The 140631-nt window shown below is 43.4% G+C and overlaps 6 protein-coding genes across 8 annotated transcripts; 4 read left to right on the forward strand and 2 right to left on the reverse strand.

Moving 5' to 3' along the window:
- The first annotated feature begins 2008 nt into the window (after positions 1-2008).
- LOC146611825 (interferon-inducible GTPase 5-like) lies at positions 2009-11096 on the forward strand. Its single transcript, XM_085343532.1, has 4 exons — positions 2009-2558; positions 8288-8478; positions 9096-9666; positions 10474-11096. The coding sequence occupies exons 1-4, from the start codon at positions 2009-2011 to the stop codon at positions 11094-11096; spliced, it is 1935 nt and encodes a 644-aa protein (XP_085199658.1).
- A 15443-nt stretch (positions 11097-26539) lies between these two features.
- On the reverse strand, positions 26540-28481 carry LOC146611826 (interferon-gamma-inducible GTPase 10-like). Its single transcript, XM_085342536.1, has 3 exons — positions 28411-28481; positions 27050-27618; positions 26540-26916 (listed from the first exon to the last, which is right to left on the reverse strand). The coding sequence occupies exons 2-3, from the start codon at positions 27513-27515 to the stop codon at positions 26741-26743; spliced, it is 642 nt and encodes a 213-aa protein (XP_085198662.1). The 5' UTR covers positions 27516-27618; positions 28411-28481; the 3' UTR covers positions 26540-26740.
- Positions 28482-35578: 7097 nt separating this feature from the next.
- Positions 35579-83313, forward strand: LOC146611827 (uncharacterized). 3 transcript variants are annotated; one of them, XM_085343708.1, is made up of 23 exons: positions 35579-35944; positions 57225-57357; positions 62989-64244; positions 65603-66621; positions 67134-72766; positions 73783-73821; positions 73896-74014; positions 74231-74408; positions 74523-74662; positions 75072-75198; positions 75499-75534; positions 76142-76296; positions 76516-76642; positions 76754-76899; positions 78972-79098; positions 79183-79209; positions 79311-79423; positions 79777-79909; positions 79992-80131; positions 81162-81285; positions 81559-81717; positions 82364-82526; positions 82733-83313. In XM_085343708.1, exons 1-23 carry the CDS (start codon positions 35592-35594, stop codon positions 82819-82821), a joined length of 10536 nt encoding a protein of 3511 aa, XP_085199834.1. In that variant the 5' UTR covers positions 35579-35591; the 3' UTR covers positions 82822-83313. The 3 variants fall into 3 exon arrangements, with proteins under 3 accessions (XP_085199834.1, XP_085199835.1, XP_085199836.1); XM_085343709.1 differs by having other exon boundaries at positions 67137-72766; XM_085343710.1 differs by lacking the exons at positions 35579-35944; positions 57225-57357 and adding an exon at positions 60927-61133.
- A 224-nt stretch (positions 83314-83537) lies between these two features.
- On the reverse strand, positions 83538-108505 carry rtn4ip1 (reticulon 4 interacting protein 1). The gene is made up of 9 exons (XM_085343711.1): positions 108038-108505; positions 103787-103938; positions 102517-102585; positions 99475-99599; positions 98098-98146; positions 97532-97668; positions 97273-97456; positions 92526-92618; positions 83538-83737 (listed from the first exon to the last, which is right to left on the reverse strand). The coding sequence occupies exons 1-9, from the start codon at positions 108318-108320 to the stop codon at positions 83612-83614; spliced, it is 1218 nt and encodes a 405-aa protein (XP_085199837.1). The 5' UTR covers positions 108321-108505; the 3' UTR covers positions 83538-83611.
- Positions 84168-87598, forward strand: LOC146611829 (nucleic acid dioxygenase ALKBH1-like). Its single transcript, XM_085343131.1, has 6 exons — positions 84168-84305; positions 84769-84877; positions 85386-85548; positions 86495-86585; positions 86718-86911; positions 86989-87598. Exons 1-6 carry the CDS (start codon positions 84168-84170, stop codon positions 87428-87430), a joined length of 1137 nt encoding a protein of 378 aa, XP_085199257.1. The 3' UTR covers positions 87431-87598.
- Positions 108506-108595: 90 nt separating the features above from the next.
- On the forward strand, positions 108596-113455 carry qrsl1 (glutaminyl-tRNA amidotransferase subunit QRSL1). Its single transcript, XM_085342689.1, has 11 exons — positions 108596-108683; positions 110002-110161; positions 110238-110336; positions 110420-110516; positions 111368-111529; positions 111610-111785; positions 111953-112065; positions 112261-112453; positions 112529-112646; positions 112753-112958; positions 113190-113455. Exons 1-11 carry the CDS (start codon positions 108660-108662, stop codon positions 113384-113386), a joined length of 1545 nt encoding a protein of 514 aa, XP_085198815.1. The 5' UTR covers positions 108596-108659; the 3' UTR covers positions 113387-113455.
- The last annotated feature ends 27176 nt before the right edge of the window (positions 113456-140631 follow it).

The raw sequence follows: 140631 nt of genomic DNA on the forward strand, positions 1-140631 counted from the left end.
CAGAGGAATGGTTTATTTGAAGAGTTTCAGTCAGGTTTCAGAGCTCATCACAGCACAGAAACAGCTTTAGTGAAGGTTGCAATGATCTTCTTATGGCCTCTGACAGTGGACTCATCTCTGTGCTTGTCCTGCTAGACCTCAGTGCAGCGTTCGATACTGTTGACCATAATATCCTATTAGAGCGATTAGAACATGCTGTAGGTATTACAGGTACTGCACTGCAGTGGTTTGTATCATATCTATCTAATAGACTCCAGTTTGTGCATGTAAATCACACTACTTTGGCCCTGTGAAACCTTTGTAGGGGTGGATTTTGATTATCGATTTATCGATTAAAATCAATTCTGGCTTGGATAACGTGTTATCAATTCATTAAAATCCTGAATCGATTTTTTTAATATAATTTTATTTTGCCCGAAATGCCAGAATCTCAGCTTAAACCTCACAAAATTTCTACAACCACCAAACAGCTAAAACAGTAAATGAGAGCAGGAACACGGATTCTGCACAAAGACGTAAACACAAAGCTCGACCCGCCGATGGATCAGAATCAGTCAGATGTGACTTTCTCACCCGACAGCACGGACACGGTCGGGGCTGAAAGCCGACAGCTCGCTGATTCTGATGTTTCGGCGGGTCCGCACTTTGTGTTCCTTCTTGCGCTGATTCTAAAGCTGTTAGTTTGATCTCTCTCCAAACAATATTGACTGAACCAGCAACAAAAGAAGATCCAAACTGCGCTTCACATAAACATCATCATGAACTCCCTCAGTTTTCCTGCTTTGCTTCCACCAGGATAAAATCACACTGTGTCTGAGACTTCAATTTCAGATAAATAAAGACAAATATTGCAAACTACACAAAAGGCAGCCCATATGACAAAAAAGCTAAGAGACGTAGAGATTCCAGTCTTGGTCGATATAGTGGGCAGTAAGGCTAAGGTAAGTTTCTGACGTGCAACTTGACCACATGTCGGATGTAGTAGCGAAGAACAACACAGTTTGTAGCTCCTTCTCAACAGCCTCATGGCACTCTCTATATAGCTTTGGAAGCGCTGTCTGAGAGAAATGTTCACGTCCATGGAGTTTGTAACAAGGATCCATTACCTTAATTAGCTGCTTGAATCCTTCATTTATTGGTAGCATGTCTTTAGCAAGACAGTAGGCTATGGCATTCGTTATGTCGCTGTCTCTTAGTTTTTTTGTCATATGGTAAGACGCTGGAGAAAGCCGACTCAATTGACTGTTGCTGCTTCGCAGGGATTCCCCTGGTTGTTTTCGATGACGAAAGCACTTTCAGTCAGAGATTGAGCGTGCTCTAGTGGGTGGCACTGCTTCAGGTGATCAAAAAGGTTTGTGACTTTGTGGGAACATGCTTTTGGCACAATTTACAGTGCGTGCTACTCTGTTTTTTGTAAGACTTCAAATAGCCAAAATACCTCCACACTATGCAACTTCTCTGGCCTTCCTTTCGACAATCTCTCCAGCATTGGAACCATCATCTGTTTTCTCTTCGGTAACCTTCGGTCACGCTCTCGGTTGATTTTTCTCTAGTCGGCACACTCATTACCCGCCTCCATTACCCGGCCGGCACGGCAGCTGGCTGCTTCCCAAACAAATACACATGTGCGGCTTGGCACTTGTGCTGTACGTAACAAGTCATGTGACGTGACGCTGCGGCTGTAATTGGTTCGGCTTTTTTAAGAGAGGAAGAGAGAGAGAGATGTCTATCGCAATAGTTTCATTTTTCTATCGAGAAAAAGTTATTTCGCAATACATATCGTTATCGTTCTATCGCCCAGCTCTACTCCTCCGATATTATGGAAGGAAATTTTAAGAACTTAAAATTTTCAGTGCCTTGAAATGTATTAAGACAATTTCAATGCACTGAAATGGTCTTGACATCATACAGTTTTGTATGTTAACTGAAAAAAAAATTAGGTATTATTATTTTTCCAGTTGTGTAATAACTTTCAACATCTCTCTTACTGCAGTTATCGAGGATCAGGATGGCTGTTCAAACTGACTGTAAATCAGTTACAAAAGAAATTAAAGCTCTACAACTCCATGACAAACCATCAGCTGTTGGAATAGTCAAGAAGCCACTGGGGATGGACGGCATCACACTGAATATCGCCATCACTGGGAAAACTGGTTCTGGCAAATCCACCTTTGTTAATGCCTTCAGAGGTGTGAGTGATGATGACGAGGGAGCTGCTCCTACTGATGTTACAGAATGCACCATGGAGGTTAAAGAATACTTCCATCCAAACTATCCCAATGTTAAATTCTGGGATCTTCCTGGAGTTGGTACCCCAAATTTTCCATCTGACACGTACCTGGAACGTGTTGGATTTGAGAAGTTTGACTTCTTCATCATCATCTCAGCTGTTCGGTTCAAAGAGAATGATGTGAAACTCGCTCAGGAGATTCAGAAGATGGAGAAAAAGTTCTACTTTGTTCGCTCAAAGATTGATGACGATATAGATGCTGAGAGAAAAAAGAGAAACTTCAGTGAAGAGGAGACTCTGACAAAAATCAGAGACGACTGCTTTCAAGGTGAGCGACCTCGTTCAGATGCAAAATAACACAGGTCTGAAAAAAATTTCAGCTGCATGAGATATTTTTGTTAAATGTTATGTTTTTTATGGTGCTAAATCAAAAAATGATCTCCATGTCCCTCCATCATGTACAGTTTCTCTTCAAAACATGAGGAGCTTACATTAAAAAAAGCACAACAGCGATGAAAAAAATCAATGTTTTATTACAATTAATTATGCATAAGTGTTCTGAGATCCATTACCTTTGGCTGTGAACAGAATAAACCTTTTGGGACATGATCATCCGTTTTCTTCATACCGCCAAGCACAACCCCCCCCCCCCCCCCCCCAATTTCTATTTGCATTTTGCATTAATTAATGTATGAAATCATTATTGGATGTTTTTTTGACTCAGGTATAGGATACCAGATTTCAGTTTAAAAAGGGAAATTTTTACGTTTAATAAAAACTAAAAGCATTTTGCAAGAAAACCTGATAAGATGGAATTTTTTAAATATTTTTCCCGGTTTCAGTGAGTAAAACTCTGTAAGAAACAACCCAAATTTCTCTTTAGTTTTTTGGTTGCAGACCTGTGTGATTTGTACCTGAGGTCAGTTTCTGGATTTAATGATGGTGTTAGTTTCAGCTGCAACTGGACAATAAAATAATTTAAATCTGCTTTGAGGAAGTTTTATTATACTGAACACTAACTGTGTGGCTGGAGGATGTACTGCTTCTGTACCTTGCAGTGTGATATCCAAATTTGTTTACATCACTCAACACAAGCAGAACTGCATCACTGCAGCAGAAGCACATCTCTGTATAGTGACAGTTCTTATGATTTAAACAGGCAAATGTCCAGCATTCAAACTACAGGTGAACAATAGTCAAAGCCAGATGTTTCCCCGTTATGTCGATATCAGTACACACCTACACAGCATGTCAACAAACCGTGAAAAAAAGCCACAGGATATTAAAACATACACGAATGATTACAGGTAAGGGTCTCTATATATTAGTATTCACAAAGGGTGTGTTGTGACTTATCTTTACAATTACAGTGGTCCCTCGCTATAACGCTGATCACCTTTTGCAGCCTCACTGTTTCACGGATTCTTTTAGTGCAATTTTGCGTGCTTTTTTTTTTTTTTTTTTTTGCCTGTCCCGTTTGGTTCTTTTGCCATCAGAATTATTGTCTAAAGGCGAAGAAAGATGGACCAATCCCAGCCTTGCCGTATTGGTCCATTTGATTCACCTTTGCTTTTTTTGTTTATTTTATTTTCATTTGCTGAACACGGGACAGACTTGACTGGGGAAAAGAAAAGGGAGAAAGAAAGAGGGAAAGAAAAACAGCGGGGAAGAGGGACGGGGATAAAGGGCAAAAAACAAAAAAACAAACAGACAAAATATCCATCTATCGATCACCTGGATCACCTGTTGAGAAAGAAAAAAGAGAAAACAAGCAAAGAAAAAGAGAGCAATACAATAAACAACATCACGATGATATATGGGAATATAACAGTAAATACTAAATATTAAACATTATTGTGCAGCACATAAGATCAACAGAACACAGTGTGCTTTGAGGTAGGAGCCAAAAAGGGTGTAGTTTGTGTGTGTGATCACCCGTGTGTACACCTGTGAGCGCGTTTGTTTTTAAAAGGTTCCTTCATGTAATGATCTGCTAGAGGGTGTGGGGGGGCCACAGCCCCGTCCTCCAGGGCATGAAGCAGGTATGGAGGAGATCAAAACTCCAGACATCCAGAGGCCCCCAGAACACAAGAGACCAAGGAAGACCAACAGAGGGGCAGCCGCGCCACTGTCCCAGTAAGAGCTGAGGAGAGTCCCAGATGAGGGTTCACTCAGCAGCCGCAGAGCAGAAGCCAGGGGGGGTTGCAGTGACGCGCCCGTGAGCTCCGCCGGCAGCCAGCTGTGCCTGAGTGACCGAGCCCCAGGCCGAGGGGCCGGGGGCACCCCACCTCCGGAGTGGCCCGAGCGAGCCCCAGGCTCCAGGCCCCGATAAGCAGCCACCAAGGAGTGAGCCGGTTTGTACCTGGACGCCCATCCCCAGACACAAAGAACCACCAACGCACCGATGTCTGAGGGAGTCCGCCACCAGCAGGGGAAGTGGTGGTGGGGGGAGATGGGCCTCCATACCCTGGAGGGCCTGAGATGTCCCCAGAGAGGTGGCGTCTGATACCCAACCTGACAAATAGACACAGACATACAGGCACACACAGACACAAACATCCATTCTCACCCTCATGCTCTCATATGCACTTACTCCACACTCAACCAACGTGGAGACAGACATAGAGAGACGCTGTGCACACAATCACACTCCCCAAGCGTACTCTAAGCCCCGGGTCTAGGTACCCTTGCCCTTGGAGGGGGAAACTGCACCCAGACCGAGGTAGTGTTACCCTTGGGTGGAGTGAAGCAGACTGCCCCGACTCCGCAGCAGCAGGGAGGCCCCACGTTCCAGACCCCAATTGGACGGCCAGCTCCTCCTTCCAGCCCCCCCCCGTCCCAACAGGCAACAGAGACCGGGGGTGTGTGAAGACTCCAAACCTCCCTCCGCCCGCTCATATGTAGTGTTGATGCATGTGTGTTCTAAGGTGCATTTAAAACCCAGGAGGGCATGGAGCTACCTGCCAGAGAGCATCAGTTAAGCACATAGTCCCTCCTGATAGCCCTCAATGTCTACGTGTATTTAAAATTGAGAGGTGGGCAACGACGCCAGGGGTGAGGTGTACACCCTGATTGTCATCTGGATGACGTGTAGCGTGCCCACCCCCAAGATCCTATATGTATGTGTTATTTTATTATATTTTTTTACGAAGGTTAGAACTTTGAGAGTTTAACCCTTGGATGCACAACCTACCAATACCTACACTCTTCCACGAGTGGGGTCAAAAATGACCCCAAATAAAATCATTGCATTTTGCTGTAAACTCGGTTGTTATTCTTCAAAATCTTTAAAACGAAGAGTTGTAATATTTTCATATTTGAGGTATTCCTCATAAAACATGTTTGTGACATGAGGCCCTTTGCATTTTTATTTATTTTTTCATTAATTTTAAGAAATTGGAGTTTTTGTATCACGTATATCACTTTTGTAAGCTTGCTCGGCATATACTGCAAAAACTGGGTCTTCCCTCTGAAAGGCACAAGTTGTTCATCCACTGTAACACAATCACTATGCATGAATTTCTGCCTGCAGTTGACCAGGAACAGGCCCCATATGTAGCGGAAAGCTGCCACGTCGTTTGTTTTCAGTCGGTAGGCTCTGGTCCTCTTGTCATCAAAGTGCAAGACGGGCGAATATCTTTAAATCTTTGAATTGACATAGTGGCCTTGTACAATGGGTTATGCAGAGGACTCCCAAAAAGCACACCGACTGGTACCTCCCAGTTCTTCTCACTTCCTGCAAGAATGGTCAATCAAATGAAGGCCAGCTTATGTTTGATTACATTTTTCCACTCTTTTCCCCTGTCTGTGGCTACTCCTTGTGCCTCCATGTTTGTGTATGACAGCACCTCTTCTATTATATTATCAGCAGTGTTGGGTAAGTTACTTTAAATTAGTAACTTAGTTACATTACTAGTTACTTCTATCAAAAGTAACTCAGTTACTTCAAGTTACTCGTTACTTTCAGAGTAACTAGTTACTAGGGAAAGTAACTTTGGTTTTACTCAGAATTCTCTTGTTAATGTGTTGCTTCCGTAACTGGATATCCAGCAAGATTGCCAGTCTTCTAGCTTGCTTACTTGCCACAAGTGCACTGTGCCACCTACCAATAGAAAGGAAAAAATAATGTGCACATTTCCACGATAGAAATCCCACACCTGATTCTATCCTAGCCTGCTTTTTACATCCAACACAAAAACTGCAGTCGTGGTGCTTTCGATTGTACTCAGAACTCGGAAATTCTGCCTTCTGAATAGGAAGATGTAGGTAACACCAGACTGCAGATGAGCTGCATACAGGGCTGGACTGGGACAAAAAAATCGTCCCGGGCATTTTGACTAGAGACCGGCCCACCATTATAGGAAAAATCATAAAGCCTTTGAATGAAAACAAACACTGTTGTGACAGTGATGTACACTGTTCTGATGGTATATATGTATCAATCTATCAATTGTTTGTTGTAAGATTCAGATAATTATTTTTTTAAAAGTGAGACATTTTAAATGAGAATAAGAAAGTATTTCTTTGTGCCCCCCTTTCCCTTTTAATTCCCTACCTGGCCCCCTGGCAACACTTTGCTAGAACCGCCCCTGCACAGTTACCAGCTGTCAGCTACTTAGAAAAGGATCCTGGTGTTATTTGTCTCTCAGAAACAGTTCATAACTTCCCTTCAACTCATTCATGTTAACTAAAAGGTAAACCTGTTTCTCCATCACAGCTCTGATGATTCAGTAAGGACATCTCCTGGTTTCATCTTCATGTTTCCCTCTCACCAGATAACCAAACTGATATCATGACCAGCAGCTTTACAGCTGTGGCTCCAGCAAACATCACCTGATACTAGAAATTAATATTAAATAAATTCTAACAACAGCTGATCAAGCTTAAACGTGCTGCTGTTGTTTGGTTTCCTCTTTCTGGCGCAAAGTGGGCGATAAATAAACAAGAGAGAAAAGCCGATCAGCTGATCATTGATCAGTTTCATGATTGAAGTAGAAACAGGAGAGGGAGGGTGAGAGGATGAGAGAAGAAGAGGCAGCTGTGCAGCAAAGACAGAGTAACTCCAGCTTTGTGTCTTTTTCATTGTAACTGAAGTCCGGGACAAACTGTTCCTTTTCACCTCAATACGAAACGCGTAATATTTTCTCTGAATACGAGACGATTCCGTTTTTTACAGGACGGTTGGCAACTCTAATAATTAACCTTATGAACAAAATAAAGTTCAACATCAGTAACATAGCACCCACCCAGCTGTATAGAAACTCCGTGATGCTAGCTAGCACACAGTACGAAAAAGTCAGCATAACGAAAATAAACTCCACCTAAACTTGGTTCATATCTGACCCAGATGGACTGCAGGTTATAACTTCTTACCTGAAGTTCAGTTCTCCTGACACTCGGACCAGCGGCCGCTTCGGGTCTCTCCTCTTGCCTCCCTTTTCCTTCATCCACCTGCTGGCCTCCACCACTTGCTAATGTTATTGAATCTGTGGAAGCTCCGCGATAGCCACCACACGAAGTAACGAATAACGAGCCTATCTAAATCCCAGTAACGAGTAACGCGTTCCTGGTTTTGGCATAATAACTAATTACCGTGCTCGTTACCACAATATTAACGTAGTTACTGTAACGCGTTACTTAATAACGCGTTAGTCCCAACACTGATTATCAGACATGAACATCTTCCATGCATCTATTGGGGAGACAGTACTAAACCCAGGTGCAAGCCCTGGCCGACTAATTCAGAATATTGTGGCTAGAGCAGTAAGAGGGGCTCATTCTGTTAGACTCAATATCCATTTTCTCTTCAGAGGACTCATCGGAGGACTCCTCTGTGTCTGACTGGCCTTGTTCAGTGGGGGGGACAATAGTCTGGGTCCTCTATATCTGAGATGTTGTGACAAAACAATAACCTGAAACTCACAATGCTATTCCACAGGGTTGCAGGAAACTGAAGCTGAATCAACTGATAATTCTTTGTAACTAATAATAAGAACAGCTAGCATTTTATATTTTCTTTTTGTGATCGTCACAACATGTTTTCCTTCTGTGACACAGGAGTCAGAGGACTGGGCATCGAGTCTCCACAGGTCTTCCTAGTGTCCAGCTTTGATCTCAGCATGTACGACTTCTCTCTCTTACAAGAGACCTTAGAGAGAGAGCTCCCTGAACTCAAGAGAGATGCTCTGCTGTTTGCTACACCCAGTTTCAACCTGGAGATCATCAGCAAGAAGAAAGAAGCTTTCAAGGTAAGATTGTATTGTTGCTGTGTTTAGGATCATTGTCCTGTTGATCAGTTAGCAGTACCTGGCTGCTGCTTACCTTAGTAAATCCTGAGGAAGGAGAACTGAGAAAATGTTTTTCTCATGAGTGTAACTGTGGCCTGTGTGAAAACACACTGATCCGATCATTGGCTGCTGCTTTAAATCCCAACTGTGACAGGCATCATAGTTTTAGGTTTCAAACATTTCCTGTAACTTCACACAGCATCTCAATTCAGACTGTTTTTACACACTGTGTGCTGGTCTGAGCTGGGATCATTTTCTTTCCAGCCTAACAAACATTTTGTTTTTTAACTTTTCAATTCAGAGTTAAAAATGTCAACCACAGATTTATTTTAAGCCCATTTCAATCCAATAAAAATATTTCAGTCCTCTGAGACAGAAAAAGAATAAATATTAAGAAATTAATTATGAATCTCCATAATTTGGCTCCAGCTTATATTTCAGGTATTTTATTTTTGTTTGTGGAATTATTTAATTGTGGAATTTTAGGCCAGTTGTGTGTTATGATGTTAGATCATACATAGTTACATTTCATGCCTCCCAAATCACAAAAGTACATTTTGTCCCCTTTACTGTTTCAGGCTTTAAGTACAAGCACAGACGACCAATTTGGATTTGCATTAGTTAAAGAAGAAATTAATGAAGCTCTGCTGAAGAATGACCGACCAGCAGCTGCTGCAAAGATCACTGAGTTAATGATGAAGGAGAAAAACATCAGACTAAATATCGCCATCACAGGAGAATCAGGGGCAGGTAAATCCACCTTTGTTAACGCCCTCAGAGACCTGTCCGATGATGATGAGAGAGCTGCTCCTACTGGTGTTACAGAAACCACCTCAGAGGTCACACCGTACCCCCATCCAAACTATCCCAATGTTACTTTATGGGATCTTCCTGGAATCGGCACCACCAGGTTTCCAGCTGATAAGTACCTGGAGCTTGTTGGATTTGAGAAGTTTGACTTCTTCATCATCATCTCAGACACTCGCTTCACAGAAAACGATGTGAAACTCGCTCAGGAGATTCAGAGGATGAAGAAAAAGTTCTACTTTGTTCGATCAAAGATTGACAACAATATGCGAGCTGAGAGAAGAAAGAGAGACTTCAATGAAGGCAAAGCTCTGACAAAAATCAGAGACGACTGCGTTAAAGGTGAGTATTCAGTGATCATTTATCCCAGTGTGAGATTAATTTCTGGATGTGTTCTTTAATAATGTTCACTTTGTGGCTGTGTGTGAATGGAATAAACTTTATTTTCTATTGTTTGCATCATCGCATACTCAGAAAAATTACAAATTACTTTGATTATCAGTAATCACTGAGAGAAGCTGGATGAACTTTATTTGATGTTTCAAGTGTATAAAGTTATTTAGATCTGTCCTCCTGCAGCTGCTGGAGAGGTCAGGCTTTTATTGGACAGCTGAACTTTATTACACTGATCACTCATTAAACTGCTACTGCCTCTTTCAGGTTGATACCAAAATTTAGGATGAGAACAGATTTTTAATTTATTTGTTCATTTTTAACTGACAAGATAAAATGATCAATCCAATCAAATTCATTTATTGGGTCAACAATGTATAAACATATAATCAGTTTTATCTCCAGTTTTTGTCTCCATCAACAAACATTACACTTTAGTTGTTTGATGTTTCTTGAAGAACAGCTGCCTGCTGCTGTTAATCTCTAACTCAGTGTTTGTTTGGTATTGTTCAGACTCTCTGGGCTGCAGTTTCTCTTCATATTAATCTTACATAAAAAACACTCTAATCATTCCCGTGACAAACAGCAGCAGATATGATCCAAGATTATTCTAAACTATACACAACTAAACTATAATCCTTTATAACTCTGTGGAGTCAGAGGAGTCAATGAATCCCCTGAATGGAAAAGCCTAGTTTTAGATCATTTATTGTTTCATACTTAATCTTCACACTGTGTGTTTCTTCTGTGACGCAGGTCTTCAGACACAAGGCATCAAGTCTCCACAGGTGTTCCTGGTGTCCAGCTTTCAGCTCCACCTGTACAACTTCTCTCTCTTACATGAGACCTTAGACAGAGACCTTCCTGCACACAAGAGAGATGCTCTGCTGCGAGCCATGCCCAACTTCAACCCAGAGATCATCAGGAAGAAGAAACAAGCTCTGAAATCCAAAGTAAAATACTGGGCTACTCTGTCTGCAGCTGGAGCAGCTGTTCCAGTTCCTGGTCTTTCTATTGCTGTTGATGCTGTTTTGCTGGTTGGTGTTGTCACAGATTATGTTTTTGCGTTTGGTCTCGATGTCCCGTCTCTGATGAGACTTTCTGACAGAACAGGTGTGCCATATGCTGATCTGCGTGCTGTCATCTTTTCACCACTGGCTGCAGCAAAAATAACTAAAAAGCTCCTCTTGACGGTGATAGCCCAACTTGGGGCCGTAGCTGCATTAATTGCAGCAGAGGAAGTATTCAGATGGATTCCATTTATTGGAATTCTAGTATCAGCGGGTCTCTCTGGTACCACAACTTACAAAATTCTGAAATTGATCCTTGATAAGCTCGCTGATGATGCTCAGAGGGTGTTTGAAAGAGCTTTAGGCTGAACACATCAGTGTGAATCTAAAAGTAAAAGATGAATGAAACTTAAAAAAGTTCAATTGAAATTAATTGAAATGATTAAATATGTCCAAAGACATGCAGCTTGTGGGGATAGGTTAATTGGATAATCCAAATTGCCACTAGGTGTGAATGAATGTGAGTGTGAATGGTTGTCTGTCACTTGTGTGTTAGCCCTGCGACAGACTGGCGAACTGTCCAGGGTGTACCCCGCCTCTCGCCCTATGACAGCTGGGATAGGCTCCAGCGCCCTCCGCGACCCTGAAAAGGATAAGCGGAAGCGAATGGATGGATGGATGGATGATTAAATATAAATATATTGGAACCAAATCATGTTGCAGCTGCACATTTGAGCCATTATCCTACTATAGCTGATAAATGTAGCAGAGGCCTCAGCAGGTCTCATTTCTTCTCATCACATCAATACAGGAACAAATGTGATGTTATTATTCAGATAAAACCTGCTAGAAGAGCTTTGTTCTAATCCTTTGTCTGATTTGGTGATGTCATCACTGTTTACAGATCAGGTGATGTGATAGTTGCTCCTGAAACATCATCGTCTGAATTTCCTCTGTTTGATTTACTTTGTGATGAAACTCTTTTAATATCATATCGTCGCTTACAGCATAATAAATACTTTTAATGCAACAGAAACTGCTCTGTGGTGTTTTTGTCCTGTTGACTGTAGATTGTGATGAGAGTTCACTGCCCTCCAGTGGTCACAGTGAGGAACTACCACACAAATAATACAGATATGAATCCAAATGTTTATCAACGTTATTCCTGCTTTTCATTAATAAATTGTTCTTGATAAACATTTTTACCATTTATGTCTCTATTTAAGAAGTGTTTTAAATGAAATATATTTTAACATAGAGAGTTCTTCAGCTCTCTCGGCATTGGTGAGTTGGACACACTGTTAGCTCTGAACAGTCTTTGAGCAAATTAGTGAAAATTCATGAATCTGCAGTCTGTCACAACTTTGTTTTTTTTTAATGTTTCTAAATTCTCATTCTTTGGTTTACATAAAAAAAAAAACGGTGCTTTGTGTTCACTTTAAAAATGAGATGATTTCACTTTTTCTTAATCACTTTGGCTCATTTCTCACAGCAGAAAAATAATTCTCACCACTCTTCCTGCACTTCTCCAAACAGTTTTTCATAACACGGTCACCTTTGCAAAAGACACTCCAACAATCTAAACCATTTTCAGGTTTGGCTAAACTGCAATAAAATCTGAAGTCTTTACAGTTTTCATCATCTGTGTGAATGTGTGTGTGAATGGGTGAATGACTGAATGTAGTGTAAAGCGCTTTGGGGTCCTTAGGGTACGGTGGCTGGGAAGTGCAAATCGCAACAAATTAAAAAACCGCAACAAATTAAAAAAAAACCCACAACAAAATACAAAAAGCCCACAACAAATTACAAAAAGCCCACAACAAATTAAATATCCTTGACGGAAAGGGATTGTCTGAAATACCGGAAGTGACACAACGATTAGCCTAATAAGGCTTTGGAGCGTGATGTCACGGGGTGGGCGTGGAAAGGATTTTGGCCCGATCCGCCATTTTGGGGGTCTAAGTGAAAAAGGAGCGAAAGCATAGCCATGGTTCGTTCTTGCTGTGTGGTCGGCTGCAATGTTCGATCGCACGACCGGCAAGAGAATAAGCTTGAAAAGGGTTTGTCTTTTCATTCTTTCCCAACCTGGAAGCAACATGATGCAGCTCGTGTGTTACCAAACGAAGGCGTCTAGCCTGGATAGCAGCTGTGAGACGAGCTGACGTGCAGTTCTCTTCCATCTCCAAATATCTGTTGGTGCTCCAGACATTTTTATTCCGGTAAGTTCTAAATATGTTCATATCACTCTTTATAGCCTATTAGTTTTATTTTCGATGCGCTCTGAGGTCATAGCAAATTAGAAAAAAAACATCCTACTGAGTGTGTAACTCCCAAGTTGAAAAACGAACACAAGGCGTTCTTGATTTACTGGCATTTATTGCACACGGGCGCCACCAACAATGCCACCAGAGATGCCGTAACGATGCCGTGAGAACTGTACAACAACATAAAATAATCAATTTCCACCGTACATTGTTCTCATAGAGAATAAACAATAAAGTACATTATTAAACAACATAAATGCTCACAATTTGACCTTTACAAAATGCTAACATATACACGTGGTTACCATAAACTCGCTCGCTCTATCACAAACAAACATCTTATTTTCTATCACAACATATACAAATTGCATACCTCATTGGCCGCATTAACTTGCAGGGGTTAATGAAAACGCTTCTTGTAGTGTCACTCTTTCCCATAGTCGGACACTCCGTTGCATGCGTCTACATGTCTCTACCACCACCAGAGAGAGACGAAAGCATGCTGCGCTCTACCAAGTGTAGCGTGTACCAGAATATGCCGTCGACCTCAAACAACAGACTAAACATTGGTTCCACCCCGGAAACATTCTGTAAACCCTTTTTAAATGTATTTCCAACCAACAACATACATTACATCACACACATATATTAACAATAAAGTATTTCACTTATTCATTGTAACTTGAACCATAAAATTGTCTTAAATTGCATAACTGCTGCTGACGGCAGCCACAGAGTGATTTTGCAGAAGTACCTTCTATTTATAGAGTTGCTAATTATTTGGCATTATTGCAGCAAACCAGCCTATGAAATGGATGAAACACATCGTGACTGGGTTCCAGCGCTACACAAGGGACCTGCTTCAAACATACCACCATGCCAACCAGATTACTTCTTCCATGTGAGGGTGAAGAGGTGACCCTCCTGGATAAGATGGTGAAGGTTTGCTGCTGTTTTGGTGAACAGTGTGATAGTAAAACCAGGGGAGAATGAAACTTGCTCCTGTTAAATATTCTTTAGTCTTGTGCTGTATAAATAGCGGTAATTTTTCAAAAGATAAATTGAAGTAATTGATAGTAAATAAAGTAACGTTAGTAGTGGGTGATATCATGTAAATGCTGTCATGATTTTATGTAAACATTTTGTCCTTTATAAACTATAAATGACATGGATTCTACATTGTAACTGATGTGATGTTCTACAAAATGGTTTTAATAAAAAAAGAGCAAAAATTAGTTTGTTTCTTTATTCAACTTTTGAACAGTGGTACTCAGTCAGTACATATTCAGTAAATGCAAATTATTTACATGGCAGTGCATTTCAGGCATAAATCTAGATCCCTATATAAAACATTATGGGTCATTCCCACAACCCACAGCTTTACTGTGTTCCAGCAAAGATTCCAATAGCAGTGACAACTCCTCCAAAGTAGCAGGTGGGATTTTTCTGTTTTGAGGACGGCTCCTTTTACCTGTCAATACGGATGGTCTGTTTATGTTTTGATGCAGAGCCGTTTTTGGGCAGCTGAAGAGGAGAAGTCTATCTTATGGCCAACCTCTGGCTGTATCTTGGTCATATTACCCAGAAAACCCCAGTATGCAGGTTCATCTGTAACAGTCCTTGTGCCACAGATCTGCACTGTTGCTTCTACATTAAACAGAAGAGCAGCGCCATGGATGCAGGTCTCCACGACTCCAGCCATACAGGTGCAGTGGGCAGCTTCAACCTTCCCTGTGATGTTCACAATGACCCAATGCTGGTTCATTCAGTCTTTGAGAGTGCAGTACCTGAAACATACAAAGTTAATTTAAAGACAAGGACTCTAATGAGACAAGGCCGACATAAATGTGTTTTATCTACTTTCAAATCCATTTTATCATAAATGTAACAAAGTATTTAGAAAGTTAGCACATACATGTAATTTTTCATTTTTTTATGTATCCATCTATAGAACGCTGCATGTTATATTCCAAATCTGCCTGTTCTCTTTCAGAAACCTGCCTTCAGAAAATGAACCTAAAGTATGTAATGCAAGGATGTGATCACTTTCAAGATGGAGAAAGCATAAAGTTTGACTTTAGGTGACAATTATGGACACGTAATATGATAAGGAGATTCTGCAGGTCATTAATCAATGTATTATAGTAAAAAATTTATTTTTTGTGACACAGGACACAAACATGGAAGCAAGATATATAATTAGGATTATTTATAATAAATATGAATAAATAATTGCAATTTCTTTAACCATTGAGAATAACTAAATCCTTCAGGACAATGTCACATCAATGCACCGAACTCACTATGACTACGTTCACACTGGAGGTCTTAATGCTCAATTCCGATTTTTTTTTTTTATTTAAATCTGATTTTGTGTCTGCTTGTTCACACTACAAATAAAATGTGACAGCAAACGCGGTCCTTTGTGAACCCTCAAAGTGGCCCGCATGCGCAAAAGAAGACGTCACACACAACGCGCTCTGTTTAGACCCAGACCAAACAGTATTGTTTGACTGATGGCCCTTAATATAAAGACTTGTTTCAGACTTTACGTTGTCCAATTTTGCTTTAAGTTATTATTTTGTTATTTATATATGGCCTAATAATTATCCTTATTGTTGTTTTAGAAAGGAGCGGTGCTTCAAAGGATAGTTGCAGATTTCTGTCAGAATCTGCAGATTATACAGTATAAATAAAATGTTCACGTTGTCTTCCCAACAGTTTCACTAACATCTGCACGGGATGCACACGAAGCGCTCGTGTGTTCTCAATGTCTTCTCCAGCGCTGATAATTGGCATATGTTTTGTGTCAGTGAAATAAAAGACGGATTTAATGCGACATGACCATTCAAACAGCAGTTGCTTTCTAAAACATCAGATATGTATCAGATTAAGTACCACATACGAAAGTGACCCAGATATAAATATCGGATTTGTGCTGTTTTTACACCGTCATACCATGATTGGATATGGGTCGCATACGGTCAAAAAAGTCGGATCTGATGCGCTTTCGCGTGCAGTGTGAACGTAGCCAGAGCCTCCACATGTTCTCACTCTAATTTGCACCTCATGAATGAATTTATGATTGCACTAATTTGAATGTTCGAGAGAAGATCAAACGCATTTTACTCACAGTACCCTACAAACGTCACTGCTGTTTAGTTTTCTGTCTTCATTTATGTTGGAAGTGATAGCAGAGCTGTACGTTTGAATTTGTTTCCAAATCCCTCATTTAGATGGAAGCTAGCGAGCTAACTTCCTGCTAATTTCTAACTCTGTTAAATGTCATATATTCCGTTTCGTTTTCATGGATGCCTGGATGATAAACTCAATTGTTACACATGGTAGAGCAGAACGCTGATCATTTTATTACAGATAAAAGACTTTAGATAGTTTTTCAACTCTCAGTGATGCCACAGTGACCGTGGTAAAGTGAGCCGTCATTTGTGAGCCGCGGTCAAGCCAGCCGCTTCCTATCCGCCGCATAAATTTCCTTGCGCTTTTACACCAGTCTTTACGGTAGCGCCTTTTCGCTTTATATAAAAATTCATTAAAAATCATCCTGAGTAGTTGAGGTCCAACTTTCAAAACATCCCTCCTCTAGGACACCTACTGTACCTGTGTGCCAAGTTTCAGCCAGATTTACTGTAGAATTCCTCAGAAATTAAAGGGTACTTGTATTCAATTCAATACAGCCAATACAATAGAATTATGTCAATTTTCAGAAATTCATTAAAAATCATCCTGAGTAGTTGATGTCCAACTTTCAACACATCCCTCCTCTGGGACACCTACTGTACCTGTGTGCCAAGTTTCAGCCAGATTTACTGTAAAATTCCTCAGAAATTAAAGGAAACTTATATTCAACGCAATCAGCCAATACAATAGAATTATGTCAATTTTCAGAAATTCATTAAAAATCATCCTGAGTAGTTGAGGTCCAACTTTGAACAGATTCCTTCTCTGGGACACCTACTGCACCTGTGTGCCAAGTTTCAGCCAAATTTACTGTAGAATTCCTCAGAAATTAAAGGGTACTTGTATCCAATGCAATACAGCCAATACACTACAAATATGTCAATTTTCAAAAATTCATGAAAAATCATCCTGAGTAGTTGAGGTCCAACATTCAACACATCCCTCCTCTGGGACACCTACTGCACCTGTGTGCCAAGTTTCAGCCAGTTTTACTGTAAAATTCCTCAGAAATTAAAGGAAACTTATATTCAACGCAATCAGCCAATACAATAGAATTATGTCAATTTTCAGAAATTCATTAAAAATCATCCTGAGTAGTTGAGGTCCAACTTTCAACAGATTCCTTCTCTGGGACACCTACTGTACCTGTGTGTCAGGTTTCAGCCAGACTTACTGTAGAATTCCTCAGAAATTAAAGGTTCCTTGTATTCAATTCAATACAGTCAATACAATAGAATTATGTCAATTTTCATAAATTCATGAAAAATCATCCTGAGTAGTTGATGTCCAACTTTCAACACATCCCTCCTCTGGGACACCTACTGTACCTGTGTGCCAAGTCTCAGCCAGATTTACTGTAAAATTCCTCAGAAATTAAAGGTTCCTTGTATCCAATGCAATACAGCCAATACAATAGAATTATGTCCATTTTCAAAAATTCATTAAAAATCATCCTGAGTAGTTGATGTCCAACTTTCAACACATCCCTCCTCTGGGACACCTACTGTACCTGTGTGCCAAGTTTCATCCAGACTTACTGTAGAATTCCTCAGAAATTAAAGGGTACTTGTATCCAATGCAATACAGCCAATACACTACAATTATGTCAATTTTCAAAAATTCATTAAAAATCATCCTGAGTAGTTGAGGTCCAACTTTCAACACATCCCTCCTCTGGGACACCTACTGTACCTGTGTGCCAAGTTTCATCCAGATTTACTGTAAAATTCCTCAGAAATTAAAGGACATTTATATTCAATGCAATACAGCCAATACAACAGAATTATGTCAATTTCAGAAATTCATTAAAAATCATCCTGAGTAGTTGAGGTTTCAACCCTTTTTCTAGTCAGTGGGTGTGTGGGCAGACAACTCTGGCTTGTCACCCAGTTGGATTTCCTTGTATTTGTAAGATGGCACTATCTACAAATCAGGACACATTAACTATGATATTTAAAAAATGACATGATGACATAGTTCTTGGTCAGTTTACCAAGCATTTCTCAGTTTTGTTCTTTATAGTTCTGTTCATCATATCATTGTTTGTGAGTCCTGGATTATTTGATGATATGTTTACATTATGTATTCTTTTGTTTTCAGTTCCATATTGCTTTTAAGTGTAGGTCTTTTTCAGCGTTCCACAAGTGGATGGAAGACTTGTGAAAACACTCTAGTGTTAAAGACAGTCTTGTCTTCACGTATGTTTATGGTTTTGTTTGTGTCAAGCTCATGTATCTTAGGTCTGTGTTTTAGTTTGGTGGCCTCTTGTCTCTTTCTTGTGTTGAGTCTTACGTCCACTGTCTTCTTATTACCAATGTATCCCTGCTGTGTTACACAGCTGTCTCCAATTCCCCTAATCGCCACCCTATTTATACATTTTGCCAATCTCCCGGTCTGAAGTACTCGATTCTATTCTATTCTATTTATACAGGGAGTGCAGAATTATTAGGCAAGTTGTATTTTTGAGGAATAATTTTATTATTGAACAACAACCATGTTCTCAATGAACCCAAAAAACTCATTAATATCAAAGCTGAATGGTTTTGGAAGTAGTTTTTAGTTTGTTTTTAGTTTTAGCTATTTTAGGGGGATATCTGTGTGTGCAGGTGACTATTACTGTGCATAATTATTAGGCAACTTAACAAAAAACAAATATATACCCATTTCAATTATTTATTTTTACCAGTGAAACCAATATAACATCTCCACATTCACAAATATACATTTCTGACATTCAAAAACAAAACAAAAACAAATCAGCGACCAATATAGCCACCTTTCTTTGCAAGGACACTCAAAAGCCTGCCATCCATGGATTCTGTCAGTGTTTTGATCTGTTCACCATCAACATTGCGTGCAGCAGCAACCACAGCCTCCCAGACACTGTTCAGAGAGGTGTACTGTTTTCCCTCCTTGTAAATCTCACATTTGATGATGGACCACAGGTTCTCAATGGGGTTCAGATCAGGTGAACAAGGTGGCCATGTCATTAGTTTTACTTCTTTTATACCCTTTCTTGCCAGCCACGCTGTGGAGTACTTGGACGCGTGTGATGGAGCATTGTCCTGCATGAAAATCATGTTTTTCTTGACGGATGCAGACTTCTTCCTGTACCACTGCTTGAAGAAGGTGTCTTCCAGAAACTGGCAGTAAGACTGGGAGTTGAGCTTGACTCCATCCTCAACCCGAAAAGGCCCCACAAGCTCATCTTTGATGATACCAGCCCAAACAGTACTCCACCTCCACCTTGCTGGCGTCTGAGTCGGACTGGAGCTCTCTGCCCTTTACCAATCCAGCCACGGGCCCATCCATCTGGCCCATCAAGACTCACTCTCATTTCATCAGTCCATAAAACCTTAGAAAAACCAGTCTTGAGATATTTCTTGGCCCAGTCTTGACGTTTCAGCTTGTGTGTCTTGTTCAGTGGTGGTCGTCTTTCAGCCTCTCTTACCTTGGCCATGTCTCTGAGTATTGCACACCTTGTGCTTTTGGGCACTCCAGTGATGTTGCAGCTCTGAAATATGGCCAAACTGGTGGCAAGTGGCATCTTGGCAGCTGCACGCTTGACTTTTCTCAGTCCATGGGCAGTTATTTTGCGCCTTGGTTTTTCCACACGCTTCTTGCGACCCTGTTGACTATTTTGAATGAAACGCTTGATTGTTCGATGATCACGCTTCAGAAGCTTTGCAATTTTGAGACTGCTGCATCCCTCTGCAAGATATCTCACTATTTTTGACTTTTCTGAGCCTGTCAAGTCCTTCTTTTGACCCATTTTGCCAAAGGAAAGGACGTTGCCTAATAATTATGCACACCTGATATAGGGTGTTGATGTCATTAGACCACACCCCTTCTCATTACAGAGATGCACATCACCTAATATGCTTAGTTGGTAGTAGGCTTTCAAGCCTATACAGCTTGGAGTAAGACAACATGCATGAAGAGGATGATGTGGACAAAATACTCATTTGCCTAATAATTCTGCACTCCCTGTACAGCGCCAAATCACAACAACAGTCACCTAAAGACACTTTATGTTGCTGGGTAAAAACACAACAATAATACAAAGAAAACCCCAACAATTTAAGTACCCCATATGAGCTAACATTTAGTGTGAGTGGGAAGGAAAAACTCCATTTGAAGAGGTAGAAACATCTGGCAGAAACAGGCTCAAGGAGAGACAGCCATCTACTGTGACTGGCTGAGGTTGATGAAAAGGAGACAGGAAAACATATACACTGGGCAAGAGATACATACTAACTAATGATTAAATGCAGAGAGGTGTATAAACACAGAACGAGCAAAGAAGGAAAAAATTCATACATGATGGGAAGCCCGCAAGAGCCTAGGCTTATTGCAGCACAAATAAGGGAAGATTCAGGGTCACCTGATCCACTATAACTGTATTATTTGTCAAAACTGAGGGTTTTAATGCTAATCTCAAAAGCAGAGACGGGTGTTTGTCTTCTGAATTAATTTAGAATAGAATAGAATTCAACTTTATTGTCATTGCACATGTCACAGGTACAAGGCAAGAAAATGCAGTTTGCATCCATCCAGAAGTGCTTTAGCCATGATATAGATATATTAGAATTTATATTAGCAATAATATAGGTATGTAAGTATATTACAGAAATGGGTCTATTATGGTATGTTACAATGTACACGGTATGAAGGTATGTTATGAATATGCTATAACTTTAAGTATAGTTACAGGCTGTAGTGAGTACAGGCTATGTACAGGCTATGAACAGGATATAAATATAAAAAACTATACAGAATATGAAATAAAAAAAACTATACAGAATATGAGATATACAGCTATACAGAAATGTGAACTATGCAGGTTATAAACAGTTGTAGAATTAAAAATGATCGTATTGTACAGAATGATGTGAGCTGCATCCACAGAAGAGAGGCCTAAGAGATGAAGACTCTGATTACCGTTCAACCTTAAACTTCTATAGGAACCACAAGTACACATAATATTCCAAAATTAAAATCTGGATTTCAGAGCGAGTCAGTGAAGAAAAGCAAATATGCTGTCTCTTTATAGTCCCTGTCATGACTCTCTCAGCAGCACTTTTGATCCATCAATATTAAACAATTATTGATGCAGCAGATTGAAATGAAACCTGGCCCAGAGGTACAGTAGGTGTCCCAGAGAAGGAATCTGTTGAAAGTTGGACCTCAACTATTCTGGATGATTTTTAATGAATTTTTGAAATTTCCATAATTCTATTGTATTGGCTGTATTGCGTTGAATATAAGTTTCTTGTAATTTCTGAGTAATATTACAGTAGATCTAGATGAAACTTGGCACACAGGTGCAGTAGGTGTCCCAGAGAAGGAATCTGTTGAAAGTTGGACATCAACTACTCAGGATGATTTTTAATGAATTTTGCAAAATTGACATAATTCTATTGTATTGGCTGTATTGAATTGAATATAAATGTCCTTTAATTTCTGAGGAATTTTACAGTAAATCTGGATGAAACTTGGCACACAGGTGCAGTAGGTGTCCCAGAGGAGGGATGTGTTGAAAGTTGGACATCAACTACTCAGGATGATTTTTAATGAATTTCTGAAAATTGACATAATTGTAGTGTATTGGCTGATTGCGTTGAATATAAGTTTCCTTTAATTTCTGAGGAATTTTACAGTAAAACTGGCTGAAACTTGGCACACAGGTGCAGTAGGTGTCCCAGAGAAGGAATCTGTTGAAAGTTGGACCTCAACTACTCAGGATGATTTTTAATGAATTTTTGAAAATTGACATAATTCTATTGTATTGGCTGTATTGAATTGAATACAAGTAACCTTTAATTTCTGAGGAATTCTACAGTAAATCTGGATGAAACTTGGCACACAGGTACAGTAGGTGTCCCAGAGGAGGGATGTGTTGAAAGTTAGACCTCAACTACTCAGGATGATTTTTAATGAATTTCTGAAAATTGACATAATTGTAGTGTATTGGCTGATTGCGTTGAATATAAGTTTCCTTTAATTTCTGAGGAATTTTACAGTAAAACTGGCTGAAACTTGGCACACAGGTGCAGTAGGTGTCCCAGAGGAGGAATGTGTTGAAAGTTGGACCTCAACTACTCAGGATGATTTTTAATGAATTTTTGAAAATTGACATAATTCTATTGTATTGGCTGTATTGCAACCCGTTCTCACTCCCAAAGCGTAACATTTTACGCTAGGTGACAAATCGTCACCATATTACGTTTTCGGCTACCCACCACGTTCCTAAATGACGACCTCGGAAAAAGAGGAAATATGAGAACCGTCTGGACTGAACCTACACATGTTCGCTCTTTTTCTTCAAATCGCTTAGAAACACGCTATTTAACATCATTAAAGTCCTGGTTACGGTCTGGAATAAGGTTATGGTTAGGGCTAGGGATAAGGTTAGGTTTAGGGCTGGAATACAGGGCTGGAACGTCTGTTACCGCGGGAGCGTCATTGCACTGGATTCCAGCCATAACCCACCGCGTACCATAAGAACGCCGAAGGTCTCCTTTCGCGTTCCTCAGGAACGCCGCGGGACGTGACAAAACGTCGACATGTTACGCCTCGGGAGTGAGAACGCTCTGTGTATTGAATTGAATACAAGTAACCTTTAATTTCTGAGGAATTCTACAGTAAATCTGGATGAAACTTGGCACACAGGTACAGTAGGTGTCCCAGAGGAGGAATCTGTTGAAAGTTGGACCTCAACTACTCAGGATGATTTTTAATGAATTTCTGACATTTCCATAATTGTATTGACTGTATTGGGCTGTTTCATTGTAATTTGTGTGCGCGCATGCGTGTGCGACTGTTCGCGCGCGTGCACGTGTGCACGGGTATAGGCTTTCAATCGGCACATAAAGCGAAAACGCGCTACCGTAAAGACTGGTGTAAAAGCGCAAGAAATTTATGCGGCGGATAAGAGGCGGCTGGCTTGACCGCGGCTCACAAATGACGGCTCACTTTACCGCGGTCCACAGTGATCCTGTGATTTATGGACGTGCAGCTGAGTTTGAGCCCAGACACGGCTAGTGACGTCAGACTTAAAGACCGGATAAAGATTGATATGGACATATCTATAACTTACGGGAATGAAAATGTCTGGAGCACACCAACAGATATTTGGAGATGGAAGAGAACTGGATATCAGCTCATCTCACAACTGCTATCCAGACTAGACGCATTCTTTTGGTAACATCCGATATATGAGCTGCCTCATGTTGCTTCCAGGTGGGGAAAGAATGAAAAGATAAACCCTTTTCAACCTTATTCCCTTGCCGGTCGTGCGATCTAACTTTACAACCGACCGCACAGCAAGTACGAACCATAGCTGGTGTTATCCGTGTACTTTCGCTCTTTCGCTAGCGCTTTGTTCGGCCCAGAAATGTGGCGCCTCAACCAAAAATCCTGGCCACGCCCCCTCTCGTGACATCACGCTTGTGTCACTTCCGGTATTTCAGACAATCCCTTTCCGTCAAGGATTTTTAATTTGTTGTGGGGTTTTTGTAATTTGTTGTGGGGTTTTTGTATTTTGTTGTGGGGTTTTTGTATTTTGTTGTGGGGTTTTTGTAATTTGTTGTGGGGTTTTTATATTTTGTTGTGGGGTTTTTGTAATTTGTTGTGGGGTTTTTATATTTTGTTGTGGGGTTTTTGTAATTTGTTGTGGGGTTTTTGTAATTTGTTGTGGGGTTTTTGTAATTTGTTGTGGGGTTTTTGTAATTTGTTGTGGGGTTTTTGTATTTTGTTGCGGTTTTTTAATTTGTTGCAATTTGCACTTCCCAGCCACCGTATTAGGGACTAGAAAAGAGCTATACAAATGCAGGCCATTTACCATTTACCATCTTAATATCAAAAATGTTCTATTACATTCTTTATGCAGAGTGTATTTAGTTACTTTGTTACCTGCCGGACCAGTGGTTGGCCACCTGGACTGTTTTGCCACCTTTCTGACATAGAAAGGCGGTTCATCCTCAAAAACCCTCCAATATCGTTGAATTACAACACTACACAGTGCTGTAAAAGACTCATTGCCAGCAAACAGGGCTGGACTGGGACAAAAACATCGGCCCGGGCATTTTGACTAGAGACTGGCCCACCAGGTATAGGACAAACCATAAAGCCTTTGAATGAAAACAAACTCTCTCTATATATACGCTGTCTTGTTGGTATATATATATTTCTTAAACCTACACCATCCTCCCTATTCTGGTATTCTAAACAGTACTTGGCCAAAACCCAAAGACTGCTTGGTCCAGTTAACCTTCTGAACTATCTACAACACATGGTGGAAACCTGAAATTAAGACAGAGAAGACTAGAGGTGAGACATGATCATTACTGAATATTAAAAATAATAAATGACAGATTTAGATATATTTTCATAAACCATTCATTTGCCACATCAATAAACAGCATGGTAGGGCAAATATTTTTTCTAACATGGCAACCTTTAAAAAGTGAAAGGAGATAGAAAGACAGGTGAGAAAGAATAAAACTTAACTGACTTTTTGATGGCATTTTACACACAGTACTGGTACAGAATCTAGAAAATGTGGGAAAATACTGGCATCATGTACAGTACTTACTTCTGAAGAAATTATGATGGGACCCTGAAAAAAAATTACTATGTACAGTAATGGATTTCTATACATTTTACATCAGATAAAAACTTTGGTTGTAAGATCCAGATAGTTATTTATTAAAGCTAGACATTTCAAATGCGAATAAGAAAATAAAGTATTTCTTTGTGCCCCCCTCTCCTTGTTAATGCCCCACCTGCCCCCCTGGCAAAACTTTGCTAGATCCGCCCCTGCACAGTTACCAGCTGTCAGCTACAAAAGTATCCTGGTGTTCTCTAGCAAATCGAGACTATCTCTCCTGGGGATGGGTATCGAAACCTTGTTGAGAACCGGTTCCCATTGATTTAATTCCTTGGAATTGTTTGCCATTTTTGCAAACGATTCACTTATCGATTCCAGTCGCCCCGAATGACGTCACCACGTTGCATCATTTACCTGGCAGGAAAGCGGCTCAAACGCTCAAAAGTTTGGTTATACTTTATGAGAACGGATGACAACAGGGCAGCTTGCAATACTTGCAAAGTAGATATTTCATCGCGTGTTTTGACCTTAAATGAATGTCGTGTTTTTAAATCGCTCCGGACTCGTGAATCTCAACCCAGCAGCAGCGGTAACGTTTGCACGTCCTCTCCCGTTAATGCGGCAGGTAAATAATCAACTAACAGTGCATATTATGTTAGCGCGATCTGCCTTATTACAAAACCTGCCATTACTGTGCATTTAGGTGACCATGATGAGACAGACAGACAGAGTCTGGCTCAGATGCTGGCAGTTCTCGCTGCAGTCTACCGGTAGCGTCTCCTTTCAAGCCAGGATAGACGAATGTCACCAAGCAGTGACTAAGTTTGTGGTAAAAGGCTTGCACCCATTTGCCACAGCAGATGATTTTCAGTAAGTGAATGTGTTTAATTGTAGGCAGGGACATTACTGGATATTCTTGTGTAATTGCTACAGAAGAATATTTATTTTATTATTTTACATTTACAATTTTTTTCCTGGGGACCCTGTGATAGGGAGCTGAGTGTAAAAGCGAAGCTCTCAATTTACCGGTCGATCTACGTCCCTACCCTCACCTATGGCCATGAGCTGTGGGTAGTGACCGAAAGAACGAGATCGCGGATACAAGCGGCAGAAATGAGCTTCCTCCGAAGGGTGGCTGGCCTCTCCCTTAGAGATAGGGTGAGAAGTTCGGCCATCCGGGAGGGGCTCAGAGTAGAGCAGCTGCTGCTCCACATCGAAAGGAGCCAGCTGAGGTGGTTCGGGCATCTGACAAGGATGCCCCCTGGGCGCCTCCTGGGTGAGGTGTTCCAGGCATGTCCCACCGGGAGGAGGCCCCGGGGCAGACCCAGGACACGCTGGAGAGATTATATCTCTCGGCTGGCCTGGGAACGCCTTGGTGTTCCCCCGGACAAGCTGGAGGAGGTGGCTGGGGAGAGGGAGGTCTGGGCCTCTTTGCTTAGGCTGCTGCCCCCGCGACCCGGCCTCGGATAAAGCGGATGAAGATGGATGGATGGATGGATGGATGGATGGATGGATGGATGGATGGATGGACCCTGTGATACCCCATTGAAGAGCCGTAGGCTGGATCTCTTAAGATCTCACTGTTGGGTTTGTAAGGCCATGTTACTCCTACATTTCTGTCTTGTTCAAAGAGGAGATATAAAACAAAGTTCTGAGCTAATCGACCTTAGTGTTCTCCTTTTTTAAAAAGAATCGATAAAGAATCGAATCATTAAACAGAATCAAAAATGGAATCGGAATCGTGAAAATCTTATCAATACCCATCCCTAATCTCTCCACACCGTTACATATTCCATATCTACGGGGTACAACCCCCCTTGGTTGTGGCGTGTGGATATTTCTTTAAGACAGTATGACTTGAGTATGAGTATTGAGTATATTAAGACTTGAGTATGCTGAACAGACTCCAGTAAAGCTGTAGACAATGGCTGACAGTACAATCATACCTTGAAAGCTTCTTTCTTCTTGTTGATGATCTCGCGGCTGATACTGGGCGTGGCCAACAGCAGAGCATCTCTCTTGACTTCAGGAAGGCCGCTCTCTAAGGCTTTGTGTAAGAGGGAGAAGTCATACTGGCGGAGCTGAAAGCTGGACACTAGCAGCATCCTCCAGCATCCTGCAGCCACACAGTCATAAAACTAACAGAGTTTAACTGTCCAACCGTGGCCTGAACTCTCCAACAACTGCATCACCATCATTAAATCCAGAAACTGGTCTCACTCACATAAATGATCTCATGTGACACTCACCTTGAATGCTGTCTTGTCTGATTTGCGAAAGAGTCTTCTCCACCTTAAACTCTCTCTGACTTCTTTCTTCAGCTCGTAAATCGTTGTCAATCTTTGAGCTAACAAAGTAGAACTTCTTCTCCATCCTCTGAATCTCCTGAGCGAGTTTCACGTCATTTTCTCTGAAGCGAACGGCCGAGATGATGATGAAGAAGTCAAACTTCTCAAATCCAACAAGCTCCAGGTACTCATCAGCTGGAAACTTGGTGGTGCCGATTCCAGGGAGATCCCAAAAAGTAACATTGGGATAGTTTGGATGGGGGTACGGTGCGACCTCTGAGGTGGTTTCTGTAACACCAGTAGGAGCAGCTCCCTCGTCACCATCGGACAGGTCTCTGAGAGCGTTAACAAAGGTGGATTTCCCAGAGCCAGATTCTCCTGTGATGGCGATATTTAGTTGGGTGTTGTTGTCCTGTAGTGACTCCATGATCTTTCCAACATCTGATGGTCTCAGTGTGTTGCAGAGCTTTCTTCATTTCTCTTGTAACTGATTCACGCTCAGGCTGAAGACTCACGCTGGTCCCTGATGGCTGTAGAGAAGAAACTACCCGTGTTACATTTTTGTTTTCTACAAACAGTCTAATGTAAAGACTGAAGACTGTTTCAGTGAAACATGATTTAAACTTTGTGTTTTTCCTTATTTTATTAAAACTATAATTTCCAATCTCTGTTAATCACAATATTATTTCCTTTGATCTGACAGGTGATGTAAAATAGTTTTGTGGTCAGATTGTTTCGTATTTGTGTGTGGATTGAAGCACGCGCTTGTGAGTCCTCAACAGTTACACACAAATGATTGTACACATCGTACCTATTTGAGACAAACACGACATGTTCAGAGTAAGAACAGGTGAGATGATATCACAGTCTGTGAGGCAGACCGTGTGGAGATGAGAGAGGAGGCACAGACACACGGCGATGAGGTGGGTATTAACGAAAGGCGAGCCTTTACATTGGCTAAACAGAAATACTACAAAGCAACAACGACGGGGGGGACGGAAAAGCTAAACTAAAGAACATGAGGAAAATATAAAACATTATAAAAGCCTGGAGGAAAGCAGAGGACGAAGAACGGGATGATGAACAGATGAACCAGCAATAAACAAAGTAGACATAGGGCCGCAGAGAAGCAAAACTCAATACACTGAACGCAGGACAGGGACTATCACAATAAAACAGGAAGCATGAGACTTTCAAGATGGCGCAGACTAGACACTGAGACATGGAAACATGAGGCGAGGCACAGAGACAGAACAGAAACCAGGAACAATAAATATAATACAACAGAAAACCATCATTCAAAGAGTAAAACGTAAACTGACCCGGGACCGTCACAGTAGATTCTGCAGACAGAACTTGGAAAGTTGATGGAGGTTTACCTGTGTGCTGTGCTGATGAGAAGTACTGCATGCAGCAGTGAGTCTGATGGTGGAGGTCAGTCTGTTATAGAGCTATAGAGTGAACTCTGTTCCCACCTGTATGCGTGACCTGTAGCTCCGCCCCTGAAAACAGCTCACGATGATCTTTGCTCGTCTCTGTAGCTGTCAGCGGTTCTAAAATGATCACTGTTCTAAAACAAACATACAAACATACTGCAAACACGATCCTGCAGGGCCTGAAACACTGAACGTGACATGTTAGATGCTGATGGATGAGCAGCAGCTACAGGTGGCGCACAAAGAGCTGCAGGTAATAAGTGCAGACACAGAGGAGCATCAGTGACGCTGCTCATGTCAAACAGCAGAGAACTCCTCCTGTGCTCTTCATTACTCAGTACAACTTTGTTCACTTTGTGATGAAGAGCAGCTTCATCACAAAGTGAACAAAGTTGGAACTTTTGTGTTAGACTTGAGTTAGACACTGAATTTATTCTTTACCAACATAAAGGTATAGACCATCACGCTGCACTCAGCTAATGATTAACAATTAATAACTGCAGTAAAAGCAGGTTTTACAGCCATCTGTGTAAAGGCCATTTAGATACTTATCATAGCTTTTAGTGTGGCAGACCAACATCTATATGACAGCTGTATCACAGACAAACAGCACCACAAGCAGGGCAGAGGCATATTTACACAGAGCACCCAACAACGCTAAGTGCAGGGAGTTTGAGTAAATAGGAATGACTTGTCCATAAATAAGTCACGTCCACTCTGAGGCTGGAGGATACAGAGTGTCTCCTCCGTCTATCGCTGACCAACAAGGACACATTTAATGATATTTACATTTGATTCAGTTTGATTTCACGAGCTGAGACCACATCCTCGTTTAGATTTGACCGTGACTGATAGAGAAACAGGAATTGAGAAAACAATTTGGGGAAGGCCTCAGTGGGGGCGGGCAATGGCTGCCTGGCCATGAGGAGTGATGTCAGGTCAGACCTGCTGTTTACCTGCCAGACAATCACCTGATCTTCCTCAGCTTTGCTGCAGCATCTTCCTCCTTCTACTGGATTCTGCTTCGTTACCCCTTTGTGTTACTACAGAGTCGATATTCGGGTGCACAGCATTGCCGTTTTAACCCAACTTCGTGTGGTTGTGGTTACACCTATTCAGGCATGTGAAGATTATATGTCACACTGATCAATTTTTACTGTACTCTTGACGTTATGGTGGCAAGATTATATTTAGTACAAATTCAATAGCAGTGGCCACGATAATTACATCCAGCTGTATTAAGAACATTGGTGTAACTTTGTGCTGCACATTTGGGGGGGGGGGGGGGGGGGGGTGTCAAGATCTCTGTCTAAATAATTAAGTAAATTTGGGTAAATTCCCAGATGATTAAACATGCAACTATTTTGCTGGTAATACCTGAAATGAGTAAAGAAGATCAACAGCCTAATTATGCGAGATAATTCATTATTTTATTGGGGGGGTTATATTGGTTGGGTCTGATTATTGGGGGGGTCGTTCCTCAGGATTTTCTATACAGGCGCTGTGGAGAGCATCCTCACACAGAACATGACATCGTGGTTTGGGAACAGCTGTGTGAAGGACCAAAAAGCTCTCCAGAGAGTGATCCGTACAGCAGAACGCTGCTGCAGGATTGCTCTCCCCCCGCTTCAGGACACCTACACCAGGAGATGCCGGACTAGAGCAGCGCAGATACTGAAGGACCCGTCCCATCCTGGCAACAAACTGTTCCAACTTCTGCAATCTGGTAGAAGGTTCCGCATCTTCCGGGCAAGGACAGAGAGACTCAAGAGGAGCTTCTATCCCCAAGCCATCCGTGCCCTAAACACACACACCCGCCCTCTCACATCATCTATAATTGACTGAGACAGGACTCTCTTCCAGACACTAAACCAGGGCACAATGTACATTTCAATTCCTTTAATTTTAAATATGTTTATATTGTCTATCCTGTAAAATAGTCAGATGTCTATTCATATTAATGTACAGAATTCACCTGCTTGCTGCTACTACTGCACATTCACCCAGTGTATATACTATATATATATATTTATAATGTTCTTCCTCTACACACCCCCCCCAAATTTTTGCACATGTCGAGGAGCGTGTCAGGCCACATTTCACTGTGTGTTATACTTGTATAACTATGCATGTGACAAATAAAGAACCTTGAACCTTGAACCTTGAATTAAACAGTTTTGCCACCCTGTGCTATTTAAGGTCTACAGTGACCTCTTGTGGAAATTTTGAGTTATTGCTGGTGCCAACAAATTGACGCTGGTGTGACTGTTTCTGTAATGATCTATGACTCCGTTGACTCCATTCAACTATCGCTGCACTGAATCAAGACTGGAAAGCACTTGGATGTAACCAGTGCTTCTGTGGGACTTTATTAAAGGCAATTAGTCCAACTCCTGAACTGCCCAGTTAGACCAGACCTGCTTACCCCAGTACTCCAGCACGTTGGTGCTGTCACACACATTATGTACTTGGTCTTAATGTCTCGTCTCTGCAGAGACTCTCTGACAGCATGTTGTGCTGTTCACCACTGTCTGCATCAAAAAACCTCCTGAAGGCCCCACAGCTGCACTGACGGCAGCAGAGGAAGCACACAGTGACTGCAGCATCAGTGGCCCTCTCTTTCACAGCAACCTACAAAGACTTTATGATCATCATGCCTCCTGATGATGTTCAGGAAGTGCTTTTAAAAAGTTCTGGATCTGAACACCTCAGTGCAGTGATCAGTGTATCAGAGGCCTCAGCATCATTCTCTCTGATCAGCCCAGAAACAACAGAGTCAATCCCAGTTTTGAAATCCATCCATCTTCCGGGAATCTGTACACTCAAGTTTCAGCTGATGAGTACCTGCTGAAAAAGTCTTTTGTGTCTCAGAGACGACAGCGATGTCAGTCCTGAGGTAAGAACGAGAGAGTTCAGTACAAAATCAGAGAGCTGCGTTCAAGGTGAGCTTCTCATCTGTTCACTTGTATCTGTGTGTGATCAATATTTGGACTTAAGTGTAAAAATATTCACACTTAAGTTTAAATGTCTTCAATATAATATCTATTTATATATAATCGACCATTAAAAAGCATCTCTTGTATAACAGGTGCAGGTCGTGGACTCCTCCGTTGAGTTTATTTCAGTTTTCCATGGTCTCTTGTGTTCTGGGGGAGTTTTGATCTCCTCCATACCTGCTTCATGCCCTGGAGGACGGGGCTGTGGCCCCCCCACACTCCCTAGCAGATCGTTACATGGAGAAACCTTTGGAATACAAGCATGCTGATCCACACAGGTATGCACACGGGTGTTCACTGCTCGTAGACTTAAATTATACCTTTCTTGGCTGCTACTTCGAAGCACATCTGTCCTGCGTACTGCACAACAACATTGAATATTTAGTATTTACTGCTGTTTACACTTAGCTAGATTAATGCGATGGTGTTGTGTTTAGTATGTTGCTTTGTTTTTTTTTGTTTTTTTGCTTGTTTTCTATTCTTCTCTCAACAGGTGATCCAGGAGATTTTTATTTTTTTTCTCCCCCCCTTTCTCACTGTCCCTCTCCCCTTCTGTTTTTCCTTTCCTTCCTCTTTCTTTCTCCCTTTCCTATCCCTCACTGATGTCTGTCCCGTCTGTAACATCTGAAAATAAAATATAATAAATAATAAAAACAAAGATCGACCAAATGGACCAATACGGCAATGCCACGAAGATCCATTTGGCAAAGTAAATCCATTGGGTATCCTTGTTGGTCTTCAGACAACAATTCTGATGGCTAAAGAACCAAATGGGACAGGCAAAAAAAAAAAAAAAAAAAAAAAGAGTTTATTTCAGCCCCAGAGGTTGGCACTCCGACTCTGTATGGGCTCATGCTGCTGCTGTGGAGGTCAGAGTGCGCGACACGAGGAAGCTGATGGCTTCACACTCAGTCATGAACTGTCCAAAGAGAGTTTCTTTGGCTCTCGGAGCAGGCGGACGCATCTTTCCCCTCTCTCTCCCTTATCGTCCCTGCTGCTGCTTCTATGTGTTCGTCTAGTCTCGTCTAACTCTAACCCTCAAAGAGTTTCTCAGTCTTGTTCTCCAAAACCTAAAGAATTATGGATTTGATCAACTGGTCCCGTAACGGAATTGACAGCTTCCTGGGCTTGGGAGAGCCCAATTGTCCTGCGGAGACGTTTGCTGCCGGATACTCGATGCTCGGTTGGGTCGTGTGTCTGGTGACACTCTCGATGGAGGACATTGAACAACATCTACCAATTTGGAACAACAATAACAGAGTTCTGGCTGATTGGAGCTGGCTCGGACCCGGCTTATCGAAGAACAAGAAGCGGCTACAGCTGTTTGAAATCCCACAAGGCTGCCCGACATGATAGACGATTGGCTGTGAGTACTCAGACTGTGTTTTGAATGCCATATGGATACGATCTTGGAGAAGAACAACGGAAATTGAGATAATTGGTGACCAGTGACGGACATTAGGCCAACTGTGGAAATTGGATGCAGTTGTTCGCACTAAACCCAAACATTCACCATCTTCACTCATGCGGCTATCCCACTGGCGCCAGCTGAAGGCGTGCCAAGGTGGAAGCTGACTGGAACAACAAACATTCTCCATGATTACAGGATTGTTGTCAGAACTCTTTGTCCTTCCTTCAAGGCCGCCTGGGTCCACTGGAGACTGTTGACCTTCACTTAACCGGGCGTGGTGACACTTTCTCTCAGCTGAACACGGGATACACGCACACATGCACACGCACGAAACATGTACACTGATACTGATACGCCCTCACTATCACCCTCCCTCCTCTGAATCAACGCTTACCTCCCATCCGATGTGGACAGCAGATCAGCTGGAGGCGCGATCGAAGATTGCAGCGCTCCCAGATCTGCTGTACACGCTGGAACACTCTCCCATGTTGCTTGTCTGTGTTTTATTGTGTTATGGTGTGTTGATATCTGTGTTTTCCTGGATTATCCTTTTGTGTTACACATTTCACAGATTTTTTTCCTCGCTACCTAGCCTGACCTGTCTCCCCAATGTGATGTTTGTGTATTGTGTATACGGTCGGCAAGGTCAGTCATCTCGGTTGTGGGCAACTGCAACTGACAAATAAAGGCCCTCTCTCATCTCATCATCAAAAACAAAAGCTGTATATGAGAATAAAGTTTCATGGAAACTTAAAGGTTTCATCGACCTGTGACAGACTCGTGCTCATGGATGGAAACACTGACTGCAGATGATTAAAGTCAAATTAATAATTATAACACCATAACTCAACATAGCTGCTGTGTTCTCACATGGGCTCAGAGACCTGCATGTACTCTTCTTCATCAGTCCTGTGCTGCTATGACCAGCAGGTGGAGGTGTTATATTACTGAATAATCATCAAATGTTTTAGTCAAATATTTTGCAGCATTAATAAGTAATGTAATTAAATGCTTTATAAATATAATGTCATCTGCTAAATGCTTCATTGTTATTTATCTAAATGTTTATTGAAATTAAATTAAATCTGTTGGTTAAAAATGCAAAGCTAAGGTATGATTATTTCGATATTTCATTTTTATTCTCCTTTAGTAAACAGCTAAAGACTTCTAGCTTTTGGCTTTATAATATTACTGTTTTGTATTTCAGATTTCTTTCTATGGTTTGTATAAACTTTTCAGAATTTTATTATTACTGCTTTATTTCTTTTTAATTATTTGACCATTTTTTATTTTGTATTTGGTTATAACCTATTTTTGTCCCGCGGGACACAAGTCTTGCCGAGCTTTTCATCCAATATTTTAATGTATGCATTTTATCTTTTACTCTAACACAATTCATCCATCTCCTTAGCTTTAAGACCCTCAACCCCAAATGACCCCCACAGGTGTAGTTACCTGTATATTTTAATAATTTAAAAACCTGATCAGAAGGGTAAGAAAATAAATCAGGGTGCTGCTGCTGCTGCTCTCTTTTCTCCGTGAAACAGAGAGAGGGCGGGGCCTTAAATCACACGTGACCCCAACAACATCCTGCACACGTATGAGCTGATGGCCTCAGGAGGAAGGTGCAGGTATCCAAACTGTGACCTGAACAGATTTATGTTTCTCTATTTTCATATTATTTTTTTTATTTTTATTGATTTTTATTGAGGAACATCTCCCTCTGAAACGAGCTGAGCTGCATATTCATGACAGCAGACATCATACGTGTGTTAGTGAGACATGCACTGATGATCTGTCTGAAGAAATATGTGTGCAACAAGACAACACAGCAAATGGTCAATTAATCAAATGAAAAAGATTTAAACATTTTCAGAACCAAGACAATTAATTTACAAGCACTGGTGACATTTTCTTAAATTTAATACGTGAATAGAAATATTAGGGTTTTAATGGCTTCAACTAAAAATGAAAATAACTCCCAGTTGCTACATTACAAATGTTCATGTGTCTCAGAATATTTATTTAGTTACAAACTTCAAACAATTGAATCAATAAATTATTTCTATAAAGCATTAGTTGATAATAGCATAAAAACAGCTAAAAAAAAAATTTCATATTTTTTTAATTCGCATTAAAAGCTGCCCTTCCTGTAGCATCCACCGGAGGCTCCAGCAGTGAGTCAGTCACAGATTCCCAAGTTTAAACTTCACAGCAGAAAGAAACACGTTCAGTCTGATTTAAAAAAGAAAAACCTGATTTGGTCTCTGTAGATAATTTCTACCTTTATGACACATGTTTGTTTATTTTTTAAAGTCATCTGTTTAAAGTTCAACTTTATTGTAAAGTTTCAAACATATAAAAATTACAGTTGGTGATGGTGCCTACTTCCATCTTTTAGATACAGTCTATGATAGGCGCGCAGAGAGAGAATAACAATAAAATATGATTTTATTTGAACTGTTAAAGTCTGAGGTGCAGTCTTGTGTTTTCTTTTTGGGGATCTCTTATTGGTTCACCTTTCTTCTACCTGATTGCGCGCACCCGGTGTGGGCACGTCCGTGGGCTCGCGGTAACCCGCTCTGCAGGTTCGCCCGGAGAGTCAGTGCCTGAGTGCTCCTGCAGCGAGCAGCTGTGCTCCTGCTCACACGGCGGACACCATGAGTAAGTCCAGCACGCTCAAAGTCCGGAAACTATTCAGCCTCAAATCACCGGAGAAGGAGAAGAAGGAGCTGAAGAGGTCGGGGTCCCTCAAAGATGTAGTGGGTGCAGGGACCAACCCCGCGGACATCCCGGGGGGGCTACCCTGGAGCCCCGGCTCTCTCAGCCCGGGAGACAACCCGACTCTACCCGGGGACTCTTCACTCAATTCCCCGAAAGAAAAGAAGAAACGGCGGCTGCTGCCGTTCAAGCTGAAACGGAAGAAATCCAAAGACAAAGACCGAGGAGGAGGAGGAGGAGGAGAGGTGTTCTTCCCTGACACCGATGAGCTGGAGAGCTTCAGCAGCTACAAGTAAGCCAGAAACTTTCTCTGAAGTTATTCTGAGCTTTCAGAGTTGAGCTGTAAGCGGAGGTCACACAGTCCGCAGTGATGCAGCTTTGAACGCGCGCTGATGCAGGTCACAGTGCCAGACAGTGTTCTGTTTAGCCCACATGTGGCACACACGGGAGCTCCTTACCCGGGTTAGATTTGCACTGTCCCACATCCATGTTTGTTTTTGTTTTTCGTTATTTCACAGATTCATGTGTTTATATTATGATCATGTTTATAGTTTCCAAAATAACAGACATGTCTTTGTCCCACATCTGCATCTTTGGACACATATGGGTCAAAAGTAGTCAAAGTATGTCTGTTATCTGGCATCTGTCTCTTTAATGTTTTTAGATTTGCTCACATTTAGACTCATTTAATCTATTTGAAGATTTAATTGTGATCAAAGGCATCAGGGCAGCCTGTTGGTAAGCAGCCTGTACTGTAAGTAATGCTTGAATATATTGATCTTCTGTATATCGATCTAAAATCTAAATAAGACCCCCCGTGCCTGGCTTTGGCCCCTCACTGTCCCAGGACCTCGCTGTTGGTAGTTACAGCTCTGTGTTTGCAGAAGCGAGGGAGCTGCTGAAGTGAGCGTCTCAGAGTGGCTGTTTACCGCCTCTGGCGCTTTTTTGAAATCAGAACGCAGCAGCTCTGAGCTGAGCTAGTTTAGTCATGCACGGCTTTGTGTGCATCACCAGAAAAATGTCGAGGGAGTTAAACAGGCACCGCAGGAGAAAGGTGGAGGTTGTGTTGTAGAAATATGCAGATTTAATGGTTAATTGGACACACGAGGTCTTCTCTGTGTGGGACCGTGATGAGTGACTGACCTGTGCCCTCAAATAACTCATTTAAACTCAAACTCTTCAGGTCAGGGTGGGCCTGGGGTGGTACTGACCCCCTCGTGCTCCAGCACTCAGTGGAATAAAACTGATTTTGCTTAATTAGCTACGGAGCAGCCACGTCTCCTAATGCATGTTTATGGAGTTATTATAACACGGACCTTTGTCTGAGAGGATGGTAGTGAATCTGTGGCACCCTGCTGGTCTAGTTCTTGCTCGCCTTGAGGAGCTCTACGAGCAGTTATCCCCTCTGAGTCACTGCTCCTGGTTAAATTAGAGTTTCAAAGAGAAACCACTCAACCTCAAGTGGTTACGATGACTTTCCAGCTCTTTATTTAACCCGGATATTTCTGTTCTCTGTCTTTTCTCTTAAGCACGCTGATGGTTGGAGCTCTGAGTCAGCTGTTGTTGTTGCACATTGTCAGGTTACCTGCAGCATGTTTGTTGTGAGACAGTAATTAGAAAACATTAAAAACCTGCCGTGCAGGGCGTGACACGTTTACCTGTGAAGTCCAAATATAGATGGTGCTCGCCACATTGTCTAAGAAAGTACTGAGTCACTGAGTAACGAGACGAACTGAATAAAGCTTCATCCTGATCGTTGTTATGATGTAAACTAAATCAGGCCGTTCGTGCTGCTGAGTGTTTGGTTGGATGATCAGTAGGATCTGATTGTTCACCATCAGGAGCTGAAGTGTTAACGAAGCCTGTTTTTGTCTCTGTAGATAATCTCAGGCGATTTGTTTTATAAGTCACCTGTTTAACTTGGAATAAGACTTGGGGGCGTGGCCACATTATCTGATCAATAACATGGCAGCTGTGCTAACAGACCTGAGCTCCAGTTTGTCTCCAACAGTCTCCATAACCACACTGATGTGATAAAGATGAGCACCATCCTCTTTGTCAGACCTGGGTATGGTGCAGCATCCGGCCCTCGCGCTCCGTGTGAGGTTAAAGTGAAATTAAGGTTCAAACATAATCCAAACCATGCAGCATATTAATGACTGACCTTGTGCTATGATGGATCCTCTCAGACGTTCTTGGCTGAAGTTTGGTTTGTTTTCATTGTCTTCTTCCTGTCATGTGACGGCGTTTGTCTCGTGCTGTCAGGGACCCTCGACATGAAGTTCAACCCCGTCCTCTGTCTGCCCTGTTCTCATGTGCTTATAGCTCTGTGGCTGATAACAACTTTGCACATTATTGTGACTCAGGTTTTCTTTCTAGTTCATTTTGAATGTTTATATCATCTTTACATGGAAACTATCAAACATCCTGCGAATCTCATAATCCTCTACCATGCATGTCTAACATCTGGAGAACAGAAACACTGATCGTTTTATTAGAGCTGATAGAATCTGGATCATTTTTAACTCAAACTTTGGCCTTTGGGAGCTGAATGTACTTGGACCCGGATATAATAATGAAGTAATTCCCCTGCCTTTAAATGAAGCCTGCACACCTGTCTCACAGGTGGATTCTGAAGAAGAGGACAGACTTTGGTATTTTTCCTCTCGACACTAAAGCTTTCCAAGTTCCTCGTGTTTCTCTCTGACTCTGAACAGGCTGCGACTTCCTGCTTCCTCCAACCAACATGAAAGTTTCAAAGTGCTGCTCTGGTTACAGATTCCAGCAGGAATTCATCAGCACTCGGATACAGGTCTCATCTGTCATCATAAACATACCAGGGTCTGCACGGTGATCTCACTGCAAGGCAATCTATCACTGACAGCTTCACATTGTTTCTGTAACAGGTGAAGAGTGCAGGTCACGTTTAGACGAAGGCTTCAGGTGTGGATGTCACGGCAATCCTTCACCCGGCTTTCCTCTCGGACTGATTCAGGGATTATTTTTTATCCTCACATGCAGACATGATTCACGAGTGACCTGCATGTTTCCTCCTCATACATTCGTCTCATGTCTGTTTTGGGATGAGTTTTGAGGATCCACGAGGATCCAAAATCAGGAGAGGTTATTCAGGAAAAACAGCCACAGCACATCTAAGTTATTCCTCTGCTTCTGTCGTGTTTACATCAGAGGATAAAAATGCATCTATCCTAAAACCTGCAGCTGTGTACCTGCCGCAGTCACCACGATGTCTGTAGAGAGATTACACAGTCCTTAAGAATCGTAAACATCTCAGCTTATCACTTCCTTTCATCATGGCGGCGTTTTTGTGACAGCAGCAGAGCAGTGACATGATGACATGAAGCACCAGAGTCACACGCTCTGTTCTGCTCTGTTTCGATGTCGCATTGATGCTGAAACCTCTGTAGGACAGATATGCATCACTGCAGTTATCCTGCTGATTCAGTCAGAAAGCTCCACCAGGTGTCTGTGAGAACTGATCTGTTCATTTCAGTTCTATGTTGGTTTACTGTGCCATACAATAGATGGACTGACTGTGAAGATCACCGATGTTGGCGTCTTGTCACTCTGGATGTGACAAATCGGCGTATCTGGCTGTGAAACTGGACACGCCTCCTTTTTGAAACAAAGCATAACCAAAACTTACTAAATGGATTCGAAGTGCGGAGGCGTTTCAAACCTGCCAGACAGAAAATGTTCTCAGTCGTTTCTACAAACCAGAGAAAACCAGGGAGAAAAAGACTCTCCAAACACACTGAAAGCAGATGAGTTCTGATGGAGTCAGAAAAGCAAAGTTTAAGTTGAGTTTGATGTTTCCTTAAATATAAAAGAACAGTTTTGAAGGAATAAACCTTCTTTTATCTTTGCAGATATAAAAAGACGAGATCTAGATCCTGGAAAAGCATCAGGAATCAGAAAGAACTGAGCCTATAAACAGAATCAACAGTCGCTGAGTTATCTCTAAAATCTGATCTGTACATTTGTCTGTGTGGAGTTTCATGCTCGCAGCGTCCTGAGGCGATCTGATCTTGCAGACTGGATGAAGGCGTCACGCCCTTCAGCGGGAGCCGCTCGCACTGAGCGCACAGCTTGATGTGAGGGCGTGGAGGTTTGACGCCAGCGTGAGCGAGCCCTGTGGTCTCAGTGCAGGATTTAACAAGTAAACCAGGCCGATGCACACACTCGTAGCTGCTTGTAGATCGAGGTGAATTTTTGTGACTCATCAGTTTGTGTAGTTTTGTAATGACGACTAATCTTTCTGGGAAACGAGTTTGTTTTTTCTGTGTTTAATTCATCGTCACTGAGATGATTCTGATGTTTGTTGTTGTTTCTGAGGATAAAGATGCTTCTCATAAATCTGATCGATTTACTGGGACTAAAGATCTTTATCAAACATGACTGAGTCACCACCTCATGACTCGTGCACAGCAGGGATGTGCTCGGAGAGCTGACTACATCTTTAAATGCTGCTTTGTTTGCTCGTTGGCACCAGAAATACTCGGCTGAGTGTTTTACTGTTATTTCATTGATGTACATCAGCAGATTTGACATTAACAGCCAAGATAACCTGTGATGTAAGAAAATAAAGAGTGGTTGTGTGTCGGCTTTGTCAGAATAAACTGGAACATCGCAAAGAAACCAGAGCTGCTGCTAAGGTTAGCCTGATTCTGCAGGCTCGTGTGCGTGTTTGCAACGTCATACATGACACATGTTACAGAAACATTTACAACGATTGATGAAGAACTGATTAAAATTCCTAAATACTTTATGAAACACACAAATATTTAAAGTTTGCTAAATTTTAATGTTTCCTGAGAATTTTGTCTTTTAGTTTGATCAAAAAGTCATTTTTTTTTCTCTCTCATTTAAACAAATGAGCGTCCCTGCGTTCAGAGTTTAACACGCTGCAGCCAAATCTTTTGTTTTAAAGTTGGAAAATCAGAAGTTTGAGCTCAGTGTTTCCTTATTCTTGTTGATTTGCTGCATTTCTAGTTTGGATTTAGTTTTTCTCTCTACACATGGCACGGTCTGTTCACTGTCACTTCCTGCTCCTTCTTTTGCTGTTATTTTTCAGACTGACTGGAAGAGAGAAAATCGTAGGTCCATAGATTCCCTGCAGAGGTATCGATTAAGCTTAAAGGCTGTAATGTGTGTTTTTTTTTTTTGTTTTTTTTTCTAGAGGAAGGTAATCCAGATTAGAAACGTCAGACTATAATTCTGACTTGTAGTAAAACCATCTGAACCTCAGATTTTACGATGTGTAAACCCTCAGGTGTACCCGAGAGAGGTGAGAGCGTGATTTGTGGATTAGTCAGTACATCTCGGTTCTGAGTTTTAAGTTTCACAAAATTGCTGTATCAGCAGATAGTGTTAGGCCACACCCCCAGCGAACACAGAAACTAAAACCGCTGCTGTGGACGCAGGGTTACTCACCTCAAAGAATCAGTTTGGGGTGAAGTCTGATTAGTTTCTCATCTTTTTTTCTTCAGTGATGTTAGAAATAGTTTCATGCTGTTGTCGTCCTTCATCCAAGGACGACAACAGCATTGGGTCAGTGCAGTACAGCGGTCGTGGTAGCAGCTGTGCTGAAGGCCGCAGCGAGCACTCGATCAGTGTGCAGATGATCATTGGTGGTTCCCTGGAAATGAATCTGTCAGACTTCTGCAGAGTTTGCTGGTTGTGAGTGAATCATGTGAAAGGCTTTTGGATGTGTTCCCATCACATGTACTGCAGTCATGTCTCTTCAGGTTTTATCGATAGTGATAATAAATCACATATTTGCTGAGATGGGATTTCTATCTGCTTTGAATATTACAATTCTCACTTTGGATGAGAAAATATTTCCTCTAAAGGAGGAAGAATCAAGAGCTCACAGGTGATCAGTCGATGCTGTCAGAGGCTAAATCAGGGACTTTTTCTTTCTAGTAAGGTCAGAGGTCACAGACGAGTGAAGCTTGAACCGTCTCTCCAGCTGAAAAGCGTCTACATGGTTGAATTTTCAGCCCTTTTCAATTATTGTACCATAATTCAGACTCCAGCATTTGCATGTTTTTCTTATACTGCATTTTATTACCTCCGACTTAATTTGACTGAAGCAAATCTTAAAGTGGGGAAAAAGTTCATAAAGCTCTAAATTATCACTCATAAATAAATATGCAGTCCTGTATCCAAACAGAGCAGGGCGATATGACAGAAATAGTTATCACGATATACATTTGAAAATTTGCAATAACAATATAACTATTGATGTAATTGACACGAGACAAAATACTTTACAACTCCACAACTTTATTAGTGCAAAAAACCCCCATCAATGTATTTTCACTTAAACAAGCAGCTGTTTTTTATGTGCATTAAAGTTATATAAAAATTTAACAGTGCAAATGCAAATTCGTTGCTGACAGTTTAACCAAAAGGCATTTCCAGTGGAAACTGGCCGACATATCCTCAGCATAACCATGTATAATATCCACAACACTTAAAAAGAGGTTATACACACAAAATACGGTAATATTATGTTGAAGCACAGTACGTATCACTCCGCCAGGCTCCTGCCTACGATAGCCGTAATGCTCCGACAATCCATCAAGCGGTGCGGCTTCGTAGCTTAGCAAAGTCGTACTAAAACATTTGACAGATTTTCGAGCGCCGTGTACATAAAATAGTTTTGAGGTCAGTAAACACAACCAGAGTTCATACATAAGGCACACGGGATTATAAGGGCACTGTCGATTTTCAGAAAAATCAAAGGATTGATTTTAAGTGTGCCGTATTTTCCAAACAACACTGTAATAACGTCGGCCCGCTAGCATGCTCTACCAAAAATAGTGCTTTGTTGTGTATCTGACGGACGAAAGCTAAACCAGTTCCACACCACTGAAGTTGCAGCATTTTTACAAACCAGTTCTGGTTCATCGTTTCATTCAACGATCCGCTTTCACCCTTCTCATTCTCCGTCGCCGCCACGCTTTTTCCGCCATGTGCGTATGAAAACAAAGGCACTGCGCATGTGCGTTTTACCCATATTCTATCACAATATCTCATTTTCTTATCGTTGCCCAACATTAAACCGGTGTTACTGTGAACAGCAGGATATGGCCCAGCACTAGTCCAAATATCCAGAATATTCCTGTTATTCCTATTGACTGTCTGTCAACACTGATATTTCTGCTCTGTATTAAACCACATTTACACTAACAGTAAACTACAGTACAGTAACTTACAGGTTTTTGTCTCGTGTATTCGGCTACAGTTGAACCTTTTCAGGCTTCTCCCTTCTGTCAACTTTTAATAGGTTTTTGTTTTGTTACTGGACATTTATCGTACCAACTTAATTTTGGGTTCATTTTTAAACGAGACAAGTTGAATAAATAAAATCTGATTAAATCTCACGTTTTTTTAAAGCTTCTATTTGGTCATTATTCTGTGCAAAAAGTTAAAAAACAGAAAAGAAAACAAGATTTGGAGGCTCAGACCTGAGTTTCAGCTCGCAGCTGAATGCATGCAGCACACCTGTCCACACCTGTTCATTCATATAACACTGACGAGACACAGCAGGAAACACTCTGTCACTGCGACTGGTGCACAACAACCTGTTCACATTATAAAATGTTTATATTGATTTAGATTGCATGGTTAAATGCTGCTTGTATTCTGAAGCATCAATGGTAGAACTGACTTATATGTGATGTTAGACAGCAGAGGTGGGACCAAGTCATTGTTTTGCAAGTCTCAAGTAAGTCTCAAGTCTTTATCCTCAAGTCTCAAGTCAAGTCTCAAGTAATGTCAGGCAAGTCAGAGTCGAGTCTCAAGTCACTGGTGTAAAAGTCCGAGTCAAGTCACAAGTCTGAAACTTTGAATTTCAAGTCCTTTCGAGTCTTTAAAAAAAAAAAAAACGAAAAAAAGCATGTTGCAATTATATGCTAAATGTAAATATTAGACCATGTAATTTTAAAATCTGTGTTTTTCTCAACACATGACAAAATAGTGAACTTAGAAAATATACACAAATTGTGAAATTGCACCTCTTTAAAATGCAGCTCAATTAAACCTAGCTCCAAGAATAGTTTTCACTGATAGTTCTGAGATAAGCTGCATGTTATTCTTGGATGCGGTTGTAGGACTGGCTTTAAAATCGCATGACAAAAATATCATACACATTAAAAAAAACTGTATCACCAACGTAGCCTGGACAACATTTGCTAGTTAGATGAAGTCAGCTATCTCATCGTAGCATATTTATATGCATATTTATAATCATACGGTTCTTGGAGTGAGTGCATACACTCATGAAGTTTAGTAACTTCAGGTCACTGCAACAAGCCCAGGTACAGTTTACCGACGGATGGGTGCAGGACCTTGAAATGCACCGTGTAGAACGAAAGACCATCGTACGTATCATAAGTTTACCAGTCTCACAAATCGTCGTCATAAATACACATTCCTTAACCGTTTATTAATAGGACCTTTGAGCTCAACGGTAATTAATTAGTAGTGGAAATAATTTCTGGTAGCATCACAGAAATGTAGCAGTGACAACAATATTGTATGCTGTAATCGTACTGGGCAATTAGTGATACAAAAAACCTGTTTTATCCTGTGAATAAAAGTATATGTTTTTGTCAATGTACCATAATAACAGAAGCGAAACGCAATATTGTGTCAGGACAATTCACTATTTATGCACAATAAACAAAGGAGCATAGCGCGACAATTTCTGTTCAGCGCCAGACTTGCTTGTAACCTATATCACCAATTATGTTATGAAAATGACGTATTAACTACTAAAAAACACTGACCTTCGTGTAAATGCTTGGAGCAGACTAACCTGTGAGCTGGAGTGTTCTGGGACGTTATATTTGATCTTTGAATGGCTGCAATCCAGGCCACCCGTCGCGTCTTTGTTACTTCGGAAACATGGCTCGAACAATTTCTCTTCAACGACGTAATCCGATAACAACCGATCTCTTTACCCGTCGGCTTCCCGTGGCTGTCATGTGACCGGCTATTGCAGTTAATGATACAACGGCTTCTTGACATTTTTGTGTTTCTTTTTATCACTGTGTGACTGATTTTAATTGAAAGCCTGCGTGAGCTACTACCGCTTGCCACGAGTTCCCAGAATCCTTTGCGGTTCTACCCGTGAATGACGTCACATTTTCAATCTCTATATAATATGCATGTTAAATTTTATATTTGGGGTAAAATATCAAGTTTTTTCAAGTAAACCGGTTCAAGTCCAATTCAAGTCCCAAGTCATTGGTATAAAAGTCCAAGTCAAGTCACAAGTCTTAGAACATTTTTTCAAGTCAAGTCTAAAGTTATAAAATTAATGACTCGAGTCTGACTCGAGTCCAAGTCATGTGACTCGAGTCCACACCTCTGTTAGACAGTATTGATTGGAGCCATCAGTAAATGATGTAATGACACGTGGATTTTTCTGCAGTCATCTCTACAGTTGTTGTCTTTTCGTAATGAACGTATTGATTTCTGCTTCCTTACATGCTGACTGAGCTAATCTTTGACCCAGTTCTGATAGTGCAGATTGATTGGGAGGAAGAGGGTGATGAGGCGATGACTCGGGTTAGCTGAAAACAAAAGAATCAGCTCGTATGTCGAGGACGTCGCTGCAGGGAGCAGGCAGTGAAACGTGGGGCCTGAAACAGGTTTTGAACGTTGAGTAATACGTCCTGTTTCTGCTCGTAGAAAGTCACCTCTGTCATGTTGTTCGGGCTTCTGAGGAGCTCCATAAAACATGATTTGTCTTGACATAAAACCACCTTCTTAACCACTTTTTGACGAGCCAATTAGGCGGATATTGTAACCTTTGTTCTGGCCTAATAATGCAGAAGGTTCTGAGAAACGTCTCTTGTCCTGCTGCCAAACTCTATTGTTCATGTGGGATATAGGATCTTTATTTTAACTGACACAGCTGAGAGGGAGGAACAGCCGTTTGATCCACATTACATGTTTTTACATGATAGAAGAAGAGCTCAGAGACACATATATTGACTCTTTAATTCCTTTGCTTGAGTATCTTTTTGGCCACTGGTCTGCACAACAGGTGGAAACGTTTTATTACCAACCTCGATGGTAAAGAGCTGCCGTAGCGAATCTGCTCTACAAAGACTGAATTGGTTCACCAGCAGATTGAGAACTATTACATTTCCGGGGCTGTACTGAAATATTATCACACATTTGAGGTGCGGTCAGGAAAATGAAGGCTCATCTTCTTGTCCAGGTCGGCATGATGTTCTTGTTCTCTGCACGTTTTGTTCGATTTAAAGAGCGTGGCTGCAAACACAGTGGTTCTGCAGACGTCTGTGGTAAAATGACCCTCAGCTCTGACCTCTGAATAGTTTCCTGATCAGTTTTGGGCTCAGTCACTCATTTCTGGTCATATTAAAGAAAACATGAAGCCCGTTCCCTGAAGTTTGGTGATTCTGGCTTTCAGAAAAGACGATCACCCAGAGACCAGTGGGGAACCTCACGGTGGTGATGTCCACCTTTGACAGGATTACTTGCCACAATGATCAGCTTCTCCTGCATTTTGATGCTAAACCAAACGAGCGCCCACCTCACTCATTCTGGATGTTTGCAGGAAGCGATTTGATTGGTTAACGGTAGCGCTCGAGTGTTTGAGTGAAAGCTGACAGCTGTGGTGGCGTTTGAAAAGTCTGTCTTTTCTCAACTTTTCAAGAAAGGAAAGAAACAGAGCCACAACCACAGGAGTCGCCCCCTGCTGGACATTCAGAAGAATGCAACCCTGAGAAACTGCTATGTTGGCTTCTCTTTGTAGACACTTTTCGTTCCGACAGCTTTCAGTCTGTTTAAGCTTTTTCAGCTCTTCTGGTTGTTTCCACTGTGACTGCTCGTCTTAAACGTGTTAAACCTGAGAGCTGAATGCAGAGCTACAGATCGCTGCCTTTTCCCTTGGAGGAGCATCTGTGGTTAAAAGTAAGAGCTCAAGTTTGTTTATTTTGCGTAAGCACTGACACAAAACCAGTTTTGTAAAGGATACTGGACGGGTCCTCCATGTCTCTGTTCAGTCGCTGTTTTGATTAGACTACATCACCACGCCTGTGTGCAACAAAACAACATTTTCTGGTATGCTGCAGATGATAATGGTTTAATGCAAGTGAAGAGGTGGAGGTGTGATAGACAGAAGAAGTCAGAATGAATTGTTCTCATCAAAGGGAGATGTGAGGCCATTGTTCTCCGACCATAAATATTTTCCTGTTGCTGTCAGCATGTTGGTGTTTTCACAGCTTTAGAGCTGGATGGCCAGAAACTGTGAAACGATAACTCGGTTAAAACTCAGTCAGTGGAAGTGTGATATCCTTGGAAGCAGGAAATGCACCTGAGCAGGTTCTTGTGATTGTGCATGATGATGCTGTCGAGGCCATTGAAGGAAAAGACTGTGTTAATATCATTTTCCATGTTTCACAGCTCGCTGAGCTCAGCAGCCTGTTAAAGAGTATATGCTACAATCCCTCACCTCGATACAGCATCTCTGGATCAGTCTAGTGAAGCTTATGAGACTAGTGGGATTTCTAAATATATTTATTTACTGCAGTGCTCCTCGACTCAATCACAAAGTAATCTAGTATCCACAAGTTCAGTCATGTAGGAATTGCTAGCAGCTAATTCGGCGTGCTGTTATTGTTGATGGAACATGAACAGATTCAAGCTAAAAACATGCGACTGAACTTTCTGCCTCTACAGCAACACTTTTTGTTTACATCCTCCAAAATCTTCGGATTCTAGGAATCAGCACATTCCAGGTGGAAGTGCCCGTCTGACTGTAAATAAATCCAAATTACTGGATTTTGTGTGCATATTGTTGCAAAGTGCGCTGCTACATGACAAAACCAGCTCAGATTGTTACAAAGTCATCTGATAAGCTGGAAACACGCCTGCTGCCAAAGTTCCAGCTTCAATAATAACTGGATTACAGAAGAACAACAACAGCTGCAACTGGTAAATCTGGAAATGCATCTTCACCATCAACACAACCTGCTTCTGTGAACCAGCATCAGCTTCACACTCCTTTGTTCAAGGTGTTGATAATGTTATAATGGCTCGATAAACCAGGAGGATTATTGGTGTAAATGTAATATTGTGTGGAGGATGTTTAGGTTTGTAATGTGGGATGGAGTGGAAGCTTTGCTTTTATTTTCAGCGTGTGTCTGTGTTTGTGTACCTGCAGCCATTATTGTTGTTAACATGAGCGATTAGCCTCTGAGATTGGATTAGTCGAATACTGAAAACATTCATTGTTTGTGTGATTCTGGAGAATGGATTATTTTAAGGAGGCTGAATGATGCCGTGTGTGTTTTTGTCTCTTTCTGTCACAGCTTGTGTGTGCTGTGTGTTGAAAGGCTCTCAGGTTGGCTGAGTGTAACTCCAGCACAAACACAACATTGTTGCCCTGTTTTGTGTTGTGTGAAACTGGAGTAAATATGACCGTCCTCCGTCCTGTGACACATGTGCTGTTGGACTTGTGTGACCCCGTTCATGAACACAAAGGCTTAAGTGAAGCGTGCTCTCGTGCAGCACGCCCCAGGACTGTAAAAGAAGCTGTTTCCAGCACATTTGAGATCATTTTGTACTACTGCACAAAATCTATGTCATGTTTGATTGAGAGGGCAGGATACACTCACAGGTACACAGGTACGCCTGTTTAACTACTTGTTTGCACAAATATCTAATCAGCCAGTCACATGGCAACAACTCAGTGCGTAGAGGCATGAAGGCATGGTGAAGATGACCTTTGACCTATTCGGTGAGCAGCAGTTCTGAGGAAAACCTTCCTTGTTGACGTCAGCAGTCAGATGAGAATGGGCAGACTGCTTTGAGCTGATAGGAAGGCAACAGGAACAGATAACCACTCGTTAACCACTCGCACAACACATCAAACATTATGGGCTGCAGCAGCAGACGACTGCACTGGGTACCACTGAGGGTATAACAAACCCAGACTGGGCGATGGAAGGTCTGAAAAATGTTGTGTGCTGAGTTTCTGTCTGCAGAAACGTTTGAATGGTAAAGTTTATATAAATGATGTGATGGATCCATCCTGCCTTGTTTCAATAGTTCAGGTTGCTGAAGGTTGTGCAATGATGTGGAGGATGATGGCTCAGTTTAATCTCTGCAGCCTAACTGAGTGTTGTTGCTGACCATGTCCATCCCTTTATAACCACAGTGTACCATCTGCTGATGGCTGCTTCCAGCAGGATAATGCTCACTGTCCCAAAGCTCACATCATCTCAAACTGGTTTCTTATCTCTGAACCTTTGGGATGTGGGGGAACAGGAGATTCTCACCATGCAGCTGTCAAATCAGCAGCAGCTGTGTGATGATGTCATGTCAACATGGACCAAAATCTCCGAGGAATGTTTCCAGCACTTTGTTGAATCTGTGCCATGAAGAAATGGGGCAGATCTGAAGGCAAAAAGGGCTTTAACTGATACTAGAGGTGTACCTAATAAAGTGTCCGTAGCAACTGCAAACATGAGATGAGGCTGCCCTTCCCCAAAACAGTTCCAGCTGGAACCTCCCTTTCTCTTATCGCTCTGCTGCAGCGTTACGAAAGCTCAGACACAGAATAAATTCTGACTGTGAAAAAGGTGAAATCTGCCTTTCATGCATGTCGAAGCTTCAGTAACTCTGAGTACATAACACAGGCACGTGCATGCACAAACTCCCACCAAACTAGCAGAGTAAAATGAATCCACAGCAGAGATTAGTATCTGTAATGTTAAGAAATACGAATCAAACCAGCAGCAGCTACTGAATAAACTAAACAAGGGATGGACAGGATTCAGCGGCTGACTCAGCCTCTGTTTGCTGTACGAGGGCTTTAATGAGTCACCGGGAGCTGCTGATGGAAGATGGACAAAAAGTGAAAGAATACAGGCCACAGTGGAGATGAGAGCTGGGCTGGAGCCTTTCTCCAGGGTGAAGTTGCCCAATAGAAACTTTGAGCTGAATACTCAGCTAAAGTGTGGCGAAAGAGCCGCCCTCTGCTGTGCTTCTGTTTGCTCAGAATAATTCATGTTAAAAGCTGATAGACGAACCCAAAGTGCTGTATAGAAATACAAACAGGCGCTTTGCTCTGAGAACCCAAACCAGCTGTTGTTTGTGAAATTGGCTGAGCGTTTAGGGAGTGCCTGGAACGACCGCTGCAGGCTGAATGTTTGCCAGACACGGGGCGGGTCTGCAGCAGCCAGTAAGCTTCCACTGCACCAATAACTGCTGCTGCTGTGGCGTGCTGGCAAAACCAGGCCAAGTGTTTGTGAACGCTTTCGAGCGTTTTAAAGTGCAGACATGTTCCATGTTTGGAAAACGAATCCTGTTTTCACCCGTGCATCTCCGTCCTGCACAGGAATAAAATACAGAGAACACTTCCTCTTCGGAAGAAAAACTGTCAGTACGGCGAGAACACGCTGCTAATAATGCTGACATGTTGACTTTGGAAAGGAAGGAGGAAACACATAATAATAAAAGCGTCTACGGACGTCTTTCTGTTTCTCCCCTTTCCATAGAAGGAACTCAGAAAAAGATGAAACTTTATCACACCGCCGAAGAGTTCAGAAAGCCACAACTTCTGACTTGCTTTGTCATAAAATTAGCTTAAAAATGCAGTGCAGCATTTTTTTTATGTGGTAAATGCAGCTTATTGTCAGTGTGACGAAAAGCATAACCTAAAAAGGAAAATTATTAAATATTTTATAATGATATACTAATTTTTAATGAGTAAACAAAGAAAATGTAACTATTTTTAGATAAATATCATGGCTTGTGTTAAAATACAGCTGTTTTAAAGAGGTGCAGACATGAAACGTATATCAGTATCAAAGTTTTGGTGAATAATTGCAACACGACTAAATTAAGTCAATTAAACAAAAAATAATTTAAAAATGTATTATATATGATTAACAAAGTCTATCAAAACATCCTTTAAAAAATCATATCCAAAGCATCCGTGCGTTGAGGAGACGTCAACTAAAGCTGAACAAGGTCCATGCTGTACTTCCATGTAATACCAGATTGTACCAGGAGATGGTGCTGTGACCCAATCTAACTTTTATTTAACAAGCAAAAAGAAGAGCTTTTATTTAAAATGATGAAAAGCAGAGCCTCTCAAGAAAAAGATGGAGTTAAAAGTAAATATCAGGAGTTAAACAGCAGCAGTCTGAAAACATCTCAGACATGTACTGGAGAAACGCTGCCCCCTGCTGGTGACAGTTTCAGTTGAAATTTGCAGAGGTTGACTACAAAAAGCATCTTTCACAGTATCAGAGTCTGTGTGCATGTAAAATTTAACCTGAAGTTTATAGAACAAGAATAGATAGTTCTTGTAAGTAATTAAACTTTAAAAATAATCATTTAAAATAAGCATGTTTGCATTTCCTGTGCTGGTGAAGGTCAATAATTATACTCCTTCTCCTAAAAAACCCTCCTCGTGGGTGGTGGGGGGGGGGGGGGGGGCGTTGGTTTGAAGAATGAAGCCTTTCTACACCCGCTCGACCTCCACCCGCCTGCTGTTTAATTTCTGCTGTTAATCAAATCTGTGAATTCTAACCCTGACACACTGACATCTGTTGCCTTGGTGTATTAAAATCATAACAGCACACATTGTTTTTTAACATCAGTAACAGTAGATCTTTGTCTGCTGCAATAAAGAGAAGATTCACACAAGTTGGGGCTGGTTTGTGCCGATCGCTGACAGTGTGGGAGACGCATTTTCACCCTCAAGTCATCTTTAACAGGGTCAGAGGTTACACTCACTTTTTTTTTTAAAAGTAAGGATGCACAGCTCACAGTTTTCCCTCTGTGTGAGGGTTCTTTGTTCTCTGACATCTGTTCACAGATTTTTCCAGCTGTGTGGAAATACAGGCAGGAGGTGGTGTTGGACTCGCAGCAGGCTGCAGAATGTGCAGGACACACAAAGCTGTCTCTGAACTCAGTCATGTGACCTGTTTTTGTTTATGGAGTCACTTTGGTTTAATTCGACTGAAGTTCAGCAGAAACAGGAGCACATCTGCAGACCGAGCTTCCACGCTGTAGAAAACGAAGATCCTTTACATGGATGAATCAAACTGTCTCAATACATAAATTTGTTTGAGGAACATGCAAAGTGTTGTTAGCAAAGCTGTCATGCAGCCGCTGCATGACAGCTTTGCTCATCATACAGGGAGTGCAGAATTATTAGGCAAGTTGTATTTTTGAGGAATAATTTTATTATTGAACAACAACCATGTTCTCAATGAACCCAAAAAACTCATTAATATCAAAGCTGAATGTTTTTGGAAGTAGTTTTTAGTTTGTTTTTAGTTTTAGCTATTTTAGGGGGATATCTGTGTGTGCAGGTGACTATTACTGTGCATAATTATTAGGCAACTTAACAAAAAACAAATATATACCCATTTCAATTATTTATTTTTACCAGTGAAACCAATATAACATCTCCACATTCACAAATATACATTTCTGACTAGGGATGGGTACCGGTGTCCGGTGCCATGATGGCACCGGTTCTGACATAAACGGTAGTAACCAGACCGAAAAGCAGCGCACATTTCGGTGCTTTTTTTTCCTGAGCTGTGATACACTTCTAGCCAATCATTTTACGTTTCCGAGGATAGTAGGCGGGTCCAGGTACGTACGTTCTTTTATGCAGAGCTACAGATTAAAAATGCCCAAGGCGAAGCGGTCAAAAGTCTGGCTGTACTTCACAGCAAAATATGCAAACTCAGCAGCCTGCAACAAGTGCTTTAAGCTGATACTGTGATACTGTCAAAGGAAGTAACACCTCGAATCCGATGAAACACCTGGCAACGCATAGCGGGTTTTTTTTTAAAGCCGAGAAATGCGCCGTATTTGATGGCAGCAGCAGCCGTTCTTCTCTGCGTGAGTAGCTTAATGTTGTTCGTGTGTAATTTACGTTGAGTAGGCTAACCACGTTATTACATTAATGCATGTAAGGTGAACTAGCAAACATCATCATAGCTACATGCGGCTGTCTTCTTGTTTGATGGCAGATGCTCCCTTCACCCTGGCCAAAAAGGCTAAAATGACCAAAGAAAAAGAGGGAAACAGCTAAACATAAGAGGTTTTTGGATAAAGTTTGTATTTTTTCCATTGTTTAAGCACTGCTTCCAGCTAAGAGTGATACCATATATGCCCCATAGCTGCAGAAAAGGCTAACATTGTTATCTTTTTACAAAAAAACAGCTGAATATGAGAGGTTTTTGGACCAATTTTGTGTTCTCCATTCTTTAAGCACCGGTTTGAGCACCGTTTGAGCACCGGCACCGTTTCAAAAGTACCGATTTGGCACCGGTATCAGATAAAACCTAAACGATACCCATCCCTATTTCTGACATTCAAAAACAAAACAAAAACAAATCAGCGACCAATATAGCCACCTTTCTTTGCAAGGACACTCAAAAGCCTGCCATCCATGGATTCTGTCAGTGTTTTGATCTGTTCACCATCAACATTGCGTGCAGCAGCAACCACAGCCTCCCAGACACTGTTCAGAGAGGTGTACTGTTTTCCCTCCTTGTAAATCTCACATTTGATGATGGACCACAGGTTCTCAATGGGGTTCAGATCAGGTGAACAAGGTGGCCATGTCATTAGTTTTTCTTCTTTTATACCCTTTCTTGCCAGCCACGCTGTGGAGTACTTGGACGCGTGTGATGGAGCATTGTCCTGCATGAAAATCATGTTTTTCTTGAAGGATGCAGACTTCTTCCTGTACCACTGCTTGAAGAAGGTGTCTTCCAGAAACTGGCAGTAGGACTGGGAGTTGAGCTTGACTCCATCCTCAACCCGAAAAGGCCCCACAAGCTCATCTTTGATGATACCAGCCCAAACCAGTACTCCACCTCCACCTTGCTGGCGTCTGAGTCGGACTGGAGCTCTCTGCCCTTTACCAATCCAGCCACGGGCCCATCCATCTGGCCCATCAAGACTCACTCTCATTTCATCAGTCCATAAAACCTTAGAAAAACCAGTCTTGAGATATTTCTTGGCCCAGTCTTGACGTTTCAGCTTGTGTGTCTTGTTCAGTGGTGGTCGTCGTTCAGCCTTTCTTACCTTGGCCATGTCTCTGAGTATTGCACACCTTGTGCTTTTGGGCCCTCCAGTGATGTTGCAGCTCTGAAATATGGCCAAACTGGTGGCAAGTGGCATCTTGGCAGCTGCACGCTTGACTTTTCTCAGTTCATGGGCAGTTATTTTGCGCCTTGGTTTTTCCACACGCTTCTTGCGACCCTGTTGACTATTTTGAATGAAACGCTTGATTGTTCGATGATCATGCTTCAGAAGCTTTGCAATTTTGAGACTGCTGCATCCCTCTGCAAGATATCTCACTATTTTAGACTTTTCTGAGCCTGTCAAGTCCTTCTTTTGACCCGTTTTGCCAAAGGACGTTGCCTAATAATTATGCACACCTGATATAGGGTGTTGATGTCATTAGACCACACCCCTTCTCATTACAGAGATGCACATCACCTAATATGCTTAATTGGTAGTAGGCTTTCGAGCCTATACAGCTTGGAGTAAGACAACATGCATGAAGAGGATGATGTGGACAAAATACTCATTTCCCCAATAATTCTGCACTCCCTGTATGAATCTATTTATGGAGAGGACAAATATTTGACCTGCTTCTGTTTTCCCCCTGAAAGTTTCCTTCTGCAGAGACCGTGAACATCCCTCCTGTTCTGGTGAAACCACCTCCAAGTATGTACATGTCGCATCACTGCAGGGCACATCTATCTGCTGCCGCAGTGACGACATGACAGCCAGTGAGTGAAATCCCACCGCTCCACGTTTTAAATCAGCTCTCGTGCTGGAGGCGAGCACAGAGGGGCTGCAGAGATGCTGCTTCCTCTCTCCGTCCACATGTGCTGGCACGATCACACTCGAGGATTCGGTTCCCAAAAGGCTGATTGGAGGCGGCACGTCGATGCTTGTCTGTTGATGAGATGTTGAGACATTTCAGGAAAAATGAGGAAACCCCAGACAGGCTGAGGCGAGACTGTTCAAAGGAATCTCAGTAAGGCTGTGAAGTCTTACCTGGACATTTTACTCAGAAGACGTTTTGCCTTGTTTGTTATTCTCGTCAGCCATCTTTGTAACAGCTCTTATTTTTAATAGTGATGCACCGATCGACCGGCCAGGGACCGGAATCAGACGATTTCCAGTGTTCTCGGCCCGACCGGTGACCGGCCGGTCAGTCTCACACGTGTCCAATCACAAAATAACAAGTCGGTGACCTTTCAGTGAAACTTTATAAAAATGAAAATATTTCCTGGCAGAAGAACGTGCTGATTGGTTTGGACAGTTTGTGGTGAAATAAAGTTTTTGCAGGTTTTTCAATCATTCATGTTTCCCCCCCAACTACCTTAAACCTTTCTAATCTTTATCAATAGAAAGCTCCTCACAACAGGAGTTTGGATCAGAGTGAACAGATTGTCTTCATCAGACACATGTAACATCACCTGGCGCTTATCAAGGAGCGCTATCAGCCTGTTTTATCAGGTTTCACACCACAAAGAAATAAACATGGTGGATCAGAGTGTGAAGCACAGACGAGTCCCACCTGCACAGCTGCACGATTCATTTTAACTTTATTTACAAAGACAGGAGTCTGTACATGACGACGAGGTCACGATACAGTCAGAGGTAACTGCACAATCTGGCCGACAGACAACAAACTGAGTCACGTTACCTGATGTGAGTTCCTGCAGCAAGCAACAGTCAAACTCTGCCTCCTTGTGGGTTAAGAAGGTATTACAGCCACTCGTGTCCTGCTGTTTGTGTTTGAAACCTCGCAGTGTAGCAACTTTATGAACAGTTGTTGTCATTCGTTATTGTACTGCTCATTTCCAGCTCCATGTTTTTACACTTGGACTCAACCAGAGCAGCTTTGCATGAGTCACAGTTCAAAATAATCCTTCTTTATCTTATACTGGGCTTTGGTATTGCCCCTTAGTACATCCTCTGTCTGAAACAAGCTCCTCCCACTTTAAGCCAGCTGTCTTCTAGAAGTTTATTTCATCACTTAGCAGCCATCTTGGTAACACCTTTGGGCAGCTAAAGCACAGAGTGTCAAACTCAGTTTGATTCAGTGAAGAAATGAACAGATTAATTTAAAAAGCAGTTGTGAGCTCAGGACAGCTGCAGGTACAGAAAGATTGTTGTGGTCAGATGATGTCGACCAGACGTTCTTTCACTGATCTAGAGCTGAACTTAAGTGTTAGACGAGACTTTGGGAGTCACATGAGGGAGCAGCTGAAGGCTCATCCCGTTCCTCCTCACACAAAGGAGCACATACCATCCTCCATCAGCATGATCCTGCTGATGGAGGAGGTCCTTTCCAGGTCCCCCCCCGTATGATGAGCTGTCTCCTGGCATCTCCTCCTCACTCTGCAGACTGTGCTCAGAGACACAGCAAACCTCATGATGACACCCATGGATGTCCTCGCCTGTTCCACCTGAGAGGCTGCAGGTAGCGTCTCATGCTGTCAGCAGCAAAAAGCAAAGCTAGAGAAAACTCAGCAGGGATAAAGAGAGCGCACACAATGGTTTCTGCCTCACTGTCCAGTTAGGAACAGTTTAACTGCCTTTGTGTTGCACTCTGATGATGGAGTCAAACTCTAAATGAAGACGAGCACAACACATGGAGGCCTGCTGACGTCCTGCACGACTGCAGCAGCGTTCAGTCTGTAAACGCTGCATGAAACCGCTCCTCCTTGAAGTACTTACATCTCCTCATGCCTCACACGTGCTCTACAATCCTCTGCGGCGCTCTAATTGCTCGGTCTGAGCGGCGTGCATGCAGGGAGCGAGCGTTCCTCGTCAGGTGTCATTTTTCTGGCTCGCCTGTTCGTTTGTTTAACCTCTAAAACAATCAGAGGTGTGAGAAGAAAACCAACACAGCAGCTTTGACGTGAAGCAGCACGTGTGTTTGCATGGGTGTGTGTTTGCACTTGAGGACATTAAATAACATGCATACATGCTGGTCTGGTATGGTGCTTTATCTGTAGTGTGTTAGCAGGAGAGCTGTCATTATAATGACAGATGTAGTCATCGTGAGGTTTTAAGCAGAACTTTGACTTTTAGACGGGAAATTAATTTTAATCCTTCATGTTTTTAAAGTCCATCATTTTTCAGAGTAATTGGAAATCTTACATGTGATAATGGGAAAGAGAGAAAGTGCAGCTGCTGTGCACAGCTGTTCATGTTTCTGTGGTGTTGTGTGTTTCAGGTGGAGGACAGCAGGACGTGATGGTGTTTCTATCACTGCGGCATGTTTGTGTTTACTTCAGCTAACTGCTGAGTTTGGGGTTCAGATTGGAGGATTTGAGGATGTGCTTTGCTTAGTGGTTCATCTCCTGGGACGTTGTTGTGTTTTTCTGTTGTGAAGTGTGTGTTTTAATGAACACAGACACACGCACAAGCACAATGAAAGCAGAAACAAAGGTCGGTGACATAACATCCTCTCCCCTCTGTTTCCTGCCTCTGTGCACCAGGAGCCTCGACCCCGACCAGATGAGCGTTTCCACAGAGTTCAGCTACCAGACCGAGTCTGACTGGACGTCCGTGATCAGCCTCGACATGAACGCAGCGCCGGGAAGCCCGATGTCACCCTCCAAACACTCCAAGGTGGGTCTGAGTTAATCATCAGAGATTACAGATGCATACCTACGTGTGCATAACGTCAGAGCAGCTTATATTCCACCCTGAGAGGAGAAGCAGATCAATATTAAACAAATATACAAAATGAATTTATCTTCACGTCTTTATTGAACTCTGTGAGTGCAGAAACTCTTAGCTGCTGACAATCACTCGGATTCTGGGTGATATTGATCGATCAGCTGTCGGCTCATAGGTCAGGGGTTTGTTCTTGTTGCTTCCTTTGGATCATCAGTTAATCCTCTCTGTGTAGTTTGAGCTCAGAGATGCTTCAGAGCTGGAATGAAGGTTTTAGTGTTTAGTTTTTTTGTCTCATCAGTTAGAACATGTGGAACATCCTGGTGATCGATGGAAAATCTGGGAGTCAGATCATTAGGACCTCTGCCGTCTCTCACAGGAGAGTGATCTTCTACACTTTCACTCCAGATGTTGTCAAATCTGCTTTTTTTTTTTTTTTTTTTCAGATTTTTATTTTTAGCAGTTTTGAGATTTTCTGGTTTGTTTCTCGGGCGCCTCGTCCATGAGGTCCAGATGAAAGCAGAGAAGAGATTATGTGTCGTGGTTTCAGCTTCAGCTCTGTTTGCATTACTTTACTGGTCCAGTTATTTAGTTTTTGATTTCTTGAGGCCTGGTTCTTAGTTTTTATTGTTTGTCCATAACTGTGATTTAGATGAAAATTAGTGGCTAAATCTGACATATTTACACACTGAATTTAAGTCTATTCATAGTCCTTTTTAAATAAACAGAAACATGAAGATGGTTCAGAGTTTATGTGACTCGATCAGCTGATTGATCACATTGTTTCATGAGCCATCATGTTTGCTGCCAGCTGACCGTGTCATCGTATTCAAACACGAGCAGATGTCTTTATAAATCGTCACTGTTGGTTTAATAAACGGCAGCACTGACGGCTCTGCGAGGCACATTTCCTCCAAATCTACCTGTGCAGCACTTCTTTGTTAGACACTGTTTTATTTAAAAATCTGCAGGACGTCAGAAAGTTTGAGACTTTAGAAACATAAAAACTGCAAGTTCAGACGCGTGAAGTGGAAGAAATGGATCAGAAGTGCATCCGGAGCAGATTAGCTGCATTAGCCGTGTTAGGCGGTCAGATTTCCTATGATTTTATCTTCATTGAAGCAGCAAACGGCACTCGGCTGGATTTGACTGACTAACGAGTTCAACCTGCTGACATTGTTCACCTGGTAAAAACACGGCTCCAGTTTCCTGCAGAACATTTGCTGAGTAAGCAGCTGTGACAGTGGGAAAAGGAAGTGAGGTCGTTATTCAGAGCATCAAGGCGGCACTGCGTGGAAACACTGTGCATCCAAACATCACGACAAAGATGGACGCTGTGGTCTCAGAGGACGAGGAGTCTCTCAACTTCTCAGAGATGTTGATTTAGGACTGAACCGAAAGCTTGCAGCTCATCAGAGATACACAACCAAGAAAGTTCACAAAACTGGATCAACAAAGCCTCCGAGTCTGAGATGATCTCGATACCACGATGGTTATTAACGTTCTCTGTTACGCCGGGCTTGCAGATTCAGGATCTATGCACGCTTGTGGGTCACATGACCTTTGTCCTGCACAAAATGCTGCTTTACTCCAATCAGAGACATTAGCAGATGGTGACGATGAGAAGATGATGATTAAAAGTCACAAAAAGTTTAAAGAACAGAGAAGATCAAACAGTAAAATAAAACACTGAGAGATGAATGTTGCAGAAAATCATTAATCTGCTGATTTCGTGCACGCAGCGGTAAAATAAACATTTACGTTCAAGCGGATGATTTTATGCCTGAGCGCGCTCAGTGCTGCTGTTTATTGGTGATAGGTGAAGCTTACAGCTGTGAAACTGGATCCATGTAAAGCAACAGTCACTGCTGTTTGTTTCAGATCAGGTTAAATGACAGTGACTGCTGTGTGTTCTGTGTTTCCAGCATAATAACATTCAGACTTCTGCACATGCACACTCAGCGGTTGTTTACGGCCTAACATCTCTCTCACACACACACACCAGATGATCTATATCAAACTTCAAACATGCTGTAAATAAAAGAATCTGTGGAAGTCCAATTTTAAAATCCTGATCATAGCCTGCTCCCGACTTAGTGATGTGTTCAGTATCAGTTACCATGGTGATTAAGTCAGGTAGCAACTCTGAGTTTAACCTTGACGCCATTAATCTGACCTGGTGTTACACCCTCTGATCTCTGCGCTCAGTAAACTGATGACTTCATGTTCTCAGTTGCTTTCAAGTCGTATAGAGTCAAACAGGAAGTGACAAAAACACAGTGGGATGTGTGTTCATTACTGTGGAAGACCAAAAATGCTAAAATCATCAAATAAATGCAGATATTACTCAGCTCTGATTGTGACTTATTAGGTGTTGTTGCGTTTAATGACACATTCGTTCATTTGGGACTTTGTTCCTCCATAGATCATTTTCCTGATGTCAGTCCGGACAAATATTTTATTACAGACTTAAAGAATATGAAGAATGTTGTTTGTGGACATAGTTTTTAAAAACAGTTACTGTAACAATGTGCTTCTCCTTTAAAATGACATGCATATAATCCTGTTGGATCCTATTGGCCCGGAGCTACTTCCCATAAACAGAAACCTGCCAAACCCGTCCTCCAGTGCTATTTGTGTCTGTGGGAGGACCAAAACCTATGGGAGACATAAAATGCCAAAATTACTAACAATAAAAGCCCTCAGTAAATAAATGACGTTGGGTTAAATGCATAAGATTCATATAAAATAAATGCCTTCATTAATATACAGTATAATGTATATTTATAAAGCTTTTCATATGTAGTGTGTGAAACGATTGCAGTTCATTTCTAACTATAAGAAGCTTTAATTAGCTCGTGTGTAAAAGCTGAAGCTCGGGCGTCCTGCGCTCTTTCATTTTGATCTCCGTTATCTTTCCCGCGTGTTTTTATTACAGTCTAAGAGATAAGGACGTGGGGCATAATTCACACTGATATGGAGCTCAGTCCCCACCTACCTGACATTTGTCCCTGCTTTGGGTAAACAGAAGGGCAGCGGTTGGTGGACTAATACATGGCGGGCAAAGGTGGAAGGAGAGTAATCCCTCCGGGTTTCGACACACTCTGGATTTCAGGCCCTTAAAGTAGGTAAAGTAGCCGCACTTCCACTTTGTTTTCCGTGGTTTGTTTCTGTTTGGATATGAACTGGAAAAACTGAGCCTGAGCCGGCCTCAGCTGCTGTTTGCTCAGTGAAAATATGGAAATGCTGGAAAGCAGAGTGAGGGTGTTGAAATGGGTTTGTCTCCCAGAGAAATGCTCCTCCGTCACAGCCGTGTGGTTCCTCTACACGACACTGAGACCTAAATGATCTGTTCGTGAAGCCGGCAGCAGATAACAGGCGTCCCATTCACACGCACGCTTTAGAATGAGGAAGGGTGTGCTGCTCTGCGCCAGCCTCGTCCACACCCTCTCATTTTTACTGGATTGAGAATTCCAGCTGGCTTTCACAATATTGTTTTTTTTCACACACTGTCTGTGATGTAGGAGGCAAAGCCCACGTCTCAGAGCCGTGACACGCTCAGGTAGAGGCAGTCAGTGCTGCCCGAGGAGGAGGAAGCTTTAAGCGTTTGAATTCTTCTACAAGGTGTGATTAGTCGTCGGTTCTCGGCGCAGTTTTGTGTGATTTTGGGGACTAACTTTGACACAGAACTTGGATTTCTGCAGTTTGGACTCCAGGAAGTCAGGATGGTGCGTAGCTGCTGTGGCTCCTGCTTCTTGTTCTAACATGTGCTCTTTGTTTTTTGTGACAACTGCCAGCTTTAGTTTTGCAGTGCGTGCATTATGAGCAGTCCGGGCTTCAAACTGGACTGTGGACGTCTCTGCTGTTCTTCCACCTGCTCCGATATTCCATGTTTGTTTTCCGGGTTTGTTCTGAGCCGTTTGAATCTGTGAGCTGTGGGAATGAAAGTGTTTGTGTCTTAGTTAGTCATTCAGTTTTACTGCTGTGTGTCATTCACTGCAGGGTGTCTGCGTTTAGTTCAGCTTTTCACTCTTTACACAAAAAATGGTGAAAAATATTTCATAATAAGAGAGAATAAAGATTTTAAGAGAGGATTTGCTTTAACAATGCTTCTGCTTTTGTTTGACCTTCCCGTATTTCCCAACTTTTGTTATAAGCAAAGTAAATAAGCTCAAAATAAAACAAATATCCAAAGTAAAGGAACTCAGGTGGTTAAAATGTAACAAAATGCTGTTTTAAACATGAGTATGAGTGAAAAATGAAAGTGAGGTAACGATAAGCTGTTATAAGAGCTTGTGTTCACAGCGTGGCCGTGCTGACTGTACAACTTACCTCACATTACACAGAGAGCTGCTCCTGTTCAGAGTCACTCAGCCAGTCCATCCATGTGTTTGTGAGTAAATGAAGCTGATAAGATCAACCAAATCTGAAACGTTTCAGCTGATGATTTTAGTTTCTACATTTTGGGCAAACCTTCAAAGCTCATGTGGGATAACTGGCTGCTTAAAACCAGTTAGTTTATGAAAGATCTGTTTTTACCTGCGTCTGTGTATCAGGATCATATTCTGTCCAAATTATAAAACATGTTTTCAGCTGAAATTGAAAGAACTCTTATTGATTGCAGTCGCACCTTTTAAAGGAAGGTAAATTCCAACGATTTGCATTTCTGACTGAGGAAGAATATTTATCTAGAAAATCTTTCAGGTATTCTCGTCTGTGACTCAAAGGCATGTCGATGAAGGCACCTGCCAGTTTTCATTTCTACAGAAAAGCCGGCTCGTCTCGTCTCAGCTCGACTGAGAGATGAATCCGAGTCTGATTTTCACTTATTAAAGCATCAGGATGAAAGAATCGGCTGTTCGATTTTTATAAACATACCGTATGAACAAACACATCCATCAGTCTTCTCACAGGGAAAAAATACAGAAATACATTTAAAGTCTAATTGCATGTAATCATGTAGAGAAAGTCAAAAGCTCAGAGCGTAATTATCGGTTTAGTGCTTCTGCAGAAATATCAAACTCAGTCTGTTACTGTTAATCCTGCTGCGACAGTTGCTTTACATTTATTTCCAATGAATGGCTGCTGTTTGTTTTTGATGATGTTTCCCCGTCGCCGCCTCCTCTCTGGCTGCCATGTTGCAGTTCCTGCTGCTCAGCAGTGATTTGGATTAGTTGGAGCTTCTGACAAACACTCGCTCCTTCTCGTCTTCTCAGTTTGCCTGACGAGGATCGACAAACATTTAAAGCTTCAGTTTTTACTTGGAGCCAAATAACCTGCAGACTCTTCTTTCTTGTTCTTGGCTCTGATTATATAACAGGATCTGTTTTCAGGGGATTTCCTTGAACTTCAAAAATGATTCAAATGTATAAAAATAGATGAAAAGGAAAAATGAGGTGATGGTGGTGGGATAACTTTAGGCCCAGACTGTATTTGTGTTTCAAGGAGTCCAGGACAGGCAGAGCGCACGATGCAGCTCAACCTCAGAGGAAGTACACCAGGTTGTTTTTGTGCACATTTCATTCTTAATGCAGTCTTACATCTCAGTGTTCATCTTTCCTGCCTGTCCTCTTTTCTTTTTAGAGTTCGGAGGAGAAGAAATCAGTGTTCGGCCGTCTCACCAACTTCTTCAGCTCCAAGAGGAAGAAGAGCAGCAGCCGGAATCATTCGAGCACCTCCACCGACAGCTCCCCGGCATCCCCCTTGTCTCCACGTTCGGCCCAATCTGAGCCAGAAAATGGGTTAAATGCTGAGCACAGCGACACTGTGAGCCAGAGCTCCAGCCGGAGCGCCTCCAGCAGGGCCTCGCAGGTCACAGTAGAGGCGGACTTGCCGTTTGCAGACAGTAACAGCACCGGGAGAAGCAGCGTGAAGGAGCTGGATGCAATCATGACTTCCAGAGACCCTGCATCTGCCACCGAGCCAGATCCAGATCCCGGTTTGAAGTCAGAAGTGGGCTTCGCTGAATCCGTGGTGGAGGAAGTGAGCAAACGGCTGCAGGTGAATTTGGAACAAAAAGTACTGAAGAGACCAGAGAGCAGCAGTGAGGATGATATCATCAGCCCAACCACACTGACGTCACTTCAGATCCCACTTTCCAAGGCTGTGGAGTCCCCAAAGTCTCCTAACCTAACCTCCATAAGCTTAGCATCAAAGAAAGCATCGGTGAAGGTTGGAGAGAAGGGCCACAGCACGGCGCTGAGAGGAATAACTTTGTTCAAACAGGAGGGAAAGCCTCCGGACCGGAAGAGGGAAAACTCAGGAGGACCCAGGACGAGCACTCGAATATCCACCAGCAGCCTGTCGGGAGAAAGTGCAACCACGAGAGAGGAAAAACCCCGAGGCGAGTCTCCTGTCTTGTTCCACAAAGCCATATGGGTGGAGACACACCTGGGAGAGGAGGCGGTGGAGTGGAAGAAAGAAAGGGATGTAATGAAAAAGGAGGAGGGCTTTAGAGCAGACTCTCCTCCTCTTTTGGCCGTACCTGCCACAGTAATTCCAGAGGACGACTCAGAGAATGAGGGAGCACCAGAGAGCCCTCCCACCCCCTTAGAGACTCCTCCACTCAGTGGCAGCCTGCCACATTCACTCTCCTCCCTGTCACAGACTGTGGGGGAGGTCCAGACCCCCACGGAGCAGCCGGAGGGGCCGGACACAGACTCAACAAGGAGTTCTCCTCCGGTTCAGGAGCGACACCGGACGAGATCAAGCCGGGTCACACGCAGGACTGTGAGTCTGCCTTCGAAGAGCAAAACTATTGCCGAAGTGCAAACCGGCCCCGAGCCGAGTGTGGACGAAGGCTCAACTTCAAAGAGCTCAAACACAACAGAGGCAAAACCGTGAGTGTCTGTCTGTTTTCATTTTCCTCTGCTTTTACAGCCTCTTTGATCCAGAGAAACAGAGCTCAGCCTGCATGCAACCCGAGCTCCGAGTTCCCATGGTGCTTTGTGCCAGAGCTGAACAATGGGGCTAAAACCTGCAGGGAGGCGCTGAAATATTCATCCACCCAACATCCAGCCACTCAGAAAGACCTTCTTTAAGCTTCTGAAACTTTACTGGATTTATCAAATGTAGGTCAGCTGTTCTGTGTTAACCTTTGGTGTTCGTTCACTACCTCCAGTTAGTCATTACAACCAGCAGCTCTCATGTTTGACCTCAGGATGCCGTGGAAACGCTCAGCCTTGGGAGGAGTGCTTAAAGTTTCTACACACGGTTGATTCTGCAGGTGGTTTTACAGACGGCACAGTTCATCCAGGTTTACCGTCATCGTGCAGGAGAACAGTGGAAACTGCATGTGTGAAGCATTTTTATGGCATGATTAGAAAAGAGACACAAAATGTTTGAGCAATATTTGAACTCAATCAGGTCAGAAAACACTACAACATGTGACCTTTCACATGAAGACTCGCAGATGCAGTTTTTCCCTTTGGTCGTGTTGTGCAGGTGTAAACTGAGGAAAACATTTGGCATTTACAGCTGCTGCTCTGATGTTCGGCTGAAATCTCCCTGCTAAGCGTCTGATTTATAATTTTAAGGACAACACAGAGTTTTAAAAGTAGTTTTCTTATTTGCTGTCTTAAAAGTGGAAGCTCAGTCAGGCAGAGGCTCAGAAATTCCATCCATGTATTGGACAGTCAGGTGGATTTACCCACTCTGGGAGGGGAGAAGGGCTTGTGAGCTCAGCTCCAGGTCTTCCTTTGTCCTCGTCTTGTGTTGCTGTAATTTTTGCTCTTTTTCTTTTCTCTGCTTCATGGCTGCTTTGTTCTTTCTCATGTCTGTTGCGTCAGCAGCTCGTTGGATCTGTGGATTTAGAGCCAGTTGGCAGTAAACTCTTCTTTGGACTCGTGCTTCACTGTAATAGTGCTAGCATTAGCTATCTGAGGACCCTGAGGCTTCAAGTTGTAACAGTGACTTCACTGGGGGGCTGTAATATCCAGGATATCTTTTCCTTCTCTGGATATTTAGCCATAAATTTATCTTAATGGCCTCCAAAGGCACAACTGATGGTCTAAATATGCTGCATTTAATTATTTTTCAAACATTTTTTTTTTATCATTTATGCAACAAAGTATTACAAAGCCAGAATCTATTTTGCTATAGCACTCGGTGGTTTTCACAGCGTAGGATCTATCTACTTGTGTGGATACATAAAGTGTGTCTACAGCTGTCATTAAATGTTTTCTGTGTTTTCTGACAGACGGCTGATCCTCCAAAACAACAACGATGCTGATTTTAAGGACACAACCCTCGATTGGCCCACACGAGAAGACGAGTCTTCACCCTCTGAGGCAATTACTCCGGAAGCCATAGTTAAAGGTAAAACAGACTTGGAGGCCTCAGACTTCGATGACACTTCTGCAGCGTCAGACATGTACAAAAAGAAGCCAGCAGCTGCAGAACCGGCGGCGAGAGGCCAAGCAGCCGACCAGGCTGCAGCCCAGAAACGAGGAGTTATAGGAGCAGCAGAAAGCCGACATACCACGGCGAGTGGAACAAAGACCCCGACCTCTGCAGCTGGAAACAAGGCCAAGAATGTCCCAACAAAGGCAAAGGGCTCCACAGAGGGCACAAAAGTGGAAACTTTGTTGCCAGCATTAAAAGACCAAACCTGCGCTCCCTCCGGTGCTGCGGGTTCAAAGTCTAAAATCCCCAAAAGATCAACATCAGACGCAGACGTGAAATCGCCAGTGACACCAGATAAGACATCGGCGCCGGACACCTCAGGGCCCAAACTACAAAAACAACCTAGGACCAAAGAGACTCTGAAATCTCCAACAACTGCAGCCAGACCTGGAAGGAAACCAAGCTTTGAGGAAACCAAAGGAGGAAAATCGGTGTCGGGGAACATTTCTCCCACGAAAACTAGGACCGGAACAAAACTCAGTAAGGACAAATCAGATGAGGACTTTGAGTCTGTGAACTTGCTAAATGATGTGGAAAATGAGGAGAGAAGCGGTAAAAGTGGACACCCACCACACGGGGAAAGTCCGGACGTCAAAAAAACACAGCAGCAGAACGATGTGGAGAGCCGGCTGCCCGTTTCATCTCCGACGAGAAAGAAGGTTGATATAACCCATAGAAGGGTTTCATCGGGTCAGATGGACTCGGACAGACCTAAAACAGTCCAGAAGACAAGTCGAGAGCAGAAAGATGCAACAGCTGACGAGAGTCCTGGGAGTGAGACGCCGCCACCGCTACCCGAAAGTCCAAAGAAAGGTAAGAAAGCTCGAATACAGCATGTCGGACCAGGTGACATGAGGGGGGGTGAAGGAGGACATATGAAACCCAGGGGCAACTAAAATGAACAAGTGGGGTTTCATACAGAGATCTTGATGAAAATACAGGCTGTTTTTCATCTGTTGGATCTGGACAAACATCTGGTTTGCAGATGTTTCTGCAGAAAAAACAAATATTTAGGTTATTATTATTATTATCTGAAAAACAGTTGCCTAAATATGGAATAATTGCCAATCAAATGCAATCAAATAAAACATATAAAGTTAATAATAGACATGCATGTATTACACACAGTTTTCCATTATCCTGTCCCACCTGTTCCTGAAATTACAAAGTTATTTTTGTGTTAAAAATATCACCGTAAAGCTCTGATACAGTTACTGGTATTTACTCCTAATATTTTAACCTGTTTATTTTTTATTTTGGCGGTGTCTCTGCTCCATCATAAGATCCATAATTTTCTGTCTGTCTGTGTTTTTTGTTTTTCCCAGCAGGAAATGTCCCACCAGTGAAACCACCCAAAACCTTTTCTAAAAGAATCCATGGTGAGAGCGATACTCCAACCTCCAGCATCTCTCCACCTCCCACCAAACAAGAGAAAACCGTCTCATCAAGGATCTTTAAATGGAACGAAAACATCAAACAGCACCAAAAAATGCTTGCAAAAGAGTCCCCTGAGACTTCGTCGTCTGTGAGCAAACTTCCCACAAGAGGCCAGAGAAGCTCCAATAAACTAAAACCCAGACAACGTTCCCAAAGTGGGAATTCTGAGGACTCAAATCACAACACATCGACAGAGACGGATGTAAAAGCACCTGAAAGCGTCACGGCGAATGAGCGTGACAGTAAAGACGTATTTAAATTCAAGTCGGAGGGAGAGGAATGTATTATAAAACACACCGATGAAACCAAAGTGAAAGAAAAAGAGATCGGAACCAGTACAGCAACTGAAGACATTTCAAACATCCAGTGGTTGCAAAACAGCGACGCAGTTATTACAGAAAGTGCTCCGGACACAGGAGCCGAGGTGCAGTCGAACTGCGAGATCGACAAAGCAATTCAGTCTCAAGTTACTGATGGAACTCGAGCGGAAAACGTGTCTGTTATTCAAAATAAAAACACAACACGAGAACCGAAATCCCCGTCACTGAAAACACTGAAGCTAACAGGAAACATAAATAAAAACACGGCACCACGAACTCACGACACAAAACAAGCTCCTGAGGATGAAGCTGACATGCTAAGCAAACCCGCTGAGGGTGACAGCGTTCAAAGGGAGATACGTGGACGTATTCCTGGTAATAAAATAAAAGCATTCACTTCCAAGCAAAAGATAAACAGCAGCAGTTTTCCTGCTAAACCGATGTCAAAGGATGACTCAGATCAGTCTAAACCAGCCAATACAGAGCAGCAAAAGGATTTATCAAGGGAGGCTCAATTAACAAACGATAGGGACACGTCCCTGACATTAAACAGGGCCTTAGCAAAAGATGTTGAAGTAGAGGAGAAAAGCAAAGAGGAGGGTGGCAGGAAACCAGCAGAGAGGTTGGGCATTCAAACAGAGGCTGTGACTGTTGGTGAATTGTCCAAGAATGTTGAAAATCAGTTGCACAAAGAGGCTCTTTTACTCGCAGGAGGATCTGAAGGGAAAGGCTCAAAACCAAATGAAACGCTCAGTGACACAGCAGTGGAAAGCACTGAGTCACAGAATAGTTGCAAAGAGGCGCTCAAGGGCATAACCGCAGAGAGAGCCATAAGAAATTCAGAGAAATCAGCACATCTGTCATCAGAGGACAGAGGTTTATCAGCTGAATCCAAGGAAGAAACACAGACAGGGATTACAAACGCTCTGAAAGAACAAACGAGGGAGGAGCGAGCAATACTCCATGAAACTACAAAACAGCAGCCTGAGATGTCTTTGAAAGAAAACACCGAGAGCAGCGGTGTGAAAACAAAAGCATCAGAAGTGAAAAATGAATCCAAACTGCTTCTGACAAAAAATGAGGAAGTCGGAGGTGAAGACACAAGTCTGGACGACAAACGTGACAGAGATGTAAAAGAAAAACGAACTCCAGAAGTAAACGACATGAACATGTTCGATGCTGAAGCTGATAAAGAAAAGAAGACTTTATTGAACGTGGCTCAAGAAAACAAGAAGGCGGCCGCTGCTAAAGACCAAGGTGAGGACATTACAACAAAGGCTAATCTAAATCAGGACCTTGCAGAGGTGAAAGCCTCAAAGAAGACATCAGAAAAACATATTTTAAAATCAGATACAACTAAAGAAGTAAAAGCTGCCAGCACTGAAGCTACAGAGGATTTGTCAATGCATAGCTTGGTGAGTGTGACTGAAGCTGTGAATGCTGACATTAAATCTAACATCCAGGAAGACCAAAAGTCCATAATTGTTGGAGACCTGGATAAGGACACAACAAAACCAGTCAAAGATCCAGATGATAAATTAGACCAGAAACCAGAAATGGTAAAAACTGGAGGTCAGGAGAAGATGCTGAAGAGCCGGAATATGGATGTTATTCAAGACCAGACTTCTCTAAGTACTGAAGACACCAAAGAAAAAACCAAAACCAGTGACCTGTCAGTGGACAGTCTGGGGAATGATGCAGTGACTGCAGATAATGAAGTTGAACTTCGAGGTGAAAGTATAACAAAACCAGCCCAAGAAAAATCACTTCAAGAGAAGACAGTGGAGAGCCAAGAAAAGGTGATAGTTCAAGAACTGATCTCAGTAAACACTAGTACAGAAGGTACCAGAGAAAAGACAGAAGTCAGTGATTCATCAGTAGAAAGCCTGAAAAAGGAGATGGGCGATATGAATGCTAATATGAATGCTAATAGTGTTAGCAAACAACAGACTGACCAAGATGGAAATGTTACCAAACCAGAGATTAACCAATCAACAGGTTCAAAAACCAAAGAAAAGACAGAAAACAAGGATGGTAACAAATCTGGTCTAAAATCTGGTCTGAAAAAGCGAGTGGGAATAGTACAACCAGAGTCTGTCGTGCAGGCAGAAATCCAGATTCAAGACCTAAAGGCTGTCTGTGTGGAACCTAAAGACAAGAATGAGACCAAGGATTCATCAGCAGAAAGCTTGGTGAACAAGCCAAGAACTTTGGGTACTAACAGTGATGCTGGAATCCAACAGGACCTGAAGTCTGTAAAGGTTGAAGTTGACAACAAAGAGGAACTGACCGAATCTAAACTTTATGAATCTGAACAGAAACCAGAGACGGTCAGAGGACAAGTTGAGGTTAAAACAACAGAGATCCAAAATACAGACGCAACCCAAGAACTGACCTCGGGTGGCTCTGAAGGTGCCAATGAAAAGACTGAAGTCAAAGTTGCATCAACTGCAAATGCTGATAATGATGTTAGTAAACAGCAGGTCCAGGCTCCTGTAACCGTTAACAACCAAGATGGGAGCATAACGAAACAAGAGAGTGACAAATCAGCAGAATCCACAAGTCCAACATCTGCTCTAAAAGCAGAATCTCTGCAGGAGGCAGCAGAAAGTCAAAATCAGGACCTAAAGGATGCTGATGAAGCTGAAGAGAAAGGTGACACCAAGGATTCATCAGCAGAGAGCCTCGTGAGTGAGAAAGAAACTTTGCAGACTCATAGTGATGCTGGAATCCAACAGGATTTGAAGCCTGTAGAGGAAACGAGCTCAACCACATCTGAAATTCAAGATCATGAAGTTAAACAAAAACCAGAGACAGTCAGAGCTGAAAGTCAGCAGAAGACAGAGATCCAAAATACAGATGCAACCCACGAACTGACCTCGGGTGGCTCTAGTGCTGAAGGTGCCAATGAAAAGACTGAAGTCAAAGTTGCATCAACTGCAAATGCTGATAATGATGTTAGCAACCAGCAGGTCCAGGCTCCTGTAACCGTTAACAACCAAGATGGGAGCATAACAAAACAAGAGGGTGACAAATCAGCAGAATCCACGAGTCAAGCATCTGTTCTAAAATCAGAATCTCCACAGGAAGCAACAGAAAGCCAAATTAGAGGCCTAAAGGATGCTGATGGAGCTAAAAAGAATTCATTTGCAGAAAGCTCAGTAAATAAGACGGCGGCTTTGCAGACTCATAGTGATGCTGGAATCCAACCTGTAAAGGCTGAAGTCCAAGACCAGAAAGAACTGACAGAATCTAAACTTCATGAATCTGAACAGAAACCAGAGACGGTCAGAGCACAAGTTCAGGTTAAGACAACAGAGATCCAAAATACAGACGCAACCCAAGAACTGACCTCAGGTGGCTCTAGTACTGAAGGTGCCAATGAAAAAACCGAAGTCAAAGTTGCGACAACTGCAAATGCTGATAATGATGTTAGCAAACAGCAGGTCCAGGCTCCTGAAACCAAGGATTCATTAGCAGAGAGCCTGGTGAGTGAGGTGGCAACTAAAGTTAGCGACAAGCAGAATGCAGACATGACAAAACCAGAACTGAATAATTCAACAGAATCCAAATGTCCACAACCTGGTCTACAACAGGGACCAGAGACTGCAAAGACAGAATCTACAGATGACATGGAAAGCAAAACTCAGGGTTCTGTGGAAAATAAAGGGAGTCCTGACTCCAAGATCTCATCAGCAGAAAGTTTGGAAAATGAAAAGACTAACAATGAAATTAGCAGTCAAAAGGACCAGAAGAGCATACCTGTCAAAGTTGTGCAAATAAAGAAACCAGAGACAATTACTGAACCTCACACAGCTCCAGGTACTAACCAGGAACCGGAATCAAAGGCTGTAGCAACAAAGGATCTGAAGAAAACAACTAAAGATCCTGAATTAACTGTAACATCAAGTGTTTCCATGGCTGGAAAAGCAGCTGGCAAACAGGAACAGAAAAACCTCATTAAAGAGGTTGTTGGAGTGGATGAGAAACTAAAGGCTTCAAAGATGAATGCCAAGAAAGAATCACCCACGGTTGGTTCCAGCGAGGTGTTCCTGAAGGACAAAGACACAAAAGAAAAAAGAGAAACAGATGTTCTAGGTAGTGCTTTCAAAAAAGGACTACAGACTGCAGAGAAATCATCCACTTCATCCCCAAGTCTGCAATCAAATGCAGACTTTCCTTCCAGCTGGTTAGATGTGGAATCTCATCAGAAGAAGAGAAGGGTCCACAAAAGAAGATTTAACACGTCCGCTAGTGTGGATGACCCTCTTGATGCCGATGATTTTATCAGGAACATTAAGGAAGGTGGGATGCCTTTCGCACTGCCTCCAAAGAAGCATGTTCATAAAAAGTCTCAACCTCCACATTTTGTCTTGCCGGCCATTAAGGAGGACCACTTCGAGAAAACGTTCGATCCTGAGGAATTCCAGTTTGGCTTAAGGAAAAATGGACGAACCTTTATTGACCTTTTACCTACGACAATTCTTAAACAAAAGGGAAATCAAAGGAATGGCCAAACTCTGGAAAAAAATGCCACACCCACTCTTGAACAGCAAGCAAAAACACTTGATGAGGTTGAAGGTAAATCTGCACTCCAGGAGGGAGCCAAAGCTGAAGCAGGAAAAGAGGGGCAAGACAATGGAGAAGAGCCTGTGAAGCTTACGTCAAGACTTAATAAGATTTCCATCCTCTCCAGCTTACTTACCACTCGTTCCACCAGGAAGAGTACAGAGGAAGTTTCCTCTGCCTCAAATAGCACACCTTCCTCTGACCAGCAGCAGGGCATGCCCTCACTCAGAAACGTGGAAGCTGCTAATTCATCAAAGCCTGAGGCCACACACATGGGTGGGACGGGCGTCGATCAAAGCCCGGTCACAGGAGGTGGTACAGGAAGAGTTAGTGAGTCAGTCTTTAGCTCCTCCTCTCCTCCTCCTCTTGTGCTGCCCTCGTTCTCTGACATAAAGCTGCCTGAACATTTAGAGAAATTACTGAAGAAGAACAAAAAAGAAACGGAGACCTCCACAGCGCAGACAATTCAAACTAACCAGAATACAAAGGAGAGCATCGCTATGGACCAGGACCTGATAGCAGGTCTATCTAAAGTGGATCTGAACCTGAAGAGCCCTGAAGAACTTCCAATCACCAACTACATCCAGCAGCGCCCTCCAAATGGATTTCAAAAGACAACTTCAAAGCCAAAGGTAGGCACGAGACTTTAAATGATATCTTTGCCTGTTAGCAGGAAGGATTCTCAAAGCCTGAATGGGTTTTAATCAGCTAAGAAAATCTGCAAAGCACTCATAAGTTCCTAGTTTATATCCATGGCCACACACGCCCCACCTTCACACTGTTATGTGATGCTTTTGCAACCAAACTGTGAATCATTTACAAGTAAGGACAGGAAAGATGAACGTGTCCTCAATGTGGAATTCTCAGAGGAAGTTTCTTCCAAGATCGGCTTGTCTTCCAGGCTGAGATGAAGTATTTGCATCTACAGGCAAATAAAGCAGACCTATAAAAAGAAATGTGTCTTTAAATAATCACACTGTTTGTTTCTCTGCCGCGGGCATGAAAGGAAACAGGAGCACTGGAAACTGATCAAAACAAATTAATGTTTGCTGTTGACTTTAAGGTAGAACAAAATGAGGCAAAAACATTTACTGCACAGATGATTAAAATACCAAACTAACAGTAACTTTAACAGACTGCTAAGAGTACACTTTACACTAATCTTGCTAAAAATGTAGCACGTTTACATCTTTTATTTCTGTTGACGTCTCTTAGCATGCACTGCTCCTGTTAGGAAGTCTAAAATAAAACCTGAACTAGGGAAAGAAAGAAGCTCTTGGGTAAAAGTATTATTGTAACTGTTAAATGAATGGGACTTCACTAAAAGTAATGAATTAATACTTAAAGTTGCTGTGTGAGCACTCAGGTAACTGACAGCAGGTTACTCCAGGGTAACCAGGGTTAAAATAAGGAGGACTACCATCCCAAACCTGACGTGGAAACCAACGACTGGCTTAAAACTAAAAACTAGAGGTGTCAGCAACGTGTTTACTGAGGTCACACAGACAAAACGGTTCTAGAATAAAAAAGCATTCGACTCACATGGCCAGGGCCATCAGGACACACTCAGTTCAGATGACCACTCAAAGTAATATTTAAAATTCAGCTTTAAGTTTGTAACCTAAATCTTTTCCAACTCTTCTTGCAGATTCCTGCAGTAAGAGGGTTCCACAAAAGGCCTGGAAAGGTACTGCAGTGTATATCTAAACATAGATTGAATTTCTAATGATGGATTCCAGTGACATGTCTGTCTTGATCTAGATCATCATACACGAGCATGCTCAGTTTGGAGGAGAGGCCTTTGAGCTCTACTCTGATGTAGAAGATGCCACCACCATGAAGCTGTCCCCCATCATATCAGTCAGAGTCATCAGAGGATGGTACGCATTAGCATGCATCCACGCTTCAGTGTGATGATCACACGTGGACATAGTTAATGGAAAAACACTCCGTTTTGATTTAACCCTAAACAAACTTGACCATTGTAACGTAGCAGCACATTTTAACTTATCCAGGTGATGTAACTGAACTGTCCTCTGAAATCTTTGGTGCTTGTTCTGTGAAAAGTGTAGAATTACGTGATTGTGTCTCTTTAGCTGGGTCCTGTATGAGAAGCCTGGTTTCCAGGGCCGTATCATCGCTCTGGAAGAAGGTCCTACAGATGGCATCGTGAATGTCTGGGCAGAGGAGGAAACTCCTGCAACGCTAGATGAGATAGGTGAACCTATTCCCACAGCGCCTGTGGTCATCGGCTCCATTCGACTGGCAGTGAGGGTGAGTTGGGTTTCATTTAACCTGATTCAAAAAGCTCAGTTTTCCAGGCTTATTGTAAATGAAGAAATGAACTGTCAAAGCTCTCACACAGTGTTATTTTTGTGTGTTTCATAGGACTACAGCATGCCCCAGATTGACCTGTTCTCAGAGGTGAACGGCTTGGGCAGGATGGCGTCCTACTTTGACGACACCGTAGAGGTCAGCTCCTATGGCATCCCACAGACCACCGGCTCCATTAAGGTCCATTCTGGAGTGTAAGTGGAGACTTAAATGTCCTTAAATGGGAATTTGCTGTTGTTGGTGGTACAGGCTCATTACAAATCTGAGATTAAATGCCAGAAAAAGAATGTTTTAATTTGTTTACATTATTAGTTATGATGTCTGAACCGGAGCAGGAACGCTGTGGAGGTTCAAGAGCACAGAAAGATAAAGTTTGATGGGAAATCATCCATCTGAGTTCTGTGTGTGAAGGAATGCAGGCAGCAGGCCGGAGCTTGTGGTTGTCCCAGTTAACTGCAGCAGATTCCTGATGGGTGGAGGGAGTAGTGAGAGTGCTCATTATTCCCTCCATTGTGTCAAAGATTAACGTTTTCTTTCAGGAAAGTAACCCTTAAATGTTGAAATCCTGCTCAACTTTCCTCCCCGTCTCGTGTCTGTCTGCAGCTGGCTGGTGTACACCGATCCAGGGTTTGGAGGGTTCGTGGGCGTGCTGGAGGTGGGAGAGTATCCCTGCCCGGAGGCCTGGGGCTTCCCTGAGCCCTTCGTAGGCTCGCTCCGACCCCTCCGAATGGTAAAGTACAGGAAATACACAATATGATGCTATGCAGTCTGATCAGCCACAACATTAAAACCGGTGAAGTTTATTACAGTGGAGTGTGTCAGGGTCGGATACATCAGGAAGCAAACTTGATTTCAAACATCAGAAAATCATCTGTTAGCAGAAACATCGCTGTGTTTATTTTAGTCATAGAACAATGTTTAATCTCAGTTAGCACAGGTGGTTCTAATGTTGTGGCTGACCTGTGAACGTTTGCACTTTACTGTAATTCTTTGAGTTACCTGAGTCTGATAGAGTGCGTCTTTATTACAGGGGCCGATAAAAGTGGAGCGTCCCAATGAAGTCAAGGTTTGTTCTGTTCTACGTCACATCTGTAAATACCTGCTGCACACATCAGCTGTGTTTCCTGAGAATCTCTGAGAATCTCAGTCGGACCTAAAGTGACGAGCTTAGTTCAGTCCAGACATGTTTGGCTGACACGATTCATTATGTTTGATGACTTGGCTCAGATTCAGTGGCCTGGGGAAGAATTCAAAGGAAAAAGGATGAATTTCCTGTTACAGATCTCACTGTGGTTGAGATGAGGCTGAATTCCTGTGAAGCTGTTGGTTGAAGGAGAATGTGCTATGAAAAAACACCAAAAAATAGTCCAATGATGTCTTCACATCATGTTTCCCCAAAATGTATTTCTTTTCCTACGAGTTTAGTTGCGATATCTTTAGGAACAGGCCAAAGAAAGACCTCCTGTAACGAGCATGCTCAGGCATTTTCCCCCATCAGCTCCTTGTACGCTGACAGCTCCAAGCCTACAGCCTGAACTTTAGCCTGTTTCCACTGACGGATGTGAAATATGTTACACTACTAATCTGTGGAATGAATGGGATTGTACCTTTAGGCAGGAGTGGGGTAAAAACACACAGAGGTAAAAACTCCTGCTTGTGTGTCTGTCGTGCAGGCCTTACTGTACGAGAAGCCCAACTTTGACGGCGAGTGTTTAGAGGTTCACAACGACATCTACAACGTACAAGAGCCGGACGAAGAATCCGACGAACCTGCTGTGAACAAGAAGACGCTGTGTGCAGTCGGGTCTCTGAAGGTCCTCGGCGGCCTGTGAGTATTTATCAGGGGCATCATCATCATTCCAAATCCTAAATGTCACATTCTTAGAAGCTGGCTCACTTTGTCAGGTTACAGTCGTGTTGCACATCGAACACATGGAAAAGCTGCACAGTGCACTTTAAACAGGGATCTTTAAAAGGCTTTACTGTTATACGTGCTACAAATATCAGTTGGAAAGGTCTGTAATGTGTCTTTGTATCAACGTTGAAGCTGGGTGGGCTACCAGGAGGCAGACTTTGAAGGCCAGCAGTATATCCTGGAGGAGGGGGAGTACCCTCACTGCAGCCACTGGGGGGGATCTGAGGATGGGCTGCAGTCACTTCGGCCTGTAATCGCAGTACGTATCACCTGAGACGCTAACCCGCAGGCTCCTGGTTGGAGGGCGTTTCCATCTGATGCAGTGATTTCTCTTTTTTAAACTTTTTGTCTGTGTCGCCTTCTTCGTCAGGACTTCCTGTCCCCGCACGTTAAGCTGTTCAGCGAGCAGGACTTCGGTGAGCGGAGCCTCAGCACCAACCTGCTGGGACCCGTCGTCAACCTGGAGGAGACCGGCCACGGTGCAAAGACCCAGTCTGTCGATGTCACTGGTGGAGTGTAAGTCAGACACACAAGAAGAAAGAAATGAACACAAAGCTCAAACTCATGTTCTCTCTCTCAGGTTTCGGGCGTGTGCTTCTCACGTTACAGTGTTTTATCACAGCGCACGCAAACATACACGCCTACAGCCTCAGAGGATGGATTATGGACGAGCCTGTGAAACGGATCCATTCATGGAATTGATGAAAGGAAGCTTCCCAAGGGCGGAGCTTTACAAAAACAGAATTTAGTTACTGTCAGAGGGCGTTAGAGGCAACTCGTAGGATGTGAAAGTTTAGAGTTCATGAGTTCGTGATTACAGTATAAAGCACTTTAGGTGACTGTTGTTGTGATTTAGTGATGCATAAATAACTCTAGTGATAACTTAATAACTTTAGTGATACATAAATAAATGGAATCAAATTGAACTGAAGATAAAAGTAGCGTGGTATGTGCTGATAATCAGTAATGAATATCTGTGGGTTTCTCTTTTTCCAACACTTTAAAGGGCCAGTTCACCCAAACCACTCCCACAGTTTCTCTCCAGCTGATCGTTGAGATGTGCCAGCGCCAGAGATGGGCAGTAACGCGTTACTTGTAACGCGTTACTGTAATCCAATTACTTTTTTCAAGTAACGAGTAAAGTAAGGGATTACTATTGCAAAAACGGTAATTAGATTACCTTTACTTTCCCGTAGGAACGCTGCGTTACTGCGTTACTAAAACCGTGATTTTTTTTTGCGAGAATGTCTCACGACAGTGACGTAAGCGAGTGCGCCGTTAGTGACAACAGCTGTGTGCAGATCAACAGTGGATCATATATCAAGTACGGGAGAGAGTATGAGCGTGCAGCATTTAAAGCGTGGAAGTACTGACCTTACTTTGAGTTTGATTCCATAAAAAGTGACAAAAACATTAGCGTCCATTGTGCGTGGGAAGAAAACATCTTTTTACAGCGAAAAAAACCCCTAAACTTCCAAGCAAGCACCGAGTAGCTACGACGTAATGGGAAACTCACAGAGAAACTGCCGTATCCTTCCACTGACTGCTGCGGCACACCTGCACCAGGGTAAACCTCCGTCTACCCAACTCCTGCTTTACAGGTGAAAATAGAGCAACAGGACCGCTGAGTCTTTGACTTTATTTATTTTCTGCTGTGTTTTACTTGCATCTATTTGAAAGACTGAGTGTAAACACACACAAAAAAATATTTTATGTGCTGGAATGTGCAGAAAATAGGTTTAAATATTAAACAAATTTCTTCCAGTCAGAGAATGTTGCATATAATTAAATTTTTGCTTGATGCATAAAGTTAAAAGATTAAAACTAATGAAACAAGTTAAAAAGAGACTTTTCCATTTGATTACATTTTGTATGATGGATTATGCAGAAAAAGTAGAATTGGGCTGAAAGATCTATCACTTTATCACCTATTCAGGTTGTAAATCGTGTTTTTAAAAAGTAACTAAGTAACTAAGTAATTAATTACTTTTGAAAATAAGTAATCAGTAAAGTAACGGGATTACTTTTGGGGGGAGGTAATCAGTAATTAGTTACTGATTACTTTTTTTCAAGTAACTTGACCAACACTGGCCAGCGCTGATTAAATATTCAAAACTCGTGCGATACAGGGCTAAAAAACTCTAAAGCAAGTCTGTTAGTTTTTACAGGGAAGATTTCTTTGTTGGTTTTCAGAGCTGGTTGGATTTGTTTGCCCAACACTCTGCTGTTAGCTCTGCGACGGCCTCGCCTGTCATTTTACAGCCTCTGAGACGAGACTCGGCCTGTTTATACAGATAATGCTGCAGCTCAAGTCATTATTCAGAGAAACCTGAAGATGTGCTGTTTGCAAGCACTTCCTTGATTTTAGAGCAACAATGGCTTTTGTTTTGGTTTCTTTGGAGTTAGGTGGTTTCCAGTTTCAGCAGACATCCCTGTAAGAGTATCCTAAACATAAACTTCATCCATGTAATGAGTGGGTAAATCGTGGCTCGTGTGCTTCTCACGGTTACAGGATTCACTGCATAGCTTGTGATGCAGATGAAAACATGGAGGCTGTAGTTTCATTTCTTAGCTGGTTGTCGTTGCAGGTGGGTGGCCTTTGAGAAGCCTGGGTTCAGCGGAGAACTCTACGTCCTGGAGAAAGGCATGTACGCAAACCCGGAGGACTGGGGAGCTCAGAACTTCAGGATCGCATCCATACAGCCCGTGTTCCACGTAAGAAACCATCAGCATCCGTTAATCACACAAAGGCTTAACGTCATAAAAGGTGCATCTCTAACAACTCTGTTTGTTCTGCAGGACAGCATGGGAACCACAAAATTCAAGGTATCGCTCGTTCGTGTGCAGCTCGGCGTCAATCAGAAATGATGAGGAGTCTCTGTTAGTGTGTGCTGCTGGGTCGCTGAGGCTGTTTGGATGTGTTACAGGTCCAGCTCTACTCTGAGGAGCACTTCCAGGGACGGCTGGTGTGTCTGGAGGACAGCGCGGCAGCTCTGGATGAAGACTTCACACCCAGGTCCTGTAAGGTGCTGGCTGGCAGGTAAACAACCACCACAAGCCTGTTTTAGGGAATCTTTGTCCTTTTCAGAGTACTCTCCTGTAAGACGTTCTCATATAGAACAATGTTTGTTTCTGTTCCTCAGGAACGTCAGGAATTAAACTCTTATCTTCTGATTTTAATGCTCAGAGTTTGTTAAACAAAAAAGATTGACTCTTGGAGTGGGTGGAAAATTGATTTGGTTGCAGTTTATCGAACTTCAAATGTGTTTTTATCAGAATTGAAGTCATGTGGTTATCGTCTGTACTTATGAAGTCATGAGGGGTCAGAAATGCTGCTGCACGAGGTAACATTTTTGCATGGCTTCATTCAATATACTGCATATTTGTTGTCAGCTGGGTGGCACATGAGGGATCCCAGTTCACGGAGAACATGTACATCCTGGAGGAGGGGGAGTACCCCAGCACAGAGGCCATGGGCTTCTTGTCCTCAGACTCGAGCTTCCGGTCCATCCGGACTGCAGGACATGTGAGTGTTTGTTCTCCCTGGACGTGTCTTCAGCCCTCTGTGGTGCTCTGTGTGAACTCAACCCTCTGCTCTCCACCTCCAGGAGTTCTCTCTGCCGTCCATCGCCCTGTTCACGAAGGTGGGCTGCAGAGGTCGCAGGGTGGTGCTGACACACGAAGCTGTGAACCTGCATCAGGCCGGCCTGGACGCTCGCATACGCTCCCTGGTGGTGGACGGAGGAATGTAAGTGACAGAGATGAACGTTTGAGCCTCTGCTGGTTTAAAAATGTGACAGACACCTGCCATCGGCACCAAGGTTTTATATGCAGCAGGTTCTGGTTCAGAATGGACCTTTCAGGTGTGTCTGCACACCTGGTCATAGAAGCGTAATTATGCAACAGTGAATGAAAATATTGTTATCTTATAACAGTATTCAGCAGTTCACCACAAAGTACTGAACTTGAATTATAAGTCAGCCCAGTGAATGTTTTGTTTCATCCAAATAATTGGACGCATTTTATTAGCAGCCTTTTGTATGTAAAGTCATCACTTCCTGTGACCCGGAGGCTTTCAAACTGTGTGATGGGGCCCCCAGCTGGAGCAATACAGCCACTGCAGGGAGCTGACAATGAGGGGACAATATAGAGTGAAGCTAATTGAAATGAATGGGATTTATGATGAATAAACAGCTGAGATTTGTTTCACTAAAAGTAGGTTTAGATCTGTTTTTGTAGGTTTTCTTTATATTCTTCATTTTCTAGAAGCCTCAGTATTGTGATATTATCCTGACTACTGCTTGTGTCTGTGCTGCCAATAGACCTGTGCATGTGTTAGACTGATTATAACTGATAACCAGCTTCGTGTGACCTCTTAGCCTGATCCATGATGGTGGGACAAGAAAAGCCAGATGATAAACGGATATCCTCGATATGCTGATTTTCCCGATTTCCCAGTTATTGCCATTACTGCCAGCTTTTAATCGACCGCTTTTATATCTGCACATATTTTAATAACTATAGATTTGCATGAATTTTGAAGTTTTACCACCAAAGTTAGCATTGTACCAGTTTTAGTGTAGTTACACACCCCAGCCGGCTTTACATTAAATTTTCCCTTTTGCCACAAAGTGTTTATTTCAGCGCTTTAATTAAAACTTTCAGTCACGATTGGATCATAGAAAGGTCCATAAACGGTGCTTCGTGGCTTGTTTGGTGGACTGAATGAAACGATGGATAAAATCTGACGAGCTAAAACGATGTCCGTCTGTCTCCAGGTGGGTGTTGTATGAGGGCAGTAACTACAGAGGTCGACAGCTGATCCTCCAACCAAGCCAAGAGGCTGATTTATTTCAGCATAGCGGCTTTCAGCGGATTGGATCCCTCCGGCCTTTACTGCAGGTAAGTCCTGACTGGCCCATTTAACGCCAGCACCTGAGATGTTTTTGGATTGGTGTTATTTGAGACTTTGGTCATGTTTAACATGAACATCTACCACAGGAACAGGAGAGGCAGAGTAGGTCCTCTTTAAGTGAGAGCGACTTCTATTTATTTCAGTAGAAATGTTAAATGTGTTTGTCTTTGCATCGAATGCCAGACTGATGCTTCGTGAATCTCTTCCTGACGTCCACTGTGACTAACATCTGTATTTTGTACTTGTTGCTCCTAACACAGAAACCGGTGTACTTCCGCCTGAGGAACAGGGAGACGGGATGCATGATGTCTCTGACGGGAACGCTGGATGACATCAAGCTGATGAGAGTGCAGGCCGTGGAGGAGTCGGGGGGAGAGGAGCAGGTGTGGCTCTATCGGGACGGATATCTCACCTGCAAGGTACGCCGGCGAAAACTGCTGAAACTGACAGCTGCACAGTGCGTTTATCCTGCGATGGACGGGTTCTCACATGAGCTTATTTACTCTGAACCTCATTCACACAAGCACGTTTTCCATGCTCATTCCCTGCAAGTGCTTCTAACATTCACACACATTCAGACTCCAATTGAAGTATCTTGGCGTTAGTATCCTGCCCAGACTGCATGCCAAGGATGTTTGGCGTGCAGATTAGTAGGAGACCTGCTCTACCACCTGAGCTACAGCCACGGTAGCACTACGTACAGCTAGATTCGGGCTTTTAATTCGGTGCTAAATTCTGAATTTCTCGTACTTACCTGCACTTGGGTTCAGTTTGATAATCCGTCCTACTTCTGCTTCTGTTTATAAATCTTTGGGTTTAAGGGTGCGTCTCAAATGTTTTCGGGTCTCTTTGTTCTGCACTTGTTGGCTCTTCTCTTTTTTGCTTCCTCACTTTGTAAAAACTCAGCGTCTCCCATTGAAAGAGCCTTTTTCCTCCACCCCTTCCCACCTGCTGGTTCATGTTACAGAGGGAGAGTAGAGCATGTTCAGCAAGTTCATTTTAATCATTTTCAATATGAACTTGTTTCCTTGTTAATGCTGACCACTTCCTCCTCTGCGTCCTCAGGTGGTTGAGGACTGTTTCCTGGAGTCCTCGGGCAGCGTGATGATGGCGGGCAGCCGTATCTGCGTTTCTCCCGAGCGAGGCAAAGATAGCCAGCTGTGGAACATCAGACCGGACGGTGTGGTTCACAGCAACCTCAAACCAGACCTCATCCTGGAGGTCAAAGGTCAGACACCTTTATTTTTACACCTTCAGTTCACGTTACTTTTTTTTTTCTTTGCTGTTCATTTTACGTTGAGCTGATTAAAAAGTGATAACTAATTTTTTAAGAAAACTAAAACGCAAAATTAAAAGTTGACTGAAATAATCTGAGCGCGTGAGCGTCACGTGCTGCAGTGATGACTGAACTCGAGCTGTGTCGTCTGTTTCCAGGTGGGCATCAGTACGATAAAAACCAGGTGATCCTCAACACGTTTGATGAGCGAAAGCTGAACCAGAGGTGGAGTTTGGAGCTGCTGTGACGACTCTCACGGCCTCCTGACGGAGCTCCGTCACGCTGGGCCCTCAGACGCAGCTCAGCCGTGGAGCCCACACCGATGTTCGCTGTCGTGTTTGCTTGGAAAGACGATGCGCTGGATTACGAGCTCACGTTGATGAACAAAATGTTTTTAGCTGACCTTTAACCCAAAGACTGTTTACTTCAGCGAGACCTCTGCCCTGTTTCAATGCTGCACCTTTTCCTGTACGGTACTTCTCTTACACTCCAGAAGCTGTTTGTAGATCAAAGTGATCCGCTGTAAAGTTTTTAATTTTTTTACACACACACACACACACACACACACACACACACACACACACACACACACACACACACACACTGTCGTTTGTACAGAACCACCGAGTGTAAAGACCTTGAGTTTAACTCTGCTGCCCTCTGCTGGTTGTAAATGTGAGAATATTGTTACACATTAAAGTAATAATGTGATGTCTTTATTTTAGTGAAGAGTTTCCTTTGAGTCACTGAAAAATAAAAGCTTTTTTTTAAGCTGACAGCAGTTTTAGTGCTTGTTGTTATTATTATTAACCTTTATTTAACCGGGAAAATCCCATTGAGATTAAAAACCTCTTTTTCAAGGGAGACCTGCTCAGATCCTCAGCAAACAGTGGAAAAGAAACAGCCACACAAACCTGATGAAAAGGTAAACAATGTACTTTGGATAGAAAATAAAGTGCAATGTGTCTTTGGTTTTGTGGGCGGAGTCTATAAAAGCATTGACAGCACTCAATAAGAAAAGCCCACGATGTGCAGAGCTATACGTCGTCGCCCCCTTTGCTGATCTGGACTACCGTCTTTCCTCGGGCGTGACCCTTCTCCACCTTCTCAAAGGCCTGAGGCACTTGTGAAAAGCTGAAGGTCTCCTCCACCACGGGCCGGATCTGAGAGGGAGGAGACAAATAAGTGAGCAAGTTCTCTTAAAGTGTGTTTCTCCTTATAGTCACGTTTGTTTGTACTAACTTGGTTTTAAAGCCTTTACTTTAAAATATACGCCGTTCAATAGCTGACTTTAATCTTACAGAGAATGATCAAAGCTCATGTAGAAACAAACAAACAAATGAACAAAAGATTTTCACAAGCCTCGCACTTCCGGCCTTAGCGGTCTTTAAGTACGCGGCCCTTGAGGATCGTTGAGGCTGCGCACTTTAAGGCTGCAGACCCTGAATTGGGATACAGCCATAGAAACATGTTACAGTTAGTCTCTCCCCGCTCGCGCTGTTAACTGTTTAAATATCTGTTTGTTTGTTTGTTTTGTTCTTTCATTTTTGTTAGTTTTTACTTCCGGAGCAGGGCATGCAAGACAGTGACGTCATGGCTAAGATGGCAGCCTCCATGGTGGAGGGTGGAGAGGATTCGTTTCGGAAGATATTCAAGTTTTACAGGAGAAGGAACCCCCCGCCGGACCTTAGCGACGTCATCGACTTTTCCAGGTGTGCGCCCGGTGAACAGGTGAGAGCAAAGCGCGCTCCCGGCGTTTAGCAGCCATCTTTCTCCTTGTTCTTCTTCATGGGTCAGTTTGAAGTTTGACTTCTCTGACCAACAAAGTGAACAGTTCCACAGGTTACCTCCACCTGCCCTCATCTGTCCACTTTCATTTCTGATCAAACTCACCTGGATCGATTATTTCATCGATCATAGCGATGACTGTGTGTCACAGCGGGAAGTTTGAAGGTGATCGAAGCAGCAGACAGGTGTGAGGGTCAGAGTTCAAACACGAACAGTCTGAATCTGCAGATCACCTGAATCCACCTGACTAACGTCACAGTGGACTGGGTGTCACCTGACTGGTTCAGGTCTGCTGAAGAACAGGTGCAGACAGCACCTGAGTGAAAATGATTTTACAATCCTGACGTCTGCTAATGATGTGTGTGTGTGTGTGTGTGTGTGTGTGTGTGTGTGTGTGTGTGTGTAGATTGTTCCAGTTAACCTCGACGCCGCCACGGTGAGCGATGTAGAAGCCACTAGAGTCGGATTACAGCCCGTCAGAGAGTGGCGAGCCTTCGGCCTGCAAGGACACCCAGGTACACGCGCACGTCAGAGTTTAAATAAAGTTTGGATGCGTGCGGTCTGGTTCAATTCAGTCCGGCTGTAAAGAACCAAATAACAGCGACAGTTGCCTCGCGGCGCCTCGTACTGTGAGGTAAAGCGTAGGGAGAAGCCGGCTCTGAGGCAGGTTACTGAGAGTTAGTCTCATTTTTCCATGTTTCAGGAACTGAAGTGTTTTTAGTTTAGCTCAGCAGAATGGTCTCGACTGTAATGGACAGTTCTGATTGGCTGTCCACTGGGAACGTAATGTCAGCATCGTCTTCATCCAGCGACGACTCGCTGGATGAAGACGATGCTCTGCATTCACTCTGCTGTGGCCTGCTGCTGAACACACGAGCTGCTTTATGTCTTTGTTACCGGCTTCAGATGAAGCCGGTAACAAATGCTTCATCTGAAGATGGCCCATGAACTGGACCGAGTTTAGTGCTCTGGGTACACGATGATGATGATGATGATGATGATTCTGCGCTCTTCCTCGTCCAGGGTTCATCTTCATCTCCGATCCGTTCCTGCGCGGCACGCAGCCGTTCTGGCTCCGACAGTGTCTGAAGATTTACCCTCAGAAACCAAACATCTGCAACCTGGACATGCACATGTCCCCCTTAGAGACTCAGGACATCTGGGGACAGAGCGTGCACAGCCTGAGGTGAGACTCACAGGTGTGTACAGGTACGTGCTGCACAGGTCACAGCAGGAGGAGCTCGACCTCCCGATGAAGGTAAACAGTCTACTACCAGCAGGGGTCACTGCGACGCCACCACAGCCACCAGCTGCTCGGGTGTATCTGCGCCTGGTCATGTGTGCGTGTTTGGAGGTGGCGGTCTGAGCATGGCTAAAGACCATCAGAGCTCTGAGTTTACAGCTGATTTTCAAACCGTTTCGCTTCTTCCAAATCCTCAAATTATGCAAATGACCCAGTTTAAAATGCCGCTTTTTCTCCCCCAACATTCCTCTAACATTCCTCTGATCTTCCCTAAATGTTCCTCAGACATTTCTCCAATGTTCCTCAGATTTTTCCCAAATGTTCCTCGGATGTTCCCCCGACAATTCTGACATTCGCCTGATGTTCCGCTGATGTTGACAGGAGCGCAGATTGTTTCTTTAACCTGATGTTCGTATTGCCATCGTTGGTGTCAAGCAGCTGCTTTTTGTGACCTTCTGCTGTGAAAGCTGAGAGTGAAGTGAAAAAGTGAGGAAGGGTTAGTGTTTATGAGAGTGCAAACAAAACCTCGGAGCCTCTGTTTCCTATTTTATGCAAGAAAAAGCAACTCAAGTGTTTAATTACTGAAAATCCTTGGTGCTCGACTGCTGCAGTGTCTAATGAATTCAGTGCCACCAGGTGGCGCTGTTTTAAAGTCTGCTGTTGTTTGCAGGTTTGGGGAGCTCAGCTGCTGTCAGATCTTTGAACAAACTGTGTGCCCTCGTCTTCCTCTTTAACCTATTTCAGAATCAGCATACTTTACTGATCCCTAAGGAAATTATGTGGTTACAGTTGCTCCAGTACAGTAACAGACCAGACTATTTAACAATGCAATGTGTTCCAGATCTACAGATTTAAGAAATAACACAATATGTAAAACTTTGATCCGCAGATCTTCTCCGGCTGGAAAACGAGAAGCGCGGACTCTCCTGGAGCGGCTGCGCTGGGTCACGCTGGGCTATCATTACAACTGGGACACAAAGGTGAGCATCTGCTTCACCTCTTCGCTGCTGCTCCTCCAGCAGCACAGGCGGGGACGGTTTCAGAGCAAACGTTTGCCACGGTCTGTTGTGGCGCCCTTTCTCTTCATCTCACTCCTCCCCTCCTGTTTGCAGACGTACTCTCCCAGCAGTCACACTCCTTTCCCACGTGACCTCCACCTCCTCTCCGCTCACGTGACAGCTGCCTGCGGCTTCCCTGGCTTTATCTCGGAAGCGGGAATCCTCAACTATTACCGATCAGACTCTTCTCTGGGAATCCACGTGGACGAGTCGGAGCTGGACCACACTCGACCGCTGCTGTCGTTTAGGTGGGACGCTTGTTTTTTCACCGTCGTTATGCGAAGGACATGTTTGAATTCCCTGTTTTTCCGTGTTGTCTTTACAGTTTTGGTCAGTCAGCCATCTTTCTCCTGGGCGGCCCCCACAGACAGGACCCCCCCACAGCCATGCTCATGCACAGTGGGGACGTGATGGTGATGTCAGGGCCCAGCCGCCTTCTGTACCACGCAGTCCCACGAATCCTCCCCGCACCTCCGGGGCGTCTGGCATTAGAGACGGGGGGAAGCATCCAGACCCCCCCACCACAGGAAGGCTCCGTGGTGGAGCCGGTGTCCGAGGAGGAATGGGCTGTCTGCTCCAGGTACATCCAGAGCTCCAGAGTGAATGTGACTGTCAGACAGGTGCTGGCACCTGGACAGAAATTTCCAGAAACTCCCCGTTCTCACCAAACCACGGACACTGGACAGACGGACGGATACGATGATGGAGAGAGCGGAAAGAGGAAGAGGAGCAGCAGTGACTCTCCTTATGCTGCAGAGACTCACTGAGGGCACTTACAGCACGGGCCTCCATGAAGGACGGCTTCTGCTTGGTTACTGGGTTTATTTGTTAAAGGATTTATGTGGGTCAGTGTGTAGATGCTGCCAGAGACGGGACGAGACCCGATCTAAAGATGAACTCTTAGGAGTCGGTGCTAATCTGGATCTGTTAATCTGTTAAAATGATTGTTTAACGATTGTGTGAATACAGTCCATGATTCAGTGAGCAGTAGTCATGAAGAAAGAAGATATAATCCAGTACCCAGATCGAGCTCTATGTATGTATGCAATGTTGCCTCTAAGCTGTGCACGTGCGCACTGCTGGCACGTCTCTGCGCACAGAACATCTGCGTTGCGCACAAAAAAATCTAACCTGAATTGAAATTAAAACTTTAACAATTCTGTTTTGCAGTGTGAGTCAGTGACTGGCTGCTCCCATATGGGATCAGAACGATGCCACCGTATCCCATAGTCCAGCCAATGATGCGATTCACATTCGTATATACGCAGCTAACCAATGTGGTTGACAGGCTATGACACGTTAATGACAACGTGTACAACCATTGGAGACGTGAGCAGGACAGACGGAACAACTGACGGGAAAAGTGTGGACTTTATACCAGTTTTTAAATTGTGTTGATCGTTGTTTATATTTACTGCAGGAAGAAACGGTAAAAACATTGTTTTATAAGGAAAACGCTCGAAAGCCTGTGAGCAAAAACAAAACCAAAAACACCCTCACTGTGAGAGATTTGCGCCATAATCAGTGTGTAGTGTAGTCAATAGTTTTGTTGTGTGTGTCATAACAATGATGCAGAACAGCTGATTGTGCTGTAAATAGTTTGAAACACCTTTAAAAAGAAAATAGCTGCAAAAAAAAAAAAATAGCTGAATTACTTTTTTTGAAGAAGTATTTATTCTTCTTTTTTTTTAATAGAAGATGTGATATATATATATTGATGTTCATGTTGCTATCAGCTGGATAGTGTAGTGGTAAGACTCCATGCCTTTGGAGTGAGAGTCACAAGTTCAAGTCCTGCTTGAGCCTCTGCATCCAGTGCTTATCTCTCATGGTGATGAGGTACAACACATGTGCTACGGCAAGGAGGAGTCAGGACACCAAAACAGGGGGGATATCGTCCCCCGAGGTCGGCAACGTCAGGAAGAAGCAACATTTAGCTTAGGATGTGAGGTTTGTTGAGAGAGTTAAAGAGTACTGAACTGGTGGCATCCTTCAAAGGCTACATGGTGTTAGGAGACATTACTCATAAAGCAACAGCAGGCTAAGATAATCAAATTACCTGTGTAGGATGTTAACACTTGGAACTGGAAGTAAAAGTAGTTAAAAAAAAAAACAATTTACTTGAACAAAGTTTAAACTTTTATAGTATTTGTTTAAAAAGAAGAATAAATAAATAGTTTTAACTTCCAGTTCCTACACAGGAGTAAATTTGATTATCTTAGCCTGCTGTTAGCTTTTAGAGTAATGTCTCCTAACACCACGTAGCCTTTGAAGGATGCCACCAGTCTCAAGTACTCTCATTGCGCTCTCAGTACTTGATCTCTCTCTCAACAAACCTCACATCCTAAGCTAAATGTTGCTTCTTGCCGACCTCGGGGAGGACGATATCCCCCCTGTCTTGGTGTCCTGACTCCTCCTTGCCGTAGCACATGTGTTGTACCTCATCACCATGAGAGATAAGCAGTGGATGCAGACGCTCAAGCAGGACTTGAACTTGTGACTCTCACTCCAAAGGCATAGAGTCTTACCAATACACTATCCAGCTGATATCAATATGAACATCTATATATCTATATATATAGATATATAGATTTCTAGATATATCTATCTATCTAGATATCTATATCACTGACTTTATTATTAAACATTCGCACATATATAAGTGACGTCATATTCAGTACTTTTCACAGTTCACGCTTCGGCCACTCCATCTTATTAGGGAAATTCCACATACATAAATGTAAATTTCAAAACTCAACCCCATCATTTAATTTGTCCATCCATCCATCTTCATCCGCTTTATCCGAGGCCGGGTCGCGGGGGCAGCAGCCTAAGCAAAGAGGCCCAGACCTCCCTCTCCCCAGCCACCTCCTCCAGCTTATCCGGGGGAATACCAAGGCGTTCCCAGGCCAGCCGAGAGATATAATCTCTCCAGCGTGTCCTGGGTCTGCCCCGGGGCCTCCTCCCGGTGGGACATGCCTGGAACACCTCACCCAGGAGGCGCCCAGGGGGCATCCTTGTCAGATGCCCGAACCACCTCAGCTGGCTCCTTTCGATGTGGAGCAGCAGCTGCTCTACTCTGAGCCCCTCCCGGATGGCCGAACTTCTCACCCTATCTCTAAGGGAGAGGCCAGCCACCCTTCGGAGGAAGCTCATTTCTGCCGCTTGTATCCGCGATCTCGTTCTTTCGGTCACTACCCACAGCTCGTGGCCATAGGTGAGGGTAGGGACGTAGATCGACCGGTAAATTGAGAGCTTCGCTTTTACACTCAGCTCCCTCTTCACCACGACGGACCGGTGCAGCGTCTGCATTACTGCAGCTGCAGCCCCAATCCGTCTGTCGATCTCCGGCTCCCTTCTCCCATCACTCGCGAACAAGACCCCGAGATACTTGAACTCCTCCACTTGTGGCAGGAACTCATCCCCGACCCGGAGTGGGCACTCCACCCTTTTCCGGCTGAGAACCATGGCCTCAGATTTGGAGGTGCTGATCCTCATTCCCGCTGCTTCACACACACATTTAATTTGTTTTTGATTGAAATTGAATATTACTTAAACTCTCTTAAATTAACTTCCAATAAAAAAGGTTTATCATTGATTGAAATTCATTCAGAAATGTTGAACGAATGAGCTGTCGCAACTTTCAAATACAAAGTTGTCTGTCACATTCCCCCCCTTTGTTTTCTTTTTTTTTTTTATCCTTTATTTATTTATTTATCCTTCTTATTTCATTGTACTGTATATTGTTACTCTTATTTGCCTTGTATGTCTACTGTACAAACTGAACTGGAATGACTGACTGTTCGCTTTATAATTTCAATAAAGTTTGGGAAAAATAAAAAGTAAAACCTCTTCAGCCGCTCCCTTCTGCTGTATTTTGCGGCAAAATTATCCACACCCACCGCCGCGCTATTAATTGTGGGATATATGGGACCAGGAAGTGTGCACCGGACCACGCTTGATATTTGGGGAAATCGACGGCGCATTTGGAGTATGCATTTGAAGTACACTTCGAATTGGGACAGCCGTCGTCGTGTGGCGGTGACGTAACCGCACTTAAAATGCGTACTTCAAGCGTGCAGACCCTGAATTGGGACAAAGCCACTGTGTGGCTATGAATCGTACAGTGGACCCGCGTATAATTGAATAACACGACATGGTGTCAGAAGTCCTGTACTGATCCATATAACCTCAACTGAACGAACCTGTGTCTGGCGGAGCTCGCGGAAAAACGAGGGGAGAATATGGCGGATGAGACTGCACAGAGAGAACACCGGCGGGGCCGAGCGCGACATTCAGCATCCAGCCACCGGAATCCTTCGACTTTTCAAAACCGCAGGAGTGGTCCAAATGGATACGGAGGTTCGAGAGATTCCGTCTCGCCAGTAACGTCAGCTCGGAGGAAAACCAAGTCAACACGTTGATTTACTGCATGGGAGACGAGGCGGACGATGTGCTTCGCGGTCTGAGTTTAACAGCGGAGCAAAGGACAACATACGAGGGGGTACGTGATGGTTTCCAGGCTTTTTTCATTGTGAAGAAAAATGTTATCTATGAGCGCGCCAAATTCAATATGCGCCGACAGGGAGAAAATGAGACAGTGGATGCTTTTGTGACAGCACTGTATGCGCTAGCAGAACATTGCAACTTTGGAGTGCTACATGATGAGCTGATACGTGATAGGCTCGTTGTCGGTCTCACGGACAAACGGCTGTCAGAACGCATGCAGCTTGACCCAGATTTGACTTTGCAGAGGGCTATCAACATGGCGAGGCAAAGTGAAGAGGTAAAGCGACAACAATCCTCCTTGCGAGGTGACTCTAGAGCTGAGGCTAGCGATACTAAGTCAGTAGATAGAGTGCATAAAATCAGTCGTAAGCCTGTTAGAACTTAACTTAAACATGTTATTGTTTGGCCTTTTTCAGTGTTTTATTTGTTCGTGAGTAAATCGGTTTGGCTGAGATTAAAGTTATTAGATTAGATTAAATAAAAACTTTATTAATCCCTCGGGAGGGTGCCTCCGGGATTTTCACACAGCTGACTAAACGTCAAACAGAAAACTGATTAAACAGAAGTGTGAGATGGTCGAGAATCTACGTCAGCGTCTGATTATATTTTAGACAGCAAGGAGCAGACGGCTGAGTTTCACTCCACTGAGAGAGCTCATGACTTAATTCTGAAGGCTAGACCGTCCCATTTCACAAGCCTCGCACTTCCGGCCTTAGCGGTCTTTAAGTACGCGGCCCTTGAGGAACATTGAGGCTGCATACTTTAAGGCTGCAGACCTTGAATTGAGAAGTTACCCTGTAAGCCAAAAGCACAGGCTGCTCTGAACACACAATTTATCAGTTTTTTCAACTCTTAGAACTCTATGATGTCAGAGGCACAGAAGCCACACCCACCCACTACAAATAACAGGTTTTGATTCCTCAACACAGGAGTCTTCCATAAAAAGAGGCAGCTATGATGGACTTCCAGGTGAAAGAGAATGAGGCGGAGCTAACAAGCAACGGGTGCCGTTGATGGAAACAGCCAAACAGAAGAAGGTTTGCACAAGGGCACGTTTCAGATAGAGGGTAAAGTGGGGAACTGGAGATATGAAGTTGTGAGCTGGGTAGTGTAGTGGTAAGACTACACACCTTTGGAGTGGGAGTCAGCTGTATATGTGTATATGTGTATATATACGAGGCCATGACGTCTCCAGAAACATCCAACCAGGGGGGCTATTAAGGAAAACAAGGCAGAGTTGAAGTAGCTATGCTCATTTTTACATACAGTCTGTGGTATTTAATGTGCTAACAGTGTTAAACCACGATGGAACAGCATCCATGTTCAGCTCGCAGGGTAAATACAGCGTCATACCTGTTTTGCATCCACCATGTCCCTGATTTCATCCAAGGCACAGCCGCTGGGTGCAAAGAATCCCCAGCGGTAATGAACTCCTTTCATCAGGTGCTGCACGAAAACAGCAGAAAAAAAATGAATCAGCACAAACACAGAACACTGAAATACTTTAATACATTTAAAATAAAAGACAATCATAATGTAAAGATATATTTCAAAAAACAGAAACATGATGACTTATTTTGATATTATTGTTGTTGTCTTTATGAAACTTTCTTTTAATTTAAATCGTGTTCCCATTGACATATTTTCTAGTTCCATTTATTTTTAATATTTGTGCTGATTCAATCTCATCAAACACAAAGGGAGAAATATATTTGATGTAATGACCAAAATATGAATAAATAAAAGATAAAAACGTGGATAAGGACAGATTCACACCGGTTTCGGTTTGTTTGTTTTTAAAGCTCGTGTTGCTTAAATACATCTGTGAGTCGATAACAACCCACAAAACTCAAGTCACCGAACACCCAAACTATGAATCAGCTGCTGGAAAACCTGCGCTGTCACAGATCTGAGTTCAGATTACACAGATTCTGTAGGCGCAAAATAATAAGACAATGCTGTGAATCAAATCGTCTGATATTCAACAAACACAGTGTGCGACAAAAGCAGATGACTCCATTTCAACCCTTACACTTCTGTGGAAATGGAAACAGTCACTGTGTGGTTATATGATGCAGGATGAAGGTGGTAAAGAAGGCCAGGGTGTGTGTGTGTGTGTGTGTGTGTGTGTGTGTGTGTGTGTGTGTGTGTGTGTGTGTGTGAGAGAGAGAGAGGGGGGGGGGGGGGGGGGGGGATTGGAAACTTAGTCTCTGTGTTAAAGGAAGCGAAAACACAAAGTGCACAAACACACAGTTTCATTTGTTTCCTGTAGATTTGCTCCAGGTATACCTCCATCCTGCTTCACCTTCAAATCTTCAAAACTGATGTTATTCTGGAATAAGTTAGCGTGAGTAGAATATGTGCCAGCCTGCAACCCCCACAGTCTGACATCAACTTAGTAACTTTACATTTAACAAGAAAAACAATGGAAGGTTTGTGGGGCAGTCCCGCCCTGTTACCGCCATCCACGCTCTTCTTCCGCCTCCTTCCTGATGCAAAGGTTAAATTTACTTTAAAATGAGAAACCAGAACAAACACGACACTGATAGAAAATTTTGAAAAATGACAATAAATTTGTGGTTTTTCCCTTTTTTGGCAAATTAACTCAAGTCTTATAAACAACAACTGTATACAAGAGATGGATACGGCCACTGTGACCCAGCTGTGCCTTTTGCAGTCAAGCTACCATAACAGGAGCCAGAGTCCTGAGTTTCCAGCCTCTTGGATGGTCTGTTAGCACAACAACGTCACAGCTGCCACAGTATTAGTCACACAACTGCATAAAAACATGCAAACAGCACAAATACAGTCCAGAGGTGCAGATCTGGGTCTGCAATAGCTGAGGTGGAGCTGAGCAGACTGCTAGCATGTATAGCATCCACCTGTCAGTCAAAGAGGCCACGCCTCCAAAATACTTCAAACTTTAAGTCTTAATAAAGTTTTTAACGGGTGCATTACAAAAACATCCTCCCCCTGTGCAGCTGATATGAAGAGAGACTTTCTGTATCAGGCCGTAAACAGGCCGAACCTCACTGCTGGAGCCTCTAGTGGATCTCAGAGGAACTGCAGCTTCTTTTTCTTTTTTCTTAATTCGTAAACATTTATGATCGGGAACAAAACAGAGCTGACAATATTTCAGCCTTGAACATGACACTTAGAAACCTGTAAAAACAAAACAAAACAAAATGATTCATTTGTTTGAAAAAGCCAACGATGAACGTTTGGACGCCTGGAACGAGCTGAACATGAACCTCTTCTGTCCTGAATGCCAGCATCTTGTTCTCGCTCAGTTTTGGTTTCATTTCAGCCTCTTTCTCTTTTGTCTTTTAGTCCATGAGTCATTCCTGATTAAACTCTCCTCCCTGCTTCAAAGTTGTGCTGATTGCTTAAATCTAAGAGCTTTTCATAAATGAGGATCAGATCTGCAGGTCGCAGATGAGCTAAAAAACATCCTTAAACACTAAATGCACCACGAATTATCATTCAATGTGAATTTGATATTGCAAAATCATTTGTGCGCGGTTACCCGTGTGTGTAACTACATGCAGAATTTGGTTGCTACTACAAACTTTGCTACTACAAACTTTGTATTGGGGAATTTCAGTTACAGTGGTTTGTGCCGCCGTGGAAAATGAGACTAACCTGAAACTCTGAACTACTTCTGAAGTTACCCACACTTGCCTGACCTCAGACGATGTTTCAGATACAAATACTTTCCTTTTTAATTTGAAAAAATTTGACACGAATCCTCTCCACACATGCAGCACATGGTACTGCTGTTTATTTTCCATTCCCCACCTACACTGAGCCCACAGGTTTCTGGACAATTATTCATTTTTATGTAATTTCCACAAGAATGACTAGTTTGACAGAACTGCAGCTATTTTTACAAACAGCTCCCCATTTTGAGACGCTCAAAAGTAAGTGGACAACTGACTGACGAGCAGTTTCAGGACCGGGCGAGGCCTAAACCTTTGCTAGTTAATGATAATAAAAGCAAACTATTTCTGAAGTTGACTCAAAGTGTTGAACTTATATTTGGTAAGTGTTCGTTCAGACTGAAGCGAAGATCCAAAGATGTCACTGCTCAAATCAACAGTCTGGGACATGTTTTAACTGTACATATAAATAACAGCCTGAGACAAGTGAAGTGTATGATGACAGAATCATTTCCATGATTTACACAAACATCATCACCACATCGAATCAGGTCAAGAACGCACTGAAGGACGTAGGTGTTATTTTTTCATGTCAACAATAAAGAGACGGCTCCATAAATGGAAATATTGAGTTACGACCACAGTGCGCAGCCACTGGTTACGCTAAAGAGCAGGAAGGCCACATTATGCTTCAAATACATTTATGTGCAGGGTTCAGGAAACCAGTTTGGAAAGATTAAACCCAAATGAAGTTAGACCAGAATGATAGAAGCAGGATGAGTGTGATGTGTTCGAGGCTGTACTCTCTGCTCAGATTCATACACAGCTCCACAGCAGGTGGATACGATACTACAAAAACAACCCAAGAAATGAGAGATTCTACAACGAGCAAGTCAGTCACCGGATCTCAACCTAACAGAGAAGCTTATCAGTGCCTGAATCCAACACTGAAGGCAGAGAGACCCACCGGCAGGTCTGCAGAGCATTGTGGAAACACCGAATCAGCCAGTGCCCGTGACTTCTACACTTCATTTGCTGACAGCAAATGAAGTTCATGCTGTTAAACTTGAATTAAAGTCTCCATTTCAATCATATATTTATTTATTACTGAATTGAAAAAAAGAAAAAGATGTGGCTTAATGTGTAACCGCTCATATTTCCACAAAGACTGAAGGGTGTAACTTATTGTTCTAAAACTCTAGATTATCTCCTTGCATCTTGATTCTGCATCCTTTGCTGTGCAGAGCAGAGCACAGCTGTGGATTCTGTGGTCGGGTGAGTGCACTGCATGCAAAGTGCAGGCTGTTACTATAACACCCACAGAGGATGTGAGTGCTTGTGCGTGCGTCTGTGTTTAGGTGGACGATGTCATCTGCTCCGACAGAGAGTTTAGGAGTTCAGGACTGTTTTCTTTATCTGCCTTGCAGCAGGGGGCGGGGCCTCAGCCACCAGAAAGTAACCTGCTGCATTTTCACATTTTTTCCACCTGTTTCTTCAGGTACCATGTCTGATTTTTAGGGACCTGGAAGAAATGCGCAGAGTATAAAAGGAACACAAACCTAAATTTATCTGCAGAAAGTCCACAACTGCACATATTATGACACAAGTCAGAGCTACTACTGGAATAAATCTGTTCTAATTCTAACTTAGATTCCATACTTGGCAATTGGGAGAGAAAAAATATATTATTTTGTAAGAACAACTCGGCAGACAGTCAAAAATGGAACGTAAAGGACAAAGTTAAACATCTGTATGAATTATTGTGTGGATTTGTTCATTAATAGCCAAACATTAGTCCCGTGTCTGGCCCAGGAGCTCCTCCCAAAAAGGCATGTCCAAAACAGCATCTGGATCAGATGCCAAACAACCTCGGCTCTTCACCGTCAGCTCTCACAGAGGAGCTCGATCGTCTTCCTTCGCTCTACCGCAGGTTGCAGTCACATGGTGAGAGTAGGCGTGTAGAACAACCACAACATCAGCACCTTCAGGGTCATCACAGCGTGCAACACTGCACCTCGCACTCCTGAAACACAGACTTCTGCATTCAGGGCAGAAATTCCTCCCCAACCCAGAGTGAGCACTCCACCCTTTTTCTGGTGGAGAATCATGACCTTAAACTTCAAGGTGCAACTTTTCATCCGTGCAAACTACCACGAGATTCTGAGACCACTGCACCTACAACCTTTGCTCATGAACATTATGAACAGAACTCCAAGGGCAGGCGTGGTGGAGTACAAACCCCACCAGGAACAAGGGCAGTGATACGAGCCAACCTTCCACTATAGCTGTACCCAAACCCAGGTGTTAAAATTGAAAATAAACACCACTGAATGTGTCTGTCGCTGGTTTAATATTCCGACCCTACAACCGAGAAAACAAAGTGTAAAAAACCTCCTGTTTCTATGAAAGTTAGAAAACTAAACAACTCCATCTAAGCTTACTTTTAAGGCCTTGCTGGCCACTGTAGCGGCGGACTGCATCATGCCGTCAGCTACACCCAGCCTGTCGGTGTTCTGCATGAACGGCGTCACCAGGGTGACGTACTTGGCGCCGCTCCACGGCTTCAGCAGCTTCAACGCCCAACTCTCCGTGTCACCCCCGACATTATCCAGGATCAGGTCGAACCTTAAAGATAACAAAGTAAATCAGACCAAGATGACAAACGGAGGCAGAGATTCAGTCGGAGTGAGGCCTGCTTACTTCTCCAGAGCGCTGAGCGGCTCCTCGACGGGCCCAGCGGTGTAGTCCACCACGTGGTCCGCCCCGAGCCCCCTTAAGAACTGCTCGGCGTTCTGGGAGCAGGTAACGGTCACGTGGGCGCCCCACGCCTTCACCATCTGAGCAGGAACAACACCAGACTTTTATACAAGTTTCATTTCGGTTAAATCAAATGTTTAGTTTTTCATTTTAACCATGATGAAGAAAAAATGTAAGAATTTGTTCTTTTTAAGCTAAAGAAGTGCAGTTGTTTTTTTTTCTCTAATATTTAAAGAGAGATGGTGTTGAAGCTGATTTTAAGGATATTTTACATGTTTAGCTTTAATGTGTTTTTACCTAGTGGAAAAACTCCGGCTGTTTTTTAACGGTTTACGTCTGCGATCAGACGTCAGAGTTAACTGTGCTTAAATCAAATATTAAATGTTTCCCAGAGACCAGGTGAGCGTCTAACCTGTGAGCGTTTTTCAGATCAAACGTTACTTCATTGTGACATGTCGAGTGTTTAGGTGACCACAAGTGGTCATTATTGTCCAGCTTTTCATGCGTACCTGTACAGCAAACGTTCCCACTCCTCCAGATCCTCCAAGGATCAAAATCCTGCAACAGAAAAGCCAAAACAATGAAGGAGACAACCGAAGCAATCACCTGGTCAACTGAAGGGAAACCCGGTGACTTTTCCCCCCAAAAAAGAAAAAAACAACTACAAGGAAAAAAAACTTATTTTTTCTCCTTTCAGCTTGCAGGTACTTTCAAAATAAGAGCGAGAAAACTGTCTTTTATCAAACCAATTAATAAAGGCAAACATTAAAAAGCAGCTGGTTGTGTTGGTTGGAGGCGACTGTTATACAAGTGTGTTCATGTTAGCAGGTAAGCTAACATTAAGCAGAAGAAACCTTTGGTCTAATAGAAACAAAGCTGCGATGGGATAAAGTCAAGGCAATGCAGCTAATATGAGAAATATAAGACAATAATTCTAAATTACTGTAGTATCTGCATCATGTATTAAAACAGGACTTTATTTACCTGAAGTTAAAAAATACTCTCCATGCTTCCATGTTGTGTAACATGAGATCCGAGGTTCAATCCTGCTGCTCGTATTTGTATTGTATTTCTAAGTTGGTGGTTTTTGTCCTCGTGATTGTCACATGAGGGTTTCAGGTAAGTGTCAGCAGGTGCCTGGTGGATATGGCCATCACTCAGTCACCTGTGTTGCACTGTTGGTACTTGGTACACGAAGCAGCGCAGGCACTGATACAGCTGTTTATTATAGCTCAATCTGCACTGTCCACAACGCTTTGACTTTTCTCCACTGAGCAGTTGCTCGTCTTCCTCCCCTCACCCCCAACAAAGGCCTCTTTGGTGAAACAAGCGTCAGGTTAGTTACATCGCTGTAGCTGGTTTATTGGTATGTTTCCGGTGGCCCATTTTATTTACACTGAGACTGATGTGGGGTAAGGACATTTTTCCCTCTGTTTTGTCTTGCAGGTAAATTAGTGCAAATTGTAAACACACTGGTCAGGGCTCATTACCCGGTCCAATCTCAGGACTTAATAAAAAATATCTTTATAATTATCAGGTTCTAAGATGAGGTTAGTACAACCTCAGATGAGCCACAGCACCTGACAGATTAAACCGTGTCGTTATTTATGCCACAAAAAGCACAGATGCAGAAGCAGTTTGTGAGGAATGAAGTAATATTTGATGAAATGGCTAAATGTTATTAACTAATCGTTAGGGTGGCGGTGGCATGACTTTGGCCTCGTCTGATTGGTCAATTAATCAATTATATTGTTTCACTCATCATATTATTTGCATCTAGAGTTTACGAGGCTCCTTTTAGATCCCGCCTTAAGCGAGCTAAAAGGGGCTCAGGAGGAACAGTTGGCGAGCTTCACTGGGATGGATTAAACTTTCCATGTCCTCACCTCTTGTTGGCACAGTTGTCCTTTCTCAGACCGCCAGTATTAACCAGCGCTGACCAGGCGGTGGTTGCCACGTAGGGAATGGCAGCAGCCTCGATGTGGCTCAGACACTTTGGTTTGTGGGACACCTAAACAGGACAAACAGTAATAATAGCAGCAGTTAATAAGAGCAGCAGCTTCCTGTAGTCATCATGAAAACAGCTCATCTCTACATTTTAGAGGAAGTGAAGCAGTAAAAAGGAGTATTGGTGTCATTCAAAATAATTAAGGTGGGGGTGACTGGGCTAAAAAAAAGTCAGGATTACAGTATTAAAATATATTACAGGGAAAAAAAGGAAATTTGAGAAAAAAGCATCACAGTTCATAGCTTATCGTCTATACAGTGACAAATGGGACCTTGAACTTGAGTAGGATTCAGATTAAGACCAATCAGAGATCGTTATGTAAAATCTGACTGAGTTATAGTTCTTGTGAACTGTGACAGGACAAACAGACAGAGGCTCAGTAAACCTTCACCTGTATGAGCTAAAAACCCAGAACATTTACAAGAAAATAGACTCAGAGTAAATTAAACTTTAAAAAAGTAGAAGCCCCTCCACGTATCGCTACCTTATCGTGGTGGAGGGGTTTGTGTGTCCCAGGGATCCCAGGGGCTACGTTGTCTGGGGGCTTTTGCCCCCCGGTAGGGTCTCCCATGGCAAATTGGTCCTGGGTGAGGGACCACACAAAGAGCGATTCAGAAGACCACTATGACAAGACCATCGAGGGAACAGTTCATCCTGCCCGGGACAGAGTTAGGGAGCACCGGGTTTACCGCTGAACCCGAGCGGTGTTTTGTTGTTGGACTTCTGTGCAAACCACAGTTTGGCCATAACGAACACCATGTTCAAACATAAGAGTGTCCATAAGTGCACGTAGCACCAGGACGCTCTAGGCCACAGGTCGATGATGTATTTTAATCGTATCACCAGACCTGAGGCCATATGTTTTGGACACTTGGGTAAAGAGATGGGCTGAGCTGTCAACTGCTCACCACCTGGTGGTGAGTTGGATCAGGTGAGGGAGGACGCTGGACAGACCTGGCGTGTGCTGGGAAAGGCTAGCAGAGGCTCCAGTCTTTGAGAGCTTCAACACACACCTCAGGCTGAGCTTCAACAGCATTCCAAGACTGGGGACATTGAGTCCAAATGGACCATGTTCAGCACCTCCATTGCTGAAGCCGCTGCACTAAGCTGCGCCCGCAAGGTGGTTGGTGCCTGTCGTGGTGGACAACAGAGGTGAGGGGAGTCAACGAGCTCAGGCTTGGTTAGCCTGTGGGACTCCGGAGGCAGCTGGTAGGTACCGACAGGCTAAGCAGAAGGTGGCTCGGGCGGTGCCTGAAGCAAAAACTCGGGTGTGGGAGGAGTTCAGAGAGGCCATGGAAAAAGCAACCCGTCATGTGACTCAGGAGGGGAAAATGGTGTTCTACCTGCACTGTGTATAGTGCGGGTGGAGTTCTGCTGACTTCGACTGAGAAAATTGTCGGGCGGTGGAAGGACTACTTCGAGGACCTCCTCAATCCCACTGACACATCTTCCGAGGTGGAAGCAGAGTCTGGGGACGAAGGGGATGACCTGCCAATCTCTGGGGGCGAGGTCACGGAGGCAGTTAAACAACTCCTTGGTGGCAGAGCCTCTGGTGTGGACAAGGTCCACACCGAGTTCCTGAAGGCTCTGGATGTTGTAGGGCTGTCTTGGTTGACACGCCTCTACAATGTTGCGTGGAGATCAGGGGCAGTACCCCTGGATTGGCAGACCGGGGTGGTGGTCCCCATCTTTAAGAAAGGGGACCGGAGGGTGTGTTCCAACTACAGGGGAAATCACACTCCTCAGCCTCCCTGGGAAAGTCTATGCCAGGGTGCTGGAGAGGAGAGTCCGTATGTTAGTCAAACCTTGAATACAGGAGGAACAATGCGGTTTTCGTCCTGGCCGTGGAACACTGGATCAGCTTTGATCACGGTTCGCAGCCGAGTGTGAAACGGTGTGAATGACAATTAGCACCTCCAAATCTGAGGCCATGGTCCTCAGCCGGAAAAGGGTGGAGTGCCCACTCTGGGTCAGGGATGAGTGCTTGCCACAAGTGGAGGAGTTTATGTATCTCGCCTTACTTAAACCCCTCCAGGGAGAAGGACAGATTGGTGCTGCTGACGCTGTACGGGTCTGTTGTGGTGCTTTTACACTAAGCTCCCAATTTACTGGTCGATCTATGTCCCTAACTTCACCTATGGTCACGAACTGTGGGTAGTGACCGAAAGAACGAGATCACGGATACAAGCAGCGGAAATGAGCTTCCTCCGAAGGGTGGCCTCTCCCTTAGAAATAGGGTGAGAAGTTCAGCCATCCGGGAGGGGCTCAGAGTAGAACCGCTGCTCCTCCACATCGAAAGGAGCCAGTTGAGATGAATGGTAAATGGTATTTGTATAGCGCTTTACTAGTCCCTAAGGACCCCAAAGCGCTTTACACAGTCATCCACACACACACTCACACACTGGTGATGGCAAGCTATGTTGTAGCCACCCTGGGGCGCACTGACAGAGGCGAGGCTGCGCCACCGGGCCCTCTGACCACCACCAGTAGGCAACGGGTGAAGTTGCCTACTGGTGGAGATCAAAACTCCAGACATCCAGAGGCCCTCAGAACACAAGAGACCAAGGAAGACCAACAGAGGGGCAGCTGCGCCACTATCCCGAAAGAGCTGACGAGAGTCCCAGATGAGGGGTCACTCAGCAGCCGTGGAGCAGAAGCCAGAGGGGGGTTGCAGTGACGTGCCCGTGAGTTTATCTAAAAACCTTCAGTTTAACTTTCACTGACCATCACCGTCTGTCAGTTTAGTTTATTTTGTTTGTTTGTTTTCACACTGATGTTGAAACTTAAACTGTGTAACAAACAAAAATCTAAATAAATAAGGAAACTGTTTCTGCAGAACTGACACTGATGAAAGTTTCCACTTCACAAACAGGAGAAATGAGACATTTATGTATTTTAAATACATAACGCTGAGCATTACCTCGTTGGCGCTCAGCAACACAAACTCCGCCAGGCTGCCCTGCTTCCACGGCGGGATCGCCGCCCAAACCTGAGGACGACACACAAACGGCTCAAATCTGCATTTCTGTGCAGCTAGTTCAGAGAAACTTCACACATGTGCTCCTCTGGGAAACGGTTACGGATGTAGTAAAAAAAGCAGAATGACTTCATGGGTGTTAAAAAATACAGTACATTTAAAGTCACAGCGCACACACACCTACACACACACACAAACACACACACTAAACTAAGTAATAAACTAATTACTTTTGAACCCTAACCTTACTTTTGAAGTAATGAAATACCTTCTTTGAGAAGTAATCAATAATTAGTAAATAATTACTTTTTTCAAGTAACTTGACCAACACGGGTGGTGATAAGATAAAAATGGAGCTGTGAACTGAAAGGTCCCAGAAGGAAATAAAAGCACATTTTTTAAAAATGCAGCATTTAAAGAGCATTTGTGACCTTTTGAGGTATTGTTACCAAAATGGAGAACAAGCCAGATGTTATGACTGATAACAGTTTAACCTCACAAAGTTATGAAGGTGTGACGTTTCCTCTCATTTCCTTTGTGATATTTGTGGGGCAGCGCAGTGTGAAGATGAAAGTAAAATATATTTCACACGCCAGGAGCCTCATGAGGGCTGATGCCAGCCGGATGCTGACTAAAACTAATAATTAGTTGTTGTTTCTTTCCAAACTAGAAAAACTTGAATCGCATACATGGATGTCCCTCACCAGGATTCATCCGCTTGCATTTGAACACCGTTTTCTGTGGAGCCAATGTTATGTTACTCTTTCAAAGAGAGGGGAAGAAAAAAAGCGAGAGATGAAAACAACTGTGTTCGCGTTAAGGTATGAATGCCGTAAGTGCAGAACCAAATGTTCGACCAATAAAAGTCTATTGGGATCAAGTTGTACTGGTTTCTCTGAAGGTGGATGTAGCCAATCACACGGGCTCTGCCACGCCCACTGAGATTGTTAGCACCATTAGCAAGTGCAACACTGTCAGATTAAATTAACACAGAAACAAAAACACTGACTTCAGCAGATCAGGGAATTGTTTCCGGGTCAGCAATGTTGCCAACTTGTAGGAAGGTTGTATTCTTTCTGAGAGCAGCAGCACAGCGTAGAGGAAAACCTGAGGCCTTCTGAATTTTCTCTCTTAAAAGGGTTTGTTGACGGCAGCCGTGAAGAATCACAGTTAATTGGATTCTGCTCTCTGTGCGTACACCTCTTGTCTTTACCTCGTCCCCCTCTCTGAAGTGCTTCACGTCCAGGCCGCACTCCATGATGACCCCGGACACATCCCGGCCCAGAACGAGAGGAAACTCACTGCCCGACTGCTTGATGTTCAAAGGATCTCTCTTCATGGACAATGTAGCTGCGCCGTAGCCACCTGACGGGGAAAGAGTTTATGATTATTACATAAAGATTTAATGCTGTTTATGAATGTTTGTACTGGGACGTCAAAGTAATTCACCAACTGTAATTTTCAGCTCCACATTTTCATTCTTGGGCAGTTCAAATTAATCCTTTATCCTGCCCCTCAGTCCTAAAGTGTCTCTTAAAGTAACTTAGCAACATAATTAAAAGGAGCATGAATCCAAAACTTCCTCTTCAAACTTCCTATAATTATTACTACTTTCAAATTCACGCGTGCAGCTCCTCAAGGATCCGTTCTCGGTCCTCTTCTACTTCACAGAGCGTTTTGAAAGTACAGAGGTCACAGATGAAGTTTATCATACTGAAGCTTTACTCAGATACAGCAGATAGAGTAGACGGTTGGCTGGAGTGTTTACATCAGCGGTCCCCAACCCCCGTGCCTCGGACCGGTACCGGTCTGTGAGTCGTTTGGTACCGGGCCGCGAGAGTTGAGGCTCAGGTGTGAAATGTATGGTTTTCAGGGTTTTTATCGGTTTTCAGCGTTATTTTGTTATCGTTTTTATCGTTAACTCTGTTTTCCTGGGTCTTTTCACGTGTATTATGAATAAATCTTCTTTTTTTCGGTACCGGTACTAGTTTTATTTTGTTGTATTTATCCGCGACACCTTAAAGACCGGTCCGTGAAAATATTAAAAGGTTGGGGACCGCTGGTTTACATACTACACTACATACTGCCCTGTCACACCTGGAGAAGAGAGACACGTATGTGAGAATGCTGTTTGTAGATTACAGCTCAGCATTCAATACCATCGTTCCCTCGAAGCTGGACAGGAAACTGCAGGATCTAGGACTGAGCAGCTCCCTCTGCAGCTGGATCCTTAGCTTCCTGTCTGACAGACGCCAAGTGGTCAGACTGGGCAGCATCACCTCATCCCCCATCACACTGAACACTGGTGCTCACTAGGGCTGCCACAAACGATTATTTTGATAGTTGACTAGTCACCGATTATTTTTGCGATTAGTCGACTAATCAGATCATGCATCCATACAGCTTATTGCACCAGCAGCATCTGCTCTTATATAACCATCATTAGCTTACAGCTTTAAGTGTTTAAGGTATGTGCTAACTAAAAATAAAGACAAGATGATAGTTTATTAAATTTTAATGAAATTTGCAGATTGTTTTGGTGAAATTTAATAAACTCCTTGCTATCTAAAATATAACAGGACACCGGAGTAAATTCTCCAGCATCTCACACTTCTGATAATCAGCTGTCTGCTTGACGTTTATTCAGCTGTGTAAAAACGTTAATCTCAGCCAAACCGATTTACTCAGGAACAAATAAAATACTAAAAAGAAGCCAAACAATAACATTTTTAAGTTATCTAAGTGACTTATATATGTTTAACCTGAGTAGCGAAAGATGGCGGTGGGTTTGAAAATGATTTGCCCGGAGTCCGCTGTTCTCACGGCTCTAGTGAGCCTTGCCTCCGGCTAGCTATCGGAGCGCTTTTGAAAATATGTGGTGTCCTGATAAACTGAGCAGATATTTGAGGTTTACACAGTTACATTCTCGCCTGAATATATGTTAAACGTTTATTTTGTGACCCAGAAAGAATAATAAGAGTAATATTAAAACTAACTAGCTGCTGCCATTGTTGGAAACTGAGCTGGGCTGCGCTATGAATTCTGGGACAGAGCTACTTCTTCTTCAGGGTTTAACGGCAGCTGGCATCCTTGTACATGCAGTGCTGCCATCTTCTGTTTCAGTCCGTTATTACACTCTTAAATCCTGCTACTTATTCCTGCGTCTTTTGCGATCTTACAAAGCTTCAAACGAGCGTCGACTATTAAATCAGTCGTTGACGATTGTGATAGTCGACTAATCGTGGCAGCCCTAGTGCTCAGTGTGTACTGAGCCCTCTCCTGTACTCACTCTACACCTACGACTGCACGGCCACTAACAGCTCCAACATCATTGTAAAGTTTGCGGACGACACTACAGTGGTGGGTCTTATTACCAACGGTGATGAGACAGCTTATAGGGAGGAGGTCAGCGCCCTGACCCACTGGTGTCAAGACAACCATCTCACCCTCAACGTCGCAAAGACAAAGGAGTTGATAGTGGACTTCCGGAGGTGCAGAAAAGTACACACCCCCATCACCATCAACAGCGCTGCTGTGGAGAGAGTGAGCAGCTTCCGCTTCCTTGGTGTACATCTGGCTGAGGATCTTACGTGGTCAGTACACACAAACAAAACAGTGAAGAAGGCGCAGCAGCGCCTCTTCTTTCTCAGGAGACTGAAAAGATTCGGCACAAGCCCCCACATCCTCAGGACCTTCTACCGCTGTGCCATTGAGAGCATCCTCACTGGATGCATCACCACCTGGTACGGCAACAGCACCGCTTACAATCGCAAAGCTCTCCAGAGAGTAGTGCGGTGCTCTGAACGGATAATTGGCGGTGAGCTTCCCTCCCTCCAGGACATCTACAGGAAGCGGTGCCTGAGGAAAGCGGGGAGGATCATCAAGGACTCCAGTCACCCCAGCCATAAACTGTTCAGACTACTTCCATCAGGAAGGAGGTTCTGCAGCATCCGGTCCCGTACCAGCAGACTGAGAGACAGCTTTTTCCATCAGGCCATCAGACTGCTGAACACGTCATAGACACCTCAGCTTCACTACTGGAACTTCAACATTATGCACTCAACACTGTACAGTAATGCCACTGTTTTGCACAATATCCAACTACCAACCTCTGTAAATTTTATATATTTATTTTACTCTATTTAATTTGTAAAATATGTATACACACACACACATATGTACACACACGTAGACATACATATTTAGTATACGCATTCAGTAATATGCATACACTCTTATATTGTACATATATTTATTCATATAATTCTCAGATTTAGCCATTCTTATATTTGCTTGTTCTTATGTTATTGCACACCTCTGTTGCTCGTGAAGCTCGCACACAAGAATTTCACTCACATGTACTGTACCAGTGTACCTGCACATGTAACGTGACAATAAAAGTGATTTGATTAGATTTGAAAACAACCAAAAGAACAGTTTCCCATCAACCCCCTCAGAATCACATGTTTTATTACACCGTTGTTTGTATATTTTATCCATGCAGGCATGTGGTTGATAATATGATATCTCTAATAATGCTGGTGCTCAGAGTAGGTCAAAAGAATCATGCTGTGCAAAAACAGGTGGTTGAGGTGCACCACACACATCCCAGTGACATGTTTCAGAAAGACTTTCAGCTGAAATGATCTAAACCAGGGGTGTCAAACTGAAATACACAGTGGGCCAAAATTCAAAATGGAACAAAGTCGCGGGCTAACGTTAATATTTATTGAAAAAAAAAAAATCTTCCTCCAGATATAAGAATGAATCTTTTCTTATGGACTCAAACAAGTTTAGCTGAAAAACTGAATATGGAACAAGCAAAGCTTAATACTAAACAATATATATATTAGCTGTATAATACCAGTAGGTCAGCTCTGATAGTAATTTGGTATGGCTTCGCGGGCCAAATGTAATTAGGCTGCGGGCCAAATTTGGCCCGCGGGCCAGAGTTTGACACCTGTGATCTAAACTAACAGCTCTGTGATAATCACAGTTTTTATATCATCACAGTGAGTCATGCACATTTTATTCCTCTTTTAAATTATTCCACTCTTAAAAGTTTTAATTTATTCATTCATCTTCTTCCTTTTGTGCACTTTTCCATTACTGAGCTTCTTTTTTTCACCTGTTATAGGCTGTGTTTATTGTTTTGGCTACAGTGATTTTCAGATAAGTAAATGATATCTTATCTAACGGTGCCTATAAGAGCTGCCCCGGGGGACCCTGGAGCTGGGCCCGGGCCCGGGCCTCTGGCTCATCCTGATAAGAACCACGGATTTATCACAATGTGTTTTCTTGCACCTGCGTGCAAAAATTTAAACTGTGAAACAGACTTTCCACAGTGATATGCTGCGGTTTGTGGAGGAGAGGCCACTCTCATTCTGACTCTTTTCGACCACAGAGCAGAAAACAACCGCTGTGCGGCTGCTGTTCTCGTTTGCCAGCCTTGAATCGCGCTCACCTCTCATGGCGACGTCGATGGGGCTGAGTCCTGCTGCAAACACCTTGACAATCACCTCATTGGGATAGTTGATGATGGGAAAGCTGGCGTTCTTGGTGAACCGTAAGACCTCATTGCTTCCGTATTTATCAATGACCCAGGCGGGCATGACAGTCCTGCATCTGCTGGAGGTGCTGAGCAGCCTGCCGCACCTGGGCAGGGAGCTGTGCACACCTGGAGACTCGCTCAGGTGGAGCAGCACCCTGCTGTGCACCAAACGTCTCAGAGAAGTCATCTTTAGCATCTCACAAATACAACTGGACGCGCAGGCGCATTCAACGTGCGCAGATTAGAGGGTGAAGCTGGTTGAAATCTGCCGCTACCTGCTCTCTCTGTCATGTAAACACACGTGGAAGTCTCACATTCATCTAAACGAAGTGGAAATGCTTAAAATCCTCATGTGGAAACGTCCTTCCGCTCTTCCCTAACACCGGCTGCCTCCTCCGGTGTCTCCGCCAATCAGAGCGCAAGTTACTAAACCGCTGTCGAATCACAGGCAAGCGTGTTAGAGGAAACAAACATGGCGGCTCGCAGAGGCCGTTCGCTGCAGGAAGGTTGTTTGTAAAGTGAAAGGTGCTCCGAGATGCTGAGCCGGACGATAAAGCAGGTCAGTGACGGCAGTGTCTGTGCCGCGCAGCGACTCACCGACACACGAAGTCTTCATCAGACAGACGACGAATCATCGTCATCAGACAGCACGCAGTGACGCGTTAGCAGCCACTAAAACGCGTACAGGTAGCATGAAGGCATAGCTGAGAATAGCGGCGGTTTCATTTTGAGATATGCAACATGTTTATAACGAATGAAGCCCGTTTGTGCCGCTTTGTAATGACGTCTTTATTACATGAGAAAGCTGCAGGAACAACAGAGAGGTGGTCAGCGAGCATCATGTTGATGGAGAAGCGCAGAGCACTGTGGATCACAGACAGCAGTGGGGGTCAGAGCACATTTGTGAAGTGAAGGCATGCTATGGTGTATGGTTTGGAGACGATGGCAATAACAAAAAGACAGCTGAAGATGTTTAGATGTTCTCTGGGAGTGAGCAGGATGGCGAAGATTAGATGCGAGTCCATCAGAGGGACTCAGAGTTAGAGGGGAGAGGCTGAGAGGGTTTGGACATCTGCCGAGGAGGAAGAGAGGATATCTTGGAGAAAGGAAGATGAAGATGGAGCTGCAGGCAGGAGGAAAAGCGGAAAACCTCAGATGATGATGGATGTCGTGAAGGACATTTTCAATTCAACTTTATTTGTACAGCAGAAAATCACAACAACAGTTGCCTCAAGCTGCTTTATACTGTAAGGTCGAGACCATACAGTTATACAGAGGAAACAGAAAACCCAACAGTCACATGACACCTGTGAGCAAGCGCTCACCTCCGGCATCTCCAAGCTTAGGGAGAGGCAGCCATCTGCTGTGACTGGTTGGGGTGAGACGCGCTGTGGAAGAGAGCCAGAGATTATTAATAACTCATGGTTAAATTCAGTGAGGTGTAAAAACACATGGTGAGTGAAAAAGCAGAAGAAGAGGAAACACTAACAGATTCTAATTTGTTCATGTAAATGGAGAGTCTGGAGTTCCACAGGGTTCAGTGCTGGGACCAATTCTGTTTACATTATACATGCTTCCCTTAGGCAGTATCATTAGCATACATTCTCACTGCTATGCATCTTTCTCCTATATATCGACTGCAATATATAAGAAACACAGGAGTCTCCCAGTCCATCTGTCCCCCACAGAACAGCAGTCTGCTGTGTCTGCACTGTGTTCTGTCTGCTGTTGAATGTGCAGTCCTGCGTTGATTCTTCTTGCTGCTTCACTGTCATGGTTAAAAAAAGCTTCGATGTAGTTTCTTTGTGATACTGTAATGTTATTAATAAAATGCACGAGTTTGATTCCAGCTCTGCTGTTTCATCGTCGTTCTTCAGGTGTCTTTAGCGCTGCGGGAGGGACGAATCTCTCCGACAGAGCTCTGCAGAAAATGCCTGAATCGCATCAGGAAAACGCAGCACCTGAACGCTTACATAACGGTGACAGAGGAGCGTGCTCTGGAGCAGGCTCAGCAGGCAGAACGCAGACTGCAGCAAGGTGAGGACATCTCGAGCCGGGCTCGATTTGGTTCCGTGTGACTCGGGTGTCACTGCTTGATCTCTTCTACCTTCAGGTGTGCCCAAAGGTCCTCTGGATGGAATCCCGTTTGCTGTCAAGGATAATTTCTGCACGGAGAATATCAGGACCACATGTGCCTCCAGGATGCTTAAAGGTCTGTGTGAAGTGGGGTAATAAAAACAACTTGTTTTTCACTCCATTGCAGCCCAGTACTTATATATCCTGCTTTTCCTGCAGACTACACTCCTCCTTATAACGCCACAGTGGTCCAGAAACTCCTCGACCAGGGGGCAGTTTTAATGGGGAAGACCAACATGGATGAGTTTGCAATGGGGTAACTGAGTTTTTGCAGCATTTTTGATTAAAGTAGAAGAGATGTCAGGACTGAACATTTAAGTGTTGTTAACATCTGCAACCAAATCCGTTCACACCTACATCAAGTGTTGCAGTCTAAGCGCAGAGTCAGACTAACGAACTGGTCGTCTGTGCGATGGATCGACCACAGTGTGAACAAACTGCAGCAGTTTAATGTTTCTGATGTAGAGGAACAGAAACCAGCACTGGGAGGTTAAACTGGATCTTTGATCTGGAGGAAATGTGACAAAGTGCATTCTGGGTAAACTTTGCAGGCTCATATCAGCATGTGAGATAAGTGGCTGCTCAGAACAAGTTAGAGCAGATGAAAGGTGACCTTTGTGCCTACATGTGATGCCTCCTGGCTCATTTTCTAGTCATTGTGGAGTTACATGTGGATCCTTCTGTCCTGTCGGTCTGTATTGTTAAGCTGTTTGCATCATCAGATTATGTAAAATGAGGGTTATGATGGGAAAAATCTTCATATCCAACACTAAACTACATACCAGGAAAATTACTGTTTGGGAATTGTCAGAGTCATGAAGCCTGAATGACTGCAAGGCGCCGTGCATTGTCATGCATGTTGCCCCGCTGGTGTTGTTCAGGTTCTTTGGACATGATTCAAAATGTTCATCCCCGTTCCATCTAAGTTATACTTGCAAACTCCATCTTTGTGTAGCGCTGACTCACAGCATTCTCGTGTGAGGAGGAATCAAAATGTGGTTAAAAAGATAAATTCACTGAACAAACAAAGGTTACAAAAAAGATTTCTGTGAATTCTGCAGGTGAGCTGCAGTTTTTCTCATATGGATCCGTTTGTTTTCCTCGCAGTGCGGGCAGTACTGATGGTGCTTTCGGCGCCGTAAAGAACCCCTGGGGTTACGCCGCACCCTACAGAGAGCGGACGAAGGCAGACCCGGACTCGGACTGGGTCGTCACTGGAGGCAGTTCAGGTGGAAGCGCCGCAGCTGTGGCCTCGCTCACCAGCTACCTGTGAGGAGACTTGTTCGGGCTCTCGTCTTCAGTAAGACTGTCAGGATCTCCGTGTTTACATGTGATGCTCTTCTTGGCAGAGCTTTGGGTTCAGACACGGGCGGATCCACACGAAACCCCGGGTCATTGTGTGGCGTCGTGGCCCTGAAGCCCACGTATGGTCTGCTGTCCAGACACGGTCTCATCCCCCTCGTTAACTCCATGGACGTCCCGGGCATAATGACACGCAGCGTGAACGATGCGGCCGTCGTCTTAGGTGAGAATCCCCCAGGTGACCCTGGACATCAACACGCAGCAGCTCTATGATTAAGAATGTCTGAATAAGAATGTCTGCCGCTCTAAAGGAAACTGCAGCTGTCTCATTTCGCAGCACATCGGCCAAACAGCACGACTCACCTGGGATTATGTTGTCGTGTCGTGCAGGTATCCTCCAAGGCCGCGACGTCAGAGATTCAACAACAGTTCCCGCCCCTTCATCACTAACAGAGCTTCCTGAAGACTTTGATGTTAAGAACATCTGTGTGGGCATCCCTAAGGTGACACTACAAACTACCTCAGCATTACACGCCAACATATTACTTTGCAGGAGTGAATATTGAGGTCAGCACTGAGATGAACCTTAACATGGAAGCTGCTGAGATGATTGCATTGATTGCAAAGGCAGGTAGATGAAAGTCGAGTATGAACAACAAGTTGAGCTGTTGTTCCGTCTCTCCTGTGCTGCACGTCAGGAGTATCACGCCCCGGGCCTCTCCGAGGAGACTCTGGCCCAGTGGAGCAGCGTGGCCGACTTGTTTGAGGAAGCTGGAGCGCGGGTGGAGCGAGTGTCGCTCCCCCATACGCAGTACTCCATCGTGTGCTACCACGTCCTGTGCCACGCCGAGGTGGCGTCCAACATGGCCCGGTTTGACGGCCTGGAATACGGTAATGAATCGTGCTGTGGTGTGTGGGTTTGGCACTTCTTATAGCAGATGTGATGAAGTCTGACTCTGCCAGCAGGCCACCGCAGCCAGATGGACAGCTCGACAGAGGTCATGTACGCCTCGAGCAGGCACGAGGGCTTCAACGACGTCGTCAGAGGGAGGATTCTGTCTGGGAACTACTTCCTGCTAAAACGGTGAGACTGAGCCGTCGTGTTTCCGAGCCATGGAGGGATCCTGTGATCCTCTCCATCTCTCGATCTTTTTCTAAAGAATAATTGTGTCCTTTTATTTTCCCCCTAGGAACTACCAGCACTACTTTGTGAAGGCTCAGAAAGTTCGCCGGCTCATTGCGAATGACTTCCAGCGCGTGTTCAGCTCTGGTGTCGATGTACTGCTGACGCCCACCACGCTGACGGATGCGGCTCGTTACCACGACTTCACTCAGGAAGATAACCGAACGCGCAGCGCACAGGAAGACGTCTTCACGCAGCCCGCCAACATGGCAGGTAGGCACTGAAGCTGCATGCAGAGGAAGTGTGGGAGGAGCATTTAAATATGTTGGGGATAAGCACACCATGCACACCTGTAACTGAGGAGCTTAAGAAGCTGCTTCTCGTTTCCCTCCTGCACATGAAGTGAAATGAAACTGGTGTTTTTGAGCCGAAGCGGCGTTCTCTGTTCACTCTGTGACTTAGAGCATCCAGCTTCTCTCAACTCTCTCTCTCTCTGCACACCAGGTCTCCCTGCTGTCTCTGTGCCGACGGCTTTGTCGAGACGGGGCCTTCCCATTGGCCTACAGCTCATAGCTCCCGCTCTCCAAGACCGAAAGCTGCTCAGCGTGGCCCAGTGGATCGAGCAGAGGGTTGGTTTCCCCTCGATCAGTGACTTTGAGGACTCGGGAATGACGAGACGGGAGCAGACGGGAGCTGCGTGAGGAGCTTGAAGCTTCTCCATTACCTTGACTGTCTGTCACAGCTGACTTTATTTGTCGTGCTAATAAACACATGCATTTGTTCTAAGGTCTTTTTTTTACTCCTCAGCCTTTCAGGACATTCTTAGGATCCATAGGGACGCTCAGTTTAAACAGCTTGGATCTCGTATCTGTATGAGTGGCTGCCTAATATGGCCATGTCTGGTATCTCAAGCCCCTCCCACCTGCTCTTTATATCTTCTATAGCCAATCAGAGGAAAGTTGGCTAACAGCCACACGAGAGTAAAAATAGAGAAGCAATATCTAACTCCTAAGAAACAACGGTTGCCCAGCATGTTGCAAGTAGCTTTGGTGACCAAATGGTTACCCAGAGGCTGAGCGAGCAGTGCCATGAGGCTTTGTTCACACAGCGATCGTCTCCACACAGATGTTGCCCAGTTTGGACCTTCTGCAGTCACTCTGAAGGTTTTCACATCATTTCCATCTAATTTATAAACGGGCAGATTCAAATATACTCACAACTCATTTGTGACGAGTCTCTTTGCCAAAGAGCACTCAAGCCAAATGGTCGCTAACTGGTTTCTTCTGGTTTCCTGTTTAACAGCGAGGTTGTAGAACCTCTGTGTCACGTTGCAGTCCTGGAGCAACTACATCACGAACCAGGCACAGCCTTCTCCCACGACCCTTTAGTCTGAAGGCAGAGAGACGTGACAAAAGCCAGAGATTAATCTTAACTAACACATAAACACAGAATGACGAGGAAAAGCTCAATGCATCATGGGAATCCTCCCGCAGCATAACTAAGGGAGGATTCAGGGTCACCTGGTCCAGCCCTAACTGTATGCTTCAGCAAAAAGGAAAGTTTGAAGCCTAATCTTAAAAGTAGAGATAGTGTCTGTCTCCTGAATCCAAACTGGAAGCTGGTTCCACAGAAGAGGCGCCTGAAAACTGAAGGCTCTGCCTCCCATTCTACTTTTAAATACTCTAGGAACAACAAGTAGGCCTGCAGAGCGAGAGCGAAGTGCTCTAATAGGGTGATATGGTACTACAAGGTCATTAAGATAAGATGGGGCCTGATTATTTAAGACCTTGTATGTGAGGAGCAGGATTTTGAATTCTGGATTTAACAGGAAGCCAATATAGGAGAAATCTGCTCTCTCTTTCTAGTCCCTGTCAGGACTCTTGCTGCAGCATTTTTATGGAGTTTTTTGGGACATCCTGATAATAATGATTCATAATAGTTCAGTGTAGCAGTGAGAGAAGTACGTGCAGGCTGTAAGTCTATCGCAGTGTCGTCATAATTCTGTGATGCCACAGATCTCAGACTGCTGTTGTCTCTGTGGCATCAAACAGAGGCTGGTCTTAAAGGGACAGGAGCCAACTACGTCAGTACAAACAGGAAGGAAATTAATAAACAAAGATTTCATAATCAGCCTAGTATGCATGCATGTACTGATCAATGCTCTTCGGGCTCTTTGTGCATCACAAATGACTGTCTCAGAATTACTTAGAGTTTGCACTCAAATGCTGGAATTAACCCAGAGTGAAATCTGTCCCGTCAGCCACTTAGTGCTGGGAGCTGGAGGAGCATCCCCCGTCTTCTTCACCTGATCCTGACCATTTTTCCTGGAGTTCTTTGGTGATTGTTAGACATAATGAATCCAGACACTGTAATTCTATATCAGTGCACTTCTATTACATCCAGATCTGGTTGTTTTCTACCTTAGATGTGTGATGAGTTATGTTACTTTTAGTGTTTCTGAGAATAAGAAGAAGCAGTTTACACGTTTATCTCATGACACTGCAGCAGAAACACTGATAATATAATTCTCTATTGTCATGCCTATCTTTATCGTTGCCTTTATCGCAGCTATATGCAAATGTGTGTGCATGTGAAGTTTTTTGTGGGGAGATAAGGTTTCATAAATCTTCTGTATCAGCTGACAGAAGCAGCAACACATTGACTCTGCGCTGGTTTAAAGGTGCCGTGTTTACCTCAGCAGGCCACAATAAGACAGTTAAGAAAAGGATGACGAGTTCTGTTTGAGGTTTTGGCCTCTGTTCACAAACAGGGTCCTGATCTTTAAAGCAGTCTTTATAAGGCCGGACAGATCTGGGCTCTGACTGCTCTCACAGTGTACGCTGATTATATTAGCAAAGTCGGTTTTATTTATATAACACTCGTCATTACATGAAAACTCAATGTGCTTACTGCAGTTCGAGGATCTGTGAGATCAGGGAGGAAGTATTTGAAAGGTAACTTAATTATAAGATCCTTAAAATGTCAAACTGTTCATCAAACAAGGTCTGTGATACATGAAAACTTCACTTCAAGTTGCAGTTATGAAACATCAACAATATTTCAGACGGTCACATGTTCTTGGGAACATCGAGACGATGCGTCTCCGTTTTCCTTACTTCAGATTAATATTAATTTTTACCTGAATTGTCTCATTTTGTCTTATCTGATCATGTAAGTTAGGAAAACTTCAGCTTATGCTTTCATTTTTGCGCAAAACCCTTTGAGACGTTCTTTAATGTCATTAGAAGTCAGATATGTGAATTTTCTTAATTTTTGTAAGGAGGTTAAAACGGATTCCCAACTGAAATACAAGCTGAGAACGTTTGGAGATTTTTGTCATTTTTGCAGCATTTTGAGCCCTCGTGACTTCATAAACACGAGTACAAATATCCACATGAACTTTCAGGAGTGCAAAACACATTTAAGCTCAACGAATCAAGTGTCAGAGTCTAAAGCCTGATCCTTTGTTCATCTTCCTGCTGTGGCTGCCTCTGACAGCTGGAACAAATAATGGCAGGGTCTGCACCCAGCAACATGTTGATCGTGTTGGAGCTATTTGTTCTTTATTTTTATTATTCTGAAATTTGTAAAAGTTTGTTGTTAGTTTACTTATATTTTGGGGATTATTTACAAGTTTTATTTGTAGGTCATTATTTGTTTAAATGTTTTGTTTGCTTGGCGTTTACCTTGTTAAGTCAGTCATTAAGCGCTGTAGGGCCATGTTTTCTATAAATAAAGAGACTGGTATAGGACCAGCATGCACTGGGGGGGGGGGGGGGGGGGGTGATCTTGTTATTGCCAAACTGGATGAATAAACCATAAAAACGCAACTTTTAAGTTTGGACAGTGGACTTCTTTTGCCTGCGTACAAAATATGATCTCAGTGCAGCAGGGGCTTGTTGACTTTTAATTGTGGGATGTTTGGTTTGTCAAACAAAAGAAATTGTCACTACAGATAGTATGAAGGTAAAAATGCGCCATTGTTTCTCACGTTGTCCCCTGCAGACGTGAGGATTTATTTGACCCCTCCCACCTGCCCGACTCTTTCCATCGCTCCTCATCTGATCCCGGTCTTCATTACAAAGTCGCCCACATGAGGAGGACGTGCAAGCGAAGAGCAGAGGAGTGGTTCCTGTTATGCTTGATAATAGCATGCAGGCGCCGGTCTGCAGCTGTCAGACTGAAAGCTGATGTGTAAAAGGCTTTGAAAGCTTTTTTTCACGCCACACAAACATTGTGTTTTCCTGGACTCGTGTCACATGTCAGGATGTAAACAACAGTCTGCTGCACTCTTCACAGCTCAGCCTCTGCTGTCACGAGCTGCTCGTTCTTCAGCTGAGAGCTTATTTCTGAATCCAAACATCACCGGGGTGCTTTAGTTTTATTGCTAACATGCTAACATGTCTGTGACCAGGCTGGATCATGAAGTCTCATCTTTTTATTTTCTGATTCGTATAGTTGCCTCCTTTGGTCACTGTTAGAGTCAGAGACACTAAATCAGTCTTCCTCAGTAGGAACCACTTCAGACTTCAACTCTGTGCTGGTTTGGCCCAGGCTGTGTTTACCTCATCTAACCAGTGGTGATATCACAATGGCGACATCCATCTTTGACATACAGTCTGTCAAAGGTTCTTCTTGCCTGTGATTTGTCCATTAGATCTGATTCCACATTCATGTTTCCCTGTGGGTCCAAAGCTGCAGCTCTGAAGTGCTGGAGATCGATGTCACTCCATCATCGCACCAGTTTCCCAGCAGGATGCTCGCTTCACCCGACAGCTCTGAGGGGGAAGTGAAATGAAAAGCTGATGTTGTTCTCATGCGAAGGCCATATCACTGAGAACACTTCCCATTAAGATGTCATCATCTGCTCCAAGACTTCACAGCATAACCTGAAATGTTTTCCTCTGTTAGTCCAGACTGAAATATCCCAACGTGTGTCCTCTTCATGAGTTTCAGAGACTGCAAGAAATCCTAACGGGTAGCACAGACACTTTCTGCATTATCAACATCCTTTATTTAATGCAGATTTTCAACATGTTTACAAGAGTACGACTGGAAATGGAAAAATCAAAAACAATCCTCACTTCAGCCACTGCAGTGTTAACACACTGTAAACGTGTTATTCACACTGTGACAAACTACAACAGAAACGAGGTGAGTGAGAGGAAAAGCTGACTTTTATGCAGAGTAAGCAGTGAAGATGTGAACAGAGTGCGTGGGCCTGCGAGGATGAAGCAGCCAGTCTCAAAATAATGCTGCGCGTTTCCTTTACCGTTTGAAACTGCTGCTGCTTTCTGCAGGTTTCCTCTTCCTCTGCAAAGATGTTCTGAAACATAACGGCCCCTAACTCCTGCTGTTCACCTGATGCTGGTGGATTTAAAAAAATTTTTAAAAAGATGATAAACTTGTCTTGAAGCTCGTGTTTCAGCTGGTATCTGTGTCTGTGTGATGAAGCCCTGCAGTCTATGGATGCAGCCGGGTATCCAAGCTAGCTGAGGACTCAACTGTCCAAAAACATCCAACACAGCATGAGCCAAACTATCAGTGCTTCAAAAGGCAGAGGTTATACACCGACTGGAGATGTCAGGGTAACTAGCTCCATCTTTTACATACAGTCTATGGTTTAACCAGTGTTAATGCATCCCAACTCGCTGTCACTCAGCTGGTGTGTGCATACTGGGTTGAGCCCTGAGTTCTGTTATTTACCTGAAGGAGTCCTTAAAGCAAATGTGTGATGCACACATTAAGGTTTTGTGATTGTGTGAAAGAGAGGAAATGAAATGAGGATGTGTGAGAGGATGCATTTGCATGCATTAATGCTTAAACCTCTGGGAATCTGAGATCACTGTAGTAAGTCCCTGTAGTACAACAGGAATACTACAAACAACAAATGTTTCATCTCGAGCGGTGAAATCAATTAAAATCATACATGCTGGTTTCTGTTGTCTTTGTACCTTATCTTCCATTTTTCTACAGGATGTGGTGACGGGCTCAAATCAGCCTCCTTGTCATGGTGCTGCATGCCCAGTTGTTTCCAAGAGTACAGTATGTTTTTAATGATATGGTTCTACACATCATAAAATTATTAAAATCATCGTTCTGCCTCTGCTGAAGTGTGACGGAGGCGCCGTTTCTGTTCCTCAGTTTGAAGGAATCTGCATGCTCTTAACTAATGAGGCATGAGCTTAAAACCGCACATAACAGTCAATACGATCCTTTAAGGTGATAAACATTACACCGAGCCTAGCTTCCTTTGTGCTGTTGCTTTGCACTGTTGCACTGAGCAAATGGGGTTAAAATATGCTGAAGACGACTGAAAACATCAATGAACATGCAAGACCAGAGCTCTGCTCTCTGCATTTAACCCTCCTCAGGTACAACGAGCGGAGGGCGGCTCCACAGAAGAACAAAGACTATATAAAAGACAAGAAAACATCATCACCCACTGGTTTCTGGGTTTTCATTTTAAACCTCCAACAACTGTGACCACGTTTGGATGGAGCGCTAAGTTATCTTTACTCCGAAACTGGAGTATAGTTAAGCAAACAGCATGCATAATAATAATAATAATAATAATAATAATAATAATAATTATCATTATTATTATTATCATTATTATTATTATTATTATTATTATTATTATTATGACGACCTCATAAAAAAGCTTCCAACAGCACAAACAGTCCAGAGGTCCACTTCAGGTCAAGCCTAGCAGACAGCTAGCAACTACAGCTGCCTGTGTCACCAACCACCATCAGTCAAAGAAGCCACGCCCCCAATAATGCAAACTTTAAGCTTCAATATAATTTAAAAAAGGTGAGTTATGAGTCATTCTCCACCTATACAGTTGTTATGAAGGGGGAATTTTTATAGAGACCAAACCTGGTTTTATAGCAAGATTTCAATCGATTGTGGGGAAATAAAGTTAATCAGAGATCCAAGGGAAAAAAAACAACTAAGAAAAACAGGATTTACCAACCAGACACTGACAGAGTACAGATACTTTTAATGCACCGCCATCAGGTCAAGAGCAGGATGTAAGTCAGGGGAAGAGGAAACCAGCACGAGTCTCAAACATACACACAGTATTATTTCACTGAAGGTTACGTCATCCTCACAGTCACACACACACTCACGTCTTCATCACTTAGCATGCACGGATGTCATCTTCTTCTCACTCAGCCTGTTTGTGTTGTCATTTGGCACTTTATCCACCGCAGCCAAGTGTGAAGAGCATGTGTACAGTATCGGCACAGACACGAATGTGGAATTAGATTTATGAGATAAAACTGGTTCAGAGTGCACGAAGCATGAAATAAGCAGGGCCTTCAAAACTCACTCGTTTTGTTACATTCAGCTGCTTATTAACACAAACGTCAAAACAGCCAATCACATGGCAGCATTCAGGCAAGGGGATATGGCAAAGAAGCCTTGCTGAAGGTCAAACAGAGCATCAGAATGAGGAACAAAGGGATCTGCTGGGATGTTTAGGCACCACGACCTCTGAAGTTCACAGAGTGAGACACTGCATGAGCAGCAGTTCTCCGTTGATGCCAGAGGTCAGAGGTCAGAATGACAGACTACTCTGAGTTGACAGGAAGGCAACAAGCTCAAATATCTACTCGGTATAACCACGGCCACAACAGGTGGAACCTTGGAGCAGATGGGTTGCAGCAGCAGAAGACCACACCAGGTGCTCCTCCTGTCGGCTAAGACCAGGAGCCCGAGGCAGATGGTTTAAAAGAGAAGTGAAAGAAGCCATCACCCAAAACTTGTCTGATTGGGACACACACCCGTTTTCACACCTTGGCTTTGTGATTAAGTAGAAGATCAACGGGGGTCCAAATCTGGGACTCTTCACTATTTGACCCAGGAACTGAAGAAGTCCAGATGATTTTCTCTCCAAGCTCTTTAGACCCTGCTCCGTAACCTGACTGCTCAGCAGAAATGTGTCTACGTCTTAGAGACGGTCCCCAGATCATCCAGAAACACAAGCTGCTGCACCTGAAGAAAGTGGCTTTATGGAGGAAAGATCCTGACCTGAAGTGAGCTGCACGTCACGTGATCGGACGCGAATGCAAATCCAGTGAAGCGAACCTCCTATTGAATAAAAGAGGTCATATAGAAACTGAAAAAAGCATAGAAAAAATAACATTTAAAAAATAAAAACCCCAAAACAGACAATTACAGATACATCCTGCTCGTGTGCACGTTATAAATAAGTGAGGGGAAGAGGAGACCAGCACGAGTCTCAAACATACACAGTATTATTTCACTGGAGGTTACGTCATCCTCACAGGCACACACACACTCATCTCTTCATCACTTAGCATGCACGGATGTCATCCTCTCACTCCGCCTGTTTGTGTGTCGTTCGGCACTTTACTCACCGCAGCCAAGTGTGAAGAGCATGTGTACAGTATCGGCACTGCATACACTAAACTGAGGATTGGTTTCCATTTCCAGTCCGGCCCGCATTCAAAAAGGTCGCTGTGTCTGTGCACATGTTATTTTTTGGAAGTCACTGAGAGTCTCAAAGCATGATGAGATACTTGAGTCTGCACTAACAGAGCAAACCACTGCACTCTTCAGCCTTCACATGAGAACAACAGCAGCTTTTCCGAGCTCAGAGCTTCCAGGTGAAACCACAGCTATGGTGGAGGGACCTCCGTATCCAGCATGTCAGAGCTGTTATTGATGAGCAGCAGAGTCTGAGCTCGTGTTTTAGACCCAGACATGAATGTGGGATTAGATCTAACAGATACAATTGGTTCCGAGTGCACGAAACATGAAGCAACCAAGGCCTTCAAAGCCCATTCAGCCGCCCATCCTCACACAGGGGCGTCCTTTGAAGGCGGCAGGTGGAGGAGGAAGGGCATCAGTTCTTCACTCAGTCTCGGTCAATTACTTCTATTTGTCTTGACCTCACAGCCCTTTGTGTTCACAACATTGAGTCAGAGGGGTGATGTGGTTTCTGCTCGTCAACGGAAGGGAGAATTTTTCACGTGTTTCAGATTTTTTCAAACTTGTTTTCCCATCAAAGCAAACGAAAGTAGTTTATTTTTCATCTTATTTTCAATGGTGGAGGTTTTCTTCAACCAGCCCGTCTTCAAAAAGTAGTGACGTCACTACTTTGAAGACGGGCTGGTTTGTCTTTTTATTTTTATTATTATTATTATTATTATATATTTTTTTAAGACAAATGGGGGAAACGGGAAGTTATCATCTAACAGTATCCAGTGATCCGGCTGCATCCATGGACCGTATGGAAGAGCGCACAGAGCTGGAGCTCAGCCTGCTGGGACGGTCTGTTGGCACGGAGCTCTCACAGCAGCCAGATTATGTCAGATACAGTAAGTAAACGCGCTCCAGCAGCACAATCACGGCCCACGGGTTCCATTCAGCCGCTTGGATCAGCCAATTAAAAAAGAAAAAGAAACGTAAGCATGTGTGACGGTGCATGCAGAAGTAGCGCAAAGAAATCCATGAAATTACAGCACAGAGGATTTAAAGACGTGGGGGGGGGGGTTGTTTCCCCACTTTATCTATTTATTCTTTTTAAATAAAAACATCCATGAATTGTAGCTTTTAAGGCAACGTCCGTTACAAGCTGATAACGTGCACGCAGAACTTCCGACAGAAACTCCGTTTAATGCTCATGTTTAACCTGTAAAAACAGGATTACACATTTACCTTCACCTGGAACCAAATTTAGAGTCTGATACACCCCCGCACCTGATCCAGATGTGATGTTCTGCTCTTGGCTCACGTTTGAGGCTTCTGCACATTTTTCCTCTTATACGTCATGAAATCCAGGAAATTACACAAAAACAAACAAAACCCCACCACAAATAAAACACTGGACTATATATTTTTTACAATTTAAAGTTTAATTTCACAGCATTCACATGTCAAACATCAGATTTGCATCATTCTGAAAGTACAGAACTCATTTACATACAGTCGTTGTCAGACACATGAATACACATGTTTTCCACAGGGTTCAATATTTCTGAATTATCATCGAGCATGTTCCGTTACTGGCGGGAGGATTGGTTGCGTTTCAGAGTTGATGAAGAGCAGGATGCGGAAAGGAGCAGGGCGCGCCCCGGGCCCCGTCGCGCCCCGGGCCGCGTCGCGCTCGTTTCGCCCGCTCAACAGTAAATAGTTAAGCTCCCTACTTTATGTGATTTCCTTTTTCTGCCTTTTATTAAACACTAACGTTGTGTCCCCTGCCGGCTTCCGAATGTCCAGCGCGGATCAGATCATCCGGACCAGCCGTGCAGGAGAACCGTGGACAGAAGCAGCGGAGCGACGAGCAGCGTGAAGGCGGCGGGACTCCCGCTGGCGCTCGACGGTGCGGCTGTAGTCGAGTTCTGGGTGTTGGTGCCTCCGGTTCCGCTTTTACCTTGTGCCTCGGCCACCTGCAAAACATGAGATAACCACATGAGTTTAACGAATAGACACTGCACCAGGACACAGGAGTCACTCTCATCATCACCGCCTTCAGCTCAAATTGAATTATTCACGCACTTCACTCCAGGCTCCCCCCTTCAGGTTTTGAATCAAAGTCTGTCAGAGAATCTTTCGTCTCCATTTCTGCCAAACACTGAACTAAATTCTGAGCTGAAGCTGCAGACAGCTCTGCTCTGGCAGTTGTGCATTTAATTATGCGCAAACAAGCTGCGTTACGCACGGCAGTTTGCGCCTCTTCTGTGAGGGAAAATGTGCAAAAAGATGCTTTAAACACGGGCTGAACTGACCTGGGAGGTGAGATTGAGAGCCAGCAGCAGGACTGCGACGAAAACGATGCTTAGCTTCTTCATGCTGATGTGATGGGAAACTGCTGCGCTCGGTGGAGGAAAGGCAATTGAAACAGGAGGCGCGCAGTCGCACCTTTTATAGCCCCCACCCAACCGACACAGAAACCGCCTTCATCATGCTGCTTTCAGGCGCTTTCAGGCGGAGATAGAGCTGCTCAAGGAGCAGAAGACAGCATAATATAATGCTATATAATGTTTAATTAAAACAGTATTTTAAGCACCCTGGGATCGTCTTTCACACCAAATCCCCCGAATAACTCAAGACAATTATGCAATGGTTCTCAGTTGTTTTTTGCTTTTCCCCGCCATTATAACTACATGTTTGTTCCGTGTGTTCTTTTGTTTGTTTGTCAAACAGCTTATTCTGCATTGTGAGCATCATCGTCTGTAGCCTGCTCCTGTTAGGTGACGGCTGTGTGCAAACAGGAATAGGACCCAAGGTGCAGACTCCGGAGACAGACGTGAACTCAAAAAGGCTTTAATGCTGAACGCAACATGACATAACTAGAAAAACTCAAAATAAACTTACACCGGTGGACAGGCAAAACACACAGCAAAATAAACGGTAGATCGCGACACGGACACAGAGAAACACAGGGCTTAAATACACAGAGGGAGCAATCAGGGAATGAGTAACAGGAGGGAAACACAGCTGGGGCAAATCAGAACTGACGAGACCAAAGAAGCGTAAACTGAACACACTGAGAAAAGACAGAGACCTTCAAAGTAAAACAGGAAACACATAACACAGACTGAACAAAGACACAGCCTCACATGTAGGCACTACAGAGGGAACAGAGACGTGGGACCAGGGCAGACACAAACACTGAGTGGACACGGGGATATAGGAACTAAGGATACACATAGACGCGAACTAGACAAGGGGATGCAGGTGATAGGGGAGACAGAGCAACTAAAGAAGACAGAGACATAAACCATGAGACAGAACTCAAAGAAACCAAAAAACTAGAAAATATAAATAATATCATACACTCAAAAACCCTGGGTCAACGACCCAGGCATCCTAACAGCTCCATTGTAAAGCGCTTTGAGTGCTCAGATGAGTAGAAAAGCGCTGTATAAGAACCAGTCTATTTACCATTATACACTGGTAAAAAATAATAAAAATAATAATAATTAAAGTAGCGTTCAAAGTTCATCAGATTTCAGTGGGGTATAAATCATGCTGAATACCTGCACTGATGTGCACTGGGTCATGTGTCAGGAGTGAAAGGATGCCAAGAAATTAAAGTAGCCTGCAGAGGGCACATACCTACAGACACCTGAAAATCAGAGTGAAAACACACGGAGGGACAATGTCAGTGGCCTCCGTCTGTAAAATCATTCCCGACTCGGAGGTTGTCTCACTTTTAGCCCTCTGGTGCACTTGTTGTTAATTTCATTAGCACCAAAGCAGCTTAAACTGATTAGCATCCTCCTCTGCTACTTGACAGCCCAGCTCTATATCCTAGAAGTTTAACTTGATGCTCTGATCGGAAAATGCTTCTTTAATTTGATTGTATTACCCTTTAATAAGCAGGGATATAGGTTTTGAATTTTTCCTTTAATTTGTCATCTAAGGCTTCGATTTAACTAACGATAGATAAATGACGACCTCTAGTGGTCAGTCGCTGTCATTGCCGCTTCAGATTCTCCTACGACCCAGCGGGACTGTGTGCGTTTAAAGCTGGAGGGTGCTGAGGTGTCTCCGTGTATCACAGGGACCGCTCAGACCCAATGGTTTGGAGGTCAAGTTAGAGAGAAAAGGTCAAGATGGTTGGTATCATCATCATCATCATCATCACCATGGTTGAAAACCAGGAAGCTGACAGTCCAGTTTCCAAACATGTCAGAGTACTGGCTTCTGAAGTGTGTGAGCCGCCTGGAAGCATTTTAAACACTTTGATTTCTAGTTGTTATTACTAATAATTACTGGTAGTAGCCATTGTAGTATTATCCAGTTAAAATAAAGGTTACATAAATAACCTTTATTGTTATAATAGAAAAAAAAACGCATCTTTACGTTTAAATAAGGAAATACAGTCTTAGAGTATGTCTGATAGAGCCTTGTGGAACTCCAGATGCAGAAATTTAACTGAGAAATTCCTTTAAAAATCACATTTACACCAACTTAAAGCCAAACTCAACTCTTGCACAATATGACAGAAAGTGTCCTGTAGGTTTCACACTACATTTATTCTTTTACAAATGTCTTCAAGAGTTCAGCTAAGCACAGATCTCCACTTGTTTTCTACAACGCAGGGAAACAATATTCCACATTTTTATCCAGTCGCTCAGATTTATTTTGCACAAACATGTAAACCCGGTTGCTAATCTACTAATCAACACACTGAACATATTGTGTCATTTCCAGCAGACTGAGCTGTCATGTATTAGTGAACTTCATCAAAATTTCACAACCGAAAATTAAGAAACTTTGGCCACAAACATCTGAATGTACAGAAACACAAAAGCTTCAAAGAACCATTTTAAACAAGTACAGGAAGTACATTTTATTTAAACTCTCAAGTCTGTATCTGCACAGAGCCTTCGACATGCATGTTTGTACATTACAACCTTTTTTGTAAAAGAAATAACCAGAATAAATAAACGAATTAAACTTGTCATGTTTTTCTAAACTGGTTAAATAATTTAGTAGTATTTAGTATTTAGTATTTAGTATTTATTTATTTATTGTCATTGTCAAGAACAATGAAATTGCGTTTGGGGCTTCCATACAACCCAAAAAAAGAAGAAAATAATAAATACCCCTTAAAACCCAAGTGTACATATTTAACCCAGTGTGACTCCAATGCAATAAGACAATCCTTAGCAATAATGTTCGTAGAAATTCAGACAAAGACCTGAGAAACATGACAAAATACAACAATGCAACCCATTCAATATTATTGTACTGTGAGATATGATATCAGATATGATAGTTATCTATTTAAGAAAGAGGGGGGGGGGGGGGGGGGGGGGCAGGAGGGGGAAGAGAATAAAGATATGATGCACCAATGCAGACCAGTTCATTGCTATTAAGAAGTTGGATATGGTTATTGTCCGTGAGAGGGGGGCAGAGAGTTCAGGAGCCTCACAGCCTGTGGATACAGGCTGTTGGCCAGTCTGGATGTTCTGGCCTGTATAGACCTGTACCTTCTCCCTGAGGGCAGCAGATGGAAAAGGTGGCGCGCAGGGTGATGTTGGTCCCGCAGGATACTGTGCACCCTCCTCAGACAGCGAGTGGGGAAGATATTACTGATCTCTGGCAGACTTGTTCCAATAATTCTGCCAGCTTCTTTCACCACCCGCTGGAGTGCTTGCTGATCGGCCTTGGTGCAGCTGGGGAACCACACTAGAAATCCATACGTCAGAACGCTGCTGATGGCACAGTTGTAGAAGTTCAACATCAGAGATCTGGGAATGTGTGCGCTCCGCAGTCTCCTCAGGTAGTAGAGGCGCTGTTGGGCCTTCCGTGCAACTGAGGTGATATGGTTGCCCCAGGACAGGTCCTCGGTCACAGTTACCCCCAAGAATTTAAAACTGCTCACCCTCTCCACCGCCTCACTGCCAATGAAGAGAGGCAGATGGTTGTTATGACCCCTCTTCCGGAAATCTACAATGATCTCCTTGGTCTTTTTGGTGTTTAAGACCAAGTTATTGTCGTGGCATCATGACTCTAGTTGTTGCACCTCTGTCCTATAGTTTGTCTCATCATTGTTGGATATAAGTCCGAGCACTGTGGTGTCATCTGCAAACTTAACAATGAGATTGGACGCGCAGGAGGAAATACAGTCATGGGTGAAGAGAGTGTATAGCAGAGGGCTCAGAACACACCCCTGAGGGGCACCGGTGTTGACCACAAGGGTGGAAGAGGTGTTCTTACCCACTCTGACACTCTGCCCACGGTTAGTGAGGAAGTCCACAATCCAGTTGCACAGAGAGGAGTTAAGTCCCAGTTGGTGGAGTTTGGGACGGAGTTTGTATGGCCGGATGGTATTAAAAGCCGAGCTGTAGTCTACAAAGAGGAGCCGTGCATAGGTGTTCCTGTGTTCCAAGTGCTTCAGTAATGTGTGCAGCACTGTGGCGATCGCATCCTCGGTTGACCGGTTCTCCCTGTATGCAAACTGGTGCGAGTCCAGGGATGGTGGAAAAGCAGCTCTGATGTGTTTAATGACCAGTCTCTCCAGGCATTTGGCGGGAATGGGGGTGAGTGCCACAGGTCTGAAATCGTTCAGACATGTGACATTTGACTGTTTTGGGATGGGAACGATGGTTGCTGCTTTGAAACAGGATGGTACCAGTGAACAGGACAGCGAGGTGTTATATATAGAGGTGAAGACGTCCGCCAGGTCCGCAGCACAGTCTTTTAGCACCCGGCCCAGCACTCCAGCGTAGTAAGTACGCCTGAGTATTTAGAGCAGTACAAACAAACGTTTGCTCGTGCCTGACTAGCAGCAAGCTCAGTCTAAAACAATCCACACTGTGTACTTTAGAGTTTTTGTTTAAAATGTCTGAACCGTCTCAGGTTCCAGTTTTTACAGGATGTAGTGACAGGCTGAACATGTTGCATCAGTGCAGCATGTTTAAAAAGGGAACTTTATGATCGTATAGACAACAAATTACTCATCATGGCTGAGGTGCTGCTTCTCTTTTTGTTCTTATTCTTGGTGAAATCTCTACATCATCTACTGTACAGCGTCGATATAATCCTTTATAACGTCGACTGAGCCGAGTCAGGCATCCTGCAAACCACCAGATTGCTAATTTTGCTGGCTAACCCCGTTTCTTCTTCAGAGCCATCACCATATATAAGGTCAAATACGAGTCCTGACAGTGCTGACCCTGTAACAGCTGGGATGGGCGCCAGCAACGCTGAATTAGACAAGGAAGGAAACGAATGGATGGAATTCCGAGTTTTTCGTGTAATCTAGTGGTAGGACACACCTGAGGGAAGAATCATGACACGGAGTGCATACTGTGTTCCCACTGCACCCCTTAGTGTCACCACTGTGGATCCTCTGCCATCATCTCATTGGATGCTCAGCATCAGAGATGATAGATAATCAGGTTGGCACAGTTTTTGGGTTATGTCTTTGTTGTACTGCAGCATGTTGAACAATAATTAAAAGCTACACTTTCACTGAGTGTAGGCCCTCCAGACCGGCCCAGCACTCCAAAGTGGGTCGACCCACCGGGAAAACCCCCAGTATGTCAGATTGCATCCTCCTCTGCACAGTTTCCACTGGTGACCAACACCAGGTCTCTTTAACCCCGACTGATCCAGCACGGAGATGTTATTATTGATGATCCACGTTTGATGTGAATGCCCGACTGCCTCAGTTAAGGTCAGAGGTCATGATTCAACTGTTAAAAAAAAATAAAAAAGACTGTGGGAGAGTCCAAGAAAACCACTGCTGACCAAAAAGATCACAAAAGCTCATCTCACATCTGCTAACAAACATCTGGATGATACCCGAGACTTCAGTGAAATATTCTGTGGACTGATAGCAGAGGCTGAACCATTTCCTGTTAGATTTGCGTCAGACTCACAGCGTTTCATAAAGGGAACATCCCAGCAGCAGGCAGACACTGTGGTGGTTTGGGATGCAGTGTGACTGAGGGAATTGTGCTCTCCACCAGGAAACCCTGAAGGAGGATGTCTGCCCATCAGCTCAGTCATTGTCCTGGTGTATATTCATTTCACACAGCACTGGCAGGTTTGGACAACTTTGTTTTAACAAAGAAAATCTGCATTAAAACAAAAACACCACGTTGTATTCACTGACTTTCTCCAACACTGTACATCATGCGGGTTTATTAGCAGGACTGATTTCTGAATGTTACGATACTGACTTTACCCACAGCCTCACAGTAACATCCTCGTACCCTTATCATCATATCTCCAGGTTTTTGAGGGAAATGCAACCTCAGATAAACACCATTTACAAAATGCAGAAGCACCATCTGAAACACTGAGTCTGCACCATCATCAGCTCAGAAAACCACTTTCAGCAGCAATAGCTTGAAGTACTGGTTTTCTGTGTTACTTTATAAGGCTCGCACATCATTCTGGAGGAAATTTTACTTCTGCTTTACATCATTGCTTCAGTCGAGGTCGGTGGTTTGGGCTAGTGCAACCCAGGCTTCAGCTGCCGCCAACACTTTAGTACACAGGAGCTCACGGCCCGCACCACTGCAAGGTGCCCACATCATCAGCTGTGCTGAGTTTGGTTTTTCTTGAAACACGCGCTCTGCATTACGGGCAAACGCCTCCACTGTGTGTGAAAGGACAGATTTCTTTCTCTTCTCAGTTTTTACAGAGAAGAGAAAGACTTTTTTTTAGAGAGAGGGGAAGTGCTGATTGGGCCGTATCATTAGCAAATTATCTTAAAAGTCTTTCTTTGGCTCGTGACTTCGTTTACTTCATCTTGGGTTTGATTATTTATTTTAATTAACTGCTAAACTAACTGTTGGTTATGTTACTTACCAGATGATTTTTTGAATATTTATTTCCCCCCATTGTATTGAACCGGTGTGATCAGCTACCATTTAAGTTTCCTTTATTTCCTGTGTGTTAGGCTGCTGTTATTCTGTCGAGCAGTCAGTTTGGAGGCTTGAGTTCAGGGGCTGCTGTTGTTAGTTTACTTTGGATATTTCTACATTTTGGGGTAAATAAAACCCACTTTTTCCCTAATCACCACTAACTCACACTCACAGGGACCTTGAGGTGAATTTCCTGGGAGTTTTGAGAAAACTGTGAGCCTCTTGAACGTCTTCCACTCATGGATAATCTCTCACTGCAGAATGATGATCTTTGTTCTTATGAACAGACTGAGTGTTGGTCTCTAACATCACTACTGACGTTGTGTCAACACACCTAAATGTTGCAGATCTGCTAACTGGTCTGACAGAGGTGCTCACACCTGATGAGGATCAGTTAAGTGTGTGTTTGATTAGCAGCACCTGGCTCATAGTTACTCTCATAATGAAGCAGCAAGGCTGGACTTTGGCTTCATGTTTGTGAAATAATGGTGACACATCATGTAATATATTGTTCATTTGAAGCTGTATTTACTTAACTGATCAAACCTTTAAACCACCACATATTAAATAATCAGCATCGTCACATTTATCAAACTTCTCATACTGTTTTCAGCGCTGTGACTGAAACCTGCTTTATTTTTTCAGTTCATCCTCATTGGGTCTTACTTTCACCTGTGATCTACACCTGTCCATTATTCCCCAGCCACACCCCTGCATCCTGTCACAGTGTACACACTCCGTGTAGCCTACTTTACTAGATAGTCTTCCTCAGTTTGTCAGTCTTTCCTACTGTTTCCAGTTTTCACTTCCTTTTCATCTGTTTGTGTTTGAGCTTGTTTACTGATTCTGACTTCAGCTCCTCGTATTTTCCCTCTTCTTCCTCTGCGTGTCTCCCTTTTGAGTTCTTTCCCTCCAAGTTATCACAGATTCACTTTGCAAATATTATTTCATCTCTTGGATCTCTGAGCTCATACTGAAAATATAATATAAAGAAAGTTGGTATAATTTTACATTCCGCTCCACTTTTAAAAGTGATCCGTGCTTTTAACACATCCAGGCAGAGTTACTGCAGTTTTGTGTCAGATGGGCCAAAACGCTCCTGGCGATGCGTCTACATGTTAGAATTCACTTCATAGTTTTCATACTGGTACTTTCAGCAAGTCTGCAAAGGTTAAACAAGCTGAACGTAAAAAAGCGATTCAGCTTTTGTGATGAGGTTCAAATTAAAAATAAAAGTTTTTTCAAGCGGGATGTTTGACCATCACACCTCTACTGTACAACCAACGGTTCTATGCAACAGAATAAATGCAAGCAGCTGCGTAAATGTGCATAATTACACATCTAGAGCAGAGCAGGCTTTAAAATAGCTGCTTTTCGATTCTATCAGCCGCACGTTTATTTACAGTCACCCCGAAACCAGATTAAGCTGAGCCTGCTAATCCGCCTGTGCGGCTGACACGGACACCAAACCTGATTATCAGTGTTCTCAGTTCACCTGCTCAACCTCTTCCAGCATCTATACTTCACATACCGTGACGCTCCACGGGGGAAACAACAACAGCTCAGTCACGTGTTCCTACAATTTACAGTTTTATTCTTTTTATAAAATTCGAGAAATCTGGTCTAAAGTACAAAACTCGTTCGTGTACAATCACTTGAAACGGATTGTCTTCTTCACGGGTGCGTAAAGACAGCCAATCCGGGCGGCGCGCGCTCCTTTCAAAACATTTCCCATCAACACTGAAAACGATTTCACTTCAAAGAAAAAATACATTGAATCTGGAATAAAACTAAAGATGCGTCTCCAGTCCACGCGTGACGGCTGTGCCGTGTCCGCTCGCTCAGGCGTGAAACAGAAGAGCCGCGAGCAGCAGCGGGGACAGCAGCAGCGTGGAGAGGGCGGGACCTCCGCAGCCACTCTTAGTGGGTTCACTGGTGGAGATGGAGGTGGAGCTGGTGGTGTTGGTGCTGGGGAGGGCGGTGCTGGCTGCCTCGGCCCTCTGAAACACACAAAAGCGAACTGCGATCACGGAGGGTCACGACAAACTCCTGATCCCGTGAAAACTTTAAACACCACGCGAGCGAAAATCTTCATTTTAATCATTTCATCAAAATTCCACAAAAACAGAATTTCCCCTCACGTTTACTTCTACCCTCAAATCTGGTGTAAGGAATCTTCCACTCGGGATTCTTTGCGCTCCCACGATAAATGTTACTCATTCCACATTTTAACACTGACGTTGTTTTTTACTCATCAGGCCCGGGGGCACGAAAAACCCGCCGGTCTTTATTTCTGCCCAACGTTATTTCCACAGCTCTAAACTCGGAGTTTGTGGAAGTTTGGAGTTTCTCCTTCAGTCTCGGATGCTCCTCAACATAAGCCTTAAAGCTCCTTATGTCCGCAGTTAATTAGGCGCAAACAAACTGCGTTTCCGCCGCATCTTTAAAAGAAAAGGTGCTGAAAGATTTAGTTTTTATTAAAAAGATGCAATGGTGAAACTGACCTGAGAGCTGAGACGGAGAGCCAGCAGCAGAACTGCGAGGGAAACGATGCTCAGCGTCTTCATGCTGGAGGTGATGGAGGCTCGTTTTCTCTGTCGGGTGGAGGAACAGTGAATGAACGGGAGGCGCAGGTCGGGCTTTTATAGGCTTTGAATTTACCGCTGATGTATATATGGTGACATCTAGCGGCCGCTCGCTGACTCACAGACGCTGCTCTGGAGTGTGTGTGTGTGTGTGTGTGTGTGTGTGTGTGTGTGTGTGTGTGTGTGTGTGTGTGTGTGTGTGTGTGTGTGTGTGTCTTTAACTCCATTCCAGCCACATGACTAGATGAGCACCGCACTATTCTCATTGTCATTGGCCTGTCAGTCAAAGCTGGAAAGGAATGACTTCTATTGACTTTATATTGATCATGTGTCATTGTTCTATTGAGGAAACGTTATTTTGACATCATTAACATGTCATCAGCTAAACAGCTGTAAAGACTGTGAACACACTGATTTCTGCTGGATGTTTTGGTGCACGACTCTGTGGGGACGTGTTTGCTGGGCAGCGAGCAGGAAACCCGTCCTCCAGCCTGCTGATTTAACCTCACAGTGCAACGGCCAGCTGGAGGTTACCTCATCAATGTGGATTGTTTACCTGCAAGCCAGTAAGACTCCCGTTACTAAAAAAAAAGTCGCCTGCAAGTCCCCAGCTTGTACACAATAACCTGCAGAAAGTGTTTTGTGAGATAAGGTGGGCCGTGCATACCTGCAGGCCGTGTCGACAGGAGTCCGAACTGTTAGAAGTGATTCAGGCTTTTAACTGGCTGAGAAGAATCGAGGTGGCTGGCGGGACATGTTTGTACCAAATTTCAGTCCATTGTGCAGAAATAAAGAAACCTCAGAGGTCATATAGAAGAAACACTAACAGGCTACTCAGCTCTGCATCATATTTAGAAAATTACAGAGTGAATTATGGAGGTTTTTAATGCAGCACCATCAGGTGAACAGCGTGAGAGAAAGAGGAAACTAGCACCCGTCTCAAACAGTAAAGGAAATACGCAGTTTTATTTTGAGGAAGATTACATCATCCTCACAGACCCACACACCTCGCTCACGTCTTCATCACTTTGCATAAACGTCCTCTTCTCACTCGGCCCGTTTCTGTTGTAGTTTATCTCTAACCAACATGTTTCCAATGTTAACAGGTCTGATGTGTAAGTCTGAATAAACTAAAGGTTGTTAATAATTCAGAAAGTATCTGTGCAGGGAGGGATCTCTGCCTCCAGCATGCCTGTGGAGCTATGAGCTGTTATTGATGAGCAGAGTGAGCTGGTGTGACTCACAGGGAGACTAGCGAACAGAGGCTGGATCCTTTGATTTTGGACAGTAGAGTCAGACTTCGGTGTAAACATGCGAGCACCAATCCATCCTGCTTTATACCAGCAGCACATGTTTGTCAAGGTGTGGGTAGATTTTCTTTAGACACTTCAGGCCCCTCAGAAAAAAAACTGAGCCACGGTGCGTCCTGCTGGTAAAAGTGCACCTTCTAGAATACACTGTATATAAGATGGACACAGTCACGTCTCAGTCCCGAAGCAGTTTTACATTTATGTTAGCTGTAAATTTGAGTTCCAAATTAAAACCTTTCTGCATGTACACACAGAAACTTCTGAATCTGGAGGCTTAGACCTAAGTTCACCACATGTGAGGCAGCAGGTGTGCCCTGTGTTGACTAGCATTACCACAGGAAGCTCAGATTTTCTCGTCAGGGTTAGGGTGCCAATTTAAAATAGCTGAAACCAGATTAAGAGGCTGAAGGAGCCTGATAATCAGACCTGGTGTGACTGAGCCACAGCGGGTCAGACCATCGGGGCTCTGAACTCACTCATGCAGCTTCACTTTTCCCGCACAGGAAGGAAACAGTCACGTGGTCTTAGATTTTAAGTTTTATTCAGTTGACATCAAAGCACAGCCTTTCAGTCCCAAATGTTTTACAGCATTTAGACAAACTTCATAGTCAGTGACACCGGAAACAGGAGCACCTCCATGACTCACTCCTGTTCTCAGAGTTCAGGAGGAAACAGCTTTTTATTAAACCTCCTTTCCAAGTTTCCACGGAGTCCAGGCCGAATCGGATCCAGTCATCCGGACCAGCTGTGGAGGAGAGCCAACAGAGCCAGCAGCGGAGTGCAGGCGGCGGGTCCCCGGGAGCCGGTCCCTGTCGGAGGCCTGCTTCTTGGAGAAGTCGCAGTCTTCACAGTGGAAAGTGTGGACGCCGTGGCAGAGACTGCCTTCACCGTGGAGGACTTTACTGTGGACGCCGCGGTCATAGTGGACAACGTAGATGCGCTGAGCGTGGAGGACTTGACCGTGGACGCCGTGGAATGGTTGACCGTGGAGGACTTGATCGTGGACGGGCTGACCGTGGAGGACTTGATCGTGGACGGGCTGACCGTGGAGGACTTGATCGTGGACGGGCTGACCGTGGAGGACTTGATCGTGGACGGGCTGACCGTGGAGGACTTGATCGTGGACGGGCTGACCGTGGAGGACTTGATCGTGGACGGGCTGACCGTGGAGGACTTGATCGTGGACGCTGGGGACGCCGTGGACACGTGCCCCCGGGCCATCTGCAACACAAGAGACGCCATGAAGCTGAGGAAGTGCGGCTGCACACCGTGGGGAGGCTGAGAGGCCCTTAGAGTTACCTCCACCTTTGATCAGGTGTTTAAATTTAACGTTTGACAAAAAGTTTGTCCCGCAGCCTCTCCTGCCCCTCCACGCGACATTTAAAGCTTCTTAACGTAATGCAACTCCTCAGCACGAACACGACACTCACGACACTTGGACAAAAACGTAACTCACCTGTGAGCTGAGCTGGAGAATCAGCAGCAGCGATGCGAGGACGACCACACGCAGCGTCTTCATGTCGGCTGTGCTCTGCTGGGGGGAGGAAAGGTGATTGATCACAGAGGCTCACAGCCCACCTTTTATAGCCCCCACGCCTCGACACACCCCTATCTGCTGCGTTCACGGGATGTCGCAGATGTCGCTTCTCAAGTCAACCGTGATCATGTTTAACACCTAATGTTGTTTTTATTTGTAAACACATATTTAACCAATGATGATCCAGAACAACCAAACAAACCGAAAAGTACAACAAATTGTAAAAAAAAGTACATTTTTTGCAGTTATTTATTGCATGTGATGAAATTTATGTCTGCATGCTTCTATCTGTCTGAGTCGTTGGCTATGTCCCAATTCAGGGTCTGCACGCTTGAAGTACGCGCACTACGCGTACTACGTACGGTGCGTACTATGAGTACGAGAAGTGCGGAAGTGAGAGGTTTGTAAAATGGGACGGTATACGCTTCGTCGCGCTGTTCAGGTTGCCTAGCAACCATGATACTAACCGCGAGACACGTTACATACAGCTTTGTTTGACAGAAATGAAGGAGAAAAATGTTTTGTTGGTCATTCATTTTTGTCATGACATCACTTTGATTAGTTGAGTATCTGAGGCTGAGACCACGGGACTGTAAAACATGATTGTTGGGCTTCATTTCTGTGCTGAACAGTCATTTAAGATTAGTTAGTAAATAATAATTAGTTAAAGTTGTTCATGAGACTAAAGTCAACTCACTGTGGTAATGTAAATATATATATATATATATATATATATATATATATATATATATATATATATACAGGGAGTGCAGAATTATTAGGCAAATGAGTATTTTGTCCACATCGTCCTCTTCATGCATGTTGTCTTACTCCAAGCTGTATAGGCTCGAAAGCCTACTACCAATTAAGCATATTAGGTGATGTGCATCTCTGTAATGAGAAGGGGTGTGGTCTAATGACATCAACACCCTATATCAGGTGAGCATAATTATTAGGCAATGTCCTTTCCTTTGGCAAAATGGGTCAAAAGAAGGACTTGACAGGCTCAGAAAAGTCTAAAATAGTGAGATATCTTGCAGAGGGATGCAGCAGTCTCAAAATTGCAAAGCTTCTGAAGCGTGATCATCGAACAATCAAGCGTTTCATTCAAAATAGTCAACAGGGTCGCAAGAAGCGTGTGGAAAAACCAAGGCGCCAAATAACTGCCCATGAACTGATAAAAGTCAAGCGTGCAGCTGCCAAGATGCCACTTGCCACCAGTTTGGCCATATTTCAGAGCTGCAACATCACTGGAGTGCCCAAAAGCACAAGGTGTGCAATACTCAGAGACACGGCCAAGGTAAGAAAGGCTGAAAGACGACCACCACTGAACAAGACACACAAGCTGAAACGTCAAGACTGGGCCAAGAAACATCTCAAGACTGGTTTTTCTAAGGTTTTATGGACTGATGAAATGAGAGTGAGTCTTGATGGGCCAGATGGATGGGCCCGTGGCTGGATTGGTAAAGGGCAGAGAGCTCCAGTCCGACTCAGACGCCAGCAAGGTGGAGGTGGAGTACTGGTTTGGGCTGGTATCATCAAAGATGAGCTTGTGGGGCCTTTTCGGGTTGAGGATGGAGTCAAGCTCAACTCCCAGTCCTACTGCCAGTTCCTGGAAGACACCTTCTTCAAGCAGTGGTACAGGAAGAAGTCTGCATCCTTCAAGAAAAACATGATTTTCATGCAGGACAATGCTCCATCACACACGTCCAAGTACTCCACAGCGTGGCTGGCAAGAAAGGGTATAAAAGAAGAAAAACTAATGACATGGCCACCTTGTTCACCTGATCTGAACCCCATTGAGAACCTGTGGTCCATCATCAAATGTGAGATTTACAAGGAGGGAAAACAGTACACCTCTCTGAACAGTGTCTGGGAGGCTGTGGTTGCTGCTGCACGCAATGTTGATGGTGAACAGATCAAAACACTGACAGAATCCATGGATGGCAGGCTTTTGAGTGTCCTTGCAAAGAAAGGTGGCTATATTGGTCGCTGATTTGTTTTTGTTTTGTTTTTGAATGTCAGAAATGTATATTTGTGAATGTGGAGATGTTATATTGGTTTCACTGGTAAAAATAAATAATTGAAATGGGTATATATTTGTTTTTTGTTAAGTTGCCTAATAATTATGCACAGTAATAGTCACCTGCACACACAGATATCCCCCTAAAATAGCTAAAACTAAAAACAAACTAAAAACTACTTCCAAAAACATTCAGCTTTGATATTAATGAGTTTTTTGGGTTCATTGAGAACATGGTTGTTGTTCAATAATAAAATTATTCCTCAAAAATACAACTTGCCTAATAATTCTGCACTGTGTGTGTGTGTGTGTGTGTGTCCATATATCACTGACTTTCAGCTTGTTGTGTGTTTGTGGACATATGACTGACTTTAATTATTAAACATTAGCACATAAGTGTCGTCATATTCAGTACTTTTGACAGTTCACTCTTCGGCCGCTCCAACTTATTAGGGAAATTCCACATACATAAATGTCAATTTCAAAACTAAACCCCATCATTTAATTTGTTTTTGATTGAAATTGAATATTACTTAAACTCTTAAACTTTTTTTATTGGAAGTTAATTTATCATTGATTGAAATTCATTCAGAAATGTTTAAGGAATGAGCTGTCACAACTTTCAAGTACAAAGTTGTTATGAAGTCTGTCACATTCCCCCCCTTTTTTCTTTTTTTTTTTTTTATCATTTATTTATTTATCCTTCTTATTTCATTGTACTGTATATTGTTACTCTTATTTGCCTTGTATGTCTACTGTACAAACTGAACTGGAATGACTGACTGTTCGCTTTATAATTTCAATAAAGTTTTGAAAAGAAAACCCCTCTTCGGCCGCTCCCTTCTGCCGTAATTTGCAGCAAAATTATCCACACCCACCGCCACGCTATGAATTGTGGGATATATGGGACCACGAAGCGTGCACCGGACCACGCTTGATATTTGGGGAAATCGACGGCGCATTTGGAGTATGCATTTGAAGCACACTTCGAATTGGGACAGCCGTCGTCGCGTGGCGGTGACGTAACCGCACTTAAAATGCGTACTTCAAGCGTGCAGTCTCTTAATTGGGACACAGCCCCTGAGTTGGGACACAGCCGTTGGCACCTGCGTGAGTTCATCTCCATGAAGGATGTCTGCTTTGTCCAATCAGGATGAGCCTTCCACCTGTCAGGAGCCTGGTGGCTTCGGAGACAGATTTTTCTATCCTCCAAAACAAAGCATGGCAAAAAAAAGTTGGATATAATTTAACAAAAGTCTCATATGTTGAGGGTGTCACGAACATATTGTCTTGATTTGACCAGGTTGGGTCTTCTCAGTGCTGTTTGAGCTCATTAATAAAGTGTAGGCTGGTTTGGTTCAGTAGGACATGATGAGTGATGACTGTGTGTCTTTAAATAAGAAACAACTGACAGGAGGCGATACGGTGTGAACTGCTCTGCATGAGACAGAAAATCATTTTGATTAAACATCTGACCCACGGTCACATCTCCGTCACCAAACCACATGTGATAAAGGAGAACCTGGTGTTTATATGAGATGTCCTTATTGTTCCATACTAAGGCTCTGTGTGGGGAGAAGAGATGAATCCTGTGATCACAGGTCGTGGTTTCTCCTGATGATGTGCCACGTCCAGCACAGCTGAGGTGCTGCGATTGGCCTGAGGGACCAGATCTCCTCCACTCCTCTTTGATGGTCTCAACAGAGCCTGAGGAACTCATTCATTTATTCTGCAGCTCTGTTATCTTTTCATCAGCTTCACCGTCTCCTTGAAGACTGAGATGAGAGCTTCACTGATGGCTCTTGATTGTGTTTTTTGAATTTGATCTCTCGTTGATTTTATCACAAATATTATGAATGATATTGTTTTGGTCTTAGACACCTGAGAAGCTGCTCGGGTAGATGATGTTTCTTTGTGTTTGACACACAATCGTCCAATCTTAGATTTGCATTATATTTATATTATATTTATATTATATTTATATTATATTATATTATATTATATTATATTATATTATATTATATTATATTATATTATATTATATTGACCTATCATGAATAAATGGCGCCCTCTAACGGTCACTTGCTGTAACTGCTGCAAACGTGTTAATGCTTCATGCATGATCCTGCCGGGATTCCGTAGTTTTGCTTCCACATGTCATCGGGACGAACCGGCAGCTTCATACAAAAAGAATAAAAACTCAGAAATCTTGTTTAGTTTAAAAACACGAGACGTTTAAACTTCACGTTAATATTTTTTAAACTAACAAAAGTTATAAAATTATTAACGAAGGTTTGTTGTACTAATGTTGTACTAATGTTCGCTCAAACACACGTTTTAATATTTGGTTTGAAGACTTTATACAGCCTGAACATCATCATCATCATCAGCATTATTATTATTATTGTTTCAAATACTTCCCGCTGCTCGTCTTGCCTGCAGGTGAGGACCAGGTGTTCAATTAATTAATTAGACTCTTTAAATCCTTTGAATGAATCCTGATATTTAATTAAAACACCGGAGATCACGTGGGTTATGTTCTCTTTTTTTTTCAAACTTTATTGAAATTACAAAGTGAACAGCCAGTCATTCCAGTTCAGCCTGAACAGTAGACATACAAGGCAAATAAAAGTAACAATATACAGTACAATGAAATAAGAAGGATAAATAAATAAAGGAAAAAAAGAAAAAAAGAAGTGAAAAAAAGGGGGGGGGGGGGGGATGTGACAGACTTCATAATTTAGTACTTGAAAGTCGTGACAGCTCATTTGTTAAACATTTCTGAATGAATTTCAATCAATGATAAACCTTTTTTATTGGAAGTTAATTTAAGAGAGTTTAAATAATATTCAATTTCAATCAAAAACAAATTAAATGATGGGGTTGAGTTTTGAAATTTACATTTATGTATATGGAATTTCCCTAATAAGATATAAACATTGACAATGGCACTTTTTTTTTTCTTTAGTTTCAAAATAAGTGATAATGTTCTTCCCTTCAATTTTGATTTCGTATGTTGTCTTGCACAGTATATAATTTTCAAGCTCTCTCCAAAATGTAGCACTATATGAACAGCCATAAAACAAATGAGTAACACTTTCAAGTTCAGTTTTACAAAAGGT

This window comes from Diplotaxodon limnothrissa, linkage group LG19 (assembly GCF_057381915.1).
Source record: "Diplotaxodon limnothrissa isolate DT_005_m linkage group LG19, D_limnothrissa_male_GT1.1, whole genome shotgun sequence".
Classification (NCBI taxonomy): domain Eukaryota; kingdom Metazoa; phylum Chordata; class Actinopteri; order Cichliformes; family Cichlidae; genus Diplotaxodon; species Diplotaxodon limnothrissa.

Coding starts and splice junctions, on each gene's coding strand:
- qrsl1 (XM_085342689.1), top strand. CDS start 108,660: ATGCTGAGCCGGACGATAAAGCAG. Junction 110,337..110,419: donor TGCCTCCAGGATGCTTAAAG/GTCTGTGTGAAG, acceptor CTTTTCCTGCAG/ACTACACTCCTCCTTATAAC. Junction 110,517..111,367: donor ATGGATGAGTTTGCAATGGG/GTAACTGAGTTT, acceptor TTTTCCTCGCAG/TGCGGGCAGTACTGATGGTG.
- LOC146611829 (XM_085343131.1), top strand. CDS start 84,168: ATGGCTAAGATGGCAGCCTCCATGGTGGAGGGTGGAGAGGATTCGTTT. Junction 84,878..85,385: donor CGGCCTGCAAGGACACCCAG/GTACACGCGCAC, acceptor TTCCTCGTCCAG/GGTTCATCTTCATCTCCGAT. Junction 86,912..86,988: donor CGACCGCTGCTGTCGTTTAG/GTGGGACGCTTG, acceptor TTGTCTTTACAG/TTTTGGTCAGTCAGCCATCT.
- LOC146611827 (XM_085343708.1), top strand. CDS start 35,592: ATGAGTAAGTCCAGCACGCTCAAAGTCCGGAAACTATTCAGCCTCAAA. Junction 35,945..57,224: donor GAGAGCTTCAGCAGCTACAA/GTAAGCCAGAAA, acceptor TCTGTGCACCAG/GAGCCTCGACCCCGACCAGA. Junction 74,663..75,071: donor ATTAAGGTCCATTCTGGAGT/GTAAGTGGAGAC, acceptor GTCTGTCTGCAG/CTGGCTGGTGTACACCGATC.
- LOC146611825 (XM_085343532.1), top strand. CDS start 2,009: ATGGCTGTTCAAACTGACTGTAAATCAGTTACAAAAGAAATTAAAGCT. Junction 2,559..8,287: donor CAGAGACGACTGCTTTCAAG/GTGAGCGACCTC, acceptor TCTGTGACACAG/GAGTCAGAGGACTGGGCATC. Junction 9,667..10,473: donor CAGAGACGACTGCGTTAAAG/GTGAGTATTCAG, acceptor TCTGTGACGCAG/GTCTTCAGACACAAGGCATC.
- rtn4ip1 (XM_085343711.1), bottom strand. CDS start 108,320: ATGCTAAAGATGACTTCTCTGAGACGTTTGGTGCACAGCAGGGTGCTG. Junction 92,619..97,272: donor TGGCCAGCAAGGCCTTAAAA/GTAAGCTTAGAT, acceptor GTTTTCGTGCAG/CACCTGATGAAAGGAGTTCA. Junction 83,738..92,525: donor ACATGGTGGATGCAAAACAG/GTATGACGCTGT, acceptor CCTCCCTCTCAG/ATCCGGCCCGTGGTGGAGGA.
- LOC146611826 (XM_085342536.1), bottom strand. CDS start 27,515: ATGGAGTCACTACAGGACAACAACACCCAACTAAATATCGCCATCACA. Junction 26,917..27,049: donor CAGACAAGACAGCATTCAAG/GTGAGTGTCACA, acceptor GTGTGGCTGCAG/GATGCTGGAGGATGCTGCTA.